General features: G+C 33.8%; 3 protein-coding genes and 1 non-coding gene across 19 annotated transcripts; 2 read left to right on the plus strand and 2 right to left on the minus strand.

Annotated features, from left to right (window-relative positions):
• The first annotated feature begins 27679 nt into the window (after positions 1–27679).
• LOC100258103 (rhomboid-like protein 15) lies at positions 27680–39752 on the plus strand. 4 transcript variants are annotated; one of them, XM_002267110.5, is made up of 13 exons: positions 27680–27790; positions 29224–29389; positions 32054–32357; positions 33120–33152; positions 33243–33334; positions 33456–33529; positions 35707–35801; positions 35875–35944; positions 37867–38039; positions 38807–38861; positions 38958–39014; positions 39265–39336; positions 39433–39752. In XM_002267110.5, exons 1-13 carry the CDS (start codon positions 27767–27769, stop codon positions 39436–39438), a joined length of 1221 nt encoding a protein of 406 aa, XP_002267146.2. In that variant the 5' UTR covers positions 27680–27766; the 3' UTR covers positions 39439–39752. The 4 variants fall into 4 exon arrangements, with proteins under 4 accessions (XP_002267146.2, XP_010653213.1, XP_059594872.1 ...); XM_010654911.2 differs by lacking the exon at positions 39433–39752 and having other exon boundaries at positions 39265–39348; XM_059738889.1 differs by lacking the exons at positions 35707–35801; positions 35875–35944.
• Positions 39753–41435: 1683 nt separating this feature from the next.
• On the minus strand, positions 41436–89098 carry LOC100252970 (uncharacterized). 13 transcript variants are annotated; one of them, XR_009466332.1, is made up of 14 exons: positions 88662–89044; positions 88228–88326; positions 80079–80282; positions 75112–75219; positions 74493–74723; positions 73219–73335; positions 72834–72950; positions 65876–66109; positions 48237–48353; positions 47995–48153; positions 42490–42651; positions 42257–42370; positions 42061–42149; positions 41436–41922 (listed from the first exon to the last, which is right to left on the minus strand). XR_009466332.1 is itself a non-coding variant. In XM_059738892.1 (13 exons), the coding sequence occupies exons 1-13, from the start codon at positions 88911–88913 to the stop codon at positions 42135–42137; spliced, it is 1926 nt and encodes a 641-aa protein (XP_059594875.1). In that variant the 5' UTR covers positions 88914–89044; the 3' UTR covers positions 41436–42134. The 13 variants fall into 13 exon arrangements, 8 of the variants coding, with proteins under 8 accessions (XP_059594875.1, XP_059594874.1, XP_019077393.1 ...); XR_009466333.1 differs by having other exon boundaries at positions 42055–42149; XR_009466335.1 differs by lacking the exon at positions 80079–80282 and having other exon boundaries at positions 42490–42648; positions 88662–89057.
• A 13118-nt stretch (positions 89099–102216) lies between these two features.
• LOC100254700 (universal stress protein A-like protein) lies at positions 102217–109686 on the minus strand. The gene is made up of 5 exons (XM_002266710.5): positions 108668–109686; positions 105808–106379; positions 104245–104348; positions 103610–103728; positions 102217–102462 (listed from the first exon to the last, which is right to left on the minus strand). Exons 2-5 carry the CDS (start codon positions 106115–106117, stop codon positions 102357–102359), a joined length of 639 nt encoding a protein of 212 aa, XP_002266746.3. The 5' UTR covers positions 106118–106379; positions 108668–109686; the 3' UTR covers positions 102217–102356.
• TRNAN-GUU (transfer RNA asparagine (anticodon GUU)) lies at positions 105107–105180 on the plus strand. Its single transcript has one exon. It is a non-coding gene; the product is annotated as a tRNA-Asn (tRNA).
• Positions 109687–121222: the final 11536 nt, after the last annotated feature.

Here is a 121222-nt window from a genome sequence, read left to right on the forward strand (position 1 = left end):
AAAGCAGGTTAAAGGATGCAGGAATTCTCAAAACCTAGAATAGTATAGAGAATGTGGTTGGGCTGATCAACAAATCTATATTCAAGGTGCCCATGACCTCCCTCTGAGTGTTGTCATAAGCTCTCAATATTTGTGTGGAGGGACCAAAATCTGAGGGTGCAAAGTCGAAGGCTACAGTAGTGGCTAATAGACAAACATTCAAGGCAGAGTCATTGTCCAACAGGAACGGATGGAACTCTATGGCCTGAACAAACAACTGAAATATAGAGAAGACGAGTATGGTCAAAACCCTCTAGTGGTAAATCATTAGCAAAAAACATAATGCAGGTGACTCTATCGGCTATCATTATATGAATCAATCTCTCTGGAGTAGTAGAGGTCTCAACATGTATCTGACTCAAGGCTCGAATAAGTGCATCTCTATGGGTATTAGAAGTGGTCAACAAACTCCAAATAGATATCCGAGCCTGGCTGCTCTACAGTTGTCTCAAGATCTCATCATCCTCTCTTCTAACCTCCTCGCGAGAGTTCGTACCACCAAATGGACTAGTAACTGGAGGTATAGCCCAAGCTATTCTCCCACTACGAGTCATAACATGTACATCCACATTAACATCCTCAAGCCATAGAATAAATGGAGCAAACGTGTCCTCATGCCCTACACTTGATGGGGTAGAAGGAATCAATTGTAATGGTGTTCCATCCGAAATCAAACTGAATGGTGCAGGGACCAAAAAATTTGATGTACCTCCTACAATCTCATAGCCATCGTCTGGAACAATCATCTTAGGCAATCCATCCTCCCAACTCAGTATATGTATGACATCATCCTAAACAAAATCCATGTGATGAATACCACCAATAGGCGAAGGCTCTAAATGTGTGGTGTGAGCAAGTAAAGGGTTCGTGGTCACACTTGGTTGCCCTAAGTTAACCAAACCCTGATCTATCAAGTCTTGAATAGCATGTCTCAAAGCAGAGCAATGATCAGTGTCATGTCCTATACCCTAATAGTAAGCACAATGAAGGTCCATCCTAAATTGAGGTGGCATAAACTGAAATAATGGTCTCAGTACTAATGCAGTCAACAATCCTCCCTCTACAAGCTTTTGGAAAGCTCGACTCAAAGGCATTCCCAACTAGGAAAACTATCGCATCTATCTCTGTGTAAGTGGAACCCTAGGCTTGGGGTAATGGGTGGGTGGCCTCTATGTGGCTTGAGTAGCATAAACTGGTTGTTGAGTTGGGTATAGATATGTGGGAGACATAGGTCTAGAAGGAATAGGTGACCTATATTGTACATGAGGTGATGGCGGGTAATAAACTCCGGAAGTCTGATAATATCTATGGGGCCTCAGTCTTGTGGCACTTATGGCACTTACGTCTACTGATCTCTGTCCAATAGCTGGTTTCTTCCCCTTTGAGTTTGAAGAGGAAAACTCAGGCCACAATCCTCTAGCAATACCCTCCTCAATACCATATAATTCCTGCACCAAAGATCTAAAGTCCACGTGTGGGAATCCCATCAAATGCTTAGCAAATCAAGGTTGCAAGCTGCTCATAATCCTATTGATCTGATCCCTCTCAGATAGCCTATCAATGACCTGGGCAATCTTCTCCCTCCAACGGGAAATGAATGATGTGACTATCTCATCAGGCCTTTGCCTCAAGGCCTCCAACTCCCTCCATGAGAAATCTATGACAGTGTTAAATGCAAACTGTCATAAGAACTCTTGGGCTAAATCATCCCATGAACGACGGCATGACATATCCAAAGAGGCAAACCAATGTTGGGTTGTCCCACTCAAGGACATGGGAAATAGCATAATCATCTGAGCCTCATCCAAACTGTGGGCCTCATCACAGTACTATATAGTCTCAAATGAATGTAGGGGCATCCAATCCCCGTGTATCACTCGATCTCTAGCATCCTGAACTTGGCCGACAAACTGGTCACTAGTAGTCCATCAAAACCATCTCATACCATCCCTCCATCTGATACTCTCAACTATCACATCCTCTGCTCAAGCTTATCCATGCGTGCATTGGCATCCTTCGAGGTTGGAACAACCACCATGGCATGCGGTAGGGCAACCTCAGTCTGACTCTGTAAAGTAAATAGTGTAGGTTGTGGAACTGTCTGACCAAGTAGGGGAGGTGGTGGTATATGAGTATCTTGTGGATCTGTTTGACTAGGTGGGAGAGGTGGTGAAATAGTGGGATCATACTGCACACTCTCTTGAATTGGAACCTGTTGAGCCTGTTACCCATACATCCTCTGACCAAGACTAGTTATGGCCTCCTAGATCAAAGCCATAGCAATAGCGAACTGATCAACTGTAACCACCTATGAATCCATATATGTTTGATCTAAGTGGTGTGACACTCTGATCAATCTATCTCTAACTCTGATCCAAAAAGTTGAACCCAAATCAAATGTATCAATACTCCTACAATAGTGGAAACACTAGATAAGATATAGTGTAAGGGAAACTCTACAAGGAACGTCTATCAACTATGCAGGAAGGTAACCCAGAAGTACTCAGATTGATATCCAATTCTAAGTAATTATATAATAGACTACTACGAAGATAACTAAACCTATCACTACTAACCCGACTCTGAAAGCCAATAGATGCACCCACATGTAGGAAAGGAATCCTAATGGGGCCTAAGCTTAACCTATAAGGATAAGGTGGCTCTAAAAATAATAGGGTGGGTTAAAGGAATCCCTAGCAGAAGCGATCGTACCCTCCAGCAGTATGCAACCCTTTGCACACCTCCGAAGAGATAGGGTGCTTCCATGCAAGGTGGTCATCACCTCCACACATGCATTACCTCGCTTCCCAGGGGGTTTCCTAATGGCAAAGGCACTCACATCTCTCAGCACTCAAGGGTAATCTACTATGCACAGTGATGTGTGTGGATGCATCCGAAAACCTATGATCTAAAATAAACAAAGGAAACACACTGGACGCACAAGTATCCATGAAATCTAGCTCCGAGCTATATAAGTCTTCAAAGATCGGACTCCAAGTAGCATCGATGTGTTGACCTCCTCCACAATGCTCCCAAACATAAATATAGCCCATCGCTAGACCCTACTCCTAACCACTAGCTTGATCGAAAGACAATCATAAAGTAACAAGTCTCATATGAAGTATGACAACAAGGAAAATAAGGTCGACCAAGACTAGGGATTTGGAAATAAGGGGATACCAGTGTGTCCCACATAGACAAGCAGCAAATAGTCATGCAAAAGAAAAGGGAGTCATGCAACAACCAATCATCTAGAGGAAGGTACCCTAACTAAACAATCAAGTATCGGTGTACTAAACAAAAGTGATTGTGAATCATGCTAAACTAAAAAGGTAATCAGATAATCATGTAAGACAAGCAAGTATAAAGAATTGTTGATATAACAAATTAATCAAGCAAACAAGCAAACTGAACCACCATGCCTAAAAGGAAGGTACCCCTAATCGACCAATTAAACGCCATATTTTCCTCAACTAGTGTTCAAGCTTGATCTTCTATGAAACCAGAGATTCTGGGTTCGATCTCCAGCGGAGTCGCCAATTTGTGGACCCACAATTTTCACGATGCGTTCCCACTCGATTGGCGAGACTCGCTTTTGATTAAAGTGAAAAATTGATTTTTATAAAAAGTTGGAGTCACCACTTACTTTTATTTATTTATTTTTAGAGGAGAAAAAAAGTAAGAACAAAGCCCCTAAAAGGACTCCTGATTTTTTGGAAAAGTTGTTTACGAAAAACCCAAGTTTGGGTCTAGGGATCAGATTACCTATCAGGAAGGTACCTTCAAAGAGGTAGCACCCCTCTAAGCCTTAAATGGTCTCTACTAGCTTAGTGAGGGAAATATGACAATTAATCAGTTGATTATGAATATCTAGATAAGTTAAGGTGATTTCAAAAACTCTACTAATTCTAACATGCCAAACTAGGATTCAAACCACTATCACAAAGAAAGGATAATATGCATATCTAGACCTATAGCTTAAATGCTATCATAAAACACCAAAGTTAGTTCAAGTATTATATTACTCAACATGCATTTTATCAAAGGAAATCAAATGAACATCAAGGCACCCAAAAGTCAATATCAAATGAGGATATAGTTCTTAATGACATACATATTCATGGAACTTTAAAATGAGAAGATAGAGAGCATACCTGTGTAGCAAGCATCAATGATTCTATAAAAATGAGGTTAATTCACCAATAATAATGATAAGATTAAAGAATAATAAATAAATAATAACTAAACCTATATATATATATACACTTAGCATGTCTCAAGTCAAGGAAAGTTCACTAGTATGATCAAAAGTGACTAAATTATCAAAAGCCAAGGAAATAACATTAAAAATGTAGAATATCGGTTCACAAAATAAACTCCAAATAAATATCAAGAAAGGTTATCTCACCAAAATAAAAATTAGCTAACATCTTTAACATGTCTAGATTAACATAAAATAGGCCAAATTAATCGATTATATTCCAATTAATAACAAATTTATTCACAAATGGGTTACTTCATAGAAAAAAAAGTCAACAAACGTTTAGAATAGAAAACTGTACAAATTAAATCTAAAAAAAACACCTAGAAGTTAAATTTTATCAAGAAAATTTGTAGAGAACATCTTCTATATGTCTAGTTTATCATCTAAGTGACCAAATTAATTAACTGCCCTCATTTAGTACCAGATTTCATAATGATGATAATAGGTCCAGAACAGAGCATCTTTTTAAGGTAGTCAACAATTGATTTTTACAATTAACTTATAGATGTCCTAAAATCATACGAAAATTCACACACATCATTCAAAGTCTCTATATCACAGAAAAAAAAATCTAGGGTCGAAAAGTGCTCAAAAATATTTTTAAAATAATCCAACTAATCAGATGTCTAGATTCTAGCATGTGCAATAGGTACAACTTTGAAAAATCATATCTCCCTCGAAAAGGAATATTTTTTAAATATTTTATATGTCTAAGATCAATTTTAGGAAGTATGGAATTAAAAAAATATATATCGAATCAAATTCAAAAAGTTATCCATTATTTTATTTTTACAAAAAGATTTTGGGTGTCTAGAATTGGGTGAAAACAGAGCCCTCTTAAAGACTTATTTATATCTTCTATTCTAGAATTGCTTTCTAACTCAAACAAAATTTTAAATTCAAGTTCAAGAAGTGAGGAAAATCATACAAGTTTTGGATTTTTTTAAAAAAAATATTCTAAAGTTGCTAAAATGAATTTTAAATTTAAAAGGTCAGTGTTTGAGTGAAAACTGGCAACAAGAAAGAGTTTTGAAAGTCAACTTGATATTGATCTCTAGTTTGAGGAAGCACCTGTGGATTCCTAAAGGCATCACATATACCAGTGGATTCTGAAGACAGTGATTGTGCATTAGATGCATCTTCGATAAAACATCATCAATATCTTTACCATCCTTCCCCAACCCACTAACAATCATGTACCCATGGATCTCTCTACCATGCATCAATACTGCTAAATGAGAGTAAGCTGGAAGGACAGTTGCGACTATGACCAAATCAGGTTGAATCCTTGTACCCAACATCCTATCAAGAAGCCTTAGAGTTCCATCATGATCACCACACTCTTCATGAATAGATACAACCGAGTTCCATGAGAATATATCCCTCCCTCGCAACATCTCAAAAATCTCCAATGCATTTTCAATGCACTTGCATTTCCCATACATATCAATCAATGAGTTTGAAACATCAATACCTGAATCATACCATATTTTCATAGCAAACCCATGAATTATTCTGCCATTATTCAAATCTCCCATCACAGCAAAAATAAAAATAAAAATAAAAAATTTTAAAAATAAAAAATTGATAAGATCCTACCAACAGTAAATCTACTTGGAACAATACTCTCGTCATTCATCCTCCTAAAATGTCTCCAACACCATCTCAAACTGACCAATCTGTGCATACCCATTGACTATAGCATTCCATAGCACGACATCTCTTATTGGAAAATCCTCAAATGCTACTTGTGCATGCTCCAAGCATGCTCCAGGCATGCTCCATTAGACCAAATTTCTAATAACAAATTACCAAAGCACTACCAATGAAGACATCGAATTCCAATCCAAATTTGAACAACAACCCATGAATCTTTTTAATCTCCAAAGCATCAAGGCAAGCTTTGATTGCACCTGGGAAGGTGAACTTACCTGGAATAACACCTTCATTCCATATTTTTTGATAGAATTCAAACCCCTCTTCAAGAAAACCATTAGTGATGAACCCAGATATGATTGCATTAAATGCAAACACATTTATTTCATGGATGGGTTTTAGCACCGAAAATATGTCTTAAACAATGAGGGGAAGGTGTGCACCAAGGGATCATGCATGGTCATGCGGGACGTAGATCTGTGGGTACAACTGGATGGACAAATGATAAAGAATGGTGACCTCCCTGGTACCACCCTTCAAATGTATGATAGCTTATTTTTGTGGGTTTTAGCATCAGCAATATGTCTTAAACAGTGAGAGGAAGGTGTGCGCCAAGGGGTCATGCATGGCCATGCAGGAAGTGGATCCTTGGGTGCAATTGGATGGAAAAATGACCACTTAGATTAGAAATTGTGACCTCCCTAGTGCCACCCTTCAAATGTATGATAGCTTATTTCCCATTGGTGAAAGAACCAGTGGACTCAACCATAACTTAGCACTGACCTCACTCCTTGGGATCTGTAGTAGGCTCTAAGACAGGAGACATGTTGGAAGAATGAATGATAAACCTCTCCAAGGATACTCATGAATGGGTGTGCCAGCAAGGAAACAAAGCACAACAGGAATAAAGAATTAAACTAATAAAAATCACTTAATCAAACTAGATTTCAATATCTCTTCACTGAACTTTAGCATAAATAATCGAAGAACCAAGAGAATGGATTTATAATAGGCACAAGAAGCTAATCTCGAGACATCACATCATAGAGATGAACCTAAATTCATGCATTTATCCAAACAAAACCATCAAAACAATAGAGGATGTCATGCTAGAGATAACCCATACACAAACCATCATAAAATAATCTCTAATATTAATACACCAATATGGAAGGTTGAAAGGTAGTACAAGAAGTCACACAGATCATACCTGGGAGTTCTTCTTGGCTTCTCCAAAGATCTCCATAGATATTCCTTTTCTCTTTCTCCCCTTCTGTTCCTTTTCTCTTCAGAGAATCTTTTCTTGACTTTTTTTTTTTTGTTTTTGGTTCAATCTTTGTTCTATTTTCACTTACTTTCCCTTTAGCTCTCTCTTTCTCAATCTCAAACCCATGTCTTCTGCCTTATTCTTTCTCTCTCAAATAGCCCCATTTTTTCTCTACTAAAAAAATAAAAAATAAAAACCAAAAACCCTCTTATATGAGAATCTTTCTTTCCTCATAATCGCCACTCCCTCTATTTTTTTTTTTTTCTTTTTCTAAAAATCCACTATTTTCCCATGTAGAAACCCTTTGAAAACCCCCATTTTCTCTTTCCCAATCCTTTTTTTTTTTTTTTTTTGCCTCTCCATTGCTTCCACAACTTCTTATTCAGCCTCATTGGGCTACCACTGGAATTTTCAAGATTGTGATGGGCCTAGTAATATGAGAAAGAAAAGAATGGCCCGATATTGATACATACAAGATGATGCATCAAAAATGGCATTGCTAGTTGAACTATGCATGGTAACCATGTAGTTTCCAATGGACTTCATTCCTTATCAAAAATAATTCTTTTGTTTTTCTTCAAGAAACTCTTTTTTTTCTTAATTAAATAAAATAAAATGAATAAAATTAAAAAATTAAAAAATTAAAACATAAAGTAAATAAATAAATAAATAAATAAATAATAATAATAATAATAATAAATAAATATATATATATATATATATATATATATATATATATATATATAATGGTAAGAATAATAATGATAATAATAAAAATAATGACAACAAAAATATACAATGACCATATATAAAAAATAATAATAAGAAATAAATAAATAAATAAATAAAAATATAAATAGATATAAGTACATGATGCATATTCATGTAAGCAACGTAAGCCATGTAAGCCGTGCAAGCTACATAAGCCATGTAAGCCATGCAAATGACTTAGGGGTACTGGAGCAAGCCCTAAAGGACTAAGTGTACCTAAATGGGACAAGTGTGCCTAATGGGCCTAAATAAGTCTAAACAAATCGTCATAAATGTGTCTTTAGTATCCAGAATGACTTAAAGAGGTAAGATATGTGAGTAACAATAAGCTTCCAAGAACTGTTATAAAGTATTGAAAGAGTACTTAATTAAAGTATGTGCCAAGGGGACAAAATGGAGGGTCTACACATAGAGATCTTAGAAACTATTGGGAGACCTTTTATTCTTTAAAGGTACTCTTTGAGGAGAAAGTCTAATTTGTCACACCATTCTCGTTCTCTCATTCAAGGATTCGATTCTTTGCATTGTTGATTGAAGATCTTAATCCCTTCGGAGAGACCGAATGATCTACTAGGAAGCAATAGGTAGTTGTTGTGTCACAAACATAGATCAAGTTGTAGGTACTAGAGAGTAAGTCTTTAAGGTAAAGCAGCCAAGCAAATCTGTGTGACTTGATTTTGAATAATGGATTTAAATAGTAGGTCTTAGACCTCGTGTTTTTTTATCTGCACAGTTTGTGAGAGTTTTTCACCTAAAAATCTTGTGTCTCATTGTCTATATCTTTTATATTCTATTTGAATTGACTAGAATATATTAAATTGAGTATCCTTAATATCTTGTAGGGCAATCTTAAAAGGTTCATATTTATTTATTCTTGCTTACATTGTGATTGAAGATATTGAATATATTGAATTGGTTTGTTATATTGGTGGGTATGATTGTTATACCTATAACCAATTATTGCTATCCCTAACTTTTATCAGGATATCTTTTATTGATTTGTTCATATTGTTGTTGAGTTTGTTAGGTTGGTTATTCTGGTAATTATTATTGTTTTGATTAACATCTCACAAGAAATAATGTGAATATTTATAATTATATTATTTTATCCCTAACCAATTGCAAGGTTTCCCTAAAAGTTAAAAATCATATTTTATTTATTCCTAAAGATTCTAGGTATGCCATTAATTTATTTGGGACATCCCTGATATCTATTAGGATAAAAAGTTAGTTATAATTTATAAATATTTATTAAATTTTTTAAATTACCCATTCACCCCCCTCTGGGTGTTCCCTATTTGACCTTCAATAATTATTCAAATGGTATTTAAGCAATACCTATTTTTTAGCATGTACTCAATCAAGTTACAACGATCCTTATATGGATTAAAGTAATCTAGAAACATATGGTACAATCGCCTTAGTGAATACTTACTAAATGAAGGGTATGTGAATAACCTTATATGTCCATGCATTTTCATTAAGAAATCAAAATCTAGATTTGCAATTATTGCAGTGTATGTTGATGACTTAAATCTTGTTGGGACTCTTAAAGAGCTCACAAGAACAACAAATTATTTGAAAAAGGAATTTGTGATGAAAGATTTTAGAAAAAAAAAATTTGTATCGATCTACAGATCCAGCATTTTCTAAATGGAGTTTTAGTTAATCAATCAACATACATAAACTTTTTTATATGGATAAAAAGCATCTTTTAAGTTCTTCAATGGTTGCCTAATCACTTAATGAGAAAAAAGACTCATTTGATTCTCGTGAATAAAGTGAAGAATTACTTGGTCCTGAAGTATTATTTCTTAGTGTTATTGGTGCACCTATGTATCTTACCAAATGTACATACCCACACATTGCTTTTTCCATCAATTTATTAGCACAATACAGTTTTGCTCCAACCTAAAAAGATTGGAATTAGATCAAATATATATTGCACTATCTTCACGGAACTATTGATATGGGTCTATTTTACTCAAGGGACTTGAAGATACAATTGCTTAGAAATGCAGATGAATGATACTTTTTAGATCCACATAAAGTTAAGTCACAAACAAGGTATGTGTTTAATTGTAATGGTACTACTATTTTATGAAAATATGTCAAACAAATAATGGTGGTCATAGCTTTAAATTATTCAAAAATACATGTAATGCACAAAGCAAGTCATGAATGTATATAACTAAAATCTATGATCCAACATATTTAGGAATCATGTGGACTCCATTCTATCAAAGGCAACCCAATAATATTAATTATTTGAAGATAATTTTGTATGCATTGGACAAATAAAATGGGATTATATTAAAGGAAATAGAACTAAACACATTTCACTAAACTTATTTTATACACATAAACTCCAAAAGAATTGTGAAATTGATGTTCAACAAATATGCTCAAGTTATGATTTAACAATTTTTTTTTTCATAATGTCATTGTCAACCTCAACATTCAAGAAGTTAATACACAATATTAGAATGTGCCAACTCAAGAATATCTACATGAGGGAGAGTATGTTTATAAAAGGATGTTAGTATATTATATTATTTTTCCCTTCATCCAAGTTTTGTCTCACCGGGTTTTACTAGCAAGGTTTTTAACGAGACAATCCTAACAGATCAAGAGTAGGTTCAAGAATTATAAGAATATTGTACTCTTTTTTCTTCGCTAGATTTTTCCCGTAGGCTTTTTTACTAGCAATATTTTGATGAGGCATATTCTTTAATGTGATGGACATCCAAGGGGGAGTGTTGTAAATGTAGTGGTGAATGATCACCACATTAACTAATTGTGGAATTAAAATTTAAAATTAAAAGTTTGTTTATGAATTTCCATTTACTCATCTTAAAGATTAGTAATGGAAGTCATTTGTAGGAAGCCTATAAAATGTTCTTCCTACCTTGTATAAAAGTCGTTTAGAGTAGTTACTTATTTTTATTTATTTTAAAAGGAAAAAAAAAACCTTAACTGTGACTCCTGAAAGGAAAAGATGGGTTTGTAAAAACCAAATCTAGGTCTGAGGGTTAGGTTATCTATCGGGATGGTGCGATAATAAGCCATAACACCCCTCTAAGCCTTAACATCAGGTCTTTACTAATCAAGGTGAGGTAAATACGACAATTAATCAGGAAATCAATAAATACCAAGGACCAGGACATAGAATAAAGCAAATCATGCATGATCATAAGAACTAAATAAATGAAAAAGATGGAAGCGTACCTTAACAGCAAGTCAAGTGTCTTTTGAGAAAACAGGGTTAGTATAGAATAATCACATGCATATCATAAAAGATGACAAAAATCAGTCAATATTGAATGAGCATATCAATCAAAATCAATTATCAAAGGAGAATATCATAAATGTTAGGCCCACCATTGACCAATTTATTTTTGCTTTCTATAAATTCCATATGATGAAAAGGATTATAGGAATTTGGAGGGAAATTCAGAATTATAAAATTTATTCATGTTTATTAAAATCGAAAAAATTGAAAAAAGATTTTGTAGATCAAAGAAAGTGAAAGAAATGGTTGAAGGAAAATGGACAGCGATCATTTTTTTAAAATCGGGATTTTATAACCTTAATCAACTAAGATGAAATTTGAAAGTTGGAATTATTTGAATAGAAAATAAATTTTGAAAAAAATCAATTTAAAAAATGAAAATTCACACGAAAACAAAGGAAACACACAAGGAAAATGTGCCCATGTATGCATGTGGGGATAATGGAAAGGAACTGGTAGTGTGGTTTAAGAAGTGAGCCAAAGTACAATCTGGAATATCTCCTTTGGGCGAGTTGTCAAAGTTGTCTTTAGTCAAACATCATCCTATAGCAACTCTTCGGATCCCATTCTTTGTAGCCTTATGGACTTTAGTAAATCCTTCTTCCAAAAATACTCATTTGATTTACCCAGTGTTGTTACCTCACCCCCCATAAGCGTCATTCCTTTGCTAACATTTTTCTCATGGAATCCATGCTAGTCGTTGGAATGAACGGAGTTTCGGGACAAAATGGGCTTCTTCCTAATCTTAATATTAAAATCAGGCTTCATCCAAAACAATTGTTCAAAGTAGCCCTCATTTGTCCACATAAGCATAAAGACCATTTTTATGTTATTTTTGTTAACTTTCCCATTTGCTTCCCATCCCGTGATTGCTCTGTTCAATTTTCCTCTTCAAACCCTAGCCCCACCAATGGGTCACTATGAGAGAGACATTGTTGGAGCTGCAAAGCATCAAGGTTGATGTTGGTCCCAATCTTCCTTTTGGCTTGTTTTATGTAAAGTTTTTGGCACTTTCTCATCTTTGTCCCGATATCATAATCTAAGTTTTCAAAAATATAGAGAAATCTTCCTTTGAATCGAAACAGGGCACTTAGGTTTCTCCAAAACATTTCCTAAATATGTAACTGAATCTGTGTATGCTCAAAATAATTTCTCCCCTTATAAGAGTTTCAAGAAAAATTATGTAAAGCACATATACATTTTTGTATTTTTGTTTCTTTTTTTTCCCATTGTTTTTACTTTTCTCTTTTGTTTACGTCCTTCACTGTTATTTTAGCAAAAATGGTTTGTTATCATCCAAAGATTCAAGCCTTTAAGATGCAAACATAACCCACAAATCAAGAGTTTGGGTTACAAACAGTTTTCTAAAATGTTTTACCAGCATCCAAACAAGAGTATTATTTTTTTAGCAAGAAGAGATAAGGTTCCAATGTAGCTTGAAGTTTCATGGAAAATGAAATTTTCTCAAGAAAATGAAATTTTATCAGGAAAATGAAATTTTATCAGGAAAATGAAATTTTCTCAGGAAAATGAAATTTTCTCAGGAAAATAAAAATAAGAAAGAACAAGAAAATAGGTTTGTTTCGTTTCATTTCTCCATGAAGGTTAGCTGGTCTTCAGGAGGAGAGCGACCATTTTTTAAATGCTCTTTGGAATCCCAACAATAAAGTAATCATTTAATTCATCTATCATTTTCATGTGAAATGCAAGAAAAATGAGAGACGTAAAATTTGGAAATTGATTTAACACCTCAAAAAAGAAAGATTTGGAAAATGTTGGAAAAAAATAATAATAAAATAAAATAAAATTTGAAAATCGAATTAAGATTTAAGTGAAATTTAGAAGCTTAATCTTGTACTTTGAATTGGGAAAAGAAATAAAGAAGTAAAGCAATAAGTCATTAAGTTGTCATAATATAATGTTTCATTCTATTAATTATGAATTTTTATTTTTGGTTTTAAAAAAAAATTAACATATTTAACAGATATTTATTTTAAAATTTAATTTTATCAATAAAATATTAAAAATTAATCTCATCCTAATTATCAAATTAGAAAAATAAACTAAATGTGTTTGTTAACCAAACACATGTAAAACATTTTATTGGACCAAAAAATAAAAGAGAATAAAATACGTCAAATTATCCAATAATAGATATAGTAGTAAGCTCAACAGTTTCTCAACATCCAAATAAGAGTATTACCATTAGATAGTTTTCTAAAAATATTTTATAAATTTTTGTATTGTAAATAAGTATGTAGTAATTTTATGAAGAATAAGTTGAGCAAAATGTATTTCATATTTGAATTCTCAAACATAATTTTGTTCTTAAAAACAATTTTTTTGAACTATAGAATAGAGTTAGTTGACTTGTCTTTTTAGATGTGATATATGTTATTGGGACTTGGAGAACTTCCTTAGTAGCCTTTCATTATTTTTTTTTCCATGTGGTTGTACAAATTGTCAATGGAGAAACCGTTAGGTAGAAGCCAGTATTTAGGGAATGATGAAATAATTCTTATCCATTTCGAATATGCTACCACCCCAAACAAAAGTCCTAATGCCCATATTGATCTTTAGTATTATGACCAATGCTACAATTTATTGTCATTATTTAGGCCATCTAAGACATACTCATGATTTTTTATTTAAAAATCAATAAAAGAAATTGAACCTAAACCCTATACTATTTTCTTTTATTTTTTTAAAATATAAAATGACATGTGAATTTGCTGCCATTAGTTCTTCATCTCTATGAGTTCTTCATTTTCAAATGTTTATTGATATTATGATATTAATTCATAATATCATCCTACTCTTTACTTATACACTTATTTGCTTATAAATTGTTTTCATTTGAGTTGAACTTGGTATTTAAACATGAAGCTTTGTTCCATTCCAATATTTATTTGGTTTATTCTTGTCCTTTATGAATCATTGACCAGTATTATTTTTTACTTGAATAAATATTATTTTTTATATATAATAACCATTTGTTATTACCTATATAAAGGCAATTATGACTGATTCCATGGTAGAAGTGCTATGTTATTGGAATGGAACAATTTTGAGGACATAAACAGATTTGAGATATATTGGAAATAATGTAGAGATTGAGCCTATAGATGTGCCCATTCATACAACCTTTGTGGTGTTGTTGAACATGATATATGATATCATTAGTGTTGACAGATACTATCAATTAGTCTTGAAATGTCGACATCCAACTGAAATGAACAAATTTCAACCATTAGTTGTCAAAAATGATTGGACAGTTGCATGTATGATAGCAGTGCCATCGAAGCATGGAATGTCTTCAGTTCAATTATTCATAGAGCAAACTCCCAATCACTATCATTTGAGTAATGAAATAGGCCATTTGACATGGTTGTCAACAGGTGATACTGATGTTGGTGGCAAAAATGAAAGAGATGAGGAAGATGATAGAGATGATGCAATCAATACAAATGAGATTCATTTACCTAATGATGATGAAAATTTTTGTCAAAGAGAAAATATTGATTTGGTGATGGTCCAACAAGTTATGGAATGTGAAAGCACAAGATATGTGAACCTTGAAGTTGGTGATAGGTCTAATAATCTTGAGATTGAGTTTGAGGTTGAAAACACATCACTAGTTGCCTCCCCACATGGCACCCAAGTTAATATCTCTAATGACAACCTAGAGGCAACATGTGCACCCATTTCATACCATATGCCACCTACACTACAATTTTTAAATATAAACGAGGCAATTAATTGTGTTGTAAGTGCTTGGACTCCGTGGAAAAATCCAACTTTAGGAAATTTTGATGGGGAGTTATCAATTGGCCAAATATTTCCCTCAAAAATCAGATTTGTAACATGCTGTGAAGATGTTTTCCATAAAGTCACACCAAAAGTTTACTATTTATAGATCAAATGCAAGTGTCTTAGTTCTTATATGTAAAAAAAACACTAGAATGCCAATGGCAACTAAGGGCAATGACAGTGAAAGATACAGGTACATTTAGAATCACAAAGTATAAAGGTCTTTATACATGTGTCAATCCATGTATAAATCAGGATCATTCTTAATTGGATTCTAGCTTTGTATCTAAGTATATTAGAACATTGGTGAAGGTAGAAATGACCATTACAATTGCTGCAATTCAAGCTGTTGTTGTCGAACAAATTAGTTACCAAATTTCTTATCAAAAAGCAATGAAGGCAAAAAGAAAAGCAATGACTCGATTATTTGGTGATTAGTACAAGTCTTATGCGGAGTTGTCTCATTTCTTCTTTCCTTTGGAGTAGTCAAATCCTAGATGTATTGTGAATTCCAAAATGGTTCCTGGAAACAACCCAATTGAAGAAATTTTTCAGCATGTTTGTTGGGCATTCATTCCATCTATTAAAGGGTTTACTCACAGTCGACCGGTTCTTAGTATTGATGGGACACATTTGTATGGAAAATATAAAGAGACTTTGTCGATTGCTATGGGATGTGATGGTAATAACCAGTTGTTTCCACTTACATTTGCCATTACAAAATGAGAGAATACATATAGTTGGAGTTGGTTTTTGGCATGTATCAGAGTTGGAGTAACACAAAGGAAAGGTTTGTGTCTTGTCTCTGACCATCATCCTAGCATTATAGCTGTTGTAAATGAGACATATTTAGGATGGACTGAGTCAGATGCTTATTATAGATTTTGCATGCATCATTTAGCGAGTAACTTCAACACAAAGTTCAAAGATAAGACTTTAAAGGATCTCATGTGTAGGGCTGCTATGAACAGCAAAGTTAAAAAAATTATTTCTCACATGGATACAATTGTTCAGATAAATGCCGAGGCTAGAAATCGGTTGGAGCATATTCCTCTTGAAAAATGGGCACTCTCACATGATGGTGGGCGGAGATATGGGATTATGACAACTAACATGTCTGAAGTTTTTAATGGTGTCCTTAAGGGTGCTTGTAATTTACCAATAACAACTTTAGTCTAGTTAATTTTCTATCGGGTTAACAATTACTTCACAGTCAGGCAAGAACATGGTGCCAGTTGACTCACTTCGGGTAAAGAATTCACTCCATATATTGACGTCAAGATAAAGCCTAAAGTTGTTAAGGTAGGTTCACATGAGATTGTTTTGTATGATCATGTGGAAAGGCATTTTCATGTTAAAACTAGACATTAGGTTGAAAGCAGTAATAGGAAACCTCGCACATATCATGTTAACATTCAAATAGGGTCTTGCACATGTAACAAAACACTTTTGTTAGGATTCCCATGTTCGCACATTCTTGCTACTTGTCATTGTCGGTCAATTGATTTTCGACAATTTGTACAAGGTTATTACACCACACATGCTTACCTATCAACATGGGCTCCCTTGTTTTATCCCATATTTGATGAATTGAAGTGGCCTCAATATAATGGACCGATAATTGTACCTTTGGACTCAATGAAGTGTCTAACTTTTGGTCGACCAAAATCAAGTCGTTTGCATAATGAGATGGATGCAAGGAAAACTAGAACTCCACAAACATGTGGACTTTGCAAGCAATTGGGTCACAATCGACGTTCTTGTCCTAATAGAGAAACCAATGATAGGAGGAGTTGATGTACTTCATGAACATCTTATTGTATTGTTATTTTCTTATTTACTAGTATTGACCTTAATTGTTTTAAAATATATGTGGAAACTATCTTATTGAACATCTTATTGAAGTTTGTTTGTTAGAAATTGTTGTTTTTTGTCAATTCATTCATATTTTGCTTATATCAGGTTACATAGAAAAAAAATCTGAATCTCTACTATTTAGGGGAGATGCTGCTCAAATTTTTAAAATTTTAATCATGAAATTCATGTTGTTAGAAATTGTTGTTTCTTGTCAATTCATTCATATTTCGTTTATATCATGTATTGATGTACATGCAGACATGGATACTCGGTTGTTTCCTATTCGTACTGACCCTGAGGATACATATGTGTTTACTCTTCAACATCGACATCAATCATCCACCATTCGTGTTGATCCAGATATGGGTTATGTTTTTACTTGTCAACACATGTTTTGTCGAGAATGGGTTTTGGATGATCGTCTTTGGCCATACATTATACAGTCAGGATTTTATGCATTTCATCGAGTGGGGCATATTAAGGTTGATTGGCCTTTGATTATTACACTGGTAGAGAGATGGCGCCCAAAGACGCACACATTCCACATGCCAGTTAGGATATGACCATCACATTACAGGACATAATCATCTTATTTGGATTACTTGTACATGGTCATCCTGTCACCGGTTTTATAATTATCGATTAGCATGCACTTTGTGAGGAGTTATTAGGTGTTCGACCGACAAAGACCGATATTCGTGGAGCATCCCTTAGAGTTCTCTTTATTACTACCCATTTCTCCCACTTACCACTAGAGGTTTTAGATGAGGTCACATTACAGCGCCATGCTAGAGCATATCTTTTATTGTTAGTTAGTGTTTCATTATTTCCAGATAAGAATGGAACCTACCTCCAATTAGCAATTCTACCCATGTTAAGAGATTTTGATGAGACTGCACAATATAGTTGGGGGAATGCAACACTAGCACATTTTTATTGAGAGTTATGTCGAGCTAGCTTAGATAGTGTAGAAACTACTGTAGGACCATTAGAGTTATTGTAAGTATAACTACAAGTATTATTAATTATGTAATTTTGTCATAATTATGTGCATTTAAACATAATTTTGTTTCATTTTTAGTTATGGTCATGGGAGCGATTACATATGGGTCATCCTAGTAGATCACTTTCCCATGCACCAGTGCCTATAGATGAGAGATTCCCCCCAGATGCACTAGGGAGTAGGTGGAAAGTTCCCTTATCTCATATAGATACTCTTCATCATGTGTTGGTCATATATAGAGATGAGTTTGATAGACAACAATCTGATCAGGTTTAAGCTAAATATTAGTATTCTTTAACAAGATTATTAATATTAATATTATAATTTAAACTTTATTAAATACATACTAAGATTTGAATATATCAGGTATTATGGCAATCTTACATAGATGATATACTAACATTGCTTCCAGACATTTGTTTAGCTAATCAGGATATTTGGCGGACGATGTCACCACTAATTTTTTTTTATATTGTTGAGTGGCATCATCCTAAGCGTGTGTTGCGACAATTTGGACTCATACAGGGTATTCCTTCGACATCCTATATAGATTCTGACCTTCACTCCATCAATCGACGCGGTCGACCTTAATTTGATTGGAGGTTATATCATGAGTGCTACATGGCATTATGGGAGGCTAGAGGGGGACCACATTGTCACTACGGAGCCTATAGAGCCTCATATGGACTACCATGCTTTGTACATGGCATGGTATCATCATATTACACATCGCTTTATTACATCTATGGATGATTTTAGGCCTATGCGGTACCAGGCTATTTCCTTATCTGCCCACTTATTGGTTTGTATCACTTTAATATTATGTACATATTGTGTATAGTATTTATTCCAACAATAAGTATATATCATTTTATGTGACAGATTGAGACTATGACATCGATCATATCTCAAGGAGGTCATGCATTGGAGGACTCTGATAGTGATGCTTGTCGCACTTTTATTGTTGATATTTTTCGTATGGCCACTAATGTTATGTGCATTATTTGGGAGGATTATCGTATCCTACATGTAGAACATGGAAGAGGTAGGTCACCAGCTCACTCGACGGTTGCTCGACTGCCACTTGTTTGAGGTCGATCGACATCTCGAGGGAGAATTAAATATATTAGTTGTCAACCCATCACCTCGTTAGTGTCAGCATCATTACAGCCCCCTACCTTTTTATCCTCACGATTAGTACAGTCACTCATATCTTCAAACCTACCATCAGTGCAGCCTCCTATTTCTTCAGACCCACCATCAGTACAACCCCCTATTTCTTTAAACCTACCTTTAGTTCAACCTCCTACTTCTTCAGACCCACCATCAGCACAACCCCCTACCTCTTCAGACCCACTATTAGTACAAACCCCCTCCCTTTTTAGACCTAGCTCCATTACAACCCCCTACCTCTTCAAACCCACCATCAGTGCAGCCCCCTACCTATTCAGACCCACTATCAGTATAGTCACCTACCTCTTCAAACCTGCTTTCAGTGTCTACTACCCCATATGTCGATCCCTTTTCATTCCTAGATGCTTCCTTAACTACTCCACTAGGACCTGAGTTTAGGACATCAGTTCTACCATCACCAGAGCCATCTATATTTGTCTTTATGCCTATGTAGATTGACACATCTACTCAGCTAGATTTACCCCCAACCATTCCAAGGGGTAGATAGGGCCTACGTCGACCTAGATTGCTACCTCCACCACCACCTCTATTTCCAGCTCCAACTCCATCACAAACATATGTTCTTCATATGTCACATGCAATACCTGCTACAATTAGATAGGAGCGACCAAAAAGGAAGAGAATACTAGTTACACATAGGTTCTCTCCTTGTGGAGACATGTGAGATTATATATGTTTTTTTTCCACTATATAAATGTTTACTGGGTATTTTTTGTAACTTTTATTAAACTACTAAAAATTACATTTTGTAGTAGACTTTTTATAATTAATTTCATTAACTAATTTTGTCAAAAAATCTATATATGGCAACTGCGGCTTAAGAGTATACTATTATTTCGATAAAGATAAATTTGTCATAATATAAATAAATTAATCTCTTAAAAAACAACAAATTAAATATCTTAAATTAATAAATTATACAATTTTATATATTATTTATATATTATATAAATTTATAATTTTAAGATTTTTAATTTATTAATAAATAAAATATTCATTTATAATATCTTCTATTAATCAATTTACGTTTGTTAAAGTAATACTAGATTCTTAAGTTTAAATATAAATAATTTATTATTAAAGTATATATTTTTAATTTCAATATTAAATTGTAATTTAATATTTTTTAATTAAATTTGAAAGTAAAAAAAAATTAATTGAAATCTCAATTGGCAACTATGACTTAAGAGTATACTATTATTTCGATAAAGATAAATTTATCATAATACAAACAAATTAATATCTTAAAAAACAAAAAATTAAATATCTTAAATTAAAAAAAATTATACTATTTTATATATTATTTATATGTTATATAAATTTAATATTTTAGGATTATTAATTTATTAATAAATAAAATATTTATTTATAATATCTTCTATTTATCATTATTGAAGTAATACTAGATTCTTAAGTTTAAATATAAATAATTTATTATTAAAGTATATATTTTAAATTTCAATAATAAATTGTAATTTAATAGTTTTTAATTAAATTTGAAAGTAAAAAAAAATTAATTAAAATCTCAGTTGACAACTACGGCTTAAAAGTATATTATTATTTCGATAAAGATAAATTTTTTATAATACAAATAAATTAATATCTTAAAAAACAAAAAATTAAATATCTTAAATTAATAAATTATACAATTTTATATATTATTTATATGTTATATAAATTTATTATTTTAAAATTATTAATGTATTAATAAATAAAATATTCATTTATAATATCTTCTATTTATCAATTTATGTTTGTTTAAGTAATACTAAATTTTTAAGTTTAAATATAAATAATTTATTATTAAAGTATATATTTTTTGTTAATTTCAATAATAAATTGTAATTTAATAATTTTTAATTAAATTTAAATTTTAAAAAAAATTAACTAAAACCTCAATTAATAATTGCAACTTTAGTTCAAAAATAAAACCTCAATTGCCAATTGAGACTTTAATTTAAAAATGAAGTCTCAGTTGGCAACTACAGGTTCAATTCAAAAACTAAAGCCTCAATTGGCAACTACGGCTTTATTTCAAAAATGAAGCCTCAATTGCCAATTGAGGTTTCAATTCAAAAATGAAATCTCAGTTAACAATTGTGGTTTCAATTCAAAAATGAAGTCTCAGTTGTCAATTGAGACTTTAACTAAAATTATAAAATACATACATATATATATATATATATATTTATGACATGGCTCCTATGTGGCACCAAAGAGACCAATTTGAACATAAGTTTCATAAAGTGGTTAGATCCTTTTTTTTTTTTTAATAAACGGGTCATTTTGACCCAAAACTCGAATGAACGCTTCCCCAGTCCTATATTTTGTGTGACAATCACAAGTTTGTGAACATCCTGATCATGTTGTCGTAAACATCTTCTCTTACACTTACACTCAAGAGGAAGTCAACGTCACCATAGCTCTTGAGATAAAGTAATTCTGGTTCATATGGCAACTCCTTGAAGGTGTGATTAAAATCAGTCAAATCTGCTAGGGTATCACTGTTCCCATAACCTATCTATATGGACTATAACTTAGGTATATTATAAAGGTTAAATCTTCATGGATTTGACCTAACCATACTGCCTGAGACTTTTTTAGATTCGCAAAAGTTCTAGCTCGGACCATTTGAAACAGATCGTGAAGGTTTCTTTAAAGATGATGGATTCCAATCATTGTGCACACGATCCTAGTTGTTGCAAGAAAATTCAACACAATATCACAACAATATTTATCAACTAAAATCAATGGTACACATGCACCAACATTTTTTATCGTAGAAAATCTCCTCAATGTGAGAAGTAAAAACCATGGGATCGGAATCTACTAAAAAAGGTTTAACTCTCAACCAAAGTGAGAGTACACAATCTATCCCAACATTAATCGGGAACCATCAACAGCAACAATCATCAAGAAAAAAAAATTGATGAAAGAAAGAGATCACCAATTCGATGTTCTGTTCAAATATACTAATCTGTTCAAAAAACTCCAATCGACGATCTAACCATTCAGATTAAAGAACCACGAGTGCTAAACCTTCTGTTAAAATCTCACCGCAATCAAACCAAGGATCAAAGAGATATCTCTTTTTGATGAAGATTGCACAAAACCGAGATGTTCTCCTCTCTTTTCTGTCCTACTTTGTTCAAATGATCATAACTTATAGTTGACTATTCCAATCAATGATCTAATCAACTAGAATCAAGAGACATGAGAGACAAAACTATCCAAATTTCAGCATGATCCAACAATTCAAAATAGAGATCAAGAAGATTGATCAAAATTGCTTCGAAATGATTCTATTTCTGACTAATTCTATTTAGGTGACTATAGAATGAAATAGACAACTTTGATCAACAATCCCACTATCCAAAATAAAGAGCTACAAGTGATGAACCAACTGACCAAGTTTCAGCCTAAACAAACCACAGATCATTGAGATTATTTCTTGGGTGAAAATGACTCATTTACACTCTTCAATTTCTTCTTCTTTCTCTTTTATTGTTCTTTCTTTTTTCTCTCAAAATCATTGACTGCACTATCATATGTGCTTTATTGGATTTGACATATATGGGTCTTCCTCCACAAGATAAGGAAACCCAACCCAACACTGGTCACGCCATCAGCATTAAAGACACAAGTAGCCTATCATTTTGAAAATCTGCCAAGAGAGAGCCTAGAGTTCTGCTCAATAGCTTCAGGTCCAAAAGCAATTCCGGTTCAAGCTTTTCATGCCAGAAAAAAAAAAAAAAAAAAAAAATCATGCTCCTAAGAAGAAACCATCAAGATATTCTGGGTAATGGAGTGAAAAGTGAGAATAACAATTTTCCAGAACCAGTCACCATCCAGATAACGTACATCGGGCTTGGTAAAAATGACGAATGATAGCACTTCTACATATGGTGGTACAATGCTTACTTCCATGCACTAAATTGTGTCTGCCACATTGATCTTCTTTAATCTTGTAGCATCGCATTCAACATCATCCCTTGACCTTCCCTATTCCCACTCTGCATTCTCTCCCATACTGAGCTTCTTTAATCTTGCAGCAAGACATTCAACATCATCCTTTGACCTTCCCTATTCCCACTCTTCATTCTCTGCCATATTGACCTACTTTAATCTTGCAGCAAGACATTCAACATCATCCTTTGACCTTCCCTATTCCCACTCCGCATTCTCTGGTTCCATGTGAACTACTTCGACAAAGCCAGCAAATGCACCTTCTGGATCAATCTCAACCAAACCTTTAGAATTGTAATATTGATTCTCAACATCAACATCCTGCTCCTCAGGCTCCTCTTCTGAGTACTCAAATCCATAATCTTCCATGTCTGCATCGGAACCCACGGAGATTGAGGATAGGAGAAAGACTGGTTCACTATAATGAAAGGCATTGTTCTGGAACCACCATAACCACCACCAGAAAAACTGCCCGAGAACAGCCTGCTACTGGTTTGGGACCTGGTCTATAATCTCTGTGGCTTGCTTCCTGAGATGTGCAGGGATTTTCCTAGGGATCTGGATAGTTCTTACAGGGTGTTGAATAGGCTCAGATTGCGTTCCCAAGAATCCTCCCAAGGGTGTCAGTGGCACATAAATGCAGAACTAGAGAGACAAGAATATAAAATACAAGGAAATGGGAATAGCACTCGTACTTTTGCTCCATCCTTCTGAATTTCCTTTGACAGTTCTCCATAGACGTACGCCAACACACCAGCTAAAATTCCCTGGGAAAAGATAAAGAATTATCATCCCTGTGAGTAGCATTCCTCGGGAGGCTGGTGACATGAATCCTGGGGCAGCAAAAACAAAAGTGACAAGTGCTAGGCCTGTAATCTGAACCTGATCACCAATCATTACGCAGAGTGGCTTCAAGAAAACTGGTTCTCTAAACACATGTCCCACAACAAGCTTCCACCCAGAAAGCTCCTCATTCATCTATACTTGAGCTTCTTTGTACAATTCCTCGTACCTTGTTCCAATCTTATTTTCATGTTTTAGAAGCTCCTGCCTTCAGCTTTTTCCTGAGCCCTTCCAACAAACAACTTCTTTGATCCTAGCATTGCACCATCGAGGGCCTCCATAGTCTTCTTTGCCTCGTCTGGTGTCTCAAAGTTCATAAAACCAAGCCCTCTGGATTTCCCATTGCCATCCTTCAGTTTACCAACATTTTAACAAAAGTCCATGACCCAGCGTAAGATCACTGGCTCCCTTCTCATTCTTCTCAGCAATATCCAAACCATGGCAACTCTTTTCATGCAACACATGCCTATTCACAATGGACTGCACCAATTCAACATCATAGCCAACTTTCCCACCATGAGGACCATTAGTCTGAGCTCCATATCTCTAGAAACCTGTGACGGATCACATTTCCAGGCTGCATTCCCGAATCCTGAATTCCCATTATTACTGCTACATCCATCCAAGTCAGAGATGATTCCAGGAATAGTCGTCAGCCGTGGAAGAGGTCTAAGGGTACGAGGGATATCCAGCCGGTTTACAGAAACTATTTGAAGCCAAATGCATTTCTACCATCATCCCAGAACTTCCAGATGGTTAACGAAATAATGGTTGGAGTTTTTCAAAAGCAAGGGGATCTCAAGAAACAGAGCATGCTCAAAATTGTTATTCTTGATATTTCAAGGAGCCTAAGCCTCGTATTCTTTCATGCAAGATTGGATGACTTAATAGATAAGTTACCTGTTCTGGATTACTAATAAGTTCTATCAAACATTATATTCCCAAATCGACATTACTAACTGGCCTTCGAAAGCTCAAGATAACAATTTTCCTTTTGGAAATTAGTTCTAACACTCAAGCTAAATGTTACGAGTAACTTTTGAAAATTTCAATTGCACTAAATCCATGTGCATAGTTTAAATCATATATTTCAACACCAAAATTTATAAAAAGATGTTTAACTCTATGATACAAAATTTCCTCCATAAGAGGGGAATAAAGAGGGTATACATGTGATGCACATAAGTCAAACATTATATATAAATTAAAATGGTAATTAATACAAATAGAAAAAAATTTAATTGGGCTTAAAAAACTACTTATAACCATGATTTCAGAAACATCGGAGAAATATCGGTAGATATTTTGACAAAAATATCGGTAAAACTCCAAAAAATGATAAAATAAATAAAAATACATATGTTAAAGTTATTTTCTAAGTGTAATAGATAAAGATATGATTAAAGAGAAAAATATCAATAAGTTAGGATAAATCGATCTTAATAATTTATTATTTATCTAATCAAATTAATTTTAATTTATAAAATATTAGAACTATATTATTATTTTTTTTATTTTAGTATTTTTTTTAATAAATTTATATTTTTAATTTTTAATATTTTAAAATAAAAACATTCAAAATTAAAAGGATAAATATAAAAATTTAAAAGTGAAGTGATAGTAATTTGTTAAAATAGGATTAATGAGATAAATGATTATACATTTAATATTAAAATTATAATTTATTTAATTCAAATGCATTCAATAATATAAAATAAACAATAATGCATATATAATTTTTAATATTTATGTTTTTATATTTATTTATCATATAAATTATATTAAAAAAAATTTTTGTTAAGAAAATTATAATGATGGTTTTTATATATTAATTAATTAATTAATTAAAATTTAAAGTAAAATAATTATAATTATAATTAATTAATTAATTATTAATAATGAGCTTTAACAAATTTATTGTGAACATATATTAGAAATGTGAACTTGACCAGTGGTAACAAGGCTTGAAAAAAGTAAATAATTTGATATTTCAAATTTGAAGGGGCAGGCAACTCACTGAGTTGACCACTGAAAATATTAGGAAATTTCTTGATAAATGACCATATTTTGGCGAAATTTTTGAAAAATCGATGACAAATTGGTTGATTGATAATTGGTATGGAATATCATATCGAACCTACAATAACCAAAACATATATCGGCGATATTTCGTCGAAAAATTCTGAAATTTCAAACCATACTTATAACTTTCCAAAAGTCAATTCAAATAACAACTAAGAACAAGTTTTCAAAAAAAATACTACACAACAATTTCAAACAACTCTTTTTCTTCTTTTGCCTCATTCGTTATCACTTCGAGTCTTTTTTTTCTTCTTCTTCCAGGTTCGTCTTAAATCCGGCTCTTGAACACTTCTTTCTTTGCAATTGGAAATGGGTCTTCAACACCTCCTTCTAGGTTCAACATCTCTCATTCCTCATAAAGCTTAAGTGTCGTAGGAATGAAAGATGAATTTCTCACAAGAACATGATATACAAATAGAGGGATTTCTCGCTAGAAATAAAAGGATTTATCATAGGAAAAATGGACGAATTTCTCATCGAAATGGAGCTCATAAATCAAGGAAATCTCACCGAAAATGGAGCTCGTAAATCAAAGGATTTCTCACCCAAAATGTACGTCATACATTAGTTCATAATCATTAATTAAATTGATAAGCATTTATTCATACTAATTTTTGAGTAAAACCAATTACTTCCTTAAGAAGATGACCAAACAGCTATACTCACAATTTTCTTTTTATAATATAAATCCACATTGATTTTAAGGATATCATATAATGATGCTATTAATTTGAGTGTTCAATTGATTCTCTAATTTTAAACCAAATATTGACACCAAAGAAAAACCAAAACTAAAAAGTTTGAGAATTTTCCATATGTGCCTAATTTTAAACCAAAAATTAGCACCAAAAAAAAACTAAAGCCACTAAGTTTAAGATTTTTCCATACCTACCTTGTTGTGCCCTCCCTCGTTAATTTTGTTTAATTATTTTTCAAAATGTTTTTATTTTAATTTTTTAATTATATTAAAAATATGTAACTTATCAATAAATAAAAGTTATAATTTATTAACAAACAAAAATCAGAAATTCTTATAATTTATTTTCATGAGAAGTAATTTCTTTTCTAATTATATGTGTTAAAAGGAGAAAAATAAATAAATAAATAAATATTTTTATTTGATGATAAATGTCAAATTGATAATATGTATAATAAATATATCATGATTATACTAGAAAATACTAAAAACTTCTAATAATAATAATAATAATAACAGCAATAAGTAAAGGACTAAAGTTGAAAGAAAAAAAATATATATATTTATCATATATAAAGAAAATAATAACAAATATATATATATATATATATATATATATATATATATATATATATATATATATATTATTTATTATTAAAAATAATAAAAAGAATATTTATATTAATATTTTCAAACCCTAAACAATGATTCTCTCTTGTTTTTATCCGAAAACAGGATGCTTCCTTGTTAATTATTCCAGACTTCATCAGCATACTATAAAATTGGAAAATCCAAGGATCATTCGATATAGAATAATTGAAAAGAATGTACCTTAATGTTTGGGTGGTTGATAGAGGGTCGGGTTAAAGGGCGGACTGCCCGACCCGGAAGTTTGGTGGGGCTCCGAATGGGATTTCTAGAACACCCGATCATATATAATATAATTAATTATAAATAGAGCAGTAGTTGGTGGTTACTTCCAAGAAATCAAATCACAGAGAAGAAACTACAGGAAAAGAAAAGAAATGAGACCCAACATTGTTTCTGAGGTAATCTCTGATCTATGTACCTTGTTTGGTTGCTGAGAAATGATGGGAAAAGCGAAGAAAATAAAATGAAAGCCTAGTACATTTAGAATTTCTCATGACTGATTGAGTTGAAAGTTCCAAGTTGTTTTGGTTTTCTTTCTTTCTTTCTTCTTCTTTGGTTTTCGCTGACAATTTCTAGGCAGACAAAAGAAGCTGACAATTTCAAGGCAGACAAACGGAGAAATTAGGTTTTGAGGTTTTGTGGTTTTGCCAGAAAGCCCTAAGTTTCTTTCAGTTGTTAGGAACGGTATAGAAATGCGTGTTCGAGATTTGAATCGTTGACTTGAAGATTCGTGCTTTGTATTGGTGAAACGATGCTATTTATGGATAAAGTCAATTGTTATGTTTTTTTACACCTGGCTGTGGTCGTTTTTCTGCTATTTGGTTCAATTGAGCTCCGTTTGGTTGCTGAGAAAATGTTGGTAGAAAGAAATTAAAATTTGAATCTCAGAATTTTGGTTAGTGAGGATAGAAAAAATAAAACTGCTAGTGATTAGTGCAAGGCGGCATGGTGGAGTTGGGTTAAATACTTATGTGCTGGTGATTAGGAAAAACGTAGGAGATGTTAGAGCTGTTAGAGCTGTTATTAAACACATTGCAATTGGAGAGTGAAACCCTGATGTCAACTTAAATAATTTGATTTGTTAAACTAATCCCTTTCAATTACTATTTATCAGGATAATTATAAAAGGTTTTGATGTTTTGTCTCTTGAGGAGTTCATACATATGGATCTAAGATAATCATTTTACTGGATGATAAATGGATAGTGCTGTAATGAAGCTTCCACTGAGTGTTATTTATATGGTTATAAGGAGAGCTGCATACTGGCATTTTTTATTGTGTTGAGCAAATGTGATATTTTTCCTTTCCTAGTTGATTGGGAAAATGAATTGAAATGGATAATGTGATGCAGAAGCTTAGTAACTAGTATTAAAAACCTTCCCATATGAAGGAGCCATCAAATATGTCAGCACCTCATTGTTTGACTGAATTGCTTTGTGCTTACTGGGATTTGAATTAGGCCTTGCCTGAACTTCTGCAATGGAATATATATTCTTCTACTTTGGAGCGAATGCTACACATCCAACTCCTCATTCTGACTGGCACAGCAATGCCCTTTTTCCTTCCCTTCAAGAATAAAATACCCACTCTTCACCAATTTCAAATTTGTCTTATATATCTGCTGGAATATGTAGTTAGGACAAGTACAATTCAATTGGAACATCTACAGTTTTCCCATATTTAAAAAAGGAACTATTTTAATAAGATCATGTACCTGTAAGTGCTAATAAATACTTTTTACATCTTGTATACCTTCTTTATCATCAGTACATTTTCTTTATCTATCCAAAAAACACTAATAAATACTTTTACTTTGGTGCTGGTTTTACAGGCAGGATTGCGTACTAGGTTTGGGCAGTGGTGGGACAATATCCCTTTTCTCACTTCTGCAGTTGTGATTATCTGTTCTATTATATACTTGGTCTGCCTTTTGGTTGGGTATGACTCCTTTGTCGAAATATGCTTCTCTCCATCTGCAATTATATCCCAATTCCAAGGTAAAAACTCCAACGCATTCCTCTTAGAAAATATTAATGGAACTATTTTTTTAAGCAACTATCTCATCATCCTTCACATAAGAATTTTGCTACTTCTTGCATAGTCCTGTAATTGCTTCATTGTTCACTGCAGTCCTTCATTTATGGAGTTTATGAATTATTTAAAATAAGTCCTTATTAACACTGCATGCTTTTCATTCGTGCTTTTTATAAGTAACATTTTTTGTCCTTTAGCATGCATTGCTTTTGTCTAACAGTAAATTATCCTTTACCTTTTAATTATTGCTGAGCATGTTGCATTAATATTACTAGTAGCTCATAAATGTTTCATGATCTCATTCTCTTGATGCACTTTACAAGAAGTAATTGTTTTGTATAATTTTGAGCCTAAATAAGGCCAATATGCACATTCCCTTTCTAGTACTGAAGTTTAAGAGTCTCTGCTTTTTCACTTATTCAGTATTTGCAGCCATATGCAAAGAAACCTTATGATTAGAACCATTGCTGGTGCAACAAATTTATGAAGCATGTGTTGTATTTTTTGAAAAATATTTAGGTGAATGAAGCATCCAGTGTCTATGTCTGATTAGTGTCACATAGTACTAGTGTGTAATTTTATCGCAAGACAATTCTATTATGTCATTTTGAATAATTAGCATGATCATTTAGTCTAAGATAGTTATTAAATGACATTTATTGTGGAAGTGAAATGTCATGGGTTATAGGTTTATAGAAACTATAACCTGCACAAAATCCCAGATTAAGTAGCTAACTTAGTCATGATTATTCAAATAATTAAAATTATTTAATTCTTAAAGTGATTAGAATTAAGAATCTTTATTTAATTCTATAGAGGGATGTATTCTTACTTTGATCAGATTCTGTATTTTGAGGGAAGGACTTTTCGTCCTTCTCTTGTATCTTTACTACTATTAATACAATATTCTTCATTTTTGATAAAAAAAATTTAATTCTTAAAGCATAAAGATAATTAATATTTAACTATTTCATTTTGCTGTATAGCCACTTAATGTTTCAATTTTCATATTAACATAATGACAATGTCAACAAATGCTGATTTCTGTTCATAACTAGTCCTTTTCAAGAAACAAATCACCAATCACCTAGGCTCTGCCTCCAGGTTTCAAACACATCTAGACTTGAAGGAATCCCCACTGGTAAACCCATATATGTAATATAAAGAAGGCCAATTTGCACCTAAGCATAGATGCCATGTTAGCCACATTCTTGGCAGTCCCTAAGAAACAACCTCACTCTTTTCCAAGTTGACATTTAACCATAAATAGCCCGAAAGCAAAGTTTATAACCAAAATATGACAACTGCTCCCCATTCACATCATAGAGTAACGAAGTATCATCAACGAATAGTAAATGAGAAATCTCCAACCCAGGATACTTCGTAGACCCCACGTTAAAGCTATGAATGAAGCTCTCGACCATTACCTCAAAAACTTGCTATACAATTATCACTTATTGCTTCCAATTCCTCTTTGTTGCGGAGTCATTTTTTTTCAGCTTTTTGTAGCTGTGGACAGGACTCCTCATCCTTCTCATGTACTTTTTGTACATATTTGATACATTTCTGTTTCCAATAAAATTAAAAAGAAAAAAAGGTTTTGAGTGTGTTAATCACATTTTATTTTGTTTAATGTGTAAGGGTTTTCATTAGGAGCAGAAGTGTATAGCAAAGTGCCAGGTTTGGAGGATAAAATTGTAGAATAGTTTACAGCAATTTGGAGTTTCAAAAACGTCATTACCTTTCATTCTAACATAAGTAGAAAAGTGAAGGTTAAAAGGGTAATTTCAACTTCCATTTTGCCACTATTCAGCCAACCAACTTGTCAATCTATCTATCTATCTCTATTAAAAACACCCTTAATTGCATTGTAACTTCATAAGTTGTTACAATGCCCCTCCAATTGGATTGAAACTTTTTTGCCATGGAGATCTACTCTCTCTCTAACACTAATATTAAAACAACCTTAATTGCATGATAACTTCATAAGTTGTTATAATGCCTCTCCAATTGGATTGAAAATTTTCTATCATGGATCTTCACTAGGAATATATTCCTTGTGTAAATGGTTGGGTACTACATTCAGAAGTAGTCTATAATCAAGGATAATCTGCATTTTGAGCTGTTGCCTAAATCTATGGGTTCTTAATGTTGGGTTGGGCTTGGCCTAGCTCATCCAAAGTCAACCGCCAAAACCTTGAGCCTAGCTCAATCCGGCCAAGCAGCCTTTGTTCAGCCTAGTTAAAGTTATGCCAGAATATGCAGCCTCGAGCTAGCAGCCTTATATTGCATTTTCCAGTGCTGATTTTGTTAGTTAAAATGTCCATGATTACAAAAATCTGAATACAGTTCAGTGCTTAGTCCTTGACCAGATCTGATTGTTGATAGAAGTTTCACTGTTTTATTGCAAAGCGAAAGAAAAAAAAAAAAACTGTGAAGGGCGAAATAATTGTGGATGTTTTGTAGTCTTTGTTTGTTTTTTTCCCCTGTTCGTCTTACTTCCGATGTAATGCATTTGTCATACTTAATAATTCTTGGTCTTCAAAAAATGATTTATGTCTGTCTTGTATGCAACTGTAATTAGTGGTGCCCTTATGGTCATGGATCTTACTCTTTTTCTCTGACAGTATACAGGATTTATACCGCCATTATCTTTCATGGTTCTCTGCTGCATGTTCTTTTCAATATGATGGCGTTGGTTCCTCTGGGTTCTGAGCTGGAGAGAATCATGGGATCTGTTCGCTTGTTTTACATGATAGTTTTATTGGCAACAAGCAATGCCATTTTCCATGTTCTTATTGCATCACTGGTAGCCTATAATCCTTTTTATTCATATCACTATCTCATGAACGAGTGTGCAATAGGCTTCTCAGGAATTTTATTTTCTATGATTGTTATAGAGACAAGTCTGAGTGGAGCTCAAACTAGAAGGTTAGTTTTCTCCATCTCGATCATTAAGTACTTGTTTGGCATTCCATCCGGTTCATATGCTGAGACTTTTAATTCTTGAGAGCTGAAATTTCCTTGAATTGGCATTCTCATTGGTCAAAGTATATGGAATTTTTGAAATAGCACTTAACTCTTACTTACCACTTTTAGTAAAGTTCATTTTTTCTGCATCTGCATCTGCATCTTTTTGAAGTAACCTCATAATTTAGCAATTCTGCATCTTTTTGAGCAAGAGAGAAGAAACCAAATTTTTTTTGCTCGTTCTAAAATGACATAAACATCCCTGAATATTTTACCAGTCTCTTTTTTAAAAAAAAAAAATGCAGAACTAGTTATTTCATAAATCATCTAAAGTGTTCCCCTTTTTATGAAATAAACTAGAACTTAGATAAGAAATTAGCATTTCTGACAGGGTTAAGACCAGAAGGAATCATCCACACCTGCCGCAAAAATGGGAGTTAGAACTCCTATGTTTTGCACAGGATATTTGCAGAAACTGTGATCTCTGCTAATGTTGTCAACAGTCTAGTATCAGCCGATGCCTGGGAATTGAGAATTTGCAACTTAAGTGTTGAATCTTGTGCACCTGCAAGATTAGATGTACACATGTAAACACATTCGCATGCATTTCTGTCAAGAGTGAATTCTTTGATGCAACTAATTAATTTTGAGTTTTGATTTCTCCAATAGACGGTATGAAGTTATTTCAATCTTCAACTACTGATCACGTCTTCTTTCCTGCAGTGTGTTTGGACTCTTTAATGTTCCTGCTAAATGGTAAATGTAGCAACATGCTTGCTGATGTTTCCTTTTATTCATTTAGAATTCCTTTAACATGTGGCATTTTATTTGAAATTGTTGTTTCAGGTATGCATGGATCCTATTGGTAGTGTTCCAGCTTCTTATGACGAATGTCTCATTGCTTGGACACCTATGTGGCATTTTGTCCGGATTTGCATGTCTGTTTCTCCATTGTGTTTAAATACATTACTAACTTCATGACTCTATTCTTTTGGCTTGTTAATATTTTGAAGGAAGCTAGTAGAAATTCTAAAACAGAAAATGTTTTGTGTGTTTCAGATACTTATGGGTTATTCAACTTTCTAATACCTGGAACCTCATTCTATTCTGCCATTGAGTCATCCTCATTACTTGTAAGTACTTCTTCAGGAACTGGATTTGTTGATGAAATAATTCTTCCTTCCAGTTTTTCTATAGAGTTCATGCCCTATATTATCTTTTGGACTGTACCCATATCTCACATGTTTACCATCTGAGCTATATATGTACTTGGGTTTCTGTAATTTGCTGTGATATCTTTCGTGAGGCCTCTTGGTCTGGTCAAAATCTTAGTGCAGTTTTAGAGTGATTTGGATACCATATGGAAATGAATATCTCCATTTTTGTACCATAGTATTTAAAGGCAATAAATGATACTTTAGAGTGGAGATGGAATTAGTGGTAGGGACATAAATGGACATTATTTCCTGGAATTATAACTACGGTGCTGTGCCCTTAATATAATGAACTCCTTCACATGGAGGATAAAATGCCATAGAATGATTTCATTTCCATGATTACAGTGTTGTGCCCTTAACATAATGTACTTATTCAAATGGTGATAAAATGCCATAGAATGATTTCATTTCCATGAGACATCAAAATCTGCCTCTGGTTATGATATCAATTTCATTGTTTAAATATCCAAATGGTAGATTTGGGACAAATATAATTAATGGTGGCCTTTTAACATAACAAAAACCCAGGATTGTATTTTGTGTCCATATGTTTGAATTCTACGGAAAAAAGTTTGCTTATTATATGGAATGCAGCAGAGTGGAGCAGTGCTCCATTCTTTCTGACACATCCTTTTGCATTGGTGGTGAAAGGATTTTCACAATCCCATTCATTATTTTGTATGTACACAAGCCAAAGCCCATAGCATTAGGGACATCTCCAGCACAGATGCATGGAGAATGCATAGCTGGTATAGAATCTTATGGAACTGGATTTGATTCTGCAAGTGGTTCAGTATGAACAGTGAATTTTTGTATGAAAGGATTAGAATTGCTGATAGGAGAGGAGAGAAAAACAAAGCAATCCTAAGAACACCTTCAATCCACTGTTCATTGATAGATGACATTTTGTATTAATCATCTCATGCCAAAAGCAACAAAAGATGAGTCTTTTTTCCTTCTCCCAAACCATTGGAGTGCCTAGTGGCTAAAGGAGCAAAGTTCATTTTCCTTTTGAGTAGAGCGTTGCATAAAAAGGTCTGGCCAGTCACAGTATATTCTGTCACTAAGAGCATTGGTCAAATTGTGCTGGAAATAATCTAGTAATTAGATGGATAAATTATATGGTTGATTTTGAAAAATGTGATCTCTAAACTTGGTCAAGCCCTCTTATGGAATTAGCTGCACTGTTTTCCACTTATTTCCACATGCACATTAAATATAAAGTCTAAGCACTTTGTTTGGCATCATTTTAATTAAGTTGCAGGGTTGTGTTCATAAATTTCATATGTGATTTTATGGTGCTACTGAGCGGTTCTTCTATTGACCTGTAATGATAATATTGTACTATCAGGGATTTTGATGAGTTCCACAAGACTTTACCAATATCTAAAGCATTTGTTACAGGGACCCTCTGCCTCTGGTTCTTTATGCTTGTTATTATTATTATTTTTTTATTAAAAAAATATTATCATTTCCTTTAAAACCAGGAATGTCATTTATACAGAGTGACAACTTTCTTGTTTAAATGCTAGTGTTGAATAATTGTAAGTTTATGCCAATGTAACTTATCAAAAATAAATAAATACATAAGTAAGTTTACATAAATGTAGTTAATAGAGTAGATCATTTGTTACATCTGATGGACATGACTTTAATTGAAGATGTGATTTTTGACAGGCTAATATTAGATTTTATGTTGTTGATGTCAAATACTTCATGAGGTAATTTGAATGATAATACTGATTGTTATTTTGTTAGGTTCTTGCAGAATGTAATCAAGCCTTCTTATTGATCTCTAACCCACTTCTTGATGCTTCTCCCATTCTCACCATGGAATACCCTTTTTTCTTTGCACGATAAATCATTAAGAAAATGATAAATTCTTTTCTTTGCCAAGATGAACTTGTGCAATATATCATGGTAACTATAAAAATTTAAACATGTTTTGCATTACATTGCAATTCTATGTATATTTGAGACAAACCTGTTGTTATGCTCTCTCAGTTAAAATATTTGGTCCTTGAATAAAAATATCTTTTATTTGATGGGTAGTCCCCAAATAAAATTATGAGCTTTTAATTTCTAATTTTCAGTCAAGTTGTGTGAGGCGACCAAAATTTATTTTGTGCACTGGTGGCAACCCTCAAGCTTACATTCCTACACATTCAAGCTCAAATACTTCACCCAGGTAGTTTCTCTTTTTCGCTTCTGGTTTTGTTTTTCCACCAGGAGTCCTCATTTAAGTTCTTTAAATAAAACAGTGGCTTAATATCTGGAAATATATGGAGAAACCTTTCTTCCTGGATGCCACAAAGGGGAATGTCTACCCAGGTATCAAGTCTTCCACCAAAGTAAATCTATTCTTTCACATTTTAGTGCATTATCTATGTACCTTCGCCTGCCATGGAACAAATAGTTTCCATTTTTGGCTCTTGAAGTATTTCTACATCCATGCATAGATTCAACTGTGATTAATTATGTTGCTTTAGCAAAACAATCCAATATTCTTGGAACCATTGTTCCATTCTTTACATTTAACAGTTGCAATGCAGTTTCCACTGGCTTTTGATGGTTGTGGGTCTTTCAGTTTAACCCAGTTTTGCCCATGGACTTATGGTATTTGTGGAAGCCTCCACCAAAGCGCTGAATTATCCATATCCCTAGGGCTAGGTTAAGTTTTGGCCTTTGTCATATTTTAATAGCTAAAGATTAAGGTTGCAGCTCAGGCAGGTCTGATTAGATTAGAGGTCTAACCCAAGTTCTACCCTTCACCCATAGCACTAGATTAGAGTGATAATTATTTTAATTGAGTACATGAAAAATACACTGGTTCATACTAACTTATTTTTTATTTCTTTGAAGTCATTTTATTTCTTCTAAAAACTATATGTTTACCTAAAGAAACAAATATTTTATGATACTTAAGTGTTCAAATACATGACATTTATCCTTTGTTAAGATATGCAACTTTTTCACTCTATAAATCATATACTTATCTTGCATGGGTTTGGGTGTGGTTGTGCATAGGTGTATGATCCTTCACATCTCCAAATTTTAGGATATGGAGACTCAGGTAAAAGGAATATAAATAATGGGTATAGACACTTGGACACAAAAAGGAAAAAATAATTAGAAATTGTAGAAGAAGAGAGATGGAAGAATGAAAGGTATAAAAAAAATTTCCTTGATCTATAGCTTGTACAGTGACTGACATATATATACAAAATTCCTAACACCTAAATTAGGAACTTTCCCAACATCATGACTTTCCTAATCTCAATCTTCCATAGAAATTAATCATAAGAAAAGATATTCTTGATAAAAAAATACTCCCCTTTTCTTTTTGTCTCTATTTTTTCTTTCTCGTCCTTAAATATCATGTAAAAATTCATTTCCCAACAGACTCCATTTTTATAAGTAACTACTAGCAAAGAAAGTTGAAAGTAAAACAATGAAATCGATTAAAACCGAATTGTCGTATCCAAACCAAATAGGAGTATCTGACAAGAATCACTTGCCTACACCATGTGATATGGTGTTGACATGACACTAGGTGAAGTCAAGAGAGTCCGGGCATCATAAGTTTTCATGTATGTATTCTTCTAATAATCTTTTGAGTTTTAAGTGATGGTTTATTGCATGTCATAACCCCCATTAAAATTTCATTTCAGAATTTCATGTTTTAATAGTAATTGTCATCTTACTATTGCGCCTTTGTGGGTAAGAGGAGGGAGAAGGCTTGGAGGGCTGCCCTTTTATGCTTATTGTGGACCTTATGGAAGGAAAGAAATGAAAGAGCGTTCAATGATTTTGAATGGTCAAACCAAGCTTTAAAACTTTCCTTTTTGTATACTCTTGTAAATTGGGCTAGGGTGTTTATGGAGGATCATACTTAGTCTATGATTGACTTTATAGAATGCTTTATGTCTAGATAGGGGAAATGTTTTTTTTTTTTTTTGGTCTTCTTTGTAGCTTTTTGGCATTCTGTTTGTATACTTCGTGTGTACTGTTTTCACCATTTCTAGGCGCTTCTAATACAAGCTCTATTTACCTATCAAAAAAAATTAGTAATTTTCATCATTTTCTTTGGAAAATTTTCAATATTGATATTTCCATATTCCAGTAGTAATATATGCATCTATATCAAAATTTCAATCCTTGATTAGGCATGACCACATGGGGATGTTGTATTTATATGCTTTCTATTTGTTAGGATTTCTTCTTGTACTAAGAAGTTGAGTAATAACATGTAGGCAACCCAAGAGAGTTCCAGGTTTCCTGGGAGGGGAAGGACTCTAAGTTCAAGCCGAAGTCAAACTACTCCTTCTGATTCTACTCTAGAGGCTAGACTATTGGATAATAGCAACCTAGACCATTCTTTAGATGTGGCAGCAAATACAACACAACAACAGGTACTGGATGAAAGGTATGGGAAGAATTTTTTGGTGCATGCTCAATACATTAATGTGTATGCTTAAGATTAACTTGCTCATTTTGTATCCCAGATAAATTGATACAAGGCAATTAACTCTAGCTTGCTCATTGAATTCTTGTTTTACTGCTCAGGAAATCTTTCCTAGTATCTAAAATGAGTAGCTGTGATCCCTAAAAATTTGGATGAATAAAAGAATGGTTGTTTGCATATGCTTATATTTTGTACCTTAAAAAAGGTTATGTTTTTTATTGATGAAAACATAAACAACTGACGTCAGACAATCACAGGGAATTTTAGGTTGAATGTATTGGAACTATGTACACAAGTATGCTTCATTGGAAACAAAATTAGAGCCCACGAAAGGTGGGAAAAAATGAAGTTCTGAAAAGAAAATATGGATTTCTGAACCCAATGATAAGAACAGGATCTCTGGTTGTGGGGCTGAAAGGAGTGAGGTGTGGGGAAGGTGGGAGTTGTTGGGATTTGTTTGAACTCAACTTCTTGCAAACATAGCAGTGAGTTATGTTTACAAATTGCCAAAATAGAAATGAATCTAAATGACCCAACAGCATTTTTCCCCATGAAATTTTGGCAGATAACTCACCTGAGTTCTGAATTGCCTTATAATTGATGCTGAGAACATGTCACAGGCTCTACCAAATGCATTCCAGTGTGATGAATTATGATGATCAACAGGAATGCTTCCCTTTTGTGGAGTTGAACAACTCTCTTATGTTATTAATTTATTGATGTTTCAGGCGGTCATCTGTAGATAGTGCTGCTGCAGTTGCAAGAGGCAATGCACACGATCAGGTTTTGCTTTTTCTTTAGAATAATTCAGATTGCTTCCCATGTTCCCTTTACAGGTTGATGATTCTTAGATACTTACTGTTTGTCGTCTGGATGCAGGATTCATTGGTGTCCGAAGAAGACATCCAAAAACTTGTATCAATGGGTTTTGAAAGGGTAAAAATCAGGACTGCTGTGTTCTTTTCATGTTTCTATTTTGAATTCTTGTCTCTCTTTTTCTATTATAATATTTTTAACACTTCAGGTGGTTGTAAATTACTCAAATAAGGTGGTCCACAATTTGCTTAGGCATAATACATAGAAACATAGCTGAGAAACCATGTGATGAAGCTAACTCATTAAAAAACACGTATGCATCCAGTTGAGTTGCAAGGGATTCTAAAGTGAGAATATGGATTTGTTTCAGACACAGGTAGAAGTTGCCCTTGCAGCCGCTGATGGAGATCTAAATATAGCGGTTGAAATTCTGAGCCAACAGGTGTGTATTTGAGACTTTGATTGTCTTCATCTCATTGGCTATCGGTCTCTTCTGTTTATTATCTGGGGACTAAATCCATTTGATCTGAATTTGCAGGGGTAGAGAAGCAAAAGGAGATATCTGCTTATCCTACTGATTGCCCATCTCATCATGTCTGCTTGGGTTAATCTCTTTACTCTCTTCTGTAAATTGCTCTGCTTGATCCCTTGTATTTTCTCTTTTTCCGGTTTTTTGGGGGGTTGGGTTTGGATTAGGATTATGTGGTTTCTGAATAGAAAAAAATCTTTACCGACATTTTACCAAGAGAAAAGCTCAAGATAATTAACGAAGTTCACAGCAACCATGCAAGTTGTACTGCACCATGTTCACTAAACTTCAAATTACCATCTTAAAAATTCATATTGATTAGGGTTTAATTTTTCCTGGATTAGCAGCGGCCACAAGTTTCTATTCAAAGTTATACTAGAGTGCAAATATTGGCCATACTTTTTTTTACTTTTATTTTTCTGCCTAGAAAAGATGATCTGATTATCTGTTCAAAGTTATGGTACCCATCTATCTCCCTTCATTTATGGGAAAACGGGAAATAGATTAAAATTAAAATAAATAAATAAATATTATTATTAAATATTAATTATCTTAGTAATGTTATTTCCATTAATATTATACCTATTATTAGAATTATTAATATTTTATTAATTTTATTAATTATATATTTATTATTATAATGTCAACTACTAAAAGGTTTTTTTTTTTTTTTTTTCTTTTAATTCACAGGCTGGTAAATTTCATTATAAAATTCATTCATGATGGTGATTCACAACATGTACTATATGCATTAAGCATTATTAGCACATAAATTAAGATATTTGTAGTTTCCAAACACAACATATATCCGTAAGTAGAAACTTATCCCAAGTAGGGCTTTTTAAGTCTTTTGGTGTAAGTTTTTGTTAGGCTGAACAGAACTAGTAACTTCAACCAAACAAGACCTAAGGAGTCATTAGAGAAAAGAATAAAAAAAATCAGGAAATTTGTTAGTAGAAAGAAAATTCCAATGTCCAGGTAAAAAAATTGATTGACCAACAATGACCTGGCAGTGGGTTTAAGAAAATTTCTTTCTATTTCGTCCTGAGCACTCCATGGACTTGGAAACGCCTTCTGTGGTTTAGTCTGACTTGCTAGGTGAAGATGATAACCGACTCTTCTTGCAGATTGAGGTCCATTCTACAACATTTCACGCAAAGACAATTTTTTTTTTTTGTTTGAATGATATAAATAATTTTAACCATTAACAGTTGGAGAGTAATTTTTACACTTATTTAAGATTATTTTTAAAAATCTATCAACAATCATCTCTAAAGAAATAATGCAAAATGAAAGATCTTTAATACATTAAGATTCGGCCAAAAGTTCAAAAAAAAAAAAAAACCTGCAAATTAACCTGTATGGACCATTTTGGTTGTGTTTTTTAATGCGTTATTGCACCCTTTCGCTTGTTAGGTATTTTTTATTTCAACCCTTAAGAGTAGGTTTGAAAATAATTTTTAAAAACACTTTTTGAAAAAACATTAGGACTCTGTTTAATAGTGATTTTAGAAAATATTTTTAATATTTCTAATATTTGAAATTTTTTAACATTAAGTGTTAAAAATATTAAAAATATTTTTTAAAATTACTCTCAAATATACTCTAAGAGTTTGACGGTAATTCTAAGAAGTATTTATATCATTTTTAACATAAAAAAAATAAAAATTTTAAATATTAAAAATATTAAAATTACTTTTTAGAATCATTATCAAACAGACTCTAAGCATTTAATAAAATTTAAGAAATATTTTTTAAAATTTGAATAAAAATTTTAAAAAAAATCACTTAATAGTATTAAAAAATCATTTATAATTTTTTTTTAAAAAATATTTGATAAATGATTTTTCTAAAAACACTTTATAAGAAAACACTTTTACTAAATATTTGAAGTAGAAAAAACCCACTCTTAGTCTATTGTTCTATTTCCCTATCAAAAAATAATAAACAAAGCAAGAATGAGTCCCAGGGAAACATACTACAGCAATTCAGCAAAATTCCGAGGCGGAAAATTAAGTCGGAAAAGTAATCAATAAAAAGTTTAAGGCGTTGAGTTTAAGTAAAATACTAAAATTGACCATAAATTATTGCAGCTTCCCTCCTTCCAAAAGTTGCCAGCATAATATGTATGCACATGCATTACACCAAAAAGGAAAGAGCCTAGCCATTCTCTAGACCAAACCCCTTTACAGCTACAATACTGAAAACTCTTTCTTTTAATTTCTTTTTCCTTTTGATCTATTTATTCACTGCAAAGTGGAAAACTCATGGCCTTTCATAGCAGATTTTGCAGTTAACACCCCCCAAACATTCGCTCCAGCTTTCTTGGAAGTGTTTATAGGTATTCACCAGCAACTCACCCAGTATTCTGCGTGTTCTCTTCTGTGATCTCTGTGTTCAGATCATTAGATGCAGACATGGAACGATAAAAAAAATCTCCATTGTCCTTGTGACAAATCTCACAGTAGTTGGTGAATCACCACCCATCCTCAGTTTATCCTACAAGTGACCGAGGGTAACAACCTCTATCATTTGGTAAGGTAGATCCTACAGATTTGAGACGGACAGAAAAGACAACAAAAAAGACGGTAGCCCAACACAAAGTAACTTTAAGGGGTGGGGATTTTGGACCTGAACCTTGGGGATATTTTCATTCATCTCTTCCAACTTATAGAATATAGCAATCACATTGAGTTGGTAATGTCACCATGTCACTTCGTGCAATCCTTCATGGATGAAGCTCTGTAAGAATTGTGCAGTTGCTCTATCCACTAAGCATGCCCTATGAAAACATACAGATCCTAATGTAAAATGAGTAGCAAGTATGACTTACAGAACCCAAGTGACCATAGTGGCCGCATTTGTAGCAAGAAGCTTGTCGCGGTATATCTGGGAAATCAACACAGCAAAGATGGCCATATCTCTTGCACACATAACATTGTATTTCCTGCTCATCCAAAATTCTCATAAAACAAGATTCCAAAACCATTTTCAGTTGGACTTTTCTGATGTGTTCCATCCTGAATATGAAAAAAGACGAACAAGGCCACAGAATATCATACAAACCTTCAGATCATCAGAGGAATACTCGTTCCTACAAAAAAGCATATCATGCCCTGAACCTCCGCATCTTAAACATATCATGGAACTTGGACAGTTCCCTTGGTTTTTCTCTGGACAACTTCTGGTATGCTGACTTCTTTCATAGACAAAGCAATTACGAGCCTGCTGAGATACCACAGATGATTATAATGTCATACTGAGTAAACTATATTAAAATAATCAAAATTTCCTACATCTGGCAGAAGTACCTCACAGTAAGGATTCATTGGGAAAGCTATGACAGTTTTCTCCTTTTTTCAATGTTAGGCAAATTGCAAATGTTTATTAAAAGGAAGAGCACAATTGGAGTGCAACCCAATCACGAGGTATGTATGAGACCAAGGACTTCATAAAGAGAAATAGAAGCCACATCATAACGGCCTAAAGTCAACTCAAGCTATCAATAAAGTTTGTCTTTAGGAATCAGATCTTTTAAAGTCAATTCCAAACTAGTCTCCAAAAATCCTACAATTCTGCCCTTCCTGATGCTTCAAAAGCAAGCATAAGAAGGTCATCCTCCAAGCCTTCTTACAACCTCTTTTGATTGAACAAGGAGAACACCAACGACCCCAAGCTGTTGGCCCCCACACAATGGTTAGCTGACTCTGGTCTTTGTATTAAACGACTTCACTTAACAAAAATTCACCCTTGTCAAACAAGTTGATCAGTTGTAATAGATAATACCCATTTTAGAAGGACCCCCAACATCCCTAATTTACTTAGCTGAAAACTAAGAAAAAACTCACGTAACTTAAAGATTTGTAAAAGGACTCTCCATGTCAACAGATCTTCACAACCCCATGTGCAATCATAGGGTGAATAGGCCACAAAAAAGACTGCATTAACTCTGATTCTGAATCAATGAAACTCCTCCAGAACCCAAGCCTCGCCCCACAACAAAGAGGAACTAAACAAAATGCCCACAGAAAAACCTTAACACATGATGAGCAACTGCCCACTGTACAACAAAGTAAAGAGACCACCTTGGTCCACGTTCTCCACCAGGATTGACCCACAGTCCTCAATTGATATTTAGACCAGACACCACCCCAGAACACAAGAGAGTCTACATAGACGTATCAACTGCTAACTGTTAGGTTCACAAAACAGAAGTGAATCATCAGTAAGAACTGAAACCTCCACTTCTCCCCAACCCCCCTTCCCCCACCACTTCTGAATTGAAAAATCTCAAAGCCTTCATCACTAGAATGGATAAATAGGGAGAAAGAGGATCCTCCTGCCTCAACCTTCTCAAGCTTTGGAGGAACTGATTAGGGTCCTATTCACCAAGACCAAAACCCTAACCAATGAGATGCAAAACCTAATCCATCCACTGATAAGTGAGAGAAAAAAGAACGAAGGAAAGAAAGAAACATCTAATCCATCCAAGTCATTTCTGACAGCACCACATTCTGCTCATGCTCGAAAAAGCAACAAATCTGAATTTACGTGATAATAAGTTTTTTAATACCCACTTATGTGGTGCTAAAACTCTCAAGAAGTAACCTCATTCTCAAATAAAAGAGCATCCAGGATCTGCTTTCCCTCCAAAAGGGCATTCTAAAAATCAAACACCACTTTCTCATTTATTACTTTAGATTATTAGTCAAAAATTTTGTGAAGAAAAAAATGAACAAAGCCACCCAGCAAAATAATGGGCTAAAATACTTAGTATCCTCCATCCTTTTCTTATAAACCCCCACTAAGAATGTACATTTAGCTCACTCCAGATGACCCAAATGTATAGAAATGATGAAGAAAAAGCCCTAAATGTCCCTAGACCATGACATTGCAACAAAATGTAATGGGAATCCTATCTGAACCTGGGGCTTTATCCCCACTCAGGTCAACTAAAGACACCAATATCTCCTCTTTGCTGAAAGAACCCTCTAGAGTTTGGCCGCTCTACCTATCAGTATGGTAAAAAAATCTTTTCTTTTTTTATTAATACATATCAGAAACAAAATATATCATTTCTATTAATTAAAAAGATCAAAAGGCCAATGTACAAACTTAGATCAAGAAGGGGAACGAAATCCTTATAATGAACCATATAGTTGAACAAATGAGAGAATGAACCACATTTTCTAAGAACTATGTTGATCACTTGCAAAATCATGTCCAAGGGACCCTAATCTAGCACTTTGTCACTGGCAACAACCAACTCTACCTCAGCCTCTATAATGATATGGTGTATAAATAATAAAATAAATTATACTAATTTTCCAAAATTTCCAAGTACCCAACAAAAATAAAATCACTCGATCCATGTGGCTACATGATATTGCTCAAGAAGAAACCTTACATCCTTTTTGACATCTAACTCTATCTAGAATAATAAGGTAAGACAAAATGTTTTATGTAATCCATCTACCTACCATAAACCTCCCTTATCTATATACCTATTGACATTTGACTGACCTTGCTCTTGCCACAACATTTGCACCTTTCCTTTTAAACTTTGTCAGAGTAGTTTTCCACATTGAATGGAGACTTTGGATGGTCTAGAGGAATCTTAACCAAGGAAAATCCAAGGCCAATCAGTTAACAACTATCAATTAGAATGTTTTATGTAATGGAGTTGTATCACTACTAAGCTGAGGAGTTTAGATAGCTAAATTTGTTCCAAAAAACTAAAGAGTTTAGGAATCCTGAATTACAAATTTACGACTAATCAAGCTTACCCTCTGAAAGAACAAGTTCTGTGCTTAGAAGACTTTGTAATAAGAAAAATGAATTTATAGATAGCAAAAATACACAAGATATATACAACATGTGTCAAAAGGCTAGAGAAAACACAAAAAACTACTCCCTTCCTCGGTAAGATTCCAACCAATTTATGAAATCAAAGCATTGCACCTTTTTCTATGTACATCCTAACCTATAGTAAGAGGTTATTTTTTAGATAGGAAACGACAAAGGCATATATTGATAAAAAGGAAAGTACAAGAGAAGGATGAGGAATCCTCCCACCAAAGAAAACAAAACTACAAGGAAACAAATGCGAGAAAATACAAAGTAGATACAGACAACTGCTATAAGTTAGGCCAACCCATTGGAGTTGCACGCCGCTAACCAATCAAGGTGTATCACATTAAGGGGAATCCCCTTAAAAACCTTAGAACAAAAAGCCCAAAGAGAAGCAAGGAAATGAATCATGTCCCAAAGGTTCTCTGAATTCCTTGTTTTATCCTCAAAAATCCTTGCATTTCTTTCCCGCCACACCACCCATAATAAAGCGATGCACGCAGTTTGCCATAATACAATCCCTCTCTTAGAAGATCCAAAGCCATTAAGATTGGTAGATAGCATGTCAAAGATGCTCCTAGGAGGGACCCAATCTATCTTTGTTAATTGAAATAATTTGTACCACAACCCCATCGTCAGAGGGCAATGAAGAAAAAGATGATCTACTGTTTCTCCATGCTTCATGCCCAACATGCAAATATCGGGACTAAGTGCTTTGTAGGGTCTTCTCAACTGTAGCATGTCGTTAGTATTTACCTTCTTGTGAGCCACTAACCAGACAAAGGACTTGATTTTGAAAGGGACTTGAGAATTCTAGACTAACTTGGTAGGGAAAACTGAAGGCAAACCAGAAATTTGGGATAAGGCAAGAAAGAAAGATTTGACTGTGAAAAGTCCTGAAGAAGATAAAGACCAAGATCTCTTAACTAGAACCGAAGGTGATAAATGTATATGATCAAGAGACCGCATGAGACTTTCTAAATCTTCTATCTCGGAATCGGAAAGGTTACGGTGGAAGTTAAAGTTCCAAGAGAAGGGGCAAGTGGATTCGAGAATTGAAGAAATAGGAATGTTTTTATCCATGACTACTCTAAGTAGTCTTGGATAACGGACCCCCAGAGGTCGATCCCCCCACCACAAGTCTTCCCAGAACCGAATTCTTTCCCCATCTCCTACCATGAACCGAGTAAACTTGGAAAAATCTTGGAAAACTTGTGCAATAGCCTTCCAAGGACAACGATGTGACCATCTAACAACAGTGTTGGCGTCCCAACCATTAGAGTGTGATCCATAAATGCTTAAAATGACCTGATGCCACAACGTTGAACCCTCCCTAGGATACCTCCACAACCATTTCCCTAAGAGAGCGGAATTCCGTAAGGAAATCCTTCCGAGATCCAAACCCCCTATCGTCTTCGGATTACACACTACATCCCAACTAACTAGATGATCTCTTTTGCCTTCCCCAACCCCATACCATAAAAAATCTCTTTGCAACCTCTCAATTCTTACTGCCACGGAGGCGGGAATCTTAAACAAGGAAAGAAAGTAACAAGGCATATAGTAAGAGGTTATTTAGGAATGAGCATTTCAATGTTCGATCAAGCCACTCCTCATTTTTGTTCAGTATTTGATTCATTTATTCCCATATTGTCCTAAAAATGCCTTGTTTTTCTTCTACAAAAGAACCATGCTAGCTTGAAAGAGTCTCCCACACCATGGAAGGTAGTACCCAAACAATGTCAAATGAAGAGAAGAGCAACTGTCATAACACTGTTGATTTGATATAGTGAAGGAATTCAGATCAATTAAATCCTCATCATCTTTTACATAGGAAACATTTGTTCATCAACGACCACCCTCTTCTCTAAAGTTAATATAAAGTCAACACTTTTCCCAAATTAGCTTCCCAAGAAAAAAAGCTTGCTTTAAACGAGACTCATAAATTCTAAATAATGCTCATTGGGAAAGGAATTGAATTCCCTAGCTTGGAATAGAATAAAAAATTTTGACAGAAAAAACTTCATTCCTTGAGTCCATTCAAACCACTCTATCCATTTCTTCCCTAGTCACCGACTTTCTTGCAATCTTGAGCAAAAAGTCTTTTGAATTTTCTTGCTTTGAATCGTTTAAGTGTGTACAGAAGCAAGAATTTCAATGACCAACCCCTCCCTCTTCCCATCGACACCACATACCTATCACATCGGTCTCATCTATGCAATCAATCAACCATCTCACTAACTATAACTTTTTCTCCAAAGCCCCATCTCCAAAAGAAAGTCTCATTTAATCTTCTTGAGCCTCACTATAACCTTGGACGTAAAGTAGATAGGCAGGCTGAACACCCCACCCCACCCCACCCCCCACCTAATTGCCTTCTCCAAACGACAATCTTTCGCATCTCATCCCATAATGACAATGAACTGAGGGGAGCAGAACCTAAGGGGAGTAACACAAACCACTTTATGCATCTAGAATGATAGAATAAATTTAAAGATAATTCTTGAATGAGTAAAGAACCACATGAATTTGAGAAGGCAAAAGTATCTTTCCATGTCATACTCTTCATTGGGTGTGATTTAAATACTGCTTAGCAAAGAATTTCTTTAGCAACAAAAATAAATTCTTCAATTAGAAAATAGATGCATACAAAGTTTAACATCAAAACACTAAAGAAATCTGAGTCAGACAGAATGATTTTATGAAGTAATGTTACAAAACCTGTTTGCAATGATTCCCACTATGCTTAAAGCTCCCACAAAGGAAGCATGGTTTCTTCTGCTTTTCTGCAGAACAGGCAACTGCTGTTGGAGCTTCTTCTTCACTATTGTGGCACATTCTCCAGCTACTTTCTGGAGGATCAAAACATCTAGGTGCTTGCTGGTAAAAGAAGTGAAAGCAAAGCAAATACCATTATCATAAATTTTTGGAACTATTATTTTGAATTTAATTTCTCAACTTACAAGAAGTTTCTGCAGCACGATATTGTCTTTTATATCAATGGATTCAATTTGGAATAATTTCACTGTATCAACACTCTTGCATGTGTCCACCTGCTTCTGTTCTCTCACACTATCAACCTAAAGTAAGAGAAATGTAACAAAGGTCATTTCAAACCAGCAAGCTCCACTTCTTGGTGGCCTTCCTAAAAATAAGATGCATTTATATATATATACACACACCCAAATTTTAAAAAAAAAAATGGGGGGAGAGGTGGGTGTGAGGGTTGTTGGGTAGGGTTAGTGAGCAACAAGAAAAGAAAGTCATGTAAAACTAGAGAATTCTGAAGTTGCAATTGAAACCCTTTCCTCCAACTGCATTTGAAGTTGGTCAAAGGATTATTGTTGCTTTTATCCTTGCACTGAACTTTATAATAAACAGCCACACTTTACTGAGTGCTAACACATACGTCTAGGTTAATATGAAAATAAAGGCATCAGTTAAAATGCACAAGATTAACTATGGTTGTCAGTAATTGAAAAATAATCAATAGTGAATGGAAAAGGAACACTTTTTTTTTTCTTTTGATGGGAAGGATGAGATATAATATAAAAATTTTAAACAAACAAAAAAGGTAAGAACTAAACTACTTAGGATGCCCTCTAGTGCTTCAATCTTGTCAGTGTTACTGTTTCTTGAACTCCTTCACACCCACAATCATGGATGCTGAATCTCCATAACCTCTGGGGCTGCTCAAGTCCTCGAGTTTTTCTTTCCTTTTTTTTAAAAAAAAATCAAACACAATAAATTTGATTGCATGAATTACTAAGTACAATTAAGGATAAGATGTCCTTCAAATATATACAAAATCTAATAAAAAACAAAGAAAGTTAAACTGCTCTAGGAATGTTGAGTCTTCTTCTAAAGATGACAAGATAATATTCATTGCCCCTGGACATATCTGGTCTCATTCCATTGAAGCTATCCTTTTGTTTGAAATCTACTTCCCATCTCCTTCTCTTGCATCAGACCTTCTCCATGATATTGAGTTTCATATACTCATTTTCTAAAAGAGGCTATAATTGTAATTGTATACAAGTATCATCATGTACCTTCTTAGACTATAGAATTGATATATATATATATTACTAACAAGCATGTGCTATTTCTTACTACTCCAAACCAAATTCCCTCTCAAGAAAGTACAATAGCTAGATGTTGATCTCCTATCAATAACTAATCTTGCCTCATCAACATCTGCATTAACCTCAAGTGTCATCCTCCTAGCTTCTTTTTTTACCAAAACATCACTATTAGGAATTAACTTCAGAGTATCTAAGTATCCAAGTAACTACCTCCATTTGTACGTCCTTGAGATTGTGCATTAACTAGCTCACCATACTAGGAGCATATGCTATATAAGGTCTGGTATGTAATAAATGAAGCATTGATACCTTTCTCTCTCAACTAGAGGACTCTCTAGTCCTTCATCAAGTTTGTGACCAACCTTAATTGGTGTATTTGTTGGCTTAAACCCCAATAGTCCAATCTCTCCGAGATCTAAAATGTAATTTTTCCATGAAATCATGATTCCCTCCTTTAATTGAGCAACTTCAATACCTTGACAGCACATCCTATGTCCTTACTAGCAAACTTTTTTTTCCAATTTCTCTTTTAATCACTCCATTTCTTCTAAATCATATCTTGTCACAATGATATCATCAACATACAAACTGAGAGTAGTCATTTTATCATACCTAGAGTGTTTAACAAATAGTGTATGATTCCCTTGGCTTTAAATATAATTCATGCTTTTCATTGTCTTAGTAAACCTTCTAAACCAAGCTTTAAGGAACTATTTAAGCCCATCCAGAGCCTTCTTCAATTGACAGACCTTGTTCCCTAGAGATTTTCTTCTAGACCAAGCGATATCTCCATATAAACCACCTCCTCTTAATTCCCATGGAAGAGTGCATTATTTACATCAAATTGCTATAAGGGCCAATCAAACTTAGTAGCAAGAGATAGCAATATTCAAAGTTAGTACTAAGAGATAGCAATATATAAATAGTATTTATCCTTACCACCAAAGCAAAGGTTTCTTGATAATCTATCCAATGATTTTGAGTATATCCATTAATTATAAAATCTTACCTTATGCCCCTCGAGTGTCTCATCTGCCTCATATTTTACTATAAACACCCACTTACGACCAACCTATTTCTTCCCAACTGGAAGATCCAAAATATGTGGAAAAACCATTCCAAGCCCCAAATCATAAGGGCTCATGCATCCAAACATCCTAAGAATCTAGATCTAAGCACAACAGAAGTTGTCATAAACAAAAACTTAGATCTAGGGGTTTACAACATTTTTCCTATGATCTAGATGTCCCTAAATCAAAATCCAATCAATGAAGAAGGTCTCAATCACCTCGTGATCCCCCCACCCGATTACTCCTCCCTTGAATCTTTGCACTTATGTAGAGTGGCTACACCTTTTGAGTGAGAGTGAAAAAGAGAGAGAGAGAGATGGAGGCTCTTTGGAAGATAAAGACTAAGAGTGTGTCTAACCTTAAACTCCTAAAGGTTTTATATAGACTTCCTTGTGTGTTTAAATGACTTTGGCCCATCTATAAATTGGGTCATACTCAATGAGTCTTAATTAATTAATTAGCTCTATTGGGTTTCAATTAATTAATTAACCCAATCCCAAAAACCCAAAAAATAATTAATCATAAAATCCTGTGCAGCCTTGCGCTTTTACCAAAATGTCCTTTACACTAAATGATTAATTCTTCATAAACCTCAAGCTTTCATGCCAAAAAAGAATATGAACTCAACTAGGAACCATTAAAACCCATAGAAAATTCTTAACTCCCTCATATTTCAATTATGAAGTTGACTCAGCATTCCACTAAAGTTAGTTAACTATACTCCAATACCCTATGAAATTTATATTAAGATGAAAATTGATTAAATCCAAATCACTACATGTCCATAATCTAATAAGGTAGATACTATCAACCTCCCAAGATTAACTCAACTATTCTTAAGTCTCAAATCCTTTTATTTTGTGATCAATTGACCTATTATAATCCACAAAGAATATATGTCAAATTCCACTTAAGGAATTATTTAGATTACATGATCACAAGTCCTTAAGATCACCAAAGGAGACGCTTTATCTCAATTCTATGAGATATCACAATGCCTATTTTGAGAATTCCTATTGTCATGTGTTTTAATCAATAGTGACTCAATCTATAAGAAATATATGACCACCTTACGATCTCATTCATGGATCAAAGTCACTGTAAACTTCAACATTAGCTCAATATTCTCTCAAAATTGAGAGCTCATGCAGCATAATAGTTTAGTGAAGTCATGACTACCCGATAGCTAATATCATGATTTATTGCAAGTCCTATCTAATATCCAACCATACATACTAGTGCACTCACTATGGGAAACTCATCTCGATGACTAAGACAAGTCATTCTTCTAATTAGGAGGTAGTGCACTAAACTCTCAAATAGGTTGTCTAATTCCATGAATCAGTTGTGAACAACTTATCATCTTGCAAGGAACTCATGACTCATATTTATTGTGTAACTCCTGATGTATCCAAGTCATGTACAATGCAAGTGATATAGGTGTGAATGCTCAAATAAGAAATAATACAATCATGGATATAAAAGTGAAATAAAAAATCACAATAAACAAATATATATAAATGAAATTTTATTTTATTACATCATGTCATACTTTTAAGAGCTCTATCCTAACAGGTCGATCATCTCTTTCTACATTGTCCACTAACTTTGGGATTATGGCACAAATTAGTCAGTCTTGTCAATTTGGATTAAGTTCCTCTAAAGCGTATATGCAACATGTTTACCATCTCTTATAAGGGTTTAAGGAGTACCAAGAAAGACAAAGTCCCCTAGCAAATAGCTTGCCTCACTTTGATTTGGATCTTGTGGTAGGAACTAACTAGTAGGATTTTTTAGGACAAGGGGAGAACTTTAGAAACTATATGGGACCTAATTCAATTCAATTCCACTTTTTGAGCATCCTACACCAACATTTTTAAAGGCATTCCTCTCAATATTATTCAACTTGATTGGAACTATGTGTAGAACAAAAGGGTGTGGTTAGCAAGGAGAGGAAGATTTTGGTTGGAGATATTATCAACCATATGGAATATTAAGTTGTTTTTTGCATATTCCCATGCATTGTAAAGGTCTCCCGAATATAGTGGAGGAGTTTAGTCTAATACTTTTTTATTAGTTATTATATTTTAGGGAGGATTCCTCATCCTTCTCTTATACTTATTACCATATTTAATACATACTTTGTTTTTATAAAGGAGAAAACACAACTTTCCTTTGAGAAAGTAGAGCCCTTGAGAAATTATCTCATTTAGTGATATAGTTAATTGCTTACATGGACAAGAAGAAAAGAGCATTTGGTATTAGAGACTAGTTTGTTCTTAAAAAGGCTTTGCTTAGCAAACGGTGTTAAAGGTTTACCTCTGGAAGGATGCCCCTTTGGAGATGGGTTATAGTGGGGAAGTTTGGAGAAGAAGTAGGTGGCCAATGTCCCCACAAAGTGAGGTATGTGTATGGGGTTAGGTTATGAAAGGCAATAAGGAAAGGATGAGAAGTCTTCAAAAGTATAAACAATTTTGTTACAAATGAAGGCAATAACATGAAGTTGTATGGACATTTGTTGTGGTGAATCTCCATTATCTTTTTCCCTTTCTTGTTCACAATTATCAACTTAAAGGATGCTTTGATCATGGATGTGTGGGAACATTTCCATGGTTAGGAGTTGGATAGGATTGAGGGCTTTTTCATGATATAAGAAAAACCATTAATGAGAAATGTAGAGGATAGATTGATTTGGAAGGAATTAGACTCTATTATCATTTGGAGCTAGAATTTGGAAAGGAATTTCCTACGACAGTTATTGGAATTCATGGATCCCATCAAAGGTGTGGTTATTTGAATGGGATGTGGCTTGAGGCAGGATTTGGATGTAGGCTCAATTAAACTGGTGAGGTTGGAATTTGGTAAATCGTTGCTATCTTCAACAAGGATGAAGAAGAATAAGCTATTAACATCCTTGTTCATTTGCAAAATCATTGTTAATTTTACATTTGTTCAAATTTTTTTGATAAACAAAGATCAAATCTATTAAAAGCCCTAAACAAAAAAGCACACAAAAATACACATGGTACGCCAAAAGGTCATACAAAGTGGAGAGTGAGACAACAAAACAACACCCTCTCCATACTTAGAGCCTAATTAATCAATGACAACCACCATAGACATTGAATGATTACCTATATACACTCTAACCCATCCCAAGAAACTATATATAAAGAAATGTTTGATTGTTTGATCTACTTTTTCCGTTTCTTCAAAAGTTCTCTTATTCCTCTCCTTCCAAATGATATAAAATAAACATAAAGTAGTGCTCTTCAAGCTTTCTTCTTCTTCTTCCCAACAAAAGATCCATCTTAACCCAAAAGGACACTTCAAATTGAGGAATGTATGGAGAAAAATTGTATTTTTTATTCATACCTTGAAAGTATCCAACCAATGAAATATATATACAACAGCAGAAAAGAAAGAATATGGAAAAAAGAATAGAATAAGAAAGAATCTCTACAAATCAGGGATTATATACATAAATATACATGCAACTATATATATATATATATAGAAAGAGAGAGAGAGGGGGGGGGGAAAGAGAATTATGTGCATGAATTGATGGCAAAACTATCTAGTTTCAACAGTTATATTCGAGGAAACAAAAACTATGCGAAAGCCCATTGCTAAATTAAAAAAACAAAAAACTGAGATAACCTAAAATGAACGGTCAAATCCCTATTTAAACAAATTTTTATTCATCAATTTTAATGTTTCCTAAAAACTATTGGATTGAATTAATTAGTTCAATCTCAACGATTGAATAATAATAGGTTATTATGATTTCGAGCAAGCCGCTATGGTGAAATAGATAGACACGTTGCTATATACATATATATATATATAGATAAATAGATGGATAAATAAATAGATATAGTTATGTGTATATTTATGTATATAATCCCTAATTTGTAGGGTTCTTCTTTATACTTTCCTTTTTTCCTTATTCTTTCTTTTCTACTGCTATATATATATATATTTCATTGACAATCGTACAACTAACAGAGTTGTATATTACAGCTATATATCTTCTACAATTGCATAATACAATAGTAATAATATTCGACAGTTGTAATAATATTCAACACTCCCCCTCGAGCTAGTGAATAAATATTATTCATTTCCAGTTTGCTAATAATAGACTAAAATGAAGTACTACTCAATCTTTTAGATAACTGTTAGCTGTATATATCTGTACATACCATAATTTGGTTGTTTCCTTAGGGATAATACCTTCCTAATTCAGGACTCTCAATTGTATATATAAACAAGTATTATTCATCTAATAAATATACAAGGAATTGAGAAATACCTTGATTCGGTTTCATGGTATCAGAGCCACGTTTGGTTCAAGAGAATTTTCTGGGTTTTGGGTTTTGTTCCTAACAATCTGGAACAGTAACCTGTTACATTTTTTGTTAGTCTGGATTGCGTCACCGCCGACCCAGGGAGAAGCGCATTCTTGTTTCCGGAGCGTGGGAACGCTTGAGGCCGCCGTTTCTTCACCGATTTGAGGCCGCCGTTTCTTTACCGATTTGACTTTCCGACGTTTCCCATCTCTCGATCTGACTTTCCGACGTTTCTCATCCGGTGTTCAATCAACTGTTGAGAGGAACATCTCCTTGGCAGTTTACAATTTACGTCGATCGAGGGATCGCAAAGATTCATCGACGACTGCGGAATCGCTGTCGCTAGTCCGGCGAACCCTGCCCCTCGATTCACCTTCCTGAGACGCCTTCTTCTCAGATCCCGCCACCCTCTCACTCCTTCTCTCCGCCGCCGAAGCGACGCCGTCGTCCGAGATCATTGAAAGCCCCGGCCTCCACTCTTCTCGGGCCCGACACACGACCCACGTTTGTCAGCAGCCCTGACGAGACCTCTGTCTCAGGCTCGTGCTGCCGAGCTCCAGCACCGGAGCTGATCCAGTTGAACTGCTTCTCTTAGCAACCGGACCGATCTGAGTTTCTTCGCCCAACTTGGTCTTGGTCGCCACGACTCACAACTTTCAGGGTGAGAAAGAGAGGGAGTCAAGGGTTTGACGCACGCTTTTGACCCTTTGACGTTTTTGACACCTTGTAAGAGAGGTACTTGTCTCTTTCTTCTTGCAGTGGTAAATTGCAATTTCTGGTCTGGCTGATTACTTTGGAGATTAAATTTTATTATCATGGAAGAGAGTAAGAATTTTGTTGCTGATATAGTGCCTATTGTGTCAAAAATAACTGAACACAAATTAAATGGGTCTAATTATATTGAATGGAGCAAGACTATCAAAATTTATTTGAGAAGTGTTGCTAAAGATGACCACTTGACTGAGGAACCTCCTAATGATCACACTAGAAAACTTTGGATGCAAGATGATGCACGGTTATTTCTGCAGATGAAAAACTCTATTAATAGTGATATTGTTGGTCTGCTGAGTCATTGTGAATTTGTTAAAGAGCTAATGGATTATCTTGATTTTCTGTACTCTGGAAAAGGAAATGTATCTCGGATGTATGATGTATGGAATGCCTTTCATTGTCCTGAGAAGGGAGCTAAATCCCTCACTGCATATTTTATGGACTTCAAGAAGGTATATGAGGAATTGAATGCACTTATGCCTTTCAGTCCGGATGTTAGAGTACAACAGGCTCAAAGGGAACATATGGCTGTTATGAGTTTCTTATCCGGTCTCCCATCTGAGTTTGAGACTGCAAAATCTCAGATTCTTTCTGGTTCTGACATTGGTTCCCTTCAGGAAGTTTTCAGTAGAGTTCTACGAACTGAGAATGTCTCATCTTCTCAGCACACCAATGTTCTTGTTGCAAAAGGAGAAAATGCAGAAAATGCAAGAAGAGTGAATAACAGGGGCGGAAACAGGGCATTTGAAAATCGTGGCAATGATTCAAGTACAATTGTGTGTTTTTACTACCATGAGGCTGGCCATACCAAGAAGAACTGCAGGAAATTGCAAAATCGAAATCGGAGAATTCAAACTGCCAATGTTGCTACATCTGATGTTGCTACATCTGATATTGCTACATTTTCAGACTCCTCAGACAAGATCGTCACAATGACAGCAGAAGAGTTTTCTAAATATTCACAGTATCAAGACGCACTGAAAGCATCTAGTCCTGTTAGTGCTCTGGTAGAGTCAGGTAAAACATGTCTTGTCTCCTCCTCAAACAAATGGATAATTGATTCAGGTGCCACAGATCATATGACAGGTAATCATAAAACTTTCTCTACCTTCAGAACACATTCTGCTCCTCCTGTTACTGTTGCTGATGGTTCTACCTATGAGATTAAAGGGTCTGGGACTGTGAAACCAACATCTTCTATTACGTTATCTTTTGTGTTAAACTTACCAAATTTGGCCTTTAACCTAATCTCTATCAGTAAACTTACCAAAAATCTGAATTGTAGTGTCTCATTTTTCCCTGATCATTGTGTGTTTCAGGATCTTATGACGAAACGGACATTTGGTAAAGGACATGTATCTGATGGGCTCTATATTCTTGACGAGTGGGTGCCTCGACTAGTTGCGTGTGTCAGTACTGCCTCTCCTGTTGAAGCTCATTGTCGGTTAGGACATCCTTCTCTACCGGTGTTGAAGAAATTATGTCCTCAGTTTGATACTTTACCTTCATTAGATTGTGAGTCGTGTCATTTTGCGAAGCATCATCGTAGTTCTTTAGGCCTAAGGCTTAATAAACGGGCTAAGTCTTTGTTTGAGTTAGTACATTCTGATGTTTGGGGTCCGTGTCCTGTTACTTCTCAAACTAGGTTTCGATATTTTGTTACCTTTGTGGATGATTTTTCTCGAATGACTTGGATTTATTTTATGAAGAATCGTTCAGAAGTATTTTTCTCATTTTTGTGCCTTCTCTGCTGAGATTAAAACCCAATATGATGTGTCTGTGAAAATATTAAGAAGCGATAATGGAAAAGAATATATGTCTAACTCATTTCAAAATTACATGAGTCACAATGGGATTCTTCATCAAACATCTTGTGTTGATACTCCTTCTCAAAATGGGGTTGCTGAAAGAAAAAACAGGCATTTACTTGAGACAGCTCGTGCCCTCATGTTCCAGATGAAGGTTCCGAAACAGTTTTGGGCTGATGCAGTTTCCACAGCTTGCTTTCTGATCAACCGTATGCCCACTGTAGTGCTTAAAGGTGATATTCTGTACAAAGTAATACATCCACAGAAATCCCTTTTTCCACTTGAACCAAGAGTTTTTGGATGTACATGCTATGTTAGAGATACAAGGCCTTTTGTTACTAAACTTGATCCTAAGGCGTTACAGTGTGTTTTCTTGGGGTACTCAAGACTGCAAAAGGGCTATAGATGTTTCTCGCCTGATCTCAATAAGTATCTAGTATCAACGGATGTTGTGTTTTCAGAAGACACATCCTTTTTCTCTTCACCCACAAGTTCTGCAAGTGAGGAGGATGAAGAATGGCTTGTGTATCAAGTGGTTAATTCAAGACCAACTGTTGGGCAATCAAGTGTGGTTGATTCTGATGCATCTCTTGCTCATTTGGGTCCTGTTGTTAATATTCCTCCTGCTCCAGACAAACCACCAATTGTTCAGGTGTACTCTCGGCGCCCAGTGACAACCGATACATGTCCTGCACCAGCTCCTTCGTCATCTGATCCTTCCAATGATCTCGACCTTCCTATTAGCCTTCGGAAAGGTAAATGACACTGCAAATCTATCTATTCCATTGCTAACTTTGTGTCTTATGATCACCTGTCATCTTCCTCAAGTGTCCTTGTAGCCTCTATAGATTCTATTTCAGTACCTAAAACTGTTACAGAGGCCCTGAATCATCCTGGTTGGAAGAATGCAATGCTTGAAGAAATCTATGCATTGGAGGATAATCATACATGGAAACTTGTTGATTTGCCTCAAGGAAAGAAAGTTGTTGGCTGCAAGTGGGTCTTTGCGGTAAAAGTTAATCCTGATGGCTCTGTGGCACGACTGAAAGCCAGGCTTGTAGCTAGAGGATATGCTCAGACATATGGAGTAGACTATTCTGATACTTTCTCTCCAGTTGCCAAACTCAATTCAGTTCGACTATTTATTTCTATTGCTGCTTCCCAACAGTGGATGATACATCAGTTAGACATCAAGAATGCTTTTCTTCATGGTGATCTAGAGGAAGAGGTCTATCTGGAGCAACCTCCTGGGTTTGTTGCTCAGGGGGAGTATGGGAAGGTTTGTCGTCTGAAAAAAGCTCTCTATGGATTGAAGCAGAGTCCCCGTGCTTGGTTTGGAAAATTCAGTAAGGAGATTCAAGCATTTGGCATGAACAAGAGCGAGAAAGATCACTCCGTTTTCTACAAGAAACCAGCTGCTGGTATCATACTTCTTGTGGTCTATGTCGATGATATAGTTATTACAGGAAATGATCATGCAGGAATCTCTGATCTTAAGACATTCATGCATTCCAAGTTTCATACAAAGGACTTGGGTGAACTGAAGTATTTCCTGGGAATAGAAGTATCAAGGAGCAAGAAAGGGATGTTCTTATCACAGAGGAAGTATGTGTTTGATCTGCTTAAAGAGACCGGTAAGATAGAAGCAAAGCCATGTACTACCCCGATGGTTCCTAATGTACAACTTATGCCAGATGATGGAGATCCCTTCTACAACCCTGAAAGGTATCGGAGAGTGGTTGGGAAGCTGAATTATCTCACCGTGACGCGACCAGATATTGCATATGCAGTAAGTGTTGTTAGTCAGTTCACATCTGCACCTACAATAAAGCATTGGGCGGCTTTAGAGCAAATTTTGTGCTATCTAAAGAAGGCTCCTGGTCTAGGTATACTATATAATAGTCAGGGACACACTCGCATTGAGTGTTTTTCTGATGCGGATTGGGCAGGTTCTAAGTTTGATAGAAGATCCACTACAGGTTATTGTGTGTTCTTTGGCGGGAATCTAGTGGCTTGGAAAAGTAAGAAGCAAAGTGTTGTATCCCGTTCGAGTGCAGAATCTGAGTATAGGGACATGGCACAGGCTACTTGTGAAATCATATGGATACATCAACTCTTATGTGAAGTGGGAATGAAGTGCACAATGCCAGCAAAGCTTTGGTGTGACAATCAAGCCGCTCTTCATATTGCTGCGAACCCAGTCTATCATGAAAGAACCAAACACATTGAGGTCGATTGTCACTTCATTCGTGAAAAGATTGAGGAAAATCTAGTCTCTACTGGCTATGTGAAGACTGGAGAGCAACTTGGGGATATTTTTACAAAAGCTCTAAATGGAACTCGAGTTGAGTACTTTTGTAACAAATTGGGCATGATCAACATCTATGCTCCAGCTTGAGGGGGAGTGTTAGCTGTATATATCTGTACATACCATAATTTGGTTGTTTCCTTAGGGATAATACCTTCCTAATTCAGGACTCTCAATTGTATATATAAACAAGTATTATTCATCTAATAAATATACAAGGAATTGAGAAATACCTTGATTCGGTTTCAATAACATATCTACAAATTGACCCTCGGTTGACACAAATGGAGTACAAATTAGTTCGTTATACAACTTCTCTTTTATAAAATGTCTATCTACTTCCACGTGATTGGTGTGGTAATGTTGCACAGGATCATGTGCAATATCAATTGCTAACTTGTTATCACAATATAGTTTCATAGGTCCTTTCCATATAATCTTCAGATCTTCCAAAATTATTTTCAACCATAGAAGCTCACAAACTCCTAATTCCATAGTTCTAAACTTGATTTCTACACTTGACCTTGCAACTATATTCTAATTCTTGCTTCACCACATTGTAAGAATAACTTTGAGGAATGTACAATAACCTAAAGTTGATTTTTTGCCATCAATTGATCCGACATAATCTACATTTGTGTTTGCTTCCAATGTCAATTTAAAGAACACTCTCTTTCCTAAAGTACCTTTTAAGAATTTTAGAATTCGATGTTTTGTTCAAAGATGTACTTCCTTTGGGTTGTGCATAAATTGACTCACCACTCCTATAGCATAGGCTATGTCTGGTCCGTATGAGAAAATGATGCAGCACACAATCATCATTAATTTCTTTTTTTTTTATAAATAAGCGTAGAATGTATTAACAAGAGGGAAAAAAGCCACAAAGCATACAGGGAGTATACAAGGCAAATTAGGCCTCACAACCAAAAGAAAAAGAAACAAAAAACTCACCAACCCTTAACTGGAAGCTAACCACTCCAGAAAGCCTATAAGAGAGAGCAGCTCCTCTCCAATACAATTTAGCCTAACCCCATAAATTACAAACAAAAGAATTTGTAAGCTTCTGAATTGCTAACACCCGCGCCCCCCCCCCCCCCCCCTAAAAAGCTAGTCTATTCCTCTCCTTCCAAACCGTCCAAAAAATGTACCGCCCACAAAAGAGTCCCTCCAGCTAAATAAAACTTCCTTTACAGTTTCTGGAAAAACCCACTGAGCGCCAAACAAACCAAGAATAATATCCCACAACACTCTGGCCACCGTATAGTGTATTAGAATATGATTTACGGTTTCCTCTTCACAACTACACAAAAAACAACAATTAGGAAGCTGTCAGCCTCTTTTCTGGAGTCTATCAAGAGTAAGCACCTTCCCCCAAGCGGCTTCCCACGTGAAGAACGCAATTTTGGTTGGAACTCTATCCACCCAAATGTTACTTTTTGGGAAAACGGCGGCAATGGGGCTTACCAACAAACTGTACGCTTTCTTGACTCTAAACTGCCCGTTTCTTCCTTTCTTCCAAAAAACCGAGTCTTCCTCCAAAGTAATCCTGTGACCCCTCAAAACAAGAAGCAAATTGCCTACCATATCCAATTCCCAATCATTAAAGTCCCTAAGAAACCTTAAATTTCAGCCGCCTTGGCCGAAATTCTGGTCCCACATCCACTGTGGCATTCTTATGAATAGCCATAGCATAAAGATGCAAGAATCTTTGGGACAGCACTATACCACCCACACCAAAGATCAGTCCAGAATCTGATTTTGGTGTCTTTTCCCACTTTAAACACCATATTTTCCAAGCACCAAACAGATTCCTTCAAGATCTCCTTCCAAACCCCTACTCCAAACGCCCCATTTGTCTTCTTTGTCCTCCAACCAAGATCCTCTTGCCCATACTTCGCCACAAGAACCTGCTTCCAAAGATCCTCCTTAACACAATCAAATCTCCATATCCATTTGCCAAGCAAGGCTTTGATCAAGAAGGCTAGCTTTCTTAAGCCAAGCCCCCCTTTTTCCTTATCCGCACAAACCACCTCCCAATTGACTAAGTGGGCTTTCTTTTCCAGATTTTCCCCTCCCCACAAAAAATCTCTTTGCAACTTTTCTAACTTCCTTGCCACTGTCTTTGGCATACGGAAAAGGGACATTTGATACAAGGGCATACTAGCCATCGTGGTCTTTATAAGTGTAATTCTCCCACCTTTGGATATATACTAACGTTTCCAAAGGGCAAGTCTCCTCCTCACTCTCTCTTCCACCCCATCCCACACGAAAGAGGCCTTATTAGGCGCCCCCAATGGCAACCCCAAGTAGACTGCAGGCAGCTGCACCACCCTACATCCTAGTTCCACTGCCATCTTGTCCACCTCTTCCACCTCCCCAACCAATATAATTTCACTTTTAGCCAAATTAATCCTTAACCCTGAAGCAGCTTCAAACCAAAAAAGAATCCAGCTCAAATGCGTTAAGTGCTCTTTCTTTGCCTCACAAAAAACAACTGTATCATCAGCAAAGAGTAAGTGTGAAATATTGACAGCCTGTCTTCTACCTACCTCACCGGATGCTACACCCAAAGGTAAAACCCCCTTCAACAGCCCTCCTAATTAGAACGCTCAGCACTTCCATTCCCATGACAAATAGGTAGGGGGAAAGAGAGTCCCCTTGGCGCAACCCCTTAGAACTTGGAAAGAACCCGACTGGCACTCCGTTCATCAAGATTGAAAACTTGGTTGTAGATATACAACTCCACATCCATCCCAACCACTTTGGCCTAAACCCTATTTTTTGCAAAACCTTCAGCAAAAACTGTCAGTTAATGCTGTCATACGCCTTCTCGATATCCAATTTGCAAATTAGGCCTTTCTCTCCCCTTTTTTGTCATGAATCAATCACCTCATTTGCAATTAAAGAGGCATCTAGGATCTGTCTCCCCATGACAAACGCATTCTGATCGGGGGAAACCACTTTTCCTATCACTTTCTTGAGTCTATTGGTCAGCACCTTAGCCAACAATTTATACAACCCCCCTAATAGACTGATGGGCCTATAATCCCCAAGGTCCTTAGCCCCCCCTCTCTTCGGTAACAAGACCAGAAACGTATTGTTAAGGCTCTTAAGGAAAGAATTCTGCTCATGGAACTCCTTAAACATATGCAATATCTCCTCCTTTACGAAATCCTAGCAGCTTTGCCAAAAAGCCACAGTGAAGTCGTCAGGTCCTAAGGCTTTGTCCCCATTCATATCCATTAAAGTAGCATGGACCTCAGTCTCAGAAAAAGGGAGCTCCAGCAACTCCGCTTCTTGCTGGCTAATCTGCTTTAACTGTAGTCTCCCTATGTCCTCTTTCCAATCCAAACTTTCTAAGAGCAGTTGCTGAAAGGCGTTCGCTACCCCTTCCCTCACTTCTTGCTCCTCTGATAACCACACCCCATTTATCTTGATTTTGTCCAAGGAATTAACTCTTCGATGAGCAGTTGTCATACGATGGAAATAGCCCATATTTCTATCCCCTTCCCTTAGTCATAACTCCCTTGATAGCTGTCTCCAATGGGTTTCTTCCATGGACACCCACTTAGCGTATCCCTCCTTGGCTTCCTTTTTAGTTTCTTACATCATTAGTTTCTATTTTAAGTTCATCATTAGTTTCTATTTTAGGTTAGTTTCTATTTTCTACATCATTAGTTTTTATTTTAGGTTCATCATTAGTTTCCTATTTTAGTTATTTCCTTTATTTTTACATTACAAACATTATTTAGAGGCTTATTGTAATCGTTAGAGAAGAGTTCAATATATTTTTTCAGAATTATTCCCTAATTTTCAAATCCTATTGTGATCTTTATGTTTATTCTCAAGTGTTGTTCTGTTTCGTTTCGAAACAAACCTTCCGCTACACCAAAAAGAAAATTAGTTTGCCGACTAATCTCTGATAGGATTCTCTATCTACCTTCACATCTTCTTGGGTCTCACAAAGCTTGTGATTCTATTCAATGGATGTCTCCACTGGTTTACACCCTAGTTTCCCTATATCAGTTGATAAATCCAGCACATCCTTTTGTTGGAATATAAAGATCCCATGTCGAGAGGGGGTCACTTCAACATCGAGTAAGTATTTTAACCTACCAAGTTCTTTAATCTCAAATTCTTGCAATAAACACCTTTTCAATGCCTCCATTCCTTGCATGTGATCTCCCGTTACCACTATATCATCCACATAAACTAATAAAGGTGTAACTCCCCCTGAAGCAAAATGTTTGACAAACAATATGTGATCATCCTAACTTTGTTTGTAACCCAAAGCTTTCATTACTCTAGCAAACCTACCAAACCAAGTCCTGGGAGACTGTTTTAAGCCATAAAGTGCCTTTTTCAACTTGTATACCTTATTCTTTTCTTACTCAAAACCCTGGAGGAACTTCCATATAGATTTCTTCATCAAGATCACCATGTAAAAAGGCATTCTTTACGTCAAATTGCTATACACTCCATCCATGATTAGCTACAAAAGATAATAGGATTTTTACAGTATTCATTTTTGCAATGGGAGCAAATGTTTCAAGATAATGTATCCCATAAGTTTGAGTATACCCCATAGTTACTAATCTTGCCTTATACCGTTAAAGTGATCCATTTGTTTTATGTTTCACAATGAGAACCCATTTACATCCAACTAACATCTTTCCTTGAGGCAGTTCCACCAAGTCATATGTTTTGTCTTTCTCAAGTGCATTCATCTCAACCTTCTTTCCACTCTTTAATTCTCAATGCTTAAGAGACAGTTTTTAGGATAGTAATAGTGTTGAGGCGGATAAAAAAACTTTTATGACCACTAGACAACTTCTCATTAGGACACAAAGTGAGACAACGGATATGCAAGTTGTTGAGTACATTTCCTAACACTCTTTATAATTGCTATAGGAAGATCATAATCATCAACAATAGGCACATTACTTTTATAATCCTCAATGGTGCATTCTTTGCAAAGGAGATAGAGAGTCGATTGACCACCTTTTTCTTCATTGTCCCGTTACCATTGGACTTTGGCACAGGTTGTTCAATCTAGTAGGGTTGGTTTGGGTCCCTCCAAGGAGCCTTGAGGACATGTTGGTTATTACTTTTAAAGGCTTGGGGAACTCATTAAGAGGCAAGACACTTTAGCAAATTGTTTGCCTTACTTTGATTTGGATGGTGTGGCAAGAGAGAAACAATAGGATCTTTGAGGATAAAGGGAGAACGGAAGAGATGGTATGGGATTTGATCCGGTTTTATTCTTCTCTATAGGCTTCTTGTACTGAAGCTTTTAGAGGAGTTCCACTAAACACTCTACAACTCAATTGGATTGGGGTTTGCGTTTCAAAAGTTTGAAGATTGATGGGGTTTCTCTTTGTTTTTAGAGTTCTATTGTTGGGAGTTTTATCCTTTGTTCAATTTGTGTAGGAAGGACCTCTCATCCTTTCCTTGGTTTTTTTCTCTTTCTATTGTCTCTTTTTTGTCTCCTGTATTTGTTCTTTATTAATATAATCTTCTTCGTTTCTGATCAAAAAAAAAAATATTATCAACACCAAAGATTGGTTCTAAATTATGAACCTACATTAATTGAACAAAGAGTTCCTTTCTTCTTGAATATACCTAGAATGAGCAAGTAGCACTCTGAATCTATTTATCCTTTGCTGCCGAACTAGGATTACTTAGATCCTATGCCCACTCCATGCAGTTTTTACCATTCAATTTGTGAACAGTTAATTGAACAGATGGATTTTCAAATCCACTGGGACTTACTGAAGATATTGGTCGTGTGCCTCCTACAACACCTGAAGACACAGAGCTTCTATTTGCTCTATTTCCTGCAGTCATGGCTTTGATACCATGTATGCAGAATAGAGAAGAAAAAAGGATATTCTTATTATTAAACAATTCTGAAATTACATGGGAATAAATAAGCCAAGGTTTGAATCTTAACCATGTAACAAAAAACCACAAATCTAGGACCTAACAATTTTGACAGTATCTGAAATTCCAAATCAGATCAATATAACCAGTTCATATTTATTTGAAAATAAAACAAAAACTTTAACAAACAACCCTAATCCTAATATTTCTACAAAAATGAAGGAAAAACAAAATGTTTCATTTCATTACTCTCTTGTTCTGATTCTTTTCTGACAATAAGATAGTGAGAAATTAAATCAAAGGGGAATAAATCTAGAATACATACATTTATTGGAAATGGCGCTTCAAACTCCATGTTTCTCTTCTTTTTCCTCCTTTTCTTGCTCTTCTTACACCTCATAAAAGCCTCAGCTTCCATCATTGCAGCAAGGTTCTTGAAGTTACTCAGATCTGAAAGCATTTTGAACTCATCTAAAGAACTCATGACTTCCTCATTTTTCGTGCATTTTTTCTGAGCCTCTTGTGATATCCTTTCTTCATCAATTTTGAAGTTTGAAACCTACAATTTAAGACCCAAAAGGATGGGAAATTAAATTCCATTGTAAAATTGCAATAGGTGACATTAGATAGCTTGCATGCTGAATAATCTTGGTCATCCTTTTCATCATCGTATTTTGTGTGCATGTTATAAACATTCCACAATAGATCATCATAAGCACAACTTATTGAATAGTATTAATTGCATTTATTGGGAAGATTAAACTACCGTACTGGTACATATTCACTCCAACAAGAAAAAAAAAGGGGGGGAAATGAACCTTGAACAAGTGAGAACCTATGAGTCTATGGGAAGCTTAAGTGACAATTCAACTCATAAGAACCTTTTCCAGCCATTGATTTTCTCATATTTGAACCATTTTGATTACAAGGAGTTAGTTGTTCCTATGGCTATAACTGAGTTTGCCTTCTCTTCATATGCAGAGTCAAAGAAACACTAAAATTCTTAGAAATGCAAAGCTAAAACAAAGCAGTTCAGAAACTGTAACAACTGAACCAAAATCCAAAAGCCAAAAAAATAAAAAATAAAAATAAAAAGAAATGATCTTTAAAAAAAATTGAATATGAAGAGGGAAAAGAAAAAGGGTTATGTCTTCCCCTTTCCATGGTATTTCACCGATGCCCCCAATTTTTTGCAGATTTTGCTTAGTACACCCTCTACATCAAGTTGTCCAGTTTCTTGAAATTTCAGTTAAATTATCAATTTTCTTAACCCTGGATATTGGAAAAATTTTAGGGATGAGGGAATTAGGTCAGGTAGAAATTTGAGGGAATTAGGTCAGGTAGAAATTTGAGGGAATTAAGGAGAATATATAAGGGTATCTATATGGCTGTTTGTAGACAGGAGAGAGCAAATAAGTAAATATATGGTATACCGGGGCATGTAAGGCAATCTGAAATATCCATTCTCAACCCGAACTCTTTAGGTTTTCTTCCTTGTTCCAAAAACCTGTCCTTAATCCATTTAAAAGCTACCCAAACCTGACCTATTAGAAGTGGGCCAGGTCACCCAAAAGACCCACCATGTTGCCATCCCTAATTAGTATTCATGCACTCAAACTTAGGTTTTGGGGCTTTCCACATCAATACCATGTCTTGTCTCAATTACCTTTCTGATAGGCCTCCTATACGTTATGTGTATAATAGAAAAGGGAAGAGGAATATACTGCCACCTGGCAGTTAGTTGTAACAGCTTTAGTGGAGGTTAGGTCACAGTTGGATACGGGCTGGGGGGAAGGTTTAAATAGGAAAGGAGGGGGAATTACAAAGGGGGGGAAAATATTGTGGATTTGGTAGGGATCTGAGGACCAGTTGGGACTCTTGTTTCTTGAAATTCTTGAAATTCAACAATAATTCTCCATTAGATACCTATCAATTTGGTATCAGAGCATCGATCCAGATGGCTTAGAAAAGGAATGAAGGTCACATGGATTGTCTAGAGAAGGAAGTTGGAGAAATCAGAGAGGAGATGCAGCGCTTACCAGGAATGGAAAAGACGGTGATGGACCTTGCTTAGAACGTAATGTGAGTTCTGCAGTCGCTGGAAGAGACACAGAAGGCAGTGGCGGCGTTGTCATTAGGGCGGAACACGACGACTGCTGCTCAACGAGAAGATCGAGCAGGATGGATCCCTGGAGTTGGGGAACCCAATGGGGGGGGGATGGCGTCGGATGAGATGAGGCGAGGTGCAAATGGAGAATGGCGCGGCAGCCGACGGGTGGAGATGCCTGTATTTACGGGAGAGAACCTAGACGGCTGGATCTTCCAGGCCGATCGAAACTTTGCGACGTACAGACTCACGGAAGAAGAGAAATTAGTCGCTGCCGCGATGAGTTTAGATGGGGACGCACTCTCTTGGTACCAGTGGACTGATTCGAGGGAGGTGTTTGGGAGTTGGGAAAATTTGAAGAAGCGGTTGTTGCTTCACTTTCGTCCAACTCAAGAAGGGAGCCTTTGTGAGCAGTTTCTGGCGGTGCGACAACAAGGGACAGTGGCAGCATACCGGCGGGAATTCGAGATTCTGGCGACTCCATTGAAAGGGATTTCGGAGGAGGTAATGGAAAGCACGTTTATGAATGGGCTGCTTACTAAGATCCGGGTTGATCTACATCTTCTGCAACCATATGGGCTGGGCCACTTGATGGAAATGGCCCAACAAGTTGAAGACAGGAATTTAGCCATGAGAGCAGCCCGTGAACCAAATGGCCCAAAGAGCACCAAAATGTTGTCATCTGCAAATCGAGGTGATTGGAAGATTGGGGAAAATTTTCAGACTAGGGCAATGGCTGTCGGCGAGAAGACGATGAGCCAGCGACGTGAGATTCCGATAAAGAGACTGACGGAATTGGAGCTTCAAGCCCGTAGAGAGAAGGGGCTCTGTTTTAAGTGTGAAGAAAAGTTCTCCCCTGGTCATCGCTGTAAGAAAGAATTACGTGTTTTATTGGAGCACGAAGATGAGGAGGAAGACGATAACCAGTTTGACGACAGAGCAACCGAAGAACCTACACTCATCGAGCTAAAAGACGTTGTGGAATTATCTCTAAATTCCGTGGTTGGTTTAACTACGCCGGGAACTATGAAGATCAAAGGGACGATCGGGTCAAAAGAGGTAATCATCCTTGTAGACAGTGGGGCTACCCACAATTTTTTATCCCTTGAATTGGTTCAACAATTAACACTTCCATTAACTACAACAACGAGTTACGGGGTGATGATGGGAACCGGGATATCCGTGAAAGGGAAGGGCATTTGTAGAGGAGTTTGTATTTCAATGCAGGGGCTCACCATAGTGGAAGATTTTCTTCCACTTGAATTAGGCAACACTGATGTGATTCTAGGAATGCCTTGGTTGGGGACCTTAGGAGACGTGAAGGTAAACTGGAAGATGCTAACAATGAAGATCAAAATGGGGAAGGCAGTGATAGTGTTAAAGGGAGACCCGAGCCTTAGTCAGACTGAGGTATCTCTTAAAGCAATGGCTAGAGCATTGCAGCACCATAGCCAAGGGGTATGGGTGGAACTCTGTCAGACTTCCACCACTTCGGATTTGAGTGAAGGAGTACAAGAGGTCCTGAAAACAGTTAAAGAAGTATTAGCTCAACATCAGCAAATTTTTGGGCCAATAACAGGGTTACCACCAAGTCGTGATATTAATCATGTCATTCAATTAATTCCGGGAGCATCTCCGGTTAATGTCTGACCCTACCGGTATCCACATATTCTAAAGAATGAAATAGAGAGATTGGTGCAAGAGATGCTTGAGGCAGGAATTGTTCGGCCTAGCTTAAGCCCATTTTCTAGTCCAGTGTTGTTGGTGAAAAAAAAAATGGAGGATGGAGGTTTTGTATAGATTACCGCGCCCTTAACAAAGTTACAGTCCCGGATCGGTTCCCCATTCCGGTGATTGATGAGTTACTTGACGAACTTCATGGCGCGACCATTTTTTCCAAACTAGATCTCAAATCAAGCTACCACCAAATTCGAGTCCGGCAACAAGACATCCACAAAACGGCATTTCGCACCCATGAAGGTCACTACGAGTTCTTGGTGATGCCTTTTGGGCTAACCAATGCACCAGCGACTTTCCAATCGTTAATGAACCGTATATTTCGGCCACACCTTCAGAAATTTGTGCTCGTATTTTTTGATGACATATTGGTCTACAACAAAGACTTGAAGGAGCATTGTGACCATTTGCAAAGTGTGTTGTCCATTCTGGCGAACCACCAACTGCACGTCAATGGAAAGAAATGTCTCTTTGCTAAACCACAATTGGAATACCTGGGCCATTTGGTTTCCGCCAAGGGGGTTGCTGCTGATCCCAACAAGATTTCAGCCATGGTAGAGTGGCTCACACCCAAATCCCTTAAAGAATTACGAGGATTTCTCGGATTGACTGGATACTACCGTCGATTTGTAGAAGGATATGGAGCTATTTCTTGGCCTCTCACTCAGCAACTCAAAAAAGATGCTTTTAATTGGAACCTAGAGGTTGAGGTAGCCTTCCAAAAATTGAAAACAGCTATGACAACAATTCCTGTTTTGGCTTTGCCCAACTTCAGTCAACTCTTCATTGTAGAGACGGATGCCTTGGGGTATGGTTTGGGTGCCGTTTTGATGCAAAGTCATAGACCAGTAGCTTATTTTAGCCAAGTCCTCACAGCAAGGGAACAACAAAAGTCCATATATGAAAGAGAGTTAATGGCTATTGTCTTAGCAGTTCAAAAGTGGCGTCATTACCTGCTTGGTCGCCACTTTATTGTGCGAACAAATCAAAGTAGCTTGAAGTTTTTACTAGAGCAAAGAATTGTGAATGAGTCGTACCAAAAGTGAGTCGCAAAGCTGTTTGGGTATGATTTTGAAATTCAGTTTCGGCCGGGATTGGAGAATAAAGCAGTTGACGCCTTATCTCGCATCCCCATTTCTATGGAGTTAGCTGCCCTCATGGTTCCCAGTCGCATAGACACTTCGTTGATCAGTTCACAAGTTGAAGCTGACCCGCACCTTGCTAAGATTAAATAGAGGCTGTTGGATGATCCGGATGCTTATCCTAGGTATTCCTTGGACCATGGCATTCTCCTTTACAAGGGGCACTTAGTCCTTCCCAAGGCCTCACCCCTTGTTCCAGCACTTCTTAAAGAGGGCCATGCTAGCGTGGTTGGAGGGCATTCCGGGTTCCTGCGGACTTACAAACAACTCACAAGAGATTTCTTTTGGGTTGGCATGAAAAATGACATCAAAGAGTTTGTGGAGAAGTGTCTAGTATGCCAACAAAATAAGACCCTAACTTTGTCGCCTGCTGGGTTACTACAACCATTGCCTATTCCAGACAAAATATGGGACGATGTGACGATGGACTTTATTGAGGGGCTTCCTAAGTCTAAGGGTTATAACTCCATTTTAGTTGTTGTGGATCGATTGAGCAAATATGCTCACTTCTCACTACTCAAGCATCCTTTCACAGATCAAACGGTGGCTGCTATCTTTGTTCGGGATGTTGTCAAATTACATGGATTTCCCCGTTCCATTATTAGTGATCGTGACAAAGTATTTCTTAGCCGATTTTGGACGAAGCTATTTCGGTTGTAGGGTACTTCTCTCCGCCATAGTACCGCATATCATCCGCAAACGGATGGACAAATGGAAGTGGTCAACCGTTGTGTGGAGACATACCTTCGATGTTTTTCATATAACAAGCCTAGACGTTGGTCTACATGGCTTTCATGGGCAGAATACTGGTATAATACCACATTCACTCCTCCACTAATACAACACCGTTTCGAGCAGTTTACGGGCGAGACCCACCACCGTTGATACGTTTTGGATCAGATTCCACCTCTGTTCTGGCAGTGGATCAGTTATTGCAAGAGCGTGATCTAATTTTAAATGAATTAAAGGATCATCTTTGCTGTGCCCAATCCAAAATGAAGTCATTTGCAGATGCTCATCGTCGTGCAGTCCAATTTGAAGTTGGGGATTTTGTCTATATAAAGCTTCGTCCGTATCGTCTTCGTTCCCTTGCAAAGCGACCAAATGAGAAGCTCTCCCCACGATATTTTGGCCCTTACAAAGTAGTGCAGCAAATTGGTCCAGTGGCATACAGGTTAGAGCTTCCTTCTTCGACAACTATTCATCCAGTGTTTCATGTTTCCCAGCTCAAGCGGGCTCTTGGTTCAGCTGATTTGTGTCAGCCACTTTCCCCTATTCTTGCTGAGGATTTGGAATGGCTTGTGGAGCCTGATCAGGTCTTAGATATTCGCCAATCTCCCAATAACAATCAGCCTGGTATTGAAGTACTTATTCAGTGGAAAGGACTTCCTCAGTTTGAAGCTTCATGGGAATCAGTTGACACAATTAAAGAGCACTTTCCTAACTTCCACCTTGAGGACAAGGTGTCTCTCATTGAGGGGGGTACTGATAGGCCTCCTATACGTTATGTGTATAATAGAAAAGGGAAGAGGAATATATTGCCACCTGGCAGTTAGTTGTAACAGCTTTAGTGGAGGTTAGGTCACAGTTGGATACGGGCTGGGGGGAAGGTTTAAATAGCAAAGAAGGGGGAATTACAGAGGGGGGGAAAATATTGTAGATCTGGTAGGGATCTAAGGACCAGTTGGGACTCTTGTTTCTTGAAATTCTTGAAATTCAATAATAATTCTCCATTAGATACCTATCACTTTCCTACATTATTGTTGGTTGGTTTGATCAATTGGATTGACTAGATTGAAATAAATGAGTTTTTAATTCTGCATTGTTTTAGGATTAATTCAATTAAATTAAAAAGGAAAAACAAAAAGGACATGTTCACCCACCCTTCAAAGATCCATTCAAGCTGCCAATTGTATTTTCAAAACTATCAGTAATTGCAACTACTTTAGTTTAGATTGCTATTATGGTGTCTGAAACTTTAACTGTGACAGTCTTTTACACCCTTTGCTTCATTTGACCAATAGCAAAAGAATGCAGAAAGCACCGATCTAACAGATGGCAACTTTCAATCTTTCTAAATGCATCAATACAATGCAACAGCAAGATACCAGGAACAAATATATCAACAAGAATACCTATGGGCAATTTTTTTTATCTTGTGAGTGGTTCAAGACCCAGGACTAGGCAAAGATAAAGGCAGTCATGCTAGAAATTATTTTAACCAAAAAATTAAGAAAATTACTTTTTAAGACATAAATCCGTAGTGGATAAGAAGCTTAAATGACATTTCAACTCACAAAAAGCTTTTCTGAGACAATATTTTTTGTTACTGAAACTGATTCAGTTTCTGATGCCTTTCTCATATCCACTGCTTTAATTGAGCTTGGCTGCACTCCGGCCTTCACCTCATCAACCTAAAGCAAACCAAATGCAAATATTATCAGGCTAATTTATAGCACACTCAATCTTTTCCAAATATCTGAACTACATAATGCCACAACTTAGACAGCAGTAAAAAGAAATAAACAAGTCAGACAAGCATATTTATAGGAAAACTTAATTTTGTGATAAAAAAGACCAAACAAAAATGTGATTAAGCATACATCCAATGGTAGGTCAAGCTAAAAGCTACCTAGAACTTGCAGTTGTAGATAAAAAGCTTAAAGTGAAAGTTCAACTGACAAAAAGCTTTTCTGGATTGATGTTTTCAGAAACTGAAACTGATCCAGCTTCCACTGCTTTTGCCGTGGTCACAGCTTTAACTGTGTCTGGTTGCTCTTGACCCGGCCCTACATCAACCTAAAATAAAACCAAATAAAAAGAACCATTATTCTACCTTATCACAAGCTCAATCTTTTCCAAATATCTGAACTACATCATTTTGATGCAACTACATGGTGCTCAAAAAGAAAGAAAGCAAGCATATCCATAGGAAACGTTTCTAATGCAGCTCAAGATCCAAAGTTTGAAGCAAAGATAAAGAAGGTCAAGCCAGGAATATCTAACCAAATAACAAGAGTCAAATGTGATTCTTTGATATTAAAAATTAAGACCCCAAAGGAACATGCTTTAGATAATTTCAATGCCATTAGCATTGTAGGAAAATGCAAATAATAATTTTTAACCATCATAAGACCCATTGAATGACTTGAAGTTATAGTTTGTGTCACCAACTCCAATCTTACCTAGAAATCAAAGAAGCTAGAAGAATTTAGTTTTACTGCTAAATTCTAGTGGCTGAAATTAACTCACAAAATGCTTTCCAGGAACACCATTTTCTAATATTACAACTGAATTTATTTCCAATTGTTCAGTTGAATCCAACACCTTATCTTCACATAACACACATACACACATGAAAATAAACTAAACCAGGCTTGAAGCTGCAGAGGCTGAAACAAAATCCAAATGAAACAGTGCCAACAAAGAAAAAAAAAATTATCAAGAATGTGTGTGTATATATATATATATATATATATATATATATATCAAGAAACAAAATCCATCCAAATACCTGTCACTCCATAGATATGTGCAAATATAATATAAACTAAACCAGGCTTGAAACTGCAGTGTCTAAAACAAAATCCAATTGAAACAGTGCCCACAAAGAAACAAATATCAAGAATCAAGCCAAAAAATTACAGATTGAATTAATAAGAAAGAGGTTAAAAGAAAAAAAGAAAAAAAGAAAAAAAGAAATTAAAGAACCACATGAAAGTGATCAAGCAGCGCACTTGAATTTGAAACCCACGTTTAAAAGGGTAAACAAAATTATAGCTATGTGAATCAACCAAACCAATGAACCTTGCAATTGAAGAATGATCATGAAATGGGGAAAAAAGAAAGAAAAAAGGAAAGGCTTCATTTGGTCCTGGAACCCTTCTTTCCTTTTACTGATTCTTTTCCCACAACCAAATAAAACCAGAAAACAGGAATAAGTCTCCAGTGCATACAGTTATTTCATCTTGAGCTTCAAATTCTATCTTTTTCTTCTTTTTCCTCCTCTTTATCTTCTTCTTCCTCAGAAATGCTTCAGCTTCCATCATTGCAGCAAGGTTCTTGAAGTTACTTAGATCTGAAAGCATTTTGAACTCATCTAAAGAACTCATCACTTCTTCATTTTTCTTGCATTGTCTCTTAGGCTTTTGCAACCCCCTCTCCTTGTCAATTGTGAAGCTCAAATCCTACAAGTTAAGACCCCCAAGGGATGGCAGAAATTAAATTCCATGACAAACTGCAGTAGATGACATTATATAGTTTTTATACTGAATCATTTTGGTCATCCTTTTCATAACTCTCCCTTTTTTTTGGTGGGTGTGTGTACATGTGTTCATTTTTGCGTCCATGTATCTCTATGTGATAAAATTTTGAGCAAATCATCATAAGCAAGATTCATTGAATAGTACCAATCACATTTTGACTAAACAGAACAAGTTATTGCAGTAATATATTTTCCCACAAGAAGAAAGAAAGGACCTTGAAGAATTAATTTACTACAGGGTAAGACAAATACCACTCAGACCCTGAAACAATATATAAGAAGCTTAAGGTAAAAAATGAACTCAGTAGAACCTTTTCCAGCACACATTTCTCTGATATTTCAATTGGTTTTGTTTCACATGAGTCAGCTGTTTCTGCAGCTATAACAGTATTTGCCTTATCTTCATATGCAGCATCGACCTGAAATGATGCAATTGTTAGAATTACTAAGCTCAAGGAAAACATTTTTGAAACTGTAACTATTGAAGAAAAATCTAAAAATAAAAATATATAATATATTTTTAAATTGAATTCTGACTCTTAAAACAAGAAGCACAACTAGCCGGAGTTCCCAATGACCCTCCAGGAATAGAGAGTTCTAGGCCACTTGACCCTCAATCCAAGAGGGAGAGGCTCATATCTCCTCATACAAGCAACTCAATTAGCCAGAACAGAGCTCTCTTCAACTTGCGCTAGGCCCACCAAAGAAACCACTCATAGCTAGGAATGGCAACGGGGCGGGTTGCCCCCATCCCAACCCCGCCCCGTTTATTAAAAATCATTCCCATCCCCACCCCGTTTAGCTTCTTTTTTTTTTTTTTAATTTAAAAAAAAATTACTTTTAAAATTTTTAATTACATTAAAATAAATATATTTTATAAATAATAAAATTATTATATTTTTTATAACTTATTTTATTAAATTTTTCATTATTATCTATATATTAAAAATAGTAAAATAAAATTTTAAAGTAAATTAATTTTAAAATTTAAATTAAATTTAATTTTATATGTAAACGGGGCTGGGCGGGGTGGGATGGGGCAATACCCGAACCTGCCCCAGGTTTAAAAAAAAAATCACATAGCTATTTAAAACCCGTTTATTAAATTTAAACCCCATCCCATTAGGGGCGGGGCGGGGCAGGGCGGGTACCCGAAAAAACCCGCCCCGTTGCCATCCCTACTCATAGCATTCATGGTTAAGAGCTGGGATTCCTATCAAAGCTCCCATAGAAGATCTTTCCAGAGTTGATCCTAAACTTTAACTCCACCCTTGAACCAGAAATCTATGTCTAGTCCAAACTCAGTGACTAAAGAATTCTTTTTATAAGTATCATGAACCCATCTCTCAAACAACTCTCAAATTGAAGACATGTTACTATTCCATTGTCTTGTAAAACTTCACCTTACAAGTACCCAAGCAAAAATTTGGCTAATTAAGGTAGACAATCATGCTACATGCCACAAGAGGTAGAAAAACCTATAAAGAGTAAGAGAACATTAATGACCTTCACTTTCAGAGACTTGCTCCATCAAGCTTTCACCCATTGCAGAGAATTCCCCACTATTGCCTCCCGTAGGAGTCTAGGTCATGTCTTAGTCCCAATGTGTCTGATCATGCCCTTGGACCAACTATTGATCATCGCCTTGATAAGCTATTGTCTCACCAACTAGCTGATTAGACGCAAGCCCCTCCTTGAGCGGATTCCTCCTTTCACTCCCCATTTTGTAGGGTATTAGCAATCATTTTCAATTGTTATTCCCCTGTTAAGGGCAAGTTCTTACACGTTACTCACCCGTCCACCACTAGAAACACCACTTCCCGTCTAATTTGCATATGTTAAGCATGTCACCATGTTCATCCTGAGAGATCAAACTCTCCATAAGATTCATAATCGCATTACATATTAGCTTCCATGTTTGTAGACAAAGAGAATTCAGACTTGTCCTTCATTCCAAGGAATAACTTGTCAAATTCTACTAAAGTAATTACTGCAAGCCCACAGATTTCATTATTACACATCCTTAGGATCACCCAAGGGGACACACAGTTTCAAAATCTATAAGATATCATGATGCCTCTGTTGAGCAAACCTATTGCCACCCGCTTCCATCAACAATAACTCAATCCATAGGAAATATATGATCACTTTAGGATCTCACCCGTAGGTCAAAGCCACTACTAATTTAGGCACAAGTTCAATATTCTCTCAAGGTTAAGAGACAATATAGTATAGCACCTAGGTGAAGTCATAACTACCTGGATAACCTTACGTCATGACTTATCGTAGGTCCTATCCAATGTGTAACCATATACACTAATACACTCACCATGGGAACCTCATCCCAACGGTCAAGACCAGTCTTTCCTCCAATTAGGAGGTGGTACACTACAATCTCAAATGGATTGTCTAATCCCATGAACCGCTTGTGAATAAATCATCTACTAGCAAGGAATGCATGACTTAGATCTTTTTTGCAACTCCTAGTGCACTCAAGTCACATACAATGTAAGAGATGCAATCCAGAATGCTCATAATTAAAATGTTTGGTAATCGTGCTAATGGAAAGAAGACTATTAGAGAGACTAGGTGCAACTAAAACAAAAGACATGGAGGGTGTGAGGGAAAGTGAGTGAGACATTCTTCGCTCCTAAAATCAATATAAGAGTCCCATTAGCAATCTGAATAGACTTAATAGGTAAGGGCATTAAAGAATCAAGTAAGGAAGAATTACTATTCATATGATCAATGGCCCTTAAATCAGTAACCCAAGTGTTAGAGGCAATGAAAATAAAGGCCAAACTAGAATTACATTCTTGAGAAGACAATCAAGAAACCTGAGAAGTAGAAGATAGAGGAATGGCGTCAGTAAGGAAAACCTGAGTAGATTTCTTGTTCTGCCTTTCAGCTTGCTTAAGCTTGTAGCACTCTGGATAACCATGCTTCTTCCATCAAACATCTACCATATGTTTGGTGCTATTGCAATGAGTACAAAAGCAAGAAAAAGCGTCAATAGAAGGAGTAAAAGATGTTAGTCATATGTTCTTCTTATGGACAACCATTGTAGAAGACTCGGAGTGATCTTCTATTTCCATGGTAACCCACCCCTACACTTCACGATGAACTAGTGAATAGGCTTCCTCTAGACTTGGTAAAGGAGAGTTAGCCAAAACACGATAGCTAACCTGATCCAAATTGTGATCAAGACTTGCAAGAAATATATAAACTCAATCCTCAACAGTACGCTTCCTTTGTTTCTCAATATCAATTACACACTTGTTCTCATTCAGATCTAGAACCTTTTTGTGAAATGCTTTTTGCTCTCTTTTTTCGTATAGGATTACATATGAATATATACTGAATAATTGTATAAAAATAGCCTAGGAAATAATGCCTACAATCATGCTATCAAAGATAAATAAGTAAAGAATGCTAAGAAAATAAAAATTCCTAGGAGATTCTATGTACAACTATACAATTATTATAGCTCATATGCGCTAGAAAAATATTCGATAATCTGTCACACAATCTACTAGATTTTCCAACATTCCCCCTCAAGCTGAGGAATAAATATTTCTCATTCCCAGCTTGCTTAAGATAGTTTGAAACTGCCGAGTAGGAAGCCCCTTTGTTATAATATCACCCAACTACCCCTTTGTAGGAATATAAGGAGTGCAAATCAACCCATTTTCAAGCTTCTCTTTTATAAAATGTCGGTCCTCTTCCACGTGCTTAGTTCGATCATGTTGCACTGGATTGTGTGCAATGCTGATGGTTGACTTGTTGTCATAGTAGAGTTTCATAGGTTCTTTCCATTTGATTCCAAGGTCACTTAGTATTATCTTGATCCAAAGAAGCTCACAGATTCCATGTGTCATAGCCCTATTCCGCTTTTGCACTAGACCTTGCTACCACTGATTGCTTCTTACTTCTCCAGGTCACTAAGTTTTCTCCTAAAAATGTGCAATACATTGATGTTAATCTTCGGTCTATTATTGACCCAGCCCAATCAACATCCGTGTATGCTTCTAGGATCAGACTTCTTCCCCTTTTGACATGAATGCCTTGGCTAGGTGAAGACTTTAGGTACTTTAGCACTCTAAATAATGCTTCCATGTGCACTTCTCTAAGATCATGCATAAATTGACTTACCACACTCACTGCATAGGCTATGTCAGGCCTTGTGTGAGCTAAGTATATCAATTTCCTCACTTAGCGTTGATATCTTTCTTTATTCATTGGAATGCTTCCTTTTCCTTCATTTAGCTTGTGAGATTGTTCTATTAGAGTCTCTACCAGTTTGCAACCACTTATTCCTATCTCCTTTAGTAGATCTAGAATGTATTTCTATTGTGAGATTATGATTCCTTCATTGAAGTGTGCAACTTCAGTCCCTAGGAAGTATTTGAGCTTCCCTAGGTCTTTGATTTCAAATTCCTTAGCTAGTCGCCTTTTTAGTTTCTCCATTTCTGCAGGGTCATTTCCTGTCAAGACTATGTCATCGACATATACAATAAGGGTTATTACCTTGTTCATTTCTATCTGTTTGAAGAATAAGGTATGATCCCCTTAACTCTGCTTATATCCCATACTCTTCATTGCCTTAGTAAATCTTCCAAACCAAGCTCTAGGTCACTGTTTAAGTCCATAAAGAACCTTCTTGAACTTGCATACTTTGTCTTGCTCAAATTTTTCTTCCAACCCCAATGGCACTTCCATGTAGACTTCCTCTTCTAGGTCTCCATGTAAAAAGGCATTCTTGACATCTAGTTGTTACAATGGCCAATCAAGATTAGTAGCTAAGGACAATAAAATCCGAATAGTGTTCATCTTTGCCACAGGTGCAAAGGTTTCATGGTAATCAATTCCATGAGTTTGAGTGTACCCATTTACTACTAGTCTTGCTTTGTATCTTTCTAGTGTGCCATCAGCCCTAAACTTTGTGGTAAACACCCATTTGCAACCCACCTTCCTTTTTCCTATGGGAAGATCAACAACCTCCCATGTGTTATTTTTTATTAGTGCACTCATTTCTTCCATCATTGCTTTCCTCCAATTGCCATTTCTAAGTGCCTCTTAGACAGTTTTTGGTGTCTCTATGGAATTTAGTTTTGAGACAAAGGCTTGGTAAGTAGGTGATAGTTTTTCATGGGAAACAAAATGGCTCAAGGGGTGTTGAGTACATTGTCTTTTTTCTTTCCAATAGGCAAATCAAGATTATTAAGGCAAAGGAAATCATTGCCCTTTTTTTGCGCATCAAGATCAATAGAATTAGTACCTTTTTCTGGCTGAATGACTGGGACATGTGGAGTTTCTGGGGCCAGTTGCTTCCTCCTTGAATAGACCTTGAGTAGCACTTGAAGATCCTCCCCCTCTGAACTTTGCATATAGGATTCAAATCTGGGTAACTCAGGGACAGCTTCTGGTGCAGTTTCTGAGGCATTCTCTGGGGCAATTGCTTGGGTATTTTCTGAAGTAACAGCTATAGAAAAATCTGGCATTACTGGTGCAGCGTTTGAGGCATTTTCAGGGGCTGTTTTTTTGGTATTTTCTGGAGTGACTGCCATGGAAAAATCTGATCCCTTAGTTTGGACAGTCTTGGTGGAGTTCTCTAGGATAGGAAGAGTGGGTAGGCTAGGAAAGAATTCCTTATCTTCTGCAAAAGGCTCCCCTGAAGATAAGGATTAGAAAAAAAAAGTTGTTTTTCATTGAATGATACATCCATAGTGACAAAAAACCTTTTAGAAGCTGGGTGATAGCACTTATAACCCTTTTTTTGTAGGAGAAAAACCAACAAAGATACATTTAAGGGCTCTTGGGTCAAGTTTAGATCTTTGATGAGCATAAATATGTACAAAGGCCACACACCCAAAAATCCTTGGGGAAAGGTGGTTGAAACCATCAAATTTTGGAAAAAATCTAGAAAGTGTTTCAACAGGGCTAGAATGGTTAAGAATCAGAGAGGGTAGCCTATTTATGAGGTATGTAGCAATCAAGACAGCCTCTCCCCAAAATGACTTTGGAATATTCATTTGAAAAATCAACGCTCTAGTGATCTCTAATAGATGCCCATTCTTATGTTCGGCTATCCCATTTTGTTGGGGAGTATCATCATTACAAGATGAATAATGTATGATTCCTTCTTTTTGGAGATAAGGTGTAAGGTATTGATTAAAATACTCTTTTCCATTGTCTAACCTTATTCCTAAGACCTTTGCATCAAACTGATTTTTTAGCAGGTTTTGAAAAATTGGGAAGATTGTGCTAACCTCGGTTTTTGTTTCATGAGATATACCCAAGTAAATCAAGTACAATCATCAACAAACAAAACAAACCAACTCACTCCATAAATGCTATGAACTTTAGTAGGTCCCCAAACATCCATATGAAACAAACTAAATGGAACAAAACTTTTCTTATTACTTAAAGGAAAAGACACACAGTGATGTTTAGCATACTCACAAACATCACAATGGAAGTTTTGAACATTTAGTTTTTCAAACATATTAGGAAATATTTTTTTCAACAATAAAAAAGGTGGATGAACAAGACGAAAATGGGATAACCAAACTTGTTCCTCGGCTGGAGTATGATGCTTTGATAAATACATATGAGGAGTAGGACATGTTGTGCCACTATCAACTTCAAGGAGAAACAGTCCCCTTTCTTCTCTAGCATGCCTAATCACTTTCCTCGTAAGAACGTCCTGAAAATAACATTCAGATTGTGTAAAGTTGACTGAGCAATTTAGGTCCTTAGTAGTTTGAGGAATAGCAAATTTACTGATAGTTTTGGAACATGTAAGACATTTCTTAATGTCAGAGAAGATGTTAAGAAGACATTACCTTAACCAACCACAGTTACTAAGGTAGCATCAGCAATTTTGATCTTTTGATTTCCCGGGCATGGAATGTAATTAGAAAAGACTTTTGAAGAATTGGTCAAATGGTCTGAAGCCCTTGAATCAATGATCCATGGACTGGAAAACTGAATTTTAGAGGCACTCAAGGAGAAGGAATACTTACCTGTTTGAGCAAAATGACTATGTCTCTCAGGTTTTTCTAGCTTGGAAATGAATCTTTTGAGTTTGTCAATTTCCTCCATGTTGAGCTCCATTTCTTGGCCAAAGCTTTCTTCCTGCTGTTTTCCTCCAATTTCAACAAGATTGGCTTGTGATTTATAGCCAGAATTAACCCCTTTACCCCCATTCCCCTTGAAGAAATTTAGGGGCTTACCATGGAGCTTCCAGCATGTCTCCCTTGTGTGCCTATTTTTCTTGCAATAGCTGCACCATAAGGAGTCTTTCTCGCTTGTTTTCTTCCTTTCGTTTCTACCAGAGTTTGCAGCATTAGACACAGCACTTCCTTCATTTCCATTTGGTTTTGAGATGGCTAAAGCAGATCTATCCATGGTGTTTCCCTTTTCTAACATTATATTTTTCCTTCCTTCTTCTCCTCTAACTATTGCAAAGGCTTCATTTAGAGATGGCAGTGGCTCTTTCCCAAGAATTTGGACTCGTACTTGATCCAATTCCACATTCAAACCCGCCAAGAAATCATACACCCTCTCTCGTTCAATGAACTCTTGATGCATTGCTGCATCTATGCTGCACTTCATTCTTAAATTCTGATATTAATCAAGTTCAAGCCAAAGACTTTTAATAACATTGCAGTACTCAGTTACGGAAAGAATACCTTGTTTGGTGTTGTGAATCCTTGTCTTTAGTTCATACATTTGGGCTGCATCCCTTACCTTAGAATAGGTATGACACACAGACTCCCAAATTTCCTTAGTTGTTGAGAGGAACATGCATGTACGGCTTATCTCCGGTTGCATAGAGTTCCAAAGCCATAACATGATTTGAGAGTCTTCTTCATCCCACAAGACAAACCTTGGATCATCCTTACAACAGGTCCACTGAGATGACTAAACTTCCCTTTGCCCTTAATATAAGTCTTTACCAACTGTGACCACTCTAAATAATTTACCCCATTGAGTTTGAAGGATCCTACTATATTCTGGAATTCAGCAAGTGGTGTTGATTGTTGGATTGTGGTTTGGCTCAATATTGAAGAATCAACCTTTGAAGTGTTTGACATTATGAGGGAAAGAAAGGATATGAAGGTCAAAAAAATAGGGGCAATGAAGGCCTAATCTAAAGCAACGTTTCTAACAGAAGGTCAGAAACTAATGGGATATGATCTGAAAAAAATTCCTGACAATCAAGGCACAGGACATTGGAATGCTAGTGATTAGGCAAAGAAAATTCTAACTCTGATACCATGTTCTCATTCAGATCTAGAACCTTTTTGTGAAATGCTTTCTGCTCTCTTTTTTGGTATAGGATTACATATGAATATATACAAAATAGCTGTATAAAAATAGCCTAGGAAATAATGCCTACGATCATGCTATCAAAGATAAATAAGAAAAGTCAAGAATGCTAAGAAAGGAAAAAATCCTGGGAGTATACAGTTATTACAGCTCATATGGACTGGAAAAATATTCAATAGTCTGCCACACAATCTGCCAGAATTTCCAACTGGTAGATTTTCCAACAACATGTTATATCATTGGGCCTTCAATAATCAAACTCCATGAATATTGAGTTTAACTCATTGTAGTATTCTGCAAGGAGGCAACCACCCTGGCGTGATTCAAAGGATTTCTTCATTAGTTCATATACTTGAGAAGAGTCAAAGACATCAAGATAGCTCCTATTGACCGCATCCCAAACCTTCTTAGCCATTCCATACTACACAAAGTGTGACATCAGCTTGTCAATCATGGAATTGATGAGCTAAGACTTGACTAGAGCATCTTCAGCCTCCCAATCATCATAGTTTGGGTCATCCTCTGTTGGTGCAACCTTCCTTCCTGTGATATAACACTTCTTCTTTCTACCATCAATTGTTGGGAACCTTGGATTACTTTGTTCCCTTACCCTAAATTGAATAGGTGCATGTAAAAGCTACCCTAGGCCTCTAGATCCTATGCAATGGAAGCAAAAATCAAAATTTTTAACAAGATAGGAACTAGAGAAAAGCCATTAGAAAAATTTACCTCTAATTTGGATGTTCCCAAATCAATTCCACTTGATGAAAATGAAGAACAAAGAATACGGAAGTCTCGTGCACCCAAGATCTTCCATCTAATGACTTGAACCACAATCTTGGCACTCCAAAGTGTGAGCTTTGGAAGGGAGGAATCCTAAGCTCTCTCTCTCTAAAGGTGGAAGACAATTGTCTCTCAAAAGGTTATGCAAAACCTAGTCCCTAAGAGGGTATTTATAAGGTTCCTTACTGAGCTTAAGTGACTTGAGCCCACCAAGGTTTGAGTCACTTAATCTAACTCAAAATGAGTCCTAATTGATTAATTAACTACACGAGGTCATCTAATTAATCAATTAGCCCAATTCAAAGAACTTATTCACTATCCCCTATACAACCTTGCATAATTACCTAAATGCCATTATGCACAAGAGTGAACCAAGAGTCAATTCAATTCTCATAAATCGTGTCATCATGGTATATGAGCTCAAAGTGAGAACCACTAAGACCCATAAGAGTATTGGCTCCCTCAAAATCCAATTCTGAAATTGATTCAACATTTCACTAAAGAGAATCAATTACACTTCAGTACCTTATGTAAATAACGAGACAATGCTCTGGTCCATGATCTACTATTCACTACATGCAGACTCCCCATGAACTGGTGTCCGTAATCTAACAAGGTAGTATTATCACCTATCAAGATTGTCTCTCCAATCCTTGAATTACACATCTCACTTTTTATGTGATCAATTGACATACTCTAACTTCAAGGAGCATATGTCAAATTTCCACTAAAGGAAATGTTATGGTCATAGTCTTCTAAATCACATGTCCTTTGGATCACCCAAGATAACACACTATTTCAATCCATGAGATATCATTATGCCTATATTGAGAATACTTATTGTCACCAGCCTTCATCAATAGTGACCCAATCTATAGGGATATATGACCACTTTAGGGTTTCACCCATAAATCAAAATCTCCTATTGACTTTGGCACAGACTCAATTTCCTCTCAAAGTTAAAAGTCCATGCAATATAGTATTTTGGTAAATCATGACAGTTGACAGTCATCATTCATCATAGGTCCTTTCCTATGCGCATCACATGCACTAGTGCACTTACCATAGGAAAACCATTCCGACAGTCAAGACAAGTCATCCCTCCAATTAGGAGGTAGCACACTACAATCTCAGATGAATTGCCCAAAAATCCATGAACCGATTGTAGACAACTCATCACTCTATAAGGAACCCATGACTTGGATCTTTTGTGCAACTTCTAATACACCAAAGTCATGTACAATGCAAATGATGTGGGGCGTATATATACAAATAACCAATTATTACAAATGGGATAATTTAAAGGAAACCAAGAATAATAAATAAATAGATTTATAGATGAATCTCAATTTGTTACATCATGTCATACTTTCTAAGGCTCAATCCTAACAGCAATATGAATCTCCAAAATTTGAGACCATACACGATAATTGGCACCATCCAACTCAATAGAAATTGTTGGAAAGGCAGTCTCATGAATGGTCACCATGGATGACTTTTTGATATTAGAAACACTTAAAACTATTTTTCCAAACATGATATTGTAACGAAGAGGGTGAAAAAAAGGATGGAAAAAGAGTCAACTAGGCAGCAGCGGAAATTCCTTACTCTAGTTTTGATACCAACTTGATAAATTGTTGAATACTTTTTCCATATATCTCAAGCCTATTTACACAGGATACACAAAGCTATTTTAGGATAGTCAATTATACAAAATAATAGACTACTATACAAAATAATATACAGTTGTATAAATCACAATTGTATAATATACACTAACTCACAATTGTATAATATACACTAACTCACAATTGTATAATATACGCTAACTATTACTAACTCACCCTTTCGTTTGAGAGTGTGTGTTAAGGAATAAAGCAATAGATAGTTTAATGGCAATGCGAGGTCATCAAGTTGCTAGGAGTTCTAACTAATTCACTGTAACTACAAATAGCCATAAAGAAAGAGATCAATCGGTGATTTTGGGATGGGTTATTTGGATAAAAGGGTTCAAATAATACCCTTATTTGTAAAAATGACCTCCAACGTTTTAAATCTTGATATGTGACACATTTTTGACAAAAAATACCCTTTTATATTTAGTTTTCCTCCAAAACACCAATCTCCTTCTTTTTCATAGTTTCTTTTTTTTCTTTTTCTTACTTTTTGCTCTACAATAAACGAAAAGGAATCCTCACTATTCTTTCTTCTAATCTTTATCATTGGCTACAACAAGTAATTGAATGATGTAAATAGTCAACACCTTTTCCTTTGGGATAACCGATTAAAAGGGACAAAATAAACATGAAATTGCAAATCTAACCTCCCACTTTTTTTTACCCAAAAAATATCCATTTTGGGCAAGAATGCCCTCACTTTTTTCTTGTAAAAATAACCCTTTTTTAAAACACACATGTAAATGATGAAAATGTTTAAGGGTATTTATGTCAAAAATGAATTACTCTTCAAGTTCAAAAATGGGAGAGATTAGTTTTACAAATTTGGGATCTATTCATTCCGTTTAATCAATTAATCCCTTTTCTTCTATCTTCTCCTCTCTCTCTCTCTCTCTCTCTATTTCCATTTTCTCTTTTATTAAAAAAAAAGAGTTATTCTTCATTATTAATTATGAGAAAAGAGTTACGAGAGGCAAACAAAAAGCCTAAAAGGGGTTGAAAAATTTTATTTGTATAGTAAGGTTTAATGTTGGTAAGCAACAAATCTCATCTATGGAATATTATGGTGATTTTTGGTAAACTTAATCATAGTTTAGTCTAGATGCATGCACATTTTGAATGAAAATTTAATCCTAATTAAGTTCCTTGTTAAAACCTAACCTTAGTATCGTTCAGATGACCATTATGACTAATAACTTAACTATAGTTAAGCTTTAAGTAACTGAAACTTAATCATAATATAGTTCAAATGACCATTATGATTGATAACTTAACAAAGGTTAAGTTCTCTATAAATAAAACTTAACCACAATGTAGTTCTTGTGCATCAATTGTGATGGAAAACTTAAATTGTTATATATTTTGTAAATAAAATTTAATCTTAGTTGAACAACATACAAAAATATTCACACAACTTACCATAAGTTTTTTGTAAAATTAATGAGATCCATAAAATATTAAAAAACAAGTGACTTCACTTTTCATTAAAAATTAGTTGATATTGATTAATAAATTACAAGTTCAATTATCCAATATACAAAAAAAAAAAAATACAAAAAACCGATCCCATGTTTTATACTCCATATCACAATATATAAAAGAGGACATCAATCTTTTACATACTCAATCATCATCTGTAAAAAAAAAATAATAATAATAATAACAATAATAATAATAAGGAAAAAAAAAACCCCCTCAAGATCCAACAAAATAACCAAGTATGTTTCACTTCCGATCATGTTATATTTGTACAAAGAAATCTTGCATAAGAGTATTTACCTCTATCTTGATATCTAAAGATACAAAAGAATCAATCTTTTATCCAATCTTTTATACTCCATATCACAATATATAAAAGAGGACAACATCAATCTTTGACATGTTCATCATTTGCCAACAAAAACCCTAAAAATCCAACAAAATAACCAGGTATGTTTTACTTCAGATCATACTATAATTGTATGAAGAAATCTTGCATAAGAGTACTTGCCTCTATCTTGAATCTCAGGATGCAAAAGAATCAATCATTTGTGAGTCTTGAGATGAAGATGAAGCTATGATGGTAAGAAACAGTCGAACTGAATTGATAAAGCTATGGCAGGGCTTGACAATGCAGACGAAGAGGCTAAGAAACTTCACAAGGACAAAACAAAATGAGTTTTTAGAGAGAGATGAGTAGCTAAAATGGGAGGGAAATAAAACCTGGAATGAAGTTTTGGTCCTTTACGAGGGAAATAAAGGAGGTCAAAATGTCTAAAGAGGGTCATGGCTCCAAAATATCACAAAGAGAGCTATTTTTCCAATTTCATAATTATTTCAGGTTATCTGTCCAAACGACCCTTCTGAGACAAATAATAGTTCATTTTCCAGAATCCTCTCTCAGATTTTCTTTTCTCTCAAACACTGCATTTCATCACAAATAAAAACAAATACAAAAAGAAATAATCCAGAGAATTATTTTTAAAGATATTTGATCTAGCAATTCAAGACTCAGATCAGACTGCAGGATCAGCAATACTTTTATTTACCAACCTAATATCCAATCAATGACGTAAACTAAAATTTTATTATAATTAAGTATTTAGGGTTTGACAAGGGAAAATCCTTAAAACATATATCAAGTTTAAAACTCACCAAAGGCTTTTGAGGCACAACACTTTCCGATACCAATAAGTTATTTGATTCCGCGTCTTTAACCGAGCCTCCCTGCTTTTCTTCCTTTGCAACATTAACCTATAAAAACGATGTTGTAACGTGTGAACATAATATTAAAAGACTAAAGCTCGATCATTTCTAAATATCCATACCCAGCAAGCTGACACAAATCCTAGACCAACCATTTTGGATTAAAGCATAAACAAGGGAAATTTAGTGTTTATATAGGAACCAAAGGAAAAAAAACGCAATCCTAAACATTTTAAAATGATGAATCAATCAAAGCAACTGAAAATGTAAGATTCGTATGAAAGCGAGAAAAATAAATTGCTTTAGAGCAAGCACTTTTTTCTTTTACTATCAGTCTTTCCCGAGAACCAAACAGAAAACAGAGAAGAGTTAATAGCACATACAGCACCATCCTCTTGAGCTCCAACTTCAACGTTTTTCTTCTTCTTCTTTCTTCTTCTCTTCTTCTTTTTCCTGAATTTCTCAGCCTCCAGCATCGCCGCGAGGTTCTGGAAAACGCTCAAATCGGAGAGCACTTTTAGCTCCTCCTCTCTTGTTCGCCTCCTCTCCAAACGCATCCTCGGTTTCTTGGCCTTGGCATCTTCCTCCTCTCTACTACTTGATGAAACCACAAATTTTCCCGCATTTTCCATCATTTTCTTTTCCCGGAAATTTGGGTGGGAAAATGTAGAATCCCAAGCAGTATTACGCGGAGTTTACAATGAAAATACTCTGAATGCTCAGTGAGCTCAGGTTCCAGTCAGCTTAGGCAAATTTTTATAAAAAGAGAATAAAATAAAATTTTAAAATATGCTGTTTCTAATTTTATTTTTAATTTCTGTTTTTATAAAATAAAAATAAATAGTAAAAGTTCTAACCATATGCACCAAATTTTTACATACTATGTTGATGTTGTCCGCTCTAAGATCATATTGCTCTAAGTCCGATAGGACCCCCATGGAGAACTTTCTTCCCTACTTGTAATGGGATATCACAAACACATTTATATATATACAACGCCCTCATTATATTTCATTGGGCCAAACAGACAATTATCCCTTACAAAGTAAAAAAAATATCACATCGAAATTAGGAATCGGTTTTAATACTATTTGTAATGACCCTCACTTAATTATATAGATATTATCCGTTTTAAACTCAATAAGGATCTTACGGCTTTAAAACACGTCTATAGAATTAAGACGAGCTTATAAATATAGAGCGTTATGAACTTTATCTTTTATCCGATGTGAAATATTATAAAAGTAAAATTAAATCATGTAGATATTATTTGTTTTAAACTCACTAGGGTTCTCATGGCTTTAAAACACATTTATAAGGCTAAAAGGAATTCATAAATATATAGCATTAGAAACTTGATTTTCTCTTCGATGTGAGATATTACAAAAGTGCAATTATTGAAATAAATTTTATTATAAAAACATAAAAATGATAACTATTTTATGTTATTAAATATCATATACAAGCTAAATAAAATACATTTTCAAAAATACTTCACAAAATAATTAATAATATACTACAATATTATTATTTTTATATTTTAAAAGAATCCAAATGGAAATTTGAATTTTTTTTCAAAATAAAATATTCTTAAAAACATATTTTTATTTTTTATTAAATATCTTTAATTAGTTGTATATAATTTTAAAAATAAGTAAGTGTAAAATATCATATTTTATCTTCTCCTTCATCAATTTTCAACCTAGGTGTACATCACTTGAGTGAATTGAGTGTGATCAATTTGGTTTTTGACATTTTATGAATATTGTAAAATCAATGCAAAAAAACAACATGAATAACAAGTAAATTATATTTATATTCATATTTTCTATTTAAAAATGTCTCAAATTCCTAATTAATATAAATTCTATTTTATAAATAATATAGTTGTAGACCCCCTCTTTTTGGCTTTGGTTTTTTATATATCTATATACATATATGTATTCATGGTTAGCCTGCCCGCCACTTGGGAAACACGTGGAGAAAGGCGTTTGAAGGAGGGACCGGGTTTCTTGGAGGAGCAGCTGCATGGAGCACGTGGCGAGGCAGGAGACTGGAGCCATGGTGGTGGTTGGGACTCCACAGATGCTGAGGTGGTGAATAGCACAACAGGTGCTGACTTTCCGGGGAGGTTTTCTTGGACAGGCTATAGAAGAGGAGAAACAGCTGTAGAGGGGCAAGGGGGATGGAGAGATATTTCCTGGAAGATTAACCGAGGGGCTCGAGATCTTGCTGGTAGAGGAGACAGAGGTTGGCGGTAAGCTAAGTGAGCTTCATTGAAGAGGAGATTCACAGGTATTGAGTATCGTTTTTTTTTTTTTTTTTTTTTTTAAGGTCTTCCTCATTGTCACTGTTCTTCATCATATTCTCTGGCTACTTGGGCATTGTTGGTTTTCTTGGTTGTGGATTGAGATTTGCTGAATTTGGGTTCGTTTTTGTAATTGCTCTGTTTTGGTTCTTTTCTGCTTTCTTTGTTTTCTCCTGTCAATAACTGATGTATGGGTTGTTTTTGAGATTGATGTTTGATTAATCATGCCCCGACTCCCAGCTTGTCTCACCTTTTTAGACCCATTGAGTGTATCATGAGATGGAGTCTTGATCAATGAACTCTGGGCGTGCCCTGTTTCTTGAGTCTTTCTTTTCTTTTCTTTTTGCTTTTAAAAAATACCGACCATTATTTTGTAAACTACCCGAAAGCTCTTGGGATGAGGGTAGAAAATGTTTCTAACTTCAAGAGGTTTCTGGATTCGACGGACCGGGGAAGTCGAAGGTTCAAGTTATTGGTCTGGTTTTAGTTGCTGTCGGAATGGGTGGAGGAACTAGCAGTGGTGAGGCTCCCATGATTGCTAGGAGAGGGAGGTTGGGTGCTGATCAACCTATGATTCTGCACATGCTGGATATCCCTCCTGCTGCAGAGGTCTTAAATGGGGTCAGAATGGAATTGATGGATGCTGATTTTCTACTTTCTTAAGGGTGTTGTTGCTATAACCGATGTTGTTGAGGCATGCACTGTGGACAATGTTGCTGTCTTGGTTGTTGGCTGGTTGTTGCTAACCCGGCAAACACAAATTGCCTTAATCCTGAAGGAATTTGCACCATCAATTCCTGAGAAAAGCATTAGTTTGAAAGTCTGAACATTGAGGTGCCCAAGCATGGAGGAGGATGTGGAGGGGAAAGATTATTTAATTTATTAAAAAGAGTCAATGGCCACGTGCAAACCAAGGGAATGTTCTTAGGGTAGCAAATAAAAAAAAACAACCCAGACCACTTGATGGTCCAAGTGTTAGCTTATGAGACATGAGTTTTATTTATTTATTTATTATTGTATGTGTTTCTAGTTTACCGTGTACCCATTTAAATAATTCCTCCAAGTTCCGGATTTCAAATTCTAATCCCCAATTCTAATTTTTCACACTTGTTTATTTAGTCATTATTATTATTATTATTATTATTATTATTATTATCCTATATTTATTTAATTATTTCATTTAAAAACTCTAATCATTAAAATTCAGTTATTCAAAAATTTGGCTTCCCAATTTAATGTTCAATCTCAAAAATTCCACCATTCATTTTTACTCGTTTAAATATTGTTTTCGTTAATTAGTATTATTAACCCATATTTCTTTATTATTTCAATCATTAAAGTCCAATTCTTCAAAAATCTAACGTCCTAATTCAATTTTCAATCCCAAAAATTCCACCATTCATTTTTACTCGTTTAAATATCGTTTTCGTTAATTAGTATTATTAACCCATATTTCTTTATTATTTCAATCATTAAAGTCCAATTCTTCAAAATCTAACATCCTAATTTAACTTTTAATCCCAAAAATTTCACTATTCATTTTTACTCGTTTAAGTATTATTTTCGTTAATTAGTATTATTACTCCATATTTATTTATTATTTTGATCATTAAAATCCAATTCTTCAAAAATCCAGTGTCCTAATTTAAATTTCACTATTCATTTTGTTCGTTTAAATATTATTTCCGTTAATTAGCATTATTATTCCATTAATTTATTTTATTTTACAAATTCCAATAATTAAAGTTCAATTTTTCAAAATTCCGTTTTCCGAATTTAATTTTCAATCAAAAATTCCACTATTCGCGTTCATTCGCTTAACCATTATTTTTGTTATTATTATTATTATTATTATTATTCCATATTTATTTATTTATTTATTTTAAAATTCAAATCATTAAAATTCAATTCTTGAAAAATCTGACTTCCGAATTTAAGTTTCAATCTCAAAAATTCCACTATTCGCGTTCATTCGCTTAACCATTATTTTTGTTATTATTATCGTTATTATTATTCCATATTTATTTATTTATTTATTTTAAAATTCAAATTATTAAAATTCAATTCTTGAAAAATCTGACTTCCGAATTTAAGTTTCAATCTCAAAGATTCCACTATTCACGTTCATTCGTTTAAATATTATTCTCATTATTATTATTATCATTTCATTAATTTATTTTACAAATTCCAATAATTAAAGTTCTATTTTTCAAAATTCCGTTTTCCAAATTTAATTTTCAATCTCAAAAATTTTACTATTCACATTCAGCTGTTTAATGATTATTTTCGTTATTATTATTATCCCGTTCATTTATTTATTCACTTATTCATACATTTAAAACCTCATCTCCAAATAATTTCCCAAAATTTAAATCTCTAAATTCAATCTCCAATCTCTAAAATTCTATTTTTTTGCAATTATTTACTTAATCTTTATTATTTCATCATTATTATTATTCCATTCATTTATTTATTCACTTATTTATTTATTAAAATTCCGTCTTTAAGTAATTCTTCAAAATTCTAATTCCCAAATTTAGTTCTCTGAAATTCCAATTCCTTTCAAATTTAATTTCTAAAATTCTCATTCTTATACTTAATTTCTAAAAATCCAATTTTCAAATAATCTCTAAGACTCCGATTTTCAAAAAGCTAGTTTTCCTTCGAACAATCTTAATTTATGTTTGGTAATGCATGTGATATATTTCGTGTTCTATATTGTGCACTGACTCTGTTTCCATGATAGCGCGTTGCTGTTTGCTGCCCAGGTATGCATTCACTCATTTTGATCATTCACTATACACATTCTGATTCCCATATACGCATGATTGATGTGAGTATCCATAGACTTTCTTATTGACTGCCACGTCAGCTTCATTCTATTAGTAGAGACCCGACTTTAGGGGCTTAGAGGGGTGCTACGGTCTTTACCGTACCTTCCCAATGAGTAACCTGACCCCCGTACCCGATCCGATTTTTCGTAGATCACCTTTTCCAAATAAGGAGTTACACTTAGGGTTTTTCTTTCTTATTTTGTTTACCCTTTTAAAAATAAAACAAAAATAAGTGGCGACTCCAAGTCAGTTTTCTTAATCAAATAAAATCAATTTTTCAAAATAAAAATCGAGTTCGTCATCGAGTGGGAAACGCATGAGCCGAAATGCGGGGTCCACAATAGTATAAAATATTTTATACATTTGCAATATTAAGTTTCCTTATATAATAAGAAAAGTTAGTAGGAATATTCATATAAATATTATAAGTCATTCAAACAAAAGGTTATTAAATGGAAATAGGCTTATAAAACTACAATGAATAGATACGTGAGGAATAATGAGAAATACTCGATTAAGTGAAGTGCTTGAGGTTCAAAGTGTATATATAAGGAGTAAAAAAAACATGAAATATTTTAAAAACCCAATAATTATATTTGAGTTTGCTACTTCATAATATTCTCTATGAAATAGTAGAATGATTCTCTTTTATCAATGGATATAAACATAGTTAGTCAAACCACATTAAAAACTTGTGTATCATTAAATAAATTGTTTTATTTTTATGATATTGAACTAATACTTAAATTTTAGGATTTCTATGGACTTTTATGATGCACACTAACTATCCCTCAAATCTTTTATCATCCTCTCACAAAAAACAAAGTAAAACAAAGAGGATTAAGAGTGCATTTGACGATGATTTCAGAAAGTGTTTATAGCCTTTATAATACTTGAAAGATAAAAAAATTTAAGTATTAGAAAAGCTAAAAGTGCTTCGTAAAATCACTATCAAATGAACTCTAAAAGTGTGTTTAATAATGTTTTCATTCAAAGTGTTTTTTATAAAAGTATTTTTTCTGAAAGTATTGTTATGAGAATTGATGTTTTGTTACAAAGAATTATACGTGATTTTTCAATGCCATAAGCGATTTTTCAAAATTTTAAAAATATTTCATAAATTTTATAAAAAAATTGATCTTTATTTAAAAACATTTTTTAAACTAAGAATGCATTTGACAATAATAACAAGATATTGGGAAAGTGAAAAGCTAGATGCACAACTTTTAAAAGTTGAGTTGTGTTATGATATGTGGTTTTAAAAAAACCATTTGTTAGGTGGAAGATTAAATCTATAGTCCTATTTAAATGGAATACCTCACAAAATTTTTCCTAAGATCTCAAAGTAATCTAAGTTTATATTCCACAAAAAAAAAAAAAAGACAACTTTAATCCCAAACTCTTTAATGTACATAATCTTAAACTCTATATCATGCACTAACATTTAAAACAATAAATATATCTTAATATAAACTTATGACACCTTCAACCCAAAAGTCAATAGCACTACGGTTATTTCACATGTCAAACTTGAAAGGTAACACATGAATGACCATGAGTAACAAATCCAACTAGTAGCTAGTTGACAACTAGCTCAAATTGATTCAAAAATAATAATAAGAGCATAATTCAAAAATTATAAATTTATAATCCAAAACTAATTAAAATATCTAAACAATAATTCATAGATTATCCTAAACACTAAAAAACATATTTAGAAATCAATACCGAATTCGGTTTTAAGTCAAGAATCCTAAATAATCACTCTAAACCTATTTCTATGAGAAATAGCCTTCTATAAAGAATCTCATATCATTTTGTTCCCTATCCTAGAATTATGTTAGACGCATGAAAACCACCTAAGGCATCTAGATCTTATGCAACATAAACAAAAAGACAATTTTTAACACATGAAGGATTTAGATTTATGGTGTAGAAAACATTATCAAAGATTTTGATGTTCCCAAATCTATTCATTTTGGAGAAATTCAATTCTACAGTCATCGAAAGTGTCGTACACCTAAAATCTTCCATTTGATGGCTCTCTTTTGCTTCTTAGCACACAAACAGTAAGGGTTTTAGAAGTGTGGAGGTTAAGACTATCTTTCTCGGGATGGTAGAAAATGGAAAAGTCTAGAAACCCGAACCCCTAAGGAATATTTATAAGGTTCCTACTTTAAGTGACTTAAACCCACCATGAGTTTGGATCACTTAATCTAGTCTACATAGGATCTTAATTGATTAATTAACCTCATAATGTCATCTAATTAATCAATTAACTCATTATAGAGATGTTATTCACTAACCCTTATGCAACCTTATATTATTACCAAAATGTCCTCATGTGCATAAGCGAACTAAGAGCTAATCCAACCCTCATAAATAGTGCCAACAAGGTATATAAGCTCGAGCAAGGACCATTGAAACTTATAAGACAATACTAGCTTTCTTGGAATTTAATTTTAAAGTTGATTCAATATATCACTATAAAAAATCAATTGCACTCTAATATCCTACATGAATAACAACAAGACAATAAGTGTTCGGGTCAATGACTTACTATCTGATGTATATAGTCTCCCCATAAACTGATGTTTATAGTCTAACAAGGTAAAAATTATCAATCTCTTAAAGTTATCTTTATTATCCTTATGTTACAAATCATCCTATTATGTGATTATTTGATATATCCTAGGTCATCAAAAGCTTATGACAAGTTTCACTTAAGGAACTACTATGATTATAGTTTACATGAACATATCTCCTTAGGATCAATAACGAGAACACATTGTCTCAATCACATGAGATATCATGGTGTCTCTATTGAAAATATGACCGAACTTCTTTGTTGTGCCAAAATATTTAGCATTTTTACATAGCAATTTCGGTCAAGAAAAACTAGAGAACGAGTCATTACGGCTTTTGTAGTACTCCGGGTATCATTCTCAGGGACTAACTTATGGAAATTGTCAATACTAGAGTAAATGAATTGCTTTTGTTTAAATCTTAAAGTGAAAAACAATTTGAGAATTATCTTTTATGAAATGGGATTGAGTGAATGAAACTAGATTAATAACAAAATAACTAATGATTTTTAATTCAATCGATTCAAGTTTGAGGCTTTCCACAATCCAACTTAAGGTATAGAAATAGAAAGAACAAAGGTTTCTTAAGTAAAGTGATCTTAGGGTTTTAGGATCTTTGGCTGCTCGCGATCAACTCGAGTTTTATAACTCAAAATTGCATCCAAAGCCTAATTTTTTTTATAAAAAAAATAGATTCCTAAAACCATCAAATGAATGAGATTGATTACCAATTTAAGATTTTACTTTTTAAACCTTTCTACCCCTTATAGCTTTGTTTTGGGGCAAATATCGATATGGAAGAAGAGGATAACTAATGATCAAGAATTACCAAGAATCACTAGTATCGGGTAATAACTTACCATATCATTCCCTAAACTAACTCATAAGGATAGGATTAAAAAAATTAATAAATTATCACTCAACCAATAATTAATCTCATTGTTATAATAATTTACCCATTGTTACTATAGGTTTCCTAACCCTTAGGTTTTCATGCTTCAAGCCCCAAGTTGGCTTCTTAGCCTCTCATGGCGGTGATATCACATTCACAATCCATAATAGGGTAAAAATCCATAATTTGAATAAAAAGAAACTAAAAACAATATATTTAATAAATAAAAAAAAAACAACAAACAAACAAAAGTTTTTGTCTTCTTTCACCTTCAATGTCAAACTCTGCAAAAAAAAAAAAAACAAGATCTCTAAAACCTAGAACTAAGAGAGTTTATATGATATCATCAATTACATAACATGTGACACACTCTCATTAGCCACTTATTACAAAATACTTACCTAAACATGATTAAAAATAATAATAATATTGTGATTTTTAGTTGTGTGGGGTCCACTTAGGGAGGATGGAGTGCCATATATGCAATTCCGGAGGCAAATGAGGTAAAACATCAAAGTGGCAATGGGTGAATTCAAAATTAGGGTCATTTCGAATTGGATTTCAAATTTATAAGTTGAATTTTGAATTCATAAGTTGAATTTCGAAATGGTCCTTCAACTTTACACAATTGTCTTCAGATGACAATACTTCTTCATTTCAACTATGATTTGCGCATCGCTTGAAGCGTTGGACTCTTGACTTTCCGAGCTTCGTAATGATATATAGTATGTCTAAGATGGACTCTTGGAAGTTCTCAAAATTTATCCTTAAAGTCAAATTATATGTTGCCTCTAGATTTTGAGTTCTAAATTTCTATGTAGCTAAATCTTGCTTCATGCCCCATTTACCATGTTTTCTTGTCTTCTTTCTTACTCCATAATGGTCACTTCTCATCTTCCAAACTCATGATATCCTCGTCTTGCCTTTCCTCATGGTCCATGAGACTTGACACATTTATTTCCTCATTCAACCCTTTCTTAATCTTTCAAAATATAAAGTGATTTAACTTGCACCCTTTTCTTCCCTTGAACCTAAGATAAATCTTTAAAATATAAGTTAAACTCATGGCTAAGGCCTTAGCATTAATTTAAGTTAAGTTGGGTGATTCAAATGTCCTTTGGTGCACAAATCATATTGAATATGTGACATTAGAGCACATATTTTGGCTCCAATCAAAATACCTATTCCTATCAACTTTCATTAATAAACCTAATTCATAAGGAATATATGATTACTTTAAGATCTAACTCGTTGATGAAAATCACTGCTAAATTTGATATGAGCTTAATATTCTTTTACGGTTGAAAGACAACAATGTAAAAGCCTGGTGAAGTCATGACTACTCGATAATCTTATATCATAAGCCATTCCAATGTACAACCATACACACTAGTGCACTCACCATCAGAAACCCATCCCGATGACCAAAATAAGTCATCCCTCTAATTAAAAGGTGGTGCATTACAATCTTTAACCAGATGTGAACAAATCATTTATTTGCAAGGAACCCATGACTTTAATATTTTGTGCAACTCCTAATATACCCAAGTCACATACAATGTAAGAAATGCAGACCAAAATGCTCATAAAGTACATTGCATTGAATGAGGATAAAAAAACTAAAAGTGAAACTTCATTAATAAATAATAAATTCCAATTTCTTTTAAAATCAACTCATACTTTTAAGGGTTTTATCCTAACATTCTCCCACTAGCTCTCAAAGATAAGGAGGGTATGTCCCAGTGTGACATTCAATGCATGGCAGAACGAGAAGTTAGACAATATCAACCATCTATCTTCGAGTAGGAAATCAGTCGTCATCGGCACATCCATTGTCAAACCCAATATAAGCATCAAAGAAGCATCTCCCAAAAGAGAAAGCATGATGATATTTATATTCACCAAATTCCCAAACACCTACCCAAGTAGAGACTGTTAAAGATGACATTTGAGGCCTCAGGGTGGTCTTAACACATGAGACGTAATATAGGTTAGGGTGATAAGTAAAAGAAATGAAAGGAAATTAGTTTCAAATACCCTATGATCAAACCTATACCCTCATGTACAAAGTGTAATATGTGCATAAGATCTCACAAACAATGGACCAAAGATGTCTAATGTGAATATACTGGTGAGAATGAGGAAATGAAGAAGCATTGAACTGTCAACGAGATGTGTAAGAATGATGTGAAGAAAATATCAAACCTGGAACGTTTAATATAGAATAACCAAAAGGCAAAACAGATAGGATAGGTCAAAAATAATAATAAGAGTGAAGAAAAAACAAAGAAAAAATAATCGAAATGATGACTAAATCATATCAAAGCATAAAGATGATGAACATATACACTCTCAAACACTAAGATAACATAAAATTTCTTTGGTGAGGTAACCCTCTCAAGCTAAGGAACTCCAAATCAATGCCTATGGAATGGATAAAGGAAATGATATGATTGTTGGGAATATACAGATTTATCCATTCCCTATCCTTGGATCTTGTATGGTATATGTAAACTATCCTAGGCTTTTCTAAATCTATTGCAGTGGAAACATATGATTATAAAAACCATATTAAGATAAAGATCTAGAGATATAATACTCATGTTTGGATCTAGATGTTCCCAAATCAATTCTTCATTGAGAAAAACATGTTTGAAGGTCTCGTACACTTAAGATCTTATGCCCGATGACTCAAACCACGATTTTGACATTCCAAAGTGTGGGCTTTAGAAATGAGGAAACTATGACTCTTCCTCTCTATCTCTGGAGATAGAAGAAGGCTCTCACCAAAAAGTGATGAAAACCCTAATCCCTAAGAAGTATTTATAAGGTTATCTTACTAAACTAAAGTGACTTCAACCCAAGAAGGCTTGGATTACATAATCTAACTCAAAACTGATCCTAATTGATTAATTAACCACACAAGGTCATATAATTAATCAATTAGTCCAATCCAAAGACCTTGTCAACTATCTCTTATGTAACTTTGCATAATTACCAAAACACCCTTATCCACAAGAGTGAACCTAGAACTAATCCAACCCTTATAAACCATGTCATTATGATATATGAGCTTAGAGTGGGGACCATTGGAACCAATAGAAGTATTGGCTCCCTCGTAATCCAATTTTGAAGTTGATTCAACATTCTACTGAAGAAAATCAACTACACTCTAGTATCCTATGTAAATAACAACGAAACAAAGCTCAGGGTCTTTGACCATCCGCTATATGCGAACTCCACATAAACTAGTGTTTATAATCTAACAAGGTAGTGTTATCAACTATCAAGATTACCTCTTTAATCCTTAAATTACAAATTCCACTTATTATGTGATCAAATGACATACTCTAACTCATAAAGGGCACAAGTCAAATTCCGTTCAAGGAATTACTGCAACGCCACAGATTTCATGTTCATATGTCCTTTAGATCACCTAAGTCTTAATCCATGAGATATTATGATGTCTCTATTGAAAAATACCTATTGTCACCAACTTTCATCAATAGTGACTTAATCCATAGGAATATATGACCACTTTAGGATTTGAACCATAGGTAAAAAACTCCTATTAATTTTGGCACAAGCTCAATATATTCTCAAGGTTGAAAGTCCATGCAGTATAGTAACTTACTGAATCATGACAATTGATAGTCTTACGTCATGATCCATTATAAGTCATGTCTAGTGTGCATCACATACACTATTGCACTCATCATAGGAAACTCATTCAAATGACCAAGTCATCCCTCAAATTAGGAGATGACACACTACAAACTCTATTGGATTGCCTAAATCCATGAAGTGATTATGGACAACTTATTTACTTATAAGGAACCCATGACTTGTATATTTTGTGCACTAATGCACCCAAGTCATGTATAATGTAAAAATTATGGGTTGAATGCTCAAATCAATGTCAATACACCAAAGGGATAGTAAGGGGACAATTAAGTCTAAATGTATAACATCATGTCTTGTTTTTAAGAGCTTAATGCCAAAAAACATAACCAAACCTAGAGTAATCATTAGTAAAAGTGATTAAATACTCATACCTTGCATGTGCTTGGACATTAAAAGGTCCACATATTAGTATGTACGATTAAGTCTAAATTTATTACATCATGCCTTGATTTTAGGAGCTTAATGCCAACAAACATAACCAAACCCAAAGTAATCATTAGTAAAAGCGATTAAATACTCATAACTTTCATGTGCTTAGACATTAAAAGGTCCACACATACTTAAAAAGGGTAAAGTAATGTAATAAAAGGAGTTCCTAGGATTAAAGGTTTAGTCATATTTTGTACTAACACAAATTGAGTTCTAAAACAATAATTATTTTGACATATATGAACATTTTGAAGTTTGTATTTTATATATAATTTTCCTTTATTTGCAGCAAAAAGTTTTTGTCCTGTTTTTTTTTCATAATATTGAGTAGGGATTAATCATTCTTGAATATAATTCATATCGGCTTCTGAGTCTATTAATGCTACCATTTCTACTTCAAAATATTCAATTATGACTTTTACATTTGTATACCATATTTGAAAATCTATTTTTGATATTGTATTTATAAATTATTCTATAGGGGTTTATTTATCAGGTATTATTATTCCTGCATCTTGATTATCAAATGTTTCAGCAAAATTTTCTTGTTTGTATTGTATTATATTTCTTATTTATTCATTTTCTTGTTTTATTTGTTTATTTTTTTTGTTTTAATTGATCTATTTGCTTTTTAATTTATTGTATTTCTTCTTTCAAATCTTCAATAGTTATAGGTTTTTGAATTTTTTTAATATATTAAAATTTTCATTCATTGAGTATTGTGGAGGTTTAATTTCTTGAGTTTTATTTGAATTTTCTGTGAGAATTAAGTTTTTTAAGTTTTGTAAATAGTTTCTTTGTGTTTCCTTATCTTTTATTTTATCTATAACATCAAAAAATACTTACTTATCTACTTTTGAAGATATTACATTTATTGTTTTAATTATTTTTGTTTTTTTCTTTATTTTCTATTTTTTGTACTTCATTAATTTCACTTTGTGTTTTTTTCTATCTTTGATGTTGATATTTCCTCTACCTCTCCTAGGACATAAGAAAACAAAATTTGATTAAATTTTATTTCACTTGAATCTTCACTTGACTTTTCACTTAACTCTTCTTAATCTAATAATTTTTTATTATATGGAGAATTTTCTATTACTTTTCTTGAGGTTAATGTTGCAATTCTTTTAAGGGTTTCCTAAATTTAAAAAACCAAACGAAAAAAGAATTGTGATCCTAACTTGTAATTAAAAAAACAAATACCAATTTTTTTTAAAGAAGCAAACAAACCTTTATTGCGGAAAAAGGAATTCCCATATGTTTCAAACACTAGTAGAGCCAAGTGTCAAACACTGCTTATTACACACATGTATTATAGAGAGATATTTAGAGAGAGAGAGGGGGGGTTAGGTGCTGGACTCCCTGGACAGCTTCTCCTCTGGTGGCTTCACTATGAGGATTGGACATTTTGCATGGTGGGCACAATAGTCACTCACACTCCCTAAAAATGCCCTGCAACCATCGATAATTAAGTTAGCTAAAAGGTCATTAATAATGAACCCTTTTGCACGAGGAAATATGGAAGTCTGTGACATTCTTCAAGCTCCTTTTGTTCTAATAGAGTTTACTTCTAAATTTATTTTAAACATTCCTTCATCCATGTTCCTAGATCTCTTAAATTAATATACATATATATCTATTAAAGAAACATAAAAAAGAAGAAGAAGAGAAATATGAGAAATTATGGGTTCTATTGAAAACAATTTTTGTTTGATAATCAAAAACAATTTTCAATTCTTAATTTAAAAAAAAACTAAAAAATATTTTTAAAAAACATCTTTTTGTGATTTCCAATTATCACCGTGTTTGTTTAAGATTGTTTAAAAAAATGATTATATAAATATAAAAAATGATTATAAAAAAATATTTTTAAAACACATTTAAAAATATAGAAAACAGACTAAGGTTTTACACAAATATTTATTTTACAAAATATCATAAACCAAATTTCAAAAAACTGTATTTCAAAATTACTTTCAAAATACGATTAGTTATCAGAACTAACCATATATGAAATTATTTTTTTAAAAAAAATCTTAAATTAGTATTATATTAAAAGCATATTAAATATAATAAAATAATTAAAAAACATTAAATATATATGAGAAATTATAGGTTCTATAGAAAACAATTTTTGTTTGATAATCACAAACAATTTTCAGTTCTTAATTTTTTTTAAAAAATCTAAAAAAATATTTTCAAAAAACATATTTTTGTGATTTCCGGTTATCACCTTGTTTGTTTAAGATCATTTTAAAAAATGATTATGTAAATATAAAAAATAATTATAAAAAAATATATTTTTAAAACATATTTAAAAATATAACAAACATACTAAGATTCTACACAAACATTTATTTTACAATTTTCAAAATACGATTAGTTACCATAGCTGACCATATACAAGAAGAGACAAGGTAGTTTTAGGTTTTATATCACAAACGTCCATCATCTAATAAATTTTGAAATAAACAAACAATGACTAGGCTTGATTTATAGGGTTTGAATGGAAAAAACAAAATCATATTTGTTTGTGTGTTTTTTATCAGCTCATTTTATGTCTTATATGATGATTAATATTGCAAACATAAAGAGTCACCTTTTGAGCTTGCTAAGGCCTCGGCTGCCTACAAGAAGAAGATCAACATGCATTTGCTCAGCAGCCTGGCAAATCATTTCCTTCGGATCCCCATCCAATATTAGGGTTTCAGCTTTAACCTGCGCAAAGATCAAATCTCAAATGCATCAATGACCGTGAAAGGACTTATACTCTTATCCAGATATGGAAAGCATGATTATAATGGAAGTGAAAAAAATGTAGGTTCCGTTTAGTAGCTGTTTTTTTAAAACAATTAAGGTAACTCTTTTTAAAAATACTTTTCAAAAACACTTTTCAAAACAATTTTTGAAAATTTATAAAATTGGAAACATGTTTATATAATATTTATTTTTAATAATTGTATAATTATTTTTAAAAACAATAATAAGAAAACAATTCAAAACAACTAAAAAAATAATTTTTGTTTGTTTTTTAAGCGCAAAAAAAATAGAAAATAGTTTTTCGGATTATATTTTTCTTTTTTTGAGGAGAAAATTGTCCTAAAAAATAATTGTCAAATGGGATCATAATTTCACATTTTAGTCATTTTTTTCATCTTATTAACTAAGAAAGAGAACATATATAAATCAATTGTAATGAAAGTGGGGTGATATTTTTGGTCACAAGGGACTTACCATCTTATCTTTGCATAGTCGCAATGCCCGAGAAAGTATTACAGAAGAATTTTGCTCTTGGGCTTTCCTCACAGATTCAATTACTGTCGATGTTGCATAAATACCTATTGAATCAGCATAAAAATTTACAACAAATGTAATTGAAAGAAAGACTACCACAATGTGAAATTAAACTCGGATTTAATCAAGATAACAAATTTAAATTTTCGACGACAATTATGTAATAACACATGCGTCCCAAAGTATTGCATACATCATTTTGATTTGGAGTGCCCACCACAATGCATTAGAAAAATTAGTGGTATATTAAAAGTAAGCAAGTTTAATAGCCTAAGGTGAGCCCTAACTTTGAAATTGCAATGGTGTAAATTTACACTACAAGAAGCCATGGGCCTCTTATAATTTTCATTTGTTTCTTATAATCACGTAAACAAAGAAAGATATCAATGTTTCTTAAGTACATGACATTTACAAATTCATGTATGATTTCTTCGATATTTTAAGAAATTTACCTTATTAGGGTAACTATCATATTGGCTCATCCAATATTCTAAAACTGATGGTTGATTAATGAGATTAATTTTCACGTCTTATAACAATTGTAACTTGTTTTACCCACTAATTTTTATTGAAATTTTATATTATGCACATTTTTTAGTACTTTAAAGTTTATGACAAGTGAAATTATGTGATTCTCTTTTTTCTTATTGTTTTAGGAATAGTTCACTGGATTCGAAAACCCTTTCCCATGTGAATGTATGTTTTGAATTTATGAATATTTTCACAAGTTTTTCTGAATACGATTGCTTATAGTTTTCTTTTATATTGTATTTAATTTTATTGAAAAGTTACTGGTAACATGGCTGGAATAGCTCAGTTGGTTAGAGCGTGTGGCTGTTAACCACAAGGTCGGAGGTTCAAGCCCTCCTTCTAGCGTAGATCTTTTTCCCCCTCAAACTCTTATTCTAGCATTGATTAATGTATTTGTTACAATGATGTTGTTTCTTACCTAAAATTGTTAATGAATGCAATTACTTTTTAATTCACGCTAATTAAAAAGACAAAATAGAGGAATTATTAATGACATTTTCTTATAAAATAATAGTAATAATTTAATATATTTTCAAATATCTCAAAATATTAATATTATTATGATGATAGTTTAAGAATTAATAATTGAGTTTTTTTATAAAAAAAAAAGTATTAAAATAAGATATCTAAAAGTTAAATTACAAATTAAAACCAAAACATACTAATTTTATTCTATATTTTTAAATATAAAAAATATTCTATTTTTAGTGAAAATGTTTTTACATTAATAATAAACTTTCAAAAATTTTAAAATATTTTTTAAATTTTATCAAATATCTAATTTTTATGCTTGATTATATAGTCACGTACATAAACATTTATATGACCCTTTTTTTAACTCATCACTTACAACAGTAAAATTAAATAAATACAAAATTTTCTGGGGAAAAAAACAAAATAAAAATAAAAATAATTTTAAAAAATAAAACCGAAAAACCTCGGAGTGTAAATGCGGAAGAATTTAGTACTGACCAGGTCCCGCAGGTAAGACGTAGTTATGGAATGGCTGCTGCACATGGACCACCGTCACCATCCCCACCTCCTCCGTCTCCACCGCCGCTCCCTTCCTCCGGAACAGATTCTCCAACGCCCACTGCAGCGCATAGAAGCTGCTCTCGCTCTGGTCCACCGCCACCATCACATTCATCTCCTTCACGGCCTCCGCCTCCGCCTCCGCTTTCCTTGCCAGCTGCCGCCGCTCTTCCGCCTGCACCTCAATCGCCACCCCCTTACCCTCAGTCGCCATTGCCCTCATCTCCGGTGTCTGCGCTGCGGTTTCCATCCTCCCTCTGCTACAAATCCTGGTGCTTGGGTCTCTTATATGGGATTTGAATGACTGTTGTGTCCCTCGTGTTCAGCGGATGAGTAGGGGTGTTTTAGTCATTTTAGTTGGTTAAGTACACGAGTCGACTCACGCCGGTGGCAGATGTGTTCAAAGAAAGTCCGGCGCGACACGTTGCGGCCATGCACGTAGAATCCAAGTAACGGCGGTGGATTTGGCGCTGTTCCGATCACTAGTCTCTTTTGTCTTTTTGCTTTTCTACCTGCAACATATTTCCATAAATACATATAAATATAAATTTATCATAATTATTTTTAGGATAAGCCATATTATGATTGCAGGAAGACGATAATTACATTATTTTATTTTCGACAATTCTATAAAACGTTAAGTATTCTTTTAAAAAATCTAACTGTTTTTTAAAAGAGAGAATTAGGGTGAGGGAACTAGGTTATGATGATAACTGCTTTCGAAATAATTTTAAAAAATAGTTTTTGAAAACCGGATTTTATAGAATAAAAGTTTATTTAAAAACATAAAATATTTTAAACTTATTTTTAATAGTCGAAATATGTTTTAAAAATAAAATTTATATTTAGTGTTTTATTTTTAATTATTTTATATATTTGTATTTTTTTTAAAAACAACTTTTAAAAACAAGTGAAAATAATAAAAAAAACAAATGTTTTTTTTTAAATACTCTATTTTATCTTCTTAAAAACAAAAAACAAAAAATAGCTTTTGATTGTTATATGTTTTTGGTTATAGATAACAAAAAATTGTTCTAAAAAATATTTTCTAAATAGGTCCTTATGATTCAGGGTTTGTGAAATGAACACAAAAAACACTCATAATGATTGGATGAGTAGAAATATAGTTTAATATAATAAGAAATTTTAAATTATTTAATATATTAAACAAGTGTTTGATGTCAGGAATTCAAAATGAGATATTTATTAGAAAAAGTAGAAGAATTCAAAAAAGTTTTGGGACAAAAATATTTTTCATTAATTTCCTTTTAAACGTCAATCTTATCTTTTGTCCTTAATTTTAAAAAAAAATTGAGATAATAATTTTTTTTAATATATCAATTTTTAAAAATCGTATTAAAAAAGTCATTATATTCTTAAAATAGTTATAAAAAAGTTTTTATATTTTAGATAAGAGTTGCTATTATTTTTTATTTTTAAAAATACAAAATAAGAAATGTATCCAAATAAATTAAATAAATTAATATATACTTGTGGATCCCGAATTTTGGCTCATGCGTTTTCCACTCAAAGGCGAGCTCGATTTTTATTTCGAAAAATGATTTTTATTGATTAGGAAAAATGACTTGGAGTCATCACTTATTTTTGTTTTATTTTTAAAGGGTAAACAAAATAAGAAAGAAAAACCCTAAATGTGACTCCTTATTTTGGAAAAGGTGGTCTGTGAAAAACCGGATCTGGTTCGGGGGTCAAGTTACTTATCGGGAAGGTACGGTAAAGACTGTAGCACCCCTCTAAGTCCCTAAAGTCGGGTCTCTACTAATAGAATGAAGCAATGGTGACAATTAACTAATTAATCATGGGGATCAAAATTATTAATCAAGCAAATGAGAATGTATAAGTCATAGTGAAAAGCAATATATACAAATAATGATGAAATCTAATTACGAAAATATACATAATAAATAATAAGAGAATTATACAGAATGATTTATTGAATTAAATAAATAAAAGATATTAAAAAAAGTTTTAAAGAAATTTCAAATGATTTTATTAAAAATGATTTTGAATTAATGATTTCAATTTATTTACTTACAAAAAAGAATCAATTTATTTTCTCAACTTCGTTTGTATTCAATTTTCAAAAAAAAGTTATTTACACTTAGTATCAAAAGAATTTATTACAAAATTTCAATTTGGGCACAAAAATTATTTTTACTTGCTTTTAGTAGAAAATAATGGATTTTTACAATTTTATTTACAAAAATATTTAGATTCATTTTCATTTAAAATAGTGATTTTTACAAATTATTTAAAATGACATAACTTTATTTGCAAAAGAAATTTTAATTAAAAAGAAAAAAAAATTAAATCCTTAATTTCTAAAAAATACTTTTAATCCCATTTTAATTAAGGGAAAAGATTTCATTTAAGAAAAACATTTTTTTGGACAATTTTATTAAAAATTAAATTTTGGGGAAATTTTATTAAAAACAAATTGGGCAATTTTTATTAAACAAATAAATTTTTTGGACAATGTCACTAAAAACAATTTTTTGAATTCTATTAAAAACAATTTTTTTTGGATTTTTCTAAATGCATTTTTCTAAATTTTTATAAATAAAAAAAAACTTTCTTTTATTAAAAATAATATTTTAAAATCATTGTTTCATCAAAACACATTTACTGAATTCTTCCTCTCATTTAAACAAAATTTCTAGTTTGTTCGATGTTCAATTCTATACACACAAGTAAATATACACAGATAAATATTTATAGAAATCAATAGAAATAAAACTAAATATAAATGAGAAATCAAATATGTACCCAGTAGGCTTACAACAAGTTCAATGCTCCATTTACAGCTTTTCGAGTCTCACTTTGTTCCATGAAATTCCATGCTCCACGTGTCATAAGTTCATGCTCAGCCAACAGGTTCACAGAACGAGCCCATGCAAAAACAAAAAAATAGCACAAGTGGGTAACCAAAATAAATCCAATGAGGTCTAAATTTAATATCTTATAATTCAAACCTAATTTAATAAATAAACCCAAATTCACAACCAAAATTAAGCCCAATTTGATATCCAATAAATATACAAACTCAAAACACAAAGATCGGCAGCCTAAATCATAAAATTTAATCAAAATCCAAGCCCAACAACATAACAACCTTCAAAGTCCCAAATAAAGATCGCACAGTGCAAATAGGCCAAGTCCAAAGGTAATAAAAAAAAACACAAATCCAACTCATTCCCGTGTCATCATCCAAAGCTCAAGATCAAGATCGAATCCCAATTAATAAACAAGCCAAACAAATAATAATAATTATAATACTAATAAAATAAATAAACAAAATAAAAACTACTATGGAAATCAACAAACTTTCCCAAACTTGAACCCTTGAATAGTGATGATTATGGGAGGATATGGGGTGAGATAAGCATCCATGGGTGATGATCCATGAAAGGAAAATGATAGTGGCGATGCCCATGGGTACGAGTGTGGGAAAAGAAAACGAAATAAATCAAAACAAGAAAAATGGAAGAAGAAGAGAAAAGGTGAAGGCTCTGAGTGGAGTGATGGCAAAAAGAAGATGAAGAGCAGGATGGGGGAACCCCCCAAAATGAAAAGAAAAAAAACCTAAAATCCCCAGAGAGAGAATTAGGGAGCCAGCAGCAAAAAGGGGGAGGGCGGTGGTCTCGGCCAGTTCTCGAAGCCTAGGGGAGAAAATTAAAAAAAAAAAGGCTTAGAGGGCTTGAATGGGGGGCCGGCCATCTCAACCTTGGGAATGGGGGGATGTTAATAAAAAATGGCAAAAATGATGGAAAGTAGAAATTGAGGGGGCTTGGACGTGGGTTGATGGGGGTAGGGGAGAGAGAGAGAAATGAGGGAAATAAAAGGAAAAAGAAAAATAAATAAAAATATAATATAATATAATAATAATAATAAAAATAATAATAATAGTAAAAATAAAATAAAATACAAAATGATAAAAACAAATAATTAAATAGTGAGTGAGCCAAAAACATCACTTGTAATTGGGATTTAAAATCTAAGAACAAAATTGAGTTTAAAGTTAATGTAAAAATAAAATTGAGACAAATTTTGGGGTTTACAATACTTTATTTTAAAGTATTTTATTTATCAACTAAACTAATATCCTTTTCTTTTTTTTTTTTATCATGAGTTCATTTTGTTGGGAATATTCTAACACTATTTAAAAATATATTTTTTCACTTAACTAACTTTAACATACTATGTTTTATTTTTATAGACTTATTTTCGTTATTGTAATGATTTGTTTTACTTATTTATAAATCATTTAAGCTGATATTCGATCTAATTGTATTAATAAATTTAAGGCATGTTGAAAACTTATTTGATTAATTCAGATCACTTAAAGATGGTATACAAATATAAAACTTATAGTAGAAGATTTTGAAATGGAAATAGTAGCATTAATAGACTCAGGAGCTGATATGAATTATATTCAAGAAGGATTAATTATTGTTAAATATTATGAACAAACCGGACAAGAACTTTATGCTGCAAACAAAGGAAAATTAGAAATATAATTTAAACTTCAAAATATTCATATATGTCAAGATAATTATTGTTTTAGAACTCAATTTATATTAGTACAAAATATGATTGAACCTTTAATCTTAGGAACTCCTTTTATTACATTACTTTACCCTTTTCAAGTAAATGATGAAGGTGTCAAAACTACAATATTAGGAAACACCATATTTTTCCCTTTTATATATTCATTAACTAAAAAAGAAATACATCAAGTCCAAAGTGATTCAATAAATAAAAGAATAAATTTAATTCAAAGAAAACAAGCTCATATAAATTATCTATCAAAAGAAATTCAATATAAAAAGATAGAAGAACAACTTGTAGAAGAAAAGATTCAAAAGAGAATAAAAGAAATCCAAGATCTTTTTCAAAAAGAAATTTGTTCTGATCTTCCAAATGCTTTTTGGTTTAGAAAGAAACATGAGATAAGTCTGCCTTACGTTCAAAGCTTTGATGAATCTAAAATTCCTACTAAGGCTAGACCTATTCAAATGAATGAAAAACTTTTAGAATATTGTAAACAAGAAATTGATTCATTATTAAAGAAGAAATTAATCAGACCCTCAAAATCTCCTTCGAGTTGTGCCGCTTTTTATGTACAAAATGCTGCTGAGGTAGAAAGAGGAGCACCAAGATTAGTCATTAATTATAAACTTTTAAATAAAGTATTACAATGGATAAGAAACCCTATTCCTAATAAGCAAGATCTACTCAAAAGACTACATAGTTCTGTAATTTATTCAAAATTTGATATGAAATCTGGATTTTGGCAAGTTCAAATTAAAGAAGATAGGTACAAAACTGCTTTTACTATCCTTTTTGGTCATTATGAATGGAATGTCATGCCTTTTGGTCTCAAAAATGCCCATTCTGAATTCCAAAATATTATGAATGATATTTTCAATCCTCATTTTCAATTTATAATTGTATACATTGATGATGTTCTAGTATTTTATAATTTATTAGAAAAACATTTTGTTCATCTAAAAAAGTTTTTCAATGTCATTAAAGCAAATGGAATGACTTGTTCTGCTCCAAAAATGAAATTATTTCAAACAAAAATTAGATTTTTAGGACATGAAATTTTTCAAGGAAAAACAAAACCAATTCAAAGGTAAATAGAATTTCCTGATGAAATAAAAGATAAAAAACAATTGCAAATATTTCTAGGTTGTTTAAATTACGTTTCTGATTACTTCAAAGATTTGAGAATCATTTGTGAACCCTTATACAAAAGACTTAGAAAAAATGCACCTGCATGGACTAAACATCATACTAGTTTGGTAAAAGAAATTAAACAAAGAGTCAAACGTTTACCATGCATTAGCATCCCTCATCCAAATGCATTGCTCATTGTAGAATCAGATGCATCTAATTTTGGTTATGGAGGCATATTAAAGCAAGAATATAACAATCAAGTGCATATAGTTAGATATCATTCAGGGATCTGGTTGGGCGCTCAAATAAATTATTCAACTGTAAAAAAAGAAGTTTTATCAATAGTTTTATGTATTTCAAAATTTCAAAGTGATTTGATAAATAAAAAATTTCTTTTAAAAATTGATTACAAAGTTGCAAAAGATATTTTACAAAAAGATGTTAAAAATTTAGTTTCAAAACAAATTTTTGCAAGATGGCAAACTTTACTTTCAAACTTTTATTTCGAAATTGAATTTATCAAAGGAGAGTTGAATTCCCTTCCTGACTTCCTTACTCGGGAGTTTTTGCAAGGTAAGGATCCTTCTCCCTCCTAATGGGTACTCCCGTTAGGCCTCAACTCCCTTCCTCATCCAAGAAAACCAAAGCTTCATATGCCATGATCTCAAATTTTCCAAATGTGCGTCCTACTTTTCCATTATAAACATCAAATTTCTTTCAAGTTTTGAGTCCAGATTTTCCTCCTCTTCAACCTTCAAAAAGTTTTATTCAAGCTTCTAAATTAACCCCTAAAAATATTGATGTTTAGAGACAATCCAGCCTTAACGCTATTTCAACATTACCTTCTCCTTCTCAGTCTCCTTCTCATTCCTTTTCTTATAGTCAATATGTTAAAAAACCCAAAACCTTAGAAATTGCTTTCATTGAGCTAGAGTTTAATTATGAAGAGATTCCTAAAATTCTTCCTTACATCTTTCCTAAAAGAGTCAACTTCAATTCAAATGATCCTTTGAAAACTCGTCAATTTTATGAGTTTATCTTGGTGGACACCAATTCAGTTGAAATTACTCATAACACTGATAAAAACAATCCTCAGAGGATTGCTTTTTCAAAATGTCAAATTCTCAGAGTCATGACCATTGCGGATTGGAATAAAAAACCCTTCGCTTGCAAGGCTTTTAGTAAACCTTTTCATCTCATGAGCTACAATTACATAGATTACATGGATGCTTGGTATAATATGTTTTATTTACAAAGCTACCAGCATTCTTGGTTCATCCAATTTTCAAGAAATTGCAATACCAAATTTCCTGCTTGGTTTAAAAAATGGTGGACTTTCTTTGGTCTACTAGACTCCTTATTTCCTCCTGAAATTCAAGAAAAATTCAACTTCTACAAGAGCAAGACTTCATCTCAGTCTATCACTCAACCCATACTCCTGACTTTCTGTTTGAAATTAAGAATTCCATAGTTCTCTCATGGAATATTATCAAGAAGCAATAGCAACCTCCTCCATTTCCATTATCTCTTTCAAGAGAATTCAACATCAAATGGTGGGACAAATTCAATCATGATTTTGCATGTCAACAGAAGGTTTTGCAATTAATTTCAACAAGGCCAGGATCATCTAATTCAAAAGATTCAACTAGTTCTTCTCAAGGATCGACTCAAGAAGAATTCCTAACTTTGAAAAGCAAATGTCAAGCTTCATTAGCAGCCGCTACTGATTTAGAGCAATATCGTCAAGGACTCATTCAAACCCTCAAACAGTTTGGAGATCAAGAAAATGAAGAAACTAAAGATGCAATTTTATCAGATGACTCATACGTAGACCATGAGTTTATCCTTTACGGAGGACCTATGAGTCAATCCAGATAAAAGATTTTAAGAATCTTTTGTACATCTGTATCTTTGTAAATTTGCTTCCTTGTGATTATCCAGTAAAAAAAAAAAGTATGTAAAGTCTGAAAGTGTGAAAAGTTTGTAAAGTAAAAAAAAAAAAAAGCAAAAAAAAAAGTCACATCAAAAGTCATGAATAGTAGTGAATAGTAGAATTTGTCTACTTTTTACTACTTTGCAAGCAACGTGGATAATGGGAAAGTAAAGAGAAATTTTCTCTTTTCAAGTCTCTGACAAAGAAAATAAAAAATATTCTTCCTCTGCAGACTTCATTGACACAGCTGTCTCTACACGTGATGGATTTCAAAAAATTTCAAGATTGAAGATTCAATAGAATTTCAAGTCCGAATCCTCGTCTATAAATAGAGTCTCAACGTTCTTCATCAGGCAGAGTTGAGAAGAGAGCTTCAAGAGCAGAGAAAATTTAGAGAGTGCAAAATTTGAGAGTTCAAAAAAATTTTCTCTTGTAATTTTCTTCTTTCAGTCTGTTGTATTCATCAACCTGAGTCATCCCTCTGCTGTCAACCAGCCTGTAATCATCAACTCTCTGTAATCAAGGTATATTTTCAATAAACAAAATTTTCAGATTCAAATATCTGCGTTATTATGTTTAAATTTCTGCAATAAATTAGACAGAATTAGACATTAAATATTTATGTTTTTATGCTTGGAGATCATTAGACAAAATTAATTATTGTGTGCATGAACTGTTGTATGTCCTAGGTGCAAATGGTATTAGAGCCATTTTCTGCTTAAGAATCGAGTGGTGTTACGAGTTGGAACAATAATTAATCGCAAATTTAGTCCTGCCTTAGTTTGTGTTGAATTTCCTGTGAACGGATTGGTCAGCCTGTGATAGCGATGTTTAAGGGCAGAAGGAGTGTAAGTCTCGTATTGATCCGCTTGTGGTGGTCCCTATTCAGGAAATTATATGAATTGATTAAGGATAAAATTGTGATTATTTTCTGTGACAATGAGTAATATTATTAGGGGATTAAGTAGAATTAGTTCTTCCAGATCTCTTAGGTCCCATGATAGTTCTGCATCTGCATTAAATATTTCTGCATATGATTTAGAAAGATCTTCATATAAGGTAATCAACTTTACTACATCATCACCTGCATCATTAGCTGCATCATCATTTGCATCATTTTATAGTCATCACATAAAATTTAATATTTCAAAATTAGATGAAGAAATGAGTCAAATAGAAAATCAACTAAAAAATATGTCAAACTTTATTCCGGAAATTCCTCTTTTTAAAGAAGAGTCCGAGTCAATTATTTTTTCTCATGATGAACCTCCTTTAAACATAAATATCATTAGAAAAATAAATATTAAAAGAAATCATTTTGTTCCTGAAGTAGAATTTATCAAAACAAATTATTTTTCTTCTGAAAATACTGCAAAAAGAAATTATTTTCAACAACTTCCATCTCAAGTTAGAAATGCTTTACGAGAACAATACGAAAAATATATGCAACAAGTTAGGATTACAATTCCTTTTTTCCTTTGGTTTTTCAAATATAGGAAACCCCTTAAAAGAATTGCAACATTAACTTCAAGAAAAGCAATCGAAAATTCTCCACATAATAAAAAATTGTTAAAGCAACAAAACTCAAATCAAGAAGAGTCAAGTAAAGAATCAAAAGAAGAGTCAAGTGAGACAAAATTTAATAAAATTTTGTTTTCTTTTACCCCGGGAAAGGTGGAGGAATCAAAGATAGAAGAAAAAACACTAAAAGAAATTAATGAAATACAAAAAATAGAAAATAAAGAAAAAACAAAAACAATAAATTTAATATCTTCAAAAGTAAATAAACAAATATTTTTTGATGTTGTAGATAAAATTCAAGATGAAGAAACACAAAGAAATTATGTAAAAATTTTGAAAAATTTAATTCTTAATGAAGACTCAAATAAAATTCAAATTAAACCTACACAATATTCAATGGATGAAATTTATAATAGATTCAAAAAGACTTAAAGGCCAATAACTATTAAAGACTTGGAAGAAGAAATAAAAACTCAAATAAATCAATTAAAATTAGAAAATTATTTTTATAGACTTATTTTCGTTATTGTAATGATTTGTTTTACTTATTTATAAATCATTTAAGCTGATATTCGATCTAATTGTATTAATAAATTTAAGGCATGTTGAAAACTTATTTGATTAATTCAGATCACTTAAAACTTGCTCATATCTTTTGTAGTGTCTATGGCATCCATGTTGTCATAGAGAATATTAGGACAATAATAATCAAATCTGTTTATTTGTATTTTCCTTAATTATCATAACTCATATTAAAAATTTACCTATTAAGATGGGTTGAATCTTGGGTTTGGTTTGCAGCTAAATCATTAGTCAACCCAACCTCTAACCCAAAGTGCTTAATTGACTCCAGTTCATTATAATTTTTTCAATTTTAGATTAAGTTCAAATTATACTCGGATTGATTATATTAGACTTGAATTGGACAAGGTGTATTTATCAAATTCAAGTGGGTTTCAATTAAACCAACCTATAATGACATTTTTAACTTTTTCTTCTATACATTTATATAAGATGATATTTCCACTATAGTATGCCTTTTGTATATACTAAAAAACACGACTAATCAATTGTGTTACATATACATTTTAGGTTTAAATTATTGTTTTGTACTCAGATCTTACTTTATTACTTTGTATCTCCATTTATTTGTGTGTAACCTCGTTTATTTATACTTTAGCCTTATATATCCAATGACCTAGATTTCACCGTATACTTTTAATCAAAGATAAAAATATTGGTTTTGACAGATATCCCGATAACTTAATTTTACAAATATATCGATTTATTTTAAATTTAACCCCATATATCCAATGACCTAGATTTCACTATATGCTTTTAATTAAGGATATAAATATCAATTTTGACGGATACATCGATAACTCGAGTTTACAAATATATAAGGAAATATTTGTGGATATTTTGATATAAAATATCAGTGAAATGAAAATTGATTAAAACTCATGAAAAATGTTGGGAAAAGTTAAAAAAAATATATATATAAAAAGTAATAATATAAATATTAAGATTGTTTGTTAAAAAAGTTGATATATATACGATAAAGCTATGATATTTAACAATAATATTCAGGGTTTAATATACTTTACCCCCCAACCTATAGCATGTTTTGCATATTGCACCCTCAAGTTCAAGATTGAGCAATGTACTCTGCATCATTTCTAATTTCATGTAATGTGCATTGTTTTAAAGACACCGTTATTTTTTTTGGATGGAAAGACACATGCTCTCCACATGATTGAGGGTAATAATGGTTGTTTTTTTTTTTTTTTTTGTATAAACCCCTAATCTGTAGCAGCCCTCATCTCAATCGTTACTTGCTTCTGGAATCCCCACCTCTAAGCCTTATCTTCCCTGTTCTTCCTTTGAAGCCCTATAATGCCAATCCCTCAAAGTTGTTGTTGAAACCCCAAATTCTCCTTGTTCATGGGATAGAAAATTTCAAAATCCCCAAATAATTCTTTAGCCCTAGAATCCCACATAGCTCAAGATTTCTCCACGAAGTGATCGTTGAAGGTTGAAGTTGAAGATTTGTCCCTTGAGGTTGAAGATTCGTGAAGGCAAACGAGAACTTCAAGATTAATGGATTTTCCAGTCCATTGTTATTATGGTAATGAGGCTCATGTTATGACATCGTGGACAAATTTAAATTATGGTAAAAGGTTTTTGGGATGCTAAAAATACAAGGTAATATTATGTTTGTTTGTCAAATTTTTTAGATTTATCCTTGGTTTTTTGTAGACATGTGTTAAATTTGTTGGTACAAAAGTATGGAGGTTGTGGATTCTTCCTTTGGTATGATGGTCCCATGTGTGATAGACAAAAGTAAATAATACCTGAATTGTTGAATGTTGTGAAGAATAAGGAGGATGAAGTTGTGGTGAATCAAAGAAGGGTTAAATGCATGTTTTGGATGATGATGATATTATGGACAACCTGTTTCCTTCTTTTGGTCATCTCGGTTCAGAGAAAATGTGGTCTTTTGGATGAAGGCTTCCCAAAGCTACTTGGAAATTAGAAGACTCATACCTTGGGTTTAATTTTGTTTTTGTGTAAACTGTTTGATTGGTTGAAGGCTCCTTACTAGAGGTTTGAATTTTGTATTTTCTATAAAACATTTGAACAAATGAGGAGTTGTGGTGGGGTCCTTGATGGAAGGAGCTAGAATTACTGTGTAATTTTGTAGTTAATGAAATGAACAAATTAAATTACGAATTTGATTCTAGGTTTTTTACACTTTGATTTTTAATTCATGGTGTTTAAATGATTCATTTTGGCAATATGCAATATGCATTATGAGAAAATGCAGTTTTATGGAATATGTAGCTCATCTCCAAGTTTAATATGCAACTCTCTGTTTTATGTCCTTGAGTTACATCAAATTTTCAAGTGTTAATATTGGTATTAACTTTTGAAATGGGTCTTGCTATTAGCATCTCAAATGTTGCCTTCTTTAAAAGCATAATTTAAAGAGAGTGTGGCTTGCAATTTTTATGCAAAAGTATGACACAAACATATATAATCAAGGGAGTAGCCTGTACTAGACAACCTGCACAATTGACATACAAAAAAATAGCTTGCAGTAGACATACATAGAAAGCACAATTAACAGCCTGCACTAGATAGCAACCAATCCCATATAACAAAAAAAAAAAAAAAAAACCATGCACTAAACAACATACCATCCAATCCCACAGAAAATAGGAAAATGGTTGGCACCAACAATGCCAAATATTGGCAGCAAAAAAAGCCTATGTTAATTATATAATCAAGTTAAGTTATTCATCATGTATTACTTACAAAATCATGTAATGCATTTGCATCCTATGACATATAATTATAGCATGTGTTACTTACAAAATAGGACATTCTACGATAATATAAAAACAAGTGTTCCCATGGTGCCTAATAAGTATAAACCTGTAACAAAATGTACAATTTCCCAAATGTTGTCCTTCCAACCCAATCTAACAACTGTGTACATTCATGTAAAATATACCAAAAAAATATCCTAGAAAATGAACAAAAAAAAAAAAAACTTGTCTTCTTAATACTACATAGCACTGTGTAATGCCCGATGTTGTAGTTTATTGTTGGGTACCTTGTTCCAACTAAGTCTCATGCGAACCTCTCCCTAATTTACAAGCTCTTTTGTTATGACTTTCCTTGCAACGTACCTTACACTTCATCACCAAATAATTTCTCTTCAGCTTGGAAACATTCTAAGTTGGTTCATCAGGTTCTCCTATCCTCAATGCCTTTGGTCTTTTAGGTTGTTTGTGATAGCATGGAGGATGCAATATAGGTAGTCCTTGTTGTGGCCATATATCAACCCCATCCATTGGATTGGGGAAGTGTTGATAAGCCCTTTTATATGTTGCCACATGATAGCATGAGTGCAAAAAGCTTTCTACTTCCAAATTCCTATCAAATGTGGCTGCCACTACATGTGCACAAGGAATACCGATTAAGTCTTATTTTTTGCATTTGCAAGTTTGATTGGCAAGATCAACAACATATCTAGCACTATGCATGCAATTGATTTCAAACTGCAATCCACCAACCCAAGTAGGTGTGCAAGCAGCTGCATCAACCTTATTATTCTCCAAAATCTAGTGGATATTAGGACATAGTAATCTATCCCACTTAGTCATGTAGATCTTCTTTGCATTCATCCTTCTCATCAAATATACCCTTATGTCTTCCAACATACTCATTATTGGTTTCTATCTTATTTCAACAAGAGTTGCATTAAATGACTTACACATATTGTTCAGTAAGATATCACACTTAAATTAAGTGCCAAAAGGAGATCTTAACCAGTAAACTACCAACTTGGAGGCTAACCAATTATAAATATTTCTATCTTCTTCTTTCATCCACTCCATGTGTCTACTAAAAGTAGGGATATTTGAAACAGTGGTTGTTTTCCAAACTCTATCTTTTAATGCTAGTCCCTTGAGCTTTTGGTTGAAATTGTTGTATAAGTGTCTCAAATAATGTCTATGCTCTAAGTTGGGCAACAATTCCTCAATAGCAAACACCAACCCCTTCACACAAAAATTACAAAACTGCTAAAGAAGAAAAAAATGGAAAACAAATGAAAAAACATAAAATAAAATAAAATTAACCTTAAAACTTAAAATAGGCTGCCATGCATACAAAAATTAACAATGTACATTTAAGTTGTTAGAAAATATGGCTCAATTTATCATGTTGGACTATAATGCACCCTTGAAAAACAATGAATCATCTTGGGCTTAAGGGCCTAATAGGGTGCTCCCATGGCTCAAACCCGTGATCTTGACTTTTATATCAATTATTTGATTAAACTTTTGCTATCCCATTTGAAAACTAATTGATATTTAGTGAGGGTGGGTTAAACCTTTTATAACATTCAACTAACATCATACGAGTGATCCATCATTAGGCCGAAGAGCAACACTTGCATTCCAACACAAGCCCTTATGGTTTGATCCCTTTTTTCACCTCAATGATGCTATTAGTTGTCATAACCCTTTAAAAATTAATTATTACTTCTCTTCATTGTAATTTGATTTAATCCTTTTAGAAATTTTTGTTATGATCTTATTCAAAATACTCTAAATAGTTGTCTTTTTATAAAACCAAAACAAACTCTCTTCTTACATGTTATAAGCCAAACTCACCCATGCTCAAATGATTGCAGTAATGCAAATTAACTCAAGATATAACATAAAACCTGCAATCACAAACCAATTTTGATTGCCATGAAACTATAATTAAAATAACAAATGATTTAATATATATTAAATAATATAAAACATATTTCATACAACAAAAATGAGTCTAATGACTCCATGTAATATGACTTGTGAAATTCAAACAAAACAAATTAAAACAGAATCATATCATAATACTTAAAACACATTTAAATTAGCTTAAACTTGACTATTGTTGGATTGTAAAACTTAAATCAATTTTGTTACACTTCGCTCAAGATTTCGGGGATCGAGTTGTCCGATCAGCTTGTGGGGTTGAAGGGGGTAGCCCTCACCAAAGATCAAATACTTATTAAATGAATCCATATACAATAAATATTAAAGTTTTTAATAGATATAATACATTATTGAATAAATTATCCATTAGTGTAACACTTCATGTTTCTATTTTTAAAATAAAAAGAAAATTGATAACTTTTATAGAAGACACATAAACTCTCAAAGGCTTATATTACAAAATAATAATTTTAAAAATGGTTTAAAAATAATCTACATATCAACAATTTTTTATTAATTTAAAATTATTAATAATAAAATTTAAATATATAAAATAAATTTAAGGTTTATTTAACAATTTTTTTTAAAACACATTTTTATTAAAATAAAGAAAATATGTTTGATAATAAAAAACTATTTTATACTTTTTGTTCTTAAGAATTAGAACCATGATGTTTTTAGATAACATATTTTAGTTGTTTTCAATTGTTTCTATTTGTTTTTTAATGGTTGTTTTAAAAGATAATTTTACAATAATGTAAAATGATTAAAAGTAAAATACTGAATGTAAAAATTATTTTTAAAATATATTTAAAAATATGTTATAAACATTTTAAGTTTTTAATTTTTTTTTGTTTTATAAAACATTGAAAATAATTTTTAAAAGCTATTTAAAAAATAGTTAGCAAACCTATCTTTATAG

The sequence above is a fragment of the Vitis vinifera genome, chromosome 8 (assembly GCF_030704535.1).
Source record: "Vitis vinifera cultivar Pinot Noir 40024 chromosome 8, ASM3070453v1".
Classification (NCBI taxonomy): Eukaryota; Viridiplantae; Streptophyta; class Magnoliopsida; order Vitales; family Vitaceae; genus Vitis; species Vitis vinifera.

Bases quoted from the DNA above. Each gene is read 5' to 3' on its own strand.
- LOC100254700 (XM_002266710.5), bottom strand. From the start codon at position 106,117: ATGGAAACCGCAGCGCAGACACCGGAGATGAGGGCAATGGCGACTGAG. The intron at 103,729-104,244 runs GTAAGTCCCTTG...ATCTTTGCGCAG, and splicing joins GACTATGCAAAGATAAGATG to GTTAAAGCTGAAACCCTAAT. The intron at 102,463-103,609 runs GTGACTCTTTAT...CGATGGTTGCAG, and splicing joins GGCCTTAGCAAGCTCAAAAG to GGCATTTTTAGGGAGTGTGA.
- LOC100252970 (XM_019221848.2), bottom strand. From the start codon at position 88,913: ATGATGGAAAATGCGGGAAAATTTGTGGTTTCATCAAGTAGTAGAGAG. The intron at 66,110-72,833 runs GTGAGTTGAAAT...CTTAAATTGTAG, and splicing joins TTGTCTCAGAAAAGCTTTTT to GTTTCAAACTTCAAAATTGA. The intron at 48,354-65,875 runs GTATGTATTCTA...CTCTTACTTTAG, and splicing joins AAGCGCCATTTCCAATAAAT to GTTGATAGTGTGAGAGAACA.
- LOC100258103 (XM_010654911.2), top strand. From the start codon at position 27,767: ATGAGACCCAACATTGTTTCTGAG. The intron at 29,390-32,053 runs GTAAAAACTCCA...TTTCTCTGACAG, and splicing joins AATTATATCCCAATTCCAAG to TATACAGGATTTATACCGCC. The intron at 32,358-33,119 runs GTTAGTTTTCTC...TCTTTCCTGCAG, and splicing joins AGTGGAGCTCAAACTAGAAG to TGTGTTTGGACTCTTTAATG.